At 43.7% G+C, this 144,179-nt stretch overlaps 1 long non-coding RNA gene across 1 annotated transcript; it reads left to right on the forward strand.

Moving 5' to 3' along the window:
- Window positions 1-5,853: 5,853 nt before the first annotated feature.
- Window positions 5,854-106,815, forward strand: LOC141148344 (uncharacterized). The gene is made up of 3 exons (XR_012245195.1): window positions 5,854-6,174; window positions 102,189-102,254; window positions 106,532-106,815. It is a non-coding gene; the product is annotated as an uncharacterized lncRNA (long non-coding RNA).
- The last annotated feature ends 37,364 nt before the right edge of the window (window positions 106,816-144,179 follow it).

Genomic DNA, 144,179 nt, shown 5'->3' on the forward strand with positions numbered 1-144,179 from the left:
ATAGGCCCAACATCCAAGTAGCACCTCCAGGCTTAGAACACATAACATGCACATACCAAGAATTACATCCCAAAATACATTCTGCCAAGCAAAGGGTAAAAAAAGGATTAACTGTGGTTTTAGCAGGCAGGAATATTGTCCCAGCACAGGCAAAGCATTGGTCCAGACGGCCAAAGGAATTGTCCAGGAATTGTCAAGGCAAAGATATGCCGAAGTATTGGTCCTGGCAAGAACATGGTCCATAAGAAGGCAGTTCAGGTGGCAGGCAGAGGCATGGCCAGTTCAGGTGGCAGGCAGAGGCATGGCCAATTCAGGTGGTAGCAGGCAGAACTATAAGGCTTAGGGCCTCGGTCAGGTAAGACCTGAGGATAGGGGTAGAGGTTTCATGCCACCCAAATCTCTTCAAAGCCTTTAAGTCTCCAGACCCTAATCCGAGAAAACAAAATCCCGGAGAAAGACAAAAAAGTTTTATCCACTTGGAAAATCTATTTTGGAGACCCTCACATATGTGAGACCCCTGTGCTGTCTTGAATCCCACTAATACAGTGGCAGGGCAAACAATCAGTTCAGGAGGCAGGCAAAAAGGATGGTCATTTCACAGGCTGAGGTCAATTCACGTGGAAGGCAGAAACGTAGTTGGCAGAGGCATAGTCGATAAACAGTCCAGGTCATACACAGAAATAGCTGATAGCGGAAACTGGAAAAATATCTTCACTTCACATATACTTCACTAATGCCGCGTACACACGAGTGGACTTTCTATCCTACTTGGTCCGGCACACTTTCCGACGGACTTTGTCCGCCAGGTGCGCCGGACTTTAAAACGGACGGACTTGCCCACACACGCCGGGACTTTCCGGCGGGCTAAGTCCGCCCGTCTTTCCGACGGACTTTCGCCGGAGTTCCGGCGGACTTTCAGAATGAACGGACTTGCCCACACACGGACAAGTCCGTTCATTTTGAACGTGACTCAGGTGCGACGGGACTATAAAAGGATGTCAATCTTGCCGCTTTTATCGGCGAGATTGACACCTTACTAGCCCCGTCGCGGGGCATACCAGGCCCTTAGGTCTGGTATGGATTATAAAGGGGAACCCCGCTACGCCGAAAAAACGGCGTGGGGTCCCCCTAAAATCCATACCAGACCCCGATCCGAGCATGCAGCCTGGCCGGTCAGGAAAGGGGGTGGGGACGAGCGAGCGCCCCCCCCTCCTGAACCGTACCAGGCCGCATGCCCTCAACATGGGGGTGGGTGCTTTGGGGGAGGGGGGCGCCCTGCGCCCCCCCCCCCAAAGCACCTTGTCCCCATGTTGATGAGGACAAGGGCCTCTTCCCGACAACCCTGGCCGTTGGTTGTCGGGGTCTGCGGGCGGGGGCTTATCGGAATCTGGGAGCCCCCTTTAATAAGGGGGCCCCCAGATCCCGGCCCCCCACCCTATGTAAATGAGTATGGGGTACATGGTACCCCTACCCATTTACCTAGGAAAAAAGTGTAAGTAATAAAACACACTACACAGGTTTTTAAAATATTTTATTAAACAGCTCCGGGGGGGGGGATCTTCCTCCGGCTTCGGGGGTCTTCTTCCGGCTTCGGGGGTCCCTCCGCTTCATCTTCTCCCGGCGTCCGGTTGGTTCTTCTCCGCTCTCTTCTCCCGGTGTTCCTGTTCTTCGGCCGGCTCCTCTGCTGTCTTCAAGTAGCTCTCTTGCCAGCAGAGGTCCGGACTTCTGGGCTTCTGGGCTTCTCTTCCCCAGATGTTGACACGACGCTCTCTCCTGCTGGACTGCTCTCCGAGGGCTGCGTTGTGACTTATATAGGTGGAGACCCCGCCCCCTTTTGATGTCACAGTCCCTGGGCATGCTGGGACTGTGACGTTTTAGGGGGCGCGGTCACTGGGTGATGTTGACCACGCCCCCTAAAACGTCACAGTCCCAGCATGCCCAGGGACTGTGACATCAAAAGGGGGCGGGGTCTCCACCTATATAAGTCACAACGCAGCCCTCGGAGAGCAGTCCAGCAGGAGAGAGCGTCGTGTCAACATCTGGGGAAGAGAAGCCCAGAAGCCCAGAAGCCCAGAAGTCCGGACCTCTGCTGGCAAGAGAGCTACTTGAAGACAGCAGAGGAGCCGGCCGAAGAACAGGAACACCGGGAGAAGAGAGCGGAGAAGAACCAACCGGACGCCGGGAGAAGATGAAGCGGAGGGACCCCCGAAGCCGGAAGAAGACCCCCGAAGCCGGAGGAAGATCCCCCCCCCCCGGAGCTGTTTAATAAAATATTTTAAAAACCTGTGTAGTGTGTTTTATTACTTACACTTTTTTCCTAGGTAAATGGGTAGGGGTACCATGTACCCCATACTCATTTACATAGGGTGGGGGGCCGGGATCTGGGGGCCCCCTTATTAAAGGGGGCTCCCAGATTCCGATAAGCCCCCGCCCGCAGACCCCGACAACCAACGGCCAGGGTTGTCGGGAAGAGGCCCTTGTCCTCATCAACATGGGGACAAGGTGCTTTGGGGGGGGGGGCGCAGGGCGCCCCCCTCCCCCAAAGCACCCACCCCCATGTTGAGGGCATGCGGCCTGGTACGGTTCAGGAGGGGGGGGGCGCTCGCTCGTCCCCACCCCCTTTCCTGACCGGCCAGGCTGCGTGCTCGGATCGGGGTCTGGTATGGATTTTAGGGGGACCCCACGCCGTTTTTTCGGCGTAGCGGGGTTCCCCTTTATAATCCATACCAGACCTAAGGGCCTGGTATGCCCCGCGCTCGCCGCAATAGGAAAATGTGTTTTTCCTATTGCAGCGAGCGTGAGATGCAATACCCTGCCCTCGTGTTGTATCTGGTCCGTCGGACCAGCCTACACACGAGCGGGCTTTCCGTCGGACCAGCACACACACGAGCGGACTTTCCGCCCAAAACTGAGTCCGGCGGAAAGATTTAGAACTTTCTTCAAATCTAGGTCCGGCGGGCTTTTGGGAAAAAGTCCGCCGGAAAAGTCCGCCGGTGCCTACACACGGGCGGATTGTCCGGCACACTCTGGTCCGCCGGACCAAGTATGCCGGAAAGTCCGACCGTGTGTACGCGGCATAATAGTGTAGTAAAGTGTGATAGCTCCGATAGCACTTTCCAATACAGAGGCATGGCTGGGAGGGACATTAGGGACAGTAGTATCGGGTGTCACGGCGAATTTATTTACTTGAACATACACAACATTTTTCTGGGGGTTTGTGGCCTGTTTGGGTAAGAGGGAGGATAGCAGGGAAGTGCCTTCCATGAAGTCTGGCTAATGTATTGGAGCAAATTTGTTCAGGGACATAGCCATGTGGATAGAGAAGGGTGCACTTGGAAAAGATGAAATATGAATTGTACAGGGCTAGTTGAAACAAGTAAATGGCGACTTTCAAAAACAGTGATCCCCTGGTGGCCAAGTAGGGCTGCATCAGCTAGTCATTCATATCCACCCCCCCTTCCCATGAATGGGTTATATTCCTGTACACATTTTGGCTGCTGGACAGGACCTTGTCTTGTCTGAAGTTCCACCAAGGTGTCGCCATGTATTGTTGAAACAATCTATACACCTCTTTTATCTCTCCATTTTAGGGCTAGTACCTCTTCATTCTGCAAACTGGCTTTTTCCCCCCGTTTCAATTTTGTGGTGACCAATCTCTGTGGGAAGCCCTTGCGGTTAGTCCACAGTCTTCTTCAGGTTGACCTGGGGAAATAGTGGGAGACTTGTGTAGAAATTATCTACATATAGGTGGTAACCCATCTCGAACAACGGTTCTATGAGTCGCCAGACAATTTTGCCACATGTCTGTATATACAGTAGGTAGAGCATCCATGGGGGTTTAGCTCCCTCATAATTTCAGAAATCATAGGTATAAACTGTGGCACTGTTGCATGCCTTATAAAATCTTACCCCATATTTGGCCCGTTTACTAGGGAGTGTGGAGAGTCAGCCTTTGGCAGGGCTAAGAAGGGGTTAATTAAAGAGGACAGGTACTTCCCCTTCAGACCTGCTTATTGCCAGCTGAGTTGAAAATGTCAGAGAGGAGAAGTGTGTTTGGAGAGAGATGGCTGTTGAGCTATCAAAGCTGAGAGGAGCTTGAACCTGGAAGGACCCTTGCTACCTATGACTTGATCCTGCTGGGTGAGCTTGCCTGAACTGGGACTTTGCTATCTTATATGCTGTGACTGGGGTTCTGAGCATTATTTAAAAGGACTGTCTTACACTGCTAATAAGAGTTTTTTGTGTTGTTTGAACTGTCTATAAAGACAAAGCTTGTCAATTTTCTGTTGCTTTTTGCTGAATAAAGCCTTTTAAGTTGACTGAACTGTCTGAGCCTGCTTGTCACCCCCGATCCCTTACAGGAGATATTGTTTGATGCCAAGTCTTCCGGTGAAGTGGACTAGGGATTCATGCACACAAATATTTATATTGGGAGTAAAAATTTGCTTGAAGCTAGAGCAAAAAAATTGATTAGGGGCCGAATTTTGAATAATTTGTCATAATCAGGATGATTTCGAGGGAGGGACAGGGCATTATTACTGAAATCTAAAAATCTCATTATCTCGTAACAGGTTCTGGGCATCAAAACAGAGTAGACTGGCATATGATGGATAGGTTGGGTAGACCAGTAGGCATGGACTTGATTTTTTTTGTCAGTCCCATGTTCAGGGTTAGTCCAAGGAAAATTTGTAATTCTTCCACGGTGAGGGGTTTCCATACAAATGGGCGGGCAGAGGAAGAATCAGGATTGCTGGCTATATGTTGGCTGGCATACAGATTACAATGTTCCACAATGTAATTCAGTAGATCGTCCATGAAAAAAGGAAAAAATAAATTGGGGCAATATTTTCTGTTTGTATTTGAGGGCCTGGCTGCACTGTAAAGGGGAAATTACAGGTTCTGCTGAAGTAGAGGGCAGCAATGTAGGATACAATAGTACATCTAGGAGGCTAGTATGGGCCCTGCCTTGATGTTGTGGATGGGATGCCCCATTGCACGCACCTGGCCTATAATCTGGGAATGTTGCCCTGCTTGTGCTTGCCACTACACAAGGACTTGCAGAATTATTGGTGAATGCCTGCCTATTATCTGGGAGTGCTGCACTGCTGGTACTTGCCAAAGGTATTTTTGCACTGCTGGTGGATGCCACAGGATTTATTGCGCTGCTGGTGCATTCCACAGGATTTATTGCGCTACTAGTGGATGCCTACTTTGCAAGGATTCTCAACCAAGCAAGTTGTTTAATTGGGAGGAAACTGGCTTTTTAGTTTCCTCATTGTTTAGAAAAATCAGTTTTAGGACTCGGAGCCTGGAGCTCGGAGATTTCTAAGAGATCCGGGTGGGATGAAATCTTCAGTCCTGGGTCCAGGTTTTGTGAACAGCCAGCACACTGATTGCACAGGTGTGTGCAGGGCTTTTAGTTGTGATCTGACTAGGGTTCTGGGCTCCACCCTGGCAGACAGGAGGTTGCTGTCCCCGAGTACAGAATGGAGCCAGAGCAGCAAGGGGCTGCAAGTGTATTCACCAAGCCTTTGAGAGAGGTACTGAGTGGTACTGTGTCACTGTCTGTGGGACCAGTGGCGGCCCGTCCATAGGGAGCGCCCAAGCTATTCTCATAATTAAAAAAAAAGTGGTCACTTTAAGAGTAACCAGACGCCGGACACACATCGGTCTATGGGAAGCTTCCCAGCTTGCAATCAGCTGATCTGCCCGTGTTTAGGGAGTGTACAGGGTGCAAGCGATGTGCCCCAAACACTCCCCACTCTACACACATTTGTTCCTTTGGCTCCTTGTCTGTGTTTGATTGGCGGGGACTGGAGAATGGTGGGCAGTGCTTTTTGCGGCATCACTTCCGGTTTCCCAGCCATCACTTACTATGCTGTGTGTGGAGTGGAGTGGACTGTGCATGCGGTACCAAGTGTGGGGGATAGAGGAACAGGAACCAGTTCCAGTAAGGATGGCCACCTATGCACTGCACTGCATTTTGCAGTTCTGATATCAGCTGATTTGTGTTTGGCTGATATCGGAGCACTGGCAGTTTGTCTGTCACGCTGCTGCTCTTTCCCCCTTTCCCCTCCCGGCAGACTGCTTTGTGGAACGGCTCTTCTGCACATGCAGTAAATTATGGCATGGCAGCTACTGTGTGGGGCTCTGGCAGTGATAAGAAGAATATGGGTGAGTTTTACAGCAACAGGCTGTGTTTTAAAATGTGTCAAAACGGGCATTCAGGCAGGGAAGAAGTCACCAAACATGACTGTATGGGAGGGGAGGGAGAGAACATGGTCTGTGGGAGAGGATGAGAACAACATGCCAACTCCATTACATTACAGGGCTAATTCATCCTCACTGACTCAGGTGCTAATATAACTAATGTGAGTGCTGCTGGACCCCCTTCACCTCTTTGTATAGTGTGCGCTCTGTGTATAGTGTGCGCTTTGTGTATAGTGTGCGCTGTATATAGTGTGCGCTCTGTGTATAGTGTGTGCTCTGTGTATAATATACAATGTGAGCTCTGTGTATAACATACAATTTGTGCTCTGTGTAAAATATACAATGTGTGCTCTGTATAGAGTGTGTGATCTTTGTATAGCGTGTGCTCTGTGTATATTATACAATGTGTGCTCTGTGTATAGTGTTTGTGCTCTGTGTATAGTGTACAGTGTCTGCTCTGTGTATAATATACAATGTGCTCATTGTGTATAGTGTGTGCTCTGTGTATAATATACAATGGGGGTTATTTACGAAAGGCAAATCCACTTTGCACTACAGGTGCAAAGTGCACTTGAAATTGCACTGAAAGTGCACTTGGAAGTGCAGTCGCTGTAAATCTGAGGAGTAGACCTGAAACAAGGGGAAGCTTTGCTGATTTTATTATCCAATCATGTTGATGTGGAAATGTGAGGCCTATGATTTTTACCTTCAATGATAATCAACATTCATAAATGGACATGCAATATGACTTAAAGCAGTGTGTCAGGAAATTGCATGGACATTCTGAGAACAGCTGACATCATAAAACAACTCTGGTTTAAGCTCTGTTTATCCACTTGCTTACTGGGCACTTAAACCCCCCTCCTATCCAGACCAATTTTCAGCTTTCGGTGCTCTCACACTTTGAATGACAATTACTCAGTCATGCAACACTGTACCCAAATGATTTTTTTGTCCTTTTTTCATACAAATAGAGCTTTCTTTTGGTGGTATTTGATCACCTCTGGGTTTTTTTCATTTTTTCATTTTTTGACCGAAAATTAAAAAAAAAAACAAATTTTTCTTAATTTCTGTGATAACATTTTGCAAATTAGTATTTTTTCTTCATAAATTTTGGCCACAATTTATACTGCTACATATCTTTGGTAAAAATAACCAAAAATTTGTGGAAATTATTTGGTCTGTGTGAAAGTTTTAGAGTCTACAAGCTATGGTGCAAATCATAAAAAAATTATCATATCTGATGTACTGGTGGCCTATCATTTCCTGAGACCCTAACAAGCCGGGAAAGTAGAAATGCCCCCCAAATAACCCCTTTTTGGAAAGTAGACATTTCAAGGTATTTAGTTAGAGGCATGGTGAGTTATTTGAAGTTGTATTTTTTTCCCACAATTCTTTGCAAAATTTAGATTTTTTTTCTCCACAAAATTGTCATTGTAATAGCTTTTTTCTCTCACATGGCATGTGTATACCACAAATGACACCCCAAAATACATTCTGCTAATCCTCCTGAGTATTACAATACCTCATGTGTGTGACTTTTTCACTGCCTGGCCACATACGGAGGCCCAACATGCATGGAGCACCATCAGGTGTTCCAGAAGCATAAATTACACATCATATTTCTCAACCACCTATTACACTTTTGAAGGCCCTGGAGCACCAGGACAATGGAAACACCCACAAAATGACCCCATTTTGGAAAGCTAGCACCCCAACGTATAATCTATGAGACATAATGAGTCTTTTGAACGGTTCATTTTTTTCCCAGAAGTTTTTGGAAAATGTGGAAAAAAAAATGAAAACGCATTTTTTTTACACAAAGTTGTCCGTTTATAAGATATTTCCAACACGTAGCTTTTAGATAGCAAAAATGACACCCCAAAATACATTCTGCTACTCCTCTTGAGTATGGCGATACCACATGTGTGAGACTTTTACACAGCCTGGCCTCATACAGAGATCCAACATGCAAGGAACACCGTCAGGTGTTCCAGGGACACATAGCATGCACATACCAAGAATTACACCCCAAAATACATTATGCTGAGCAAAGCGTAAACAAAAAATTACCTGTGGTTGTAGTAGCACAGTTGTACTACAGGAGGATAGCACTGGTCCAGGCAGCAGGCAGGGACTTGGTCAACAACGGCAAACACAATTGTCCAGGCAGTAGGCAGGGTTACTGTCCATATAAAGTCCAGGGTCAGTGCAGGCAGAGATATTGTCAGCAGTGCCAAAAATATTGGTCCTGGCGGTAGGCAGGCAGCAGTAAGTCCTACAGGCAGAAGTAGGGCCTCGTTCAGGACAGAATGGGGACAGGGGTAGAGGCTTCTCCCACCCAAATCTCTTTGAAACCTCCGAGTCTCCAGACCCTAATCTAGGATTGAGAAAACAAAAAAAATAGTTTTCTTCATCCAGAAAAACAATTCTGGAGCCCCTCACATATCAGAGACCCCTGTGTTGAATCCCACTAGTCCAGTAGCAGGGTACAAGATCAGTTCATGAGGCAGGCAAAAAACATGGTCAAACAGTAGAAAGGTCAGTTCCATATCAGGCAGATGTATGTACAGAATCGTTAGGCAGAAGCATGGTCGAATAACAGTCCAGGGTCAGTTCCAGATCAGGCAGAGGTATGTACAGAATCGACAGACAGAAGCGTGGTCAAATAACAAGCCAGGGTCAGTTACAGAGCAGGCAGTGGCATAAGGGGTGTGAGGGTAAATTGCAGGAACGGAGGCTTACGTTTACCATACTTCACTAATAATTTACTGATGTATGGTAACGGCGAAAACATTCACCTACGCAGATGCCTGGTTCGGAAGGACATTGTGCACAATAAAAATGTGTCTCTTCTGAATCCTGGTCTGGTACACACCTTACATTTTTTTTTACGTTGTTGCCCTATTGGTTTGGGAGGGATTTTATCAGGAAAGTGGCGTTCGGAGAGTTGACTAAGAACATCTGATCAGATATTTTCTGGTGGGCCGTTCGGGAATATAAGGGCAGTGAAAACTTCCTCCTGGTAGCCAAGGAAGCGTTTGGGGTTTTGGGTGGAGTTGCAGTAAATTACATATGAATTGTATATGGCCAATTGAAAAAAAATAAATTGCGACTTTTTTATACCAATGGTATGTCCGTCTTGTGGCAAGGTATGGTTCCAGCATCTGGTCATTGAAGTTGACTCCCCCCATAAACAAATTATAATCATAGATGCATTTAGGTTTTTGTATGGGGCCATTCCTTCTGGGGATTTCCATGAAGGTATCATTGTGGATTGAAGACAACTTGTAGACATCTCTTTTGTCCCTCCACTTCACTGCCAAAATCTCGTTGTTTTGTAGACTTGCCGTTTCTCCTTTTCTCAATTTCTTATTGACAAGACTTTGAGGAAAGCCCTTCCGGTTCTTTTTTACGGTGCCACATACTGGCGTCTTCTTCTGGTAAAGGTTGTGGAACAGGGGCAGAGATGTGTAGAAGTTGTCTATGTATAAATTGTAGCCTTTCTCCAGTAGGGGATATATGAGGTCCTAAACGATTTTCCTGCTTGATCCCAAGTAGTCTGGGCAATTATGGGGTTGCAGCTGGGTGTCCTTCCCTTCGTACACTTTGAAGGCATATATGTACCCTGTGACTCGGTCACATAATTTGTATACCTTCACCCCATAGTGGGCCCTTTTACTGGGAATAAATTGTTTTATGTTAAGCCTGCCACTAAACTTAACAAGGGACTCATCCACACATGTTTGGTCCGAGGTAAACAGCTGGGGGAATACTTCAGGAAAATAATTTAGAAGTGGCCAAATTTTGAAAAGCCTGTCATAGTTTGGGTCATTTCGGGGAGGGCACTGGGTATTGTCATTGAAATTAAGAAACCTCATTATCATGAGGTATCTCTTTCTGGGCATTACCTTGGAGAATACTGACATGTGGTGGATGGGGTGGGTTGACCAATAGGACATCAAAGTGTTTTTTTTGGTGAGTCCCATATTAAATGTGAGGCCTAAAAAAACCTTCAACTCCTCCACCGTTAGGTCTCTCCACTTGTAGGGACGGGCATAGTAGGACGTTGGATTATTTAAAATAAATTGCTGTGCATAAAGGTTGCACTGGGCCACAATATTTGTTAGCATGTCCTCGGTAAAAATTAAAACAAAAAAATTTATTGGGGAAAAATTCTCTGTGTCCACCTGGACTCCTGGCTGGGCAGTGAAAGGGGGAATGTTGGCTTCTCCTGAATTAGGAGGAAGCCACAAGGGGTTCTGCAGGGCATGGGGAAGGCTGGCATGGGTCCTTGGCCTTTCTTGCCGAGGTACTGCTGTGCTGGTGGCTGGCACTGCTGTGCTGGTGGATGGCACTGCTGTGCTGGTGGATGCCACTGCCTCCTCACCAGAATGCCTTCGTTTGGCGGGCCGAATATCTTCCTCCTCTGAGTCACTCAGTGTTCCACTACTGAGGACTGGCTCATAATTTATGTTCGACTCAGAAAGGGAATCCGAAAAAGAGAGCTCCCCGTTGCTCTCGTCAGCTTGGGACAGTATTTGGTACGCCTCCTCGGCGGAAAAGCATCTTTTAGACATGGTTGCTAAGCCTGCACTGATGGGCATTGATGAGGCGGCACTGATGAGCACAGATGGGCACTGAGGTGGCACAGAGGGGCACTGATGAGGTGGAACAGGTGGGCACTGAGGCAGAACAGATGTGCACTGAGATGGCACAGATGTGCACTGATGAGGTGGCACAGCTGGGCACTGATGAGGCAGCACAGATGGAGCGGCACAGATGGGCACTGATGAGGCGGCACAGGTGGGCACTGATTGATTGCACAGATGTGCACTGAGGCAGCACAGATGTGCACTGATTGGCACAGGTGGGCACTGATGAGGTGGCACAGGTGGGCACTGATTGTGCAGATGGACACTGATCACCGCTGGGCAGACAGGTGGGCACTGATTGGCACAGGTGGGCCCTGTACTGATGGGGCACTGTACTGATGGGCACGGTACTGATGGGGCACTGTAGGCACTGTAAACGTTTTTTTTTTTTACTCACAGATCGCTGACAGTTTCTCTCTCCTCACACGCTGTCTCTGTGTGAGGAGAGAGAGGCAGCAATGAGAGATGATCTCATATGTTTACATTTGAGATCATCGCTCATTGGCCATGGCGATCGCGCTGTTAAAGGCCGCTGTGATTGGCCATTTACAGCGATCTGTGATTGGCTGTGTCCAAGGGACACGGCCAACACAGAATTTCCCTAATGCGCACTTGTGAGCGCGCACGGAGAGCGAGGAAAGGGGAGGCCATCATATGACGGCCTCCCGGGAATTGAGATCCGCGCTGTAGCCGTCATTTGGCTACGGCCGAATGTCAAGTGGTCAAAGTGTCAGTTTACCACCTGGGTTATAGATGTACTGTCCCTTGCCTGGAGGCAATCACTTGGGGGTTGTGAGGCTGACTGGAAGTAGTAATGTTACCAAACTTGTTTTACTTAAATGGGGTTGGGCAGAGAGGGGTTTATGACGTGTTAAGACCTCTAGTTGGCCAAGTGTGGCCACCTGCCTTATGTGCAACCCCCCCACCCTTGAAGGAATGTGGCAATGCCTTAGCATATGGAAGGGGGGTGAGGAGGGGTGGGGTTTTACAAGTGTGTATATATTGGAGCACAGATCATTTGGCCTTTCTCTTAGGCTCATGGTCTGGATAACATGGTCACATAAGGGCTGTGTGGGTAATGTATCATCTTATGTCTCTTTTCTTTTCTATAACTTTTCCTATCCTACAATTTGTCCTGATTAGGGATGAGCCGAACACCCCCCTGTTCGGTTCGCACCAGAACATGCGAACAGGAAAAAAGTTCGTTCGAACACGCAAACACCGTTAAAGTCTATGGGACACGAACATGAATAATCAAAAGTGCTAATTTTAAAGGCTAATATGCAAGTTATTGTCATAAAAAGTGTTTGGGGACCTGGGTCCTGCCCCAGGGGACATGGATCAAAGCAAAAAAAAGTTTTAAAAACGGCCGTTTTTTCAGGAGCAGTGATTTTAATAATGCTTAAAGTCAAACAATAAAAGTGTAATATCCCTTTAAATTTCGTACCTGGGGGGTGTCTATAGTATGCCTGTAAAGGGGCGCATGTTTCCTGTGTTTAGAACAGTCTGACAGCAAAATGACATTTTGAAGGAAAAAACTCATTTAAAACTACCCGCGGCTATTGCATTGCCGACAATACACATAGAAGTTCATTGATAAAAACGGCATGGGAATTCCCCAAAGCGGAACCCCGAACCAAAATTAAAAAAAAAAAAATGACGTGGGAGTCCCCCTAAATTCCATACCAGACCCTTCAGGTCTGGTATGGATTTTAAGGGGAACCCCGCGCCAAAAAAAAAAAAAAAAACGGCGTGGGGTCCCCCCAAAAATCAATACCAGACCCTTATCCGAGCACGCAACCTGGCAGGCCGCAGGAAAAGAGGGGGGGACGAGAGTGCGCCCCCCCCCTCCTGAACCGTACCAGGCCACATGCCCTCAACATTGGGAGGGTGCTTGGGGGTAGCCCCCCAAAACACCTTGTCCCCATGTTGATGAGGACAAGGGCCTCATCCCCACAACCCTGGCCGGTGGTTGTGGGGGTCTGCGGGCGGGGGGCTTATTGGAATCTGGAAGCCCCCTTTAACAAGGGGACCCCCAGATCCCGGCCCCCCCCTGTGTGAAATGGTAAGGGGGTACAAAAGTACCCCTACCATTTCACTAAAAAACTGTCAAAAATGTTAAAAATGACAAGAGACAGTTTTTGACAATTCCTTTATTTAAATACTTCTTCTTTCTTCTATCTTCCTTCATCTTCTGGTTCTTCTGGCTCTTCTGGTTCTTCCTCCGGCGTTCTCGTCCAGCATCTCCTCCGCGGCGTCTTCTATCTTCTTCTCCTCGGGCCGCTCCGCACCCATGGCATGGGGGGAGGCTCCTCGTCTGACAGTTCTTAAATAACGGGGGGCGGGGCCACCCGGTGACCCCGCCCCCCTCTGACGCACGGGACATGACGGGACTTCCCTGTGGCATTCCCCGTGACGTCACAGGGAAGTCCCGTCAAGTCACCGTGCGTCAGAGGGGGGCGGGGTCACCGGGTGGCCCCGCCCCCCGTTATTTAAGAACTGTCAGACGAGGAGCGCCGTCACACAGCGGGAGCCTCCCTTCATGCCAGCATGGATGCGGAGCGGCCCGGAGAAGAAAATGAAGAAGAGAAGAAAAGAAGAAGAGAAGAAGATGAAGAAGAAGAGAAGAGCGGGAGCCTCCCCCCATGCCATGGGCGCGGAGCGGCCCAAGGAGAAGAAGATAGAAGACGCCGCGGAGGAGATGCTGGACGAGAACGCCGGAGGAAGAACCAGAAGAACCAGAAGATGAAAGAAGATAGAAGAAAGAAGAAGTATTTAAATAAAGGAATTGTCAAAAACTGTCTCTTGTCATTTTTAACATTTTTGACAGTTTTTTAGTGAAATGGTAGGGGTACTTTTGTACCCCCTTACCATTTCACACAGGGGGGGGGCCGGGATCTGCGGGTCCCCTTGTTAAAGGGGGCTTCCAGATTCCGATAAGCCCCCCGCCCGCAGACCCCCACAACCACCGGCCAGGGTTGTGGGGATGAGGCCCTTGTCCTCATCAACATGGGGACAAGGTGTTTTGGGGGGCTACCCCAAAGCACCCTCCCAATGTTGAGGGCATGTGGCCTGGTACGGTTCAGGAGGGGGGGGCGCACTCTCGTCCCCCCCTCTTTTCCTGCGGCCTGCCAGGTTGCGTGCTCGGATAAGGGTCTGGTATGGATTTTTGGGGGGACCCCACGCCGTTTTTTTTTTTTTTTTTTTGGCGCGGGGTTCCCCTTAAAATCCATACCAGACCTGAAGGGTCTGGTATGGAATTTAGGGGGAACCCCACGTCATTTTTTTTTTTTTAATTTTGGCCGGGGTTCCCCTTAATATCCATACCAGACCTGAAGGGCCTGGTATGGAATTTAGGGGGACTCCCACGTCATTTTTTTTTTAAATTTTGGTTCGGGGTTCCCCTTTGGGGAATTCCCATGCCGTTTTTATTAATGAACTTCTATGTGTATTGTCGGCAATGCAATAGCCGCGGGTAGTTTTAAATGAGTTTTTTCCTTCAAAATGTCATTTTGCTGTCAGACTGTTCTAAACACAGGAAACATGCGCCCCTTTACAGGCATACTATAGACACCCCCCAGGTACGAAATTTAAAGGGATATTACACTTTTATTGTTTGACTTTAAGCATTATTAAAATCACTGCTCCTGAAAAAACGGCCGTTTTTAAAACTTTTTTTTGCATTGATCCATGTCCCCTGGGGCAGGACCTGGGTCCCCAAACACTTTTTATGACAGTAACTTGCATATTAGCCTTTAAAATTAGCACTTTTGATTTCTCCCATAGACTTTTAAAGGGTGTCCCGCGGCATTCGAATTTGCCGCGAACACCCCAAATTGTTCGCTGTTCGGCGAACTTGCGAACAGCCAATGTTCGAGTCGAACATGAGTTCGACTCGAACTCGAAGCTCATCCCTAGTCCTGATATACTGATAGCACTTGAATGTCCTTTATAACAATATTACCAGTTTCTTTTCTGTACAATAGTAAGTTTGAATAAATTAGATTGTTATCCCTTTTGGCACTGTTATCATTTGTTTTTAATTCTTGCATAGACAAAGGTTTAATCACTCCATATAAGTGGGGTAGGTAAAAGTAGCCATATCAATGTGCAAGCTAAAATGCTGTTTTTTATCTTCCTTGCATGTCCCCCTTGGATCTACAGCGACTGCACATCGCTGTAGATACAGTTTCTTTTCTGTACAATAGTAAGTTTGAATAAATTAGATTGTTATCCCTTTTGGCACTGTTATCATTTGTTTTTAATTCTTGCATAGACAAAGGTTTAATCACTCCATATAAGTGGGGTAGGTAAAAGTAGCCATATCAATGTGCAAGCTAAAATGCTGTTTTTTATCTTCCTTGCATGTCCCCCTTGGATCTACAGCGACTGCACATCCAATTGCACTTTCACTGCAATTTCAAGTGCAGTTTGCACTTGTAGTGCAAAGTGGATTTGCCTTTAGTAAATAACCCCCAGTGTGTTCTCTGTGTATAGTGTGTCCAGGTATTGGGAGCCATGACAGCCGAGGATGGGCAGGTAAGGACCTGGAGGGGTTTGCGCTGCCCAAAATTTTTTATCACCAGCCGCCACTGTGTGGGACCAGAGTAAAAGCCAGGAGGCTAAATGTGGATTGCTTTGAATAAAAATGCTGAAAACCCCTGCAAGGCAAACGTCTTGATTTTGATGTTTGGAACTGCATTAAATCTTTCTTTTAATAAAATTGGGCAAGAAAAGCCCTTACAAAAGAAGAAAGGAAGTCCTTAAAGTGGTTGTAAAGACAGAAGGTTTTGTTATCTTAATGCATAGAATGCATTAAGATAACAAAACCTTCAATAACAAAACCTTCTGCTTGTACAATCTCTTTAACCTCCCGCTGACGAGCACGCATCGGGGAAATTCTGTGCTGGCCGTGTCCCTTGTCCCACCAGCACGATTGGCATGGCCAATGAGAGATGATCTCAAATGTAAACATATGAGATCATCTCTCATTGCCGGCTCTCTCTCCTCACACAGAGACCTCGTGAGAGGAGAGAGGATCTGACAGCGATCTGTAAGTGTTAAAACACAAATTACAGTGCCCCATTAGTACAGTGCCCACCTGTGCCAATCTGTGCCCACCTGTGCCAATCTGCCATCGGTGATCAGTGTCCATCTGTGCACATCTTCACAATTAGTACACACCTGTGCCACCTCATCAGTGCCCACCTGTGCCACCTCATGCACCCAGCAAGCGCTGCCTCACTGCACCCAGCAAGCGCTGCCTCACTGCACCCAGCAAACGCTGCCACTGCACCCAGCAAACGCTGCCACTGCACCCAGCAAACGCTGCCACTGCACCCAGCAAACACTGCCACTGCACCCAGCAAATGCTGCCTCACTGTACTCAAACACTGCCACTGCCCCCAGCAAACACTGCCACTGCACTCATCAAGCGCTGCCTCACTGTCCCCAAGCGCAGCCACTGCACCCATCAAGCGCTGCCTCACTGTACTCAAATGCAGCCATTGCACCCAGCAAGCACTGCCTCACTGTACCCAAACGCTGCCACTGCCCCCAGCAAATGCTGCCACTGCACCCATCAAACGCTGCCTCACTGTACCCATCAAACGCTGCCTCACTGCACCCAAACGCTGCCACTGCACCCATCAAACGCTGCCACTGCACCCATCAAACGCTGCCACTGCACCCAGCAAACGCTGCCTCACTGTCCCCAAACGCAGCCACTGCACCCATCAAGCGCTGCCTCACTGTACTCAAATGCAGCCATTGCACCCAGCAAGCGCTGCCTCACTGTACCCAAACGCTGCCACTGCCCCCAGCAAACGCTGCCCCACTGTACCCAAACACTGCCACTGCACCCAGCAAACGCTGCCACTGCACCCAGCAAACGAAGCCACTGCACCCAGCAAACGAAGCCACTGCACCCAGCAAACGCTGCCTCACTGTACCCAAATGCTGCCACTGCACCCAGCAAATGCTGCCACTGCACCCATCAAATGCTGCTTCACTGCACCCAGCAAACGCTGCCACTGCACCCAGCAAACGCTGCCACTGCACCCAGCAAACGCTGCCACTGCACCCAGCAAATGCTGCCACTGCACCCAGCAAACGCTGCCTCACTGTACCCAAATGCTGCCACTGCACCCAGCAAATGCTGCCACTGCACCCATCAAACGCTGCTTCACTGTACCCAAACGCTGCCACTGCCCCCAGCAAACGCAGCCACTGCACACATCAAGCGCTGCCTCACTGTACCCAAACGCAGCCACTGCACCCAGCAAACGCTGCCTCACTGTACCCAAATGCTGCCACTGCCCCCAGCAAATGGGGGGAGAGACTCTGGTGACCCTGGTGACTCTACTGTAGAGTCATTTCTCTGCTTTGTAAATTTTTGCAAAAAGCTTTAATACATATTACCTGATTCAAAAAAGAAGCAATAAGATGGAAATGGGATGATAAAGAAAGAAAATGGAAAGAAAGCTATGGTAATTGTTTCTATGGTAGAGCTGTGGTAAATCTTTCTTTTTTGCTCTCCTCATTATTTATCATTAGATATATTGTGTCCACTGTACAAGATGTTATCCCTTAGCTTGGATTATATGCAACAGCAGTATTTGCACTGTAAACCTTTTTTATTTATATAAAGTGTGTTGGCGAACTTAAACTCTATTGCTATGCTGTGATTCCTGTAGGCTTTGCATGCATGCGTGACGGGGGGGGGGCCTATATGTCCATTTTGCTTGGGGCCCCCAAATTCCTTCAAATGGCCCTGAATGTGACTGCCTAGTATGGCGGTGATCAGAGACACTGTAACTGGTGAGGCGATGATTAGGGACAAATTAACTGGTATGGTGGTGATCAGGGACAATGCGACTGTTGCAACAGTGATTAGGGACACTGTGAATGGTCTGTACACTGCGAAGTGATCACAAAGTACTTGGGCCAATCACAGTGGCCCGGTACAATGATCGGTCATTTGCTGTGCCTGGTGGACACAGCACATCACAGAACGTGCTGCTTCACACCTCAGGGGGTACGTGCGAGCTGAGCGGGAGGACGTCCAGTGATGTCCTCCTTGAACTGGAGAGCAACCACCTGGCCATATAGATACATTATGTGGTAAACGTTCCGCGCTACCCCCAACTGTGATAAACCAATGAGGAATTTAAATTAGCGAAAATCTATTTTAAAGTGCATAAAAAACACCCAAAATCGCAAATATATGAAACATAAATGATCCTGAGTGCTGCAACTAAAAAACCTTGAACATGAGGTTTTGTACAGTATAAAGAAAAAAGTTCAGTGCGCTACTCAAATTAAAACCAAATAGTAATGTGAATCTAAAGAAATGAAAAAATTATAGTTCATATAGAAAATGATGGTATCATAAACCGGAGGTGTGATTCCTCTTTAAGTCTTCAGTAAATCTTCTATGGATCTTCTAAGACAGTGCAGAAATAGGAAAAGGGGGCTGCTTACCAGATTTGATGGATCCCCACCACAGAGATCATGCGAGCCTGAACAAACTCCTCTTAGGGTCAGGGACAGGGTCTTTGAGTAGAGACAGACTTCCCTCCACGCCAGGTAGTTGAAATTTCAGAGGCAGCAATCAGGAACACTCTCCTCCATTAGCTGCTCCAGCAAGACCACTCGTAGCAGGAAATAGTATATTTTAAAAGAAAAAGAGGTGCTTCATTGTGCAGTAGTTTAAAATGCTTTAATCCATGAATGGACAACTGACATCAAAGCATTGGCAGGGTTAAACACCATTGCAATTAAAAAACACAGCCGACGCCGAAGCCGATCAGCTGAGAGTGTGGTGACGTCAGGTCCTCTGGCTCCATCAAATCTGGTAAGCAGCCCCCTTTTCCTATTTCTGCACTGTCTTAGAAGATCCATAGAAGATTTACTGAAGACTTAAAGAGGAATCACACCTCCGGTTTATGATACCATAATTTTCCATATGAACTATAATTTTTTTCATTTCTTTAGATTCACATTACGATTTGGTTTTAATTTGAGTAGCGCACTGAACTTTTTTCCATATAGATACATTGGCAGGGTGGGAATTGGTTGATTTACATCTTAAAGCAGTATTTAACCCAAAAGCAAACATTTATTATATTGCAGCTTACCAGTTCTTAGATGTGATGGCTGCATTAGTTTCTTTTTTTAGGCTCTCTTTCTTCTATTTTTATCTGGTGATCTAGCCAACGAGTCTGTTTTTCAAAAGCACAGGCTCTTTTGAAAAGATCCCAAAAGAAAAAAAACTGTTTACGCTTATAAAGTGTGAGCTGGAGTAAGGTTTCAATTTGTTAGTATATGTAAATCTGCTAATACATGTAATACTACCTTCTCCCAGACTGAAAATTCTGCTGTTTGCTGTGCCTTGTGTTCTAATTCTTCCAGAATTGTGTCTCACTAATACAGGAGGTGTGTTACTGGCCTGATCACCAGATTTAAACAGAGGGGAAAAAATCCAAAGAAAAGAAAATGAATGCAGCCATCATATCTAATGATTGTTAAGCTGCAATCAAATACATTTTTTGTTTTAGGTTTAGTACAGCTTTAATTATATGCAAGTGATTAATACTAACCGATTTGATTAAAAGGCAAGGAGTGGACTGAAAAGCAGGGAGAAAAAAGAGCCAGATTAGTAAGTAAAACAGCACACATTACAATTGTTAGGCACACTGTTAATCCCTTGATTGCCCCTAGATGTCAACCCCTTTGCAGCCAGTGTCAATGTACAGTATTATTGCTGAGCGCTGTATTAGTGTCACTAGTGTCAGTGACCCTCCCAACGAGTGTCTGTTAATGCCAGATTTCCCGCCACCCTATCACAGTCACACTATAAGTTGCTGATCACAGCCATTACAGTATAGCGTCTATAAGTGCGTACATTCCAGTATGTATACCATAATTTGTAGGCACTATAACTTTCACACAAACCAATTAATATACACCTATTGGAATTTTTATTGGGATTTTTTTTAACAGGACATGTAGCAGAATACATTTTGGCCTAAATCTATGAAGAAATTTTGAGTTTTTGAATTTTTGTTTATTGGATATGTTTTATAACAGAAACTAGAAAATATTGTGTTTTTTTTTTTCAAAATTTTCTGTCTTTTTTAAATTTATATAAGAAAGATCTATTTGTGTGAAAAAAAACGATACAAATGTAATATACATACATTATTGCATGACCCCTCCATTGCCAGTTAAAGTAGAACAGAAATGGCAAAAAATGTCCTGGTCATGAAGGGGTTAAGACCTTGCGGAGGTCAAGTGGTTAAATTGTTCTTTCCTTGCTTGTTATAGTTAAAATCATGTTAGATTGTATGCCCATCAAAATGTCTGACATCTGTTTTTTGCCTGTTATTTACCACCAAAGTTTAATCTGATTGTTTGAATTGTTTAAAAATGAAAGACTAAAGCCGACCTCTTGTTAAATCATTGTTCTGTATTTTTATGCGAGTTTAGCCTGACCTGGTTAATACATGAGTTGTTTGCTTGCTGTATTATTATCAGCACCCATAAATTTTGCATTCTGAAACCTGAAATAGTTCATTTGGGAAGTGTAGTAAGCTTCCCTCTCTCTTTTCTGCTCTGGCTCTTTCTTTTAATTAGAGTGGATTTCCACCCTAAAGTGAAACTTCCGCTCATCGGATTCCTCCACCCCTCCGGTGCCACAATTGGCACCTTTTCAGGGGGGAGGATACCCCCCCTCTCCGTTGTGTTCTGGGAAACACACAGTTCCCAGAACAAAACAGGGACCAGTGAAGACGCGCAGCGCGACTCGCGCATGCGCAGTAGGGAACTGGGCAGTGAAGCCGCAACGCTTCACTTGCCGATTCCCCGACCGAGGATGGCGGCGTGGACAGCCGAGAGACGAGCGATCAATCAGCTTCGGCTGCCGACATCGCTGAACCCTGGGACAGGTAAGTGTCCATTTATTAAAAGTCAACAGCTGCAGTATTTGTAGCTGCTTTCTTCTAATAATTTTTTTTAAGGTGGAGCTCCTCTTTAATATGACCTTAAAATAAGTCTTTGGACACTTACCATATCTCTTACTGATAGCTATATCTTTTAAGCTTGATTTTACTATTGCCTTAAGGTGATAGAGTCTATTCAAGTTACATATGACCAGTTTATCTACACTGATTACACACAACTACAGTTTGAATAAATAAATACATTGTTTACATGAAAATGATAAAGTTTATAAAGAAAAATTTGTAAGATTATGAATTACCAGCAGGGATGAGCCGAACACCCCCCCCCCCCCCAGTTCAGTTCGCAGCAGAACATGCGAAGAGGCAAAACATTTGTTCGAACACGCGAACACCGTTAAAGTTTATGAGACAAGAACATGAAATATCAAAAGTTCTCATTTTAAAGGCTTATATGCAAGCTTTTGCCATAAAAAGTGTTTGGGGACCCGGGTCCTGCCCCAGGGGACATGTATCAATGCAAAAAAAAAGTTTTAAAAAACGAACGTTTTTTTCGGGAGCAGTGATTTTAATAATGCTTAAAGTGAAACAATAAAAATTAAATATTCCTTTAAATATCGTGCCTGGGGTGTTCTTAGTATGCCTGTAAAGTAGAGCATCTTTCCCATGTTTATAACAGTGCCACAGCAAAATGGCATTTCTAAAGGAAAAAATGTAATTCAAAACTGCTCGAGGCTGTAATGTATTGTCGGATCCTGGCAATATAGATAAAAATACCCCCAAAAAGTGGCGTGGATGTCCCCCCAAAATCCATACCAGGCCCTTCAGGTCTGGTATGGATATTATGGGGAACTCCGCACCAAAATTTGTAAAAAAAATGGCGTGGGGGTCATCCAGGCACTATATACTTTGAACAGCAGTATATATACTATACGGCCTGCCCTATATACTCTGCAGAAAGTTGGGCCGTAGGTGTTGGTGGTACCAGAACACTGTAAGCCCTCACAGTTACTCTTGTTGGGCCTAGGAACGGGCCCTGCTGTGAAATATTATTTCAAGAATTGTAATTACATGCCCCTGTTAAACAGGCGCAGAAATATTGGGCCTTGGACGGTGGTGGTGGTGGTGCCACAAAACTTTAAGCCCTCACAGATACCCTTGTTGGGTGCAGGAATGGGCCTGCTGTGAAATATTATTTCAAGAATTGTAATTACATGCCCCTGTTTAATAGGGGCAGAAAAATTGGGCCTTGGGTGGTGGTGGTGCCACAAAATTGCAACCCCTCACAGATACTTTTGTTGGGTGCAGGAACGGGCCCTGCTGTGAATGACTGCCAGTTTCTTGTCCTTCTGTGGCACCCCCTCTCTCTAGGCTCACGTTACTCCCTTTCTCGATCTGGGAACCAACATCGGAGCCTTCAAATCGCTGAGCAGCATATAACCAATACTGATGAGCTGAACACCCCCCGGTTGGGTTCGCAGCAGAACATGCAAAAAATTAGTTCAAACACATGAACACCATTAAAGTCTATGGGACACGAACGTGAAAAATCAAAAGTACTAATTTTAAAGGCTTATATGCAAGTTATTGCCATAAAGAGTGTTTGGGGACCTGAGTCCTGCCCCAGGGGACATATATCAATGCAAAAAAAAAAGTTTTAAAAACAGACGTTTTTTTGGGAGCAGTGATTTTAAAAATAAACAACAAAACAATAAAAAAAAAATATTCCTTTATTGTGCCTGGGGGTGTCCTTAGTATGCCTGCAAAGTAGCGCATATTTTCCATGTTTATAACAGTGCCACAGCAAAATGACATTTTGCTTGCGGCTGTAATGTATTGTAGGATGCTGGTAATATAGATAAAAATACCAAAAATACAAAAATAAAAAAAAAATGGTGTGGATGTCATCCCCAAAATCCATACCACGCCCTTCAGGTCTGGTATGGATATTAAGGGGAACCCCGCATAGAAATTAAAAAGAAAATGGCGTGGGGGTCCCCTATGCACTATATATTCTGAACAGCAGTATATATACTATACGGCCTGCCCTATATACTCTGCAGAAAATTGGGCCTTAGGTGTTGGTGATACCAGAACACTGTAAGCCCTCAGTTACTCTTGTTGGGGGCAGGAACGGCCCCAACTGTGAAATATTAGATCAAAAATTGTAATTACATGCCCTTGTTAAACAGGGGCAGAAAAATTGGGCCTTGGGTGGTGGTGGTGCCACAACACTGTAAGCCCTCACAGTTACTCTTGTAACCTGCATTGAAATATTATATCAAAAATTGTAACTACATGGCCCTGTTGAACGGGGCAGAAAAATTGGGCCTTGGGTGGTGGTGGTGCCCTAAACCAAAAATATTGCTGGAAGCTAGCATCAAGATTGAGGAGGACTAGGATAGTTAGCATAGGCAGTCTTCAAGGGATCAGTTACATCAGCATCAGGTGCTTGATAGCTGCTGATCTAAGACTGATTCATTTTTATGAATGTGAGGCTATCAACGGAGTCTGTGGGCAGGCGCACTCTTTGATCCATTACAAACCCTCCAGCAGCACTGAATGTGCGTTCAGAAAACGCGCTGGATGCAGGACAGGCCAATAGCATATTGAGCAAATTGTGGCCTGTGGTCAATCCTCAAAACCCAGTAACCCAGTGATTGCTGTTGGAAAGGTCTCCAAGTCTGCTCTTGCCCATAGATATTCCTTGTGACAGACCTAGCCAGGAGAGAGACTTTTGGAGGGGACTGAATGCTAGCCTCTTGCCGATCGATCGTGGGCCCTGGCATTTGGGGGAATGGTGCTCTTTGTGAGCTGTATGCCTGGGGACCCTTGAGGTGGTATTACTGTGGATTCGGGTCCTGGACCCCCAGAACACACAGATTCTGGGGTCCCTGGATTTGCCATATTGGAATAGTGACTGATTCATACCCTTGGGACTCCTACTGTTAAATGCTAATGTCATCAATTCCAGCTACCTGTCTGTTGTCTGCTAAAATGTGTATTGTAAATAGTCTCTAGTATGGGATCTAAGAGTCATTAGATCCCCATTGTTTGTGTTTAATTAACTCTGCTATTGTGATAATGTTGATTGGATTTTCTGAACTACAAGATGGCCAATCTGGCCTAAAGGTCATGTCTGAGTCATCTAGGCTGTCTAAAGGGATTAGTTAATTAGCTCATGTTAATTAGGTTAATTGTGTTACAGCTGTATTGTTAGAGTAATATGAGCAGGAGGTCTGCACCTCCTCTTTTAGTGTATAAAAGAGCCTGTTTTTTGCAATAAGAGAGATTCCTGTTTGAACTTACATACAGCCTGCCTGGTGTTTGTTCTGAGCTATCACAACTGGATTTGAAGGGCACATAGCTGTAGTTCTAATCCCGGAGCATCGGATGACCGAACATCAGATGTTGCAATCTGATTCTATAGCAGCAGAGGAGTGTCGGGAGAGTGGAACCGAGCGAGCAAGGGGCTCATTACATTGGTTGGCAGCCGTGGGATTTGCTCTCCAGTTACTGGGACACTCCAAACCAGCCTGCAGGAGAGCCACGCTGAAAGACTTACTTGAGAGCCGTGGAGGGAATGGTAGGATCGTGCTTCCTTGCCGTGAATGGATGAGGAATTCAGAAGGAGGTTGTGAGAGATGCAGATACCGCGCAGAGGACCAGTATCAGAGAAGGTCCTGCTATGATGGTTTGATTCTATCTGCTGTGAACTCTGGAAGGAAGCGCTAGCCCATGAGCAGCCACACCAGGGAAAAGTTCTCCCCTCCAACCATGTGAGGTACTGGTTGCAGTATAAAGTGCGAATGCTGTTCGTTGGGGAACAGCCGAACCAGGAGTGGACAGCCGAGTTAAGCAGGCTGATCCAGGCAGAAATGCGTTTGGACGAGAGCTACAGAGCCCTCCAGTGGTATGTAGCCCAAGTGTGCCCATGGACAGCGAATGACAGCCCCACGGAAGGCTTTGACTACGATGGCCTGGGATTGTTATACTGGAGGCTGTCCAGGGACCCTGACTTTGGGAGTGATCAGGAGTGGTGTTTGGAGGAAATAATGGAGCACAGAGAGCGAAAACTGAATGTCTCAGAAGTGCACTGGGCACAGGAAGATTTGGAGTTTCTGGCCGTTCAGGAATGGGAGCTGGAGCTCGCCTACAAACAGCTGTTAGACTCTGCTCAGCAGCAGGGTGGGGCTCCATTTGCCTGGGACTATCAGGAAATACCAGTTGACAACTCTGAAATCCTGGCTGAAGAGTTGACAATGTGGCAGAGTAACGGTGTGCTTTGCCAACCTACCCCCGCAGCTATGGAGGCGGAGGTCTTATGGTGGATGCAGCAAGTGCTGACTGACCTTGATGAACCTGTTTGTGCATTGGATGATCTTGGATGGAGGAATGTGCCTGTCCAGCAGAATGCCAGAGAATCGGCAGTGGAAAATCTGAAGATTGCCGTCCCCAAACCTGAAGTGCTGACAACAGGGCAGAGCTCTGCTAACCTCTGCCCAGCACTGATAGCATCATCTGGGTTCCACGGAGAGGAGATGGTGAACCTTTATCCCCAGACACCAGTTTCAGAGACAGGGGATTTGATAGACTTTTCTGCTGAGGAAGAACAACCTGGTGAGCATCCAGCAGAAGAAGAGCTGTTATTAGAGCCAAACTTCACTGTCCTCTGCCCAGCACCGATAGCATCTTTGGGGTTCCAGGGACAGGAGGTGGTGAACCTTTATCCCCACACACCAGTTGCAGAGACAGGGGATTTGATAGACTTTTCTGATGAGGAAGAACAACCTGGTGAGCCTCCAGCAGAAGAAGAGCTGTTATTAGGGCCAAACTTTACTGTGCTCTGCCCAGCACCAACAGAAGTATCTGTGAAGTTACAAGGAACTTCCCCAGCTGAAGCGCTGGCAACCGGACAGAGAGTCCAAGATCTCTGCCCTACACCTGCGGTGGTTCTGGAGGCTCAGGGTGAGAAGGAGGTGGTCACTTCCCAGCAGCAGATCAGGATACAGGGGGAGAAGGGAGAGGAGGAAGCCAGCCTCCTGCCCCAATGGTTAGCTGGAACGAAGGATGCGGAGTCCCCAGCAGAAGTGCTGGCAACAGGGCAGAGTGCTACCAACCTCTGCCCAGCCGGCTCAGCTCCCCAATGGCAGCTACACAGTTTGGGAGTGGAGGAAGCCAGCCTCCTGCCCCAACGGTTAGCTGGAACGAAGGATGCGGAGTCCCCAGCAGAAGTGCTGGCAACAGGGCAGAGTGCTACCAACCTCTGCCCAGCACCGGCAACAACTACAGAGTTCCTGGGAGGTGGGGCAGTCGTCCTCCCTCCCCAACAGTTAGCCGGAGCAGATGGTGTGGGGTTTCCAGCAGAAGGGCTGGCAACAGGGCCGAGTACTGCTGGACTCTGATCGATCGTGGGCCCTGGCATTTGGGGGAACGGTGCTCTTTGTGAGCTGTATACCTGGGGACCCTTGAGGTGGTATTACTGTGGATTCGGGTCCTGGTCCCTCAGGACACACAGACTCTTGGGACCCTGGATTTGCCATATTGGAATAGTGACTGATTCATACCCTTGGGACTCCTACTGTTAAATGCTAATGTCATCAATTCCAGCTACCTGTCTGTTGTCTGCTAAAATGTGTATTGTAAATAAGTCTCTAGTATGGTATCTAAGAGTCATTAAATCCCCATTGTTGTTTGTGTTTAATTAACTCTGCTATTGTGATAATGTTGATTGGATTTTCTGAACTACAAGATGGCCAGTCTGGCCTAAAGGTCATGTCTGAGTCATCTAGGCTGTCTAAAGGGATTAGTTAATTAGCTCATGTTAATTAGGTTAATTGTGTTACAGCTGTATTGTTAGAGTAATATGAGCAGGAGGTCTGCACCTCCTCTTTTAGTGTATAAAAGAGCCTGTTTTTTGCAATAAGAGAGATTCCTGTTTGAACTTACATACAGCCTGCCTGGTGTTTGTTCTGAGCTATCACAACTGGATTTGAACGGCACATAGCTGTAGTTCTAATCCCGGAGCATCGGATGACCGAAGAATCAGATGTTGCGATCTGCAATCTGATTCTATAGCAGCAGAGGAGTGTCGGGAGAGTGGAACCGAGCGAGCAAGGGGCTCGTTACATTCCTGAACCATGTAATGCAGACGCTGGAGATGGTTGCTTGAACCGATCAGACCTTGGCGCTGAGGACTGAAAAATTGTTTAAAGGGATTGGTCAGCCGGCCACCTTCTCCATCGCTCTTCCTCTGACTGAATGAAGCCTCAGCAACACGTTGTCCAGCACCAGGAAATTGTAACCTTCCATGGTCTGGAAATGCGTTACACAAACCTTTCTTCAAGGCTTCATGAAGATGTTTCCTCCTCTGCTCCCTCTGTGAAGGCAGGATGAGTTCTGCAACCTTACCTTGTAACGTGTATCAAGAAGGGTTGCCAGCCAGTAATGGTCCCTCTACTTGATACCACGAATCCTAGGCTCCTTTCGCAGGCTTTGCAGAATCAGGGAGGCCATGCAGTGTAAGTTTGCAGAGGCATTTGATTTTGAGACTTCTGGGTCACTAAAGATCACATTATCTGTAACTACCTCCTCCCAGCCACGTACAACTCCTTGGGTTTCTGGGAACTGAAAACCATCCCTTGAAGACTGCTACTGAGTGTTATCCTCTACATCCATGCTGACATAATCCTCCTCCTTTTCTTCCTGTGTGTTTGGTGGGCCCGCAGGAATACTATCTGGATAAAGGGGGCCTTGAGAGGTAAGGAAGTCCACAATGATTCCACGAAGCGTGTGCTCCAACAGGAGCATAGGGACAGTGTTACTGATGCATACCTTGTCGCTGCTCATCATCCTTGTGGCCTCCTCAAATGGTGACAGGACAGTGCGTGCATCCTTGATCAGTAGCCACTGGCGTGGTGAAAAGAAGCCAAGCTCCCCTGACCCTGTCCTGGTGCCATACTCGCACAGGTACTCATTGATGGCCCTCTGCTGTGCATGCAGCCACTGCAGCATTGCCAATGTTGAGTTCCACCTGGTGGGCATGTCACAAATGAGGCGGTTGGTGGGCAGGTTGCATTCCCTTTGAATGTCAGTCAGCCGAGCAATGGCATTGTATGCAGAAATGACCACAGATTTTCTGGCCTGCCTCAGGAGATCTTGTAAGCCTAGGTACCTGCTCAAGAACCGCTGCACCACCAAATTCAGGACATGTGTAGGGATGGGCGAATGGTTCGACCCGAGCATAAGTTCGGACCTAATTTTTGTTGTTCGGTCATTCGAACAGACCACAATGCATTGCGGCGCTGAACAGTGCATTGCAAGCCCTAATTGGCTAAAGCAGTGAAAGCTTCAGCCAATCAAGGCCAATCAGGGCACAGGGCACTGTCAGAGTCATAATTGGACACTGTCATCATGACTTTATCCAATCATGGCTCATTCCTGCCCCACAGTATAAAAGTATTCTTTCAATGGCAGCCATTTTCAGTGTGATTTCAGCGTGGAGAGAGATAGAATAGGACTCTGTTCAGTGCTATTAGTTAGTGTGCTATACTGTGCTATTTTGCTTCAACTGTCAGTGTAGAATATTAGTTTAGTGTCAGTCTAGGGATAGTGTGAGTGTAGTGAAGAGGACCATCATTCAGCTTTGCATAGTGTGCAGCTAGAGTAGGGACAGCTCAGATAGTTTTACTGTAGTGTAGTGAGACCGTGTCATTCATACATACATTAGTGTAGAGTAGGGACAGCTAATATAGTTTCAGTGTAGTGTAGTGAGACCGTGTCAGTAATATTTACATTAGTGTATAGCTTGAGTAGGGACAGTTCAGATAACATCAGTGTAGTGACGGTTGGACATCGTCTATTTAATTGCGTTACTGCCATTTACTTTTGTGTGCGTTACTGCCAGTTTAACGCCATTTACTTTTGTGTGCATTACTGTCAGTTTAACGCCATATAGTTCTGTGCATCACTGTACGTTTGGCGCATTATATTGCAGTATATTATAGTGTATCCGTGGAGTGTGTCTGTGTAGTCGTCTGTCACGCAAGCAGAGACAAGTGTGCAGTCCCCTGCATATGCCAGAGTGGATAAACCTGCCTTCTTGTCCACATCTATTCCTGCCATAGCCCCAACGTCAACCATTGAGGAGTCAGCTGAGCTATTTGACCACAGCATCAGCCACTTGTTCTTTGATGCCCAGCCATTACTGGCTTCAGTTGTTGGTTCTGAGGTTGAGGATGACAGGAACATGAGCCTAGAGAGAGGAGGAACACAAATTGGCATTCATGTTCCCCAAGCCGCAGTATATTGCTAAGTTGTCTCCAGTGATAATGGTGAAGTTGGAGGAGATGATGATGATGATGATGATGATAAGGATGAGGTCACTGATGCGACTTGGGTGCCAGATAGAGCAGAGAAAGAAACTGAAGGTGAAACGGCACAACCCCAAGGAGGCTGACATCAAGAAAGAGTAGAAAGCAGCCATCCTTTTCCATCACATTCTGCAGCTGTTATCTCCCGGCCCATTCCCCAAAGCTCAGCTGTCTGGGCCTTTTTCAGCATATCTGCAGCACTGTTGCTATCAAACATGGCACAAACACCAACCATTTGGGTACCACATGCTTAACAAGGCATTTAACGTCCAACCACTCAGGCCGTTGGCAAGAGCACCTAAAAGCCACACAAAAGGGGCACAAATCTGTCCCTCCTCCTTACCCACTTCAGTCTGCCCCTGCTATACCGAGTCATTACCTCTCAGCAGCCTCCACTGACAGGGATGATGGTATAGCACAGAGTGTCCCAGGTCCTAGCAGCACATCTGCCAGCAGCACACCACCAGCTGTAGACTGTAGCCGGCAAATTTCTCTGCCCCATCTGCTACAGCGGAAAAGAAAAATACAGTCCCTGCAACCCACATGCCCAGCGTCTAAATGCAAGCTTGTCAAAGCTGTTGGCTCTAAACTTCTGCCTTTCAGTCTGGTAGATTCTGCCCCCTTCCGTGAATTCGCACAATGTGCTGTACCACAATGGCAGGTTCCCAGTCGCTACTACTTTTCACGTAAGGTCGTTCCATCTCTCTACCATCATGCGGAAAGGAATGTTCTGGCAATGTTGGACAAGGCAGTCAGCCGTAAAAAGCCACCTTACTGCTGACACGTGGTCCAGCAAGCATGGGTAGGGACGATATATTTCGTTTATAGCACACTGGGTAACGCTGCTTGCAACTCGAAAGGATGCAGGACAGGGCTCGATGCTGCAGCTTGTTGTGCCCCCACATCTCCATACAGCTGGTGGTGATGATGCCAGACTTGTGAGCTCTCCCCCCGCCTCCTCCTCCTCCATGCCCTTCTCTGCAGAATTGTCCTATGAACATCAGGTACCCCCCTAAGCGTTCAAAGGGCTATTCCCAGAGTCAGGCTAAAAGGTGCCATGCAATGCTTCAGCTGGTGTGTTCATGGAACAGGAACCACACCGAAGCAGAGACTCTTGCAGCTCTGCAGGGACAGGTCCAGAGGTGGTTCATACCAAGCCAGCTGGAGCCAGCAATGGTGGTGTGTGATAATAGCTCAAACCTCCTGTCTGCTCTTAGGGAAAGTGGACACATGTGCCATGCCTGGCACATGTCCTCAATTTGGTGGTTCAGCATTTCCTAAATACGTACCCAGGGTTGCAAGATGTGCTAAAGCTGGCCAGAAGAGTCTGTAGCCATTTCAGGCGGTCATATGCCCTGTACACACGGTCGGATTTTCCGACAGAAAGTGTACGATCAGAGCGTGTTGTCGAAAATTCCGACCGTGTGTGGGCTCCATCGGACATTTTCCATCGGATTTTCCGACACACAAAGTTTAAGAGCAGGCTATAAAATTTTCCGACAACAAAATCCGATCGCGTCAATTCCGACCGTGTGTGGACAATTCCGATGCACAAAGTGCCACTCATGCTCAGAAGAAATTCCGAGACGAAACAGCTCGGTCTGGTAAAATTAGCATTTGGAATGGATATAGCACTTTTGTCAGGCTGCAATGTTTAAAATTGTTTAATACAGCGCACTCTCTTCTTCTTTATAATGCTAGAAGAATGAAGTAGTTTTGCTGCTAATATTCACACAGACTTCTCACAAACTTCTTTCTTTCTTCTTTATCGTGATTTCATCAATATATTTTGATTTGTCACATCTGACAAAAAAGATATATAATATATATTTTGGTTTGTATTGTTTTCAAGCCTGATCGTGTTTTTTTTTTTTTTATTTTACATCCTGAATATGTATGTCCCCAGGCTGTAGTCATACAAGAGCCTGCATCTTTTGTCAGACCAGACTGAACCCAGGTCATCACTCTCTGGTCTTCCTTCCACGCTTCCTTCCACGCTATGGCTCTGGTGGTGGAGTTGTGGTAGGAGGAGGAGGATGGTCCAACTCACACAGGTGGGTTTTGTGTGTGATTTCGCCCCTCACCGCCTTAGTTAGTGTTTTGTAAAGAAGGTCCTCACACAGGAGGCGTTGAACCTCCTGTATGCCCTGCGGTTTTGTGGCAGCCATGCAGGCAAAGGCTTCTTCAGGAGTGGGTAAGGCTCTGAGGGACGCAGAAGCCTCCTGAATCAGCCTGAGTGCTGAATCCTGCACGTTACTCCCCTTCCTGGGTCTTTTGGTTGGAAGGTGGAGGGGAGGGACCTGCGATTCTGTCAGGCTCCTACTGGGCCCGGCCTTCTCCTGGCTGCCACTAACCCCCACCTCCTCCTGTGTGCCACATTCCAGAGCCTCGTCCTGGCTGAGGTCTTCCTGTGTATGAAAAAGGGACATCGTTTTAGTTTTTTTATTCATCAATCACACACGATTTTCACCTGTTGCAAATTGAATGTTAAGAAATATAAATGATGATCATTCTGAGCCCAGCATTTTTCATTCTTGTCCAAATTATTTTTGCCCACTACTGTCTATTGATATGTAAAACACTTTATTAAATCAGCAATTAGTGATCAATAATAACATCTAGTAAACATCATTTATTTATTGACCCAAAATCTGTAGAAGAATGCTATACCTGGCTCCAGCTGGGCTCCTCCACTTCTTCCTGGCTGGAAGTCCCAGGTTGGACATCGGAAGCCTCAGCTGGGGTGGAAGATAGGGTGGAAGGAAGAGTGGAAGGAAGGGTTGAGAAGGATTCCCTGACTCCAGTCTGGTCTGACAGAAATCGCAGTCTCTCGTAGTACCACAGCCTGGGGACATAAACGTCATCTGCTGCAGCTCCGGATCTCTGGGAATCCGTGATCTTCTTGCACTCCCTAAGATAAGTGCTCCTCAGGCCACCAATTTTGGCTTTTAAATAGGGGATGGTTGCTGTGGGGACCACCGGCTTCACCAACTCCAGCAGTTTCTCCAGCGCTGCCTGCCTCTTTTGTTTATGATTATATTTCGTGTGTTTCACCTGCCACAGACAGGGCAGCTCCCTGTATTTGTCTATGAACAGGGGGAGGAAGTTGTGGTCATTGAAGCCATCCATTTTATCTGCAAGACACAACACAAGACAAACCCTAATGTCAGGCGAAACTCTCCTAATCTTGTTACAATATAGGCCTCAATCTAGAAGCAGTATAGGCCCAAGTTTAGATCTTACTTTCGTTATCACGATCGGCGCCTCCGATACTCCTTCCTCCGCTCACAGATCGTACGTACTACGCATGCGTGTTACGCTTTATATACACTGCGCATGCGTGAAACTCCACCCGCCCCTGACGTTCTTTCTAGTCAATTCCCCACCCCTTCTCGTTTGGCGCAGTGGGGAAAAAGCACATGGTGGAGATACAGCAGGTGCGTGCTAATTACAGCAACGAGGAGGAGGAGGAGGAAGGCCCAGAGCCAGAAACGTCCCGATCCCAGAAGAGACGATTTAAGGCCTCAAATATGTCCTTTGGGGAGATGTTGGAGATGGTCGACATACTGAAGAGAGCCGACTATGATGGGAAGTATGGACCTTACCCCAACCCCAATGTCAGAAAGGCCAAGATCATGGCGAAAGTGGTCAAAAGTCTGCAGAAGAATCTCGGGGTACGACGATCCAAGGATCAGCTCAGGAAGCGGTGGTCGGACCTCAAAATCAGGGAGCACGAGCAGTACAGAAGGATCAGGAGAGTGCTGCAAAAAAGTAAGTAGTTGTCCTGTGTTCCTATTCTTTATTTTTATTACGTTTGTGCTGCTCCATGTGCTTTTCTTTACTGTTGTACAGTTTAAAATGGCAACTTTCATGTTCATGGGCACATTGTTAGTTTGTATGAAACATTGTTCGTTCGGCATAGAAAACACCATTGTTTTGGACATATGCATTTGAATACATTTTTTCTAGCCTACTTCTCGTAAAATAATTTTGGAGTCTAGATGGGTTTGTAATTACAATGTAATGCAAACTAGATTTTGTGTAAGGAGGGGACACTCAGCAGCTGTTTACACATCTGGACGCTGGAGTACTAGTGGGGGACACAGAACACCCTTTTTATTAGGGGGCCCCACACAGGTGCTCCAGTGTATACTATAGTGGTATCTCCATCTGTGAAGCTTGTACAAAATAGGTAAGTATTCAAGCTTGACAAAGGAAAAAAATATTTCTTCATCTTGGAACTCTGCCAAAATAGACAATTGTTCCCCACTTCCAAGCAATGTTTCATATTCCTCTTTCTGTCTTCAAATATCTTCCACTCAGCAGAAGAGACAACAGACCCCCCCCACTTCATGAAGAAGGTGAAATCCCCCAAAGCCAACAGGAGGAGGAGGGAGACGTGGTGGAAATTGTCACCACAACAGGTGAGTGTCTGCGACCACAGGCTCAGATAAGAGATAGATGCCGGCAGATTTATAATACATGGTGTGTTTTTGTTTCTATATTTTTAGGTGATTGTGATGTTGTGGATCCAGGTCATTTCACCAGTGAAAGTACACAGATCCTGATCGGGGAGATCATGGGGTGTAATAGGGACTTGGAAAACATCCAGAAAAACATCAATGATGTTAAAAACAAAATGAAGAACATCATTGATGTTTTAGGGAGAGTTTAAAGCACCTCCAAATCCTTTCCTTTTTTGTGGTATTTGTAATGTAAAAATTTTTAACATTTTTTGCCATTTTATAGAAAAGCCAAATTTTGAAGATGCACACAGTGTGTCAACATGTGCTATCTGCCATCACGAGAGATCAATGTAGGCATTTGTGGGTGCAACCCCTTCCTCAATAATAAAGTAGCTGAGAGGAAGGGGTTGCACCCACAAAACACGTCCCTTGATCCCCGTGATGGCAGCTAGGACAAGTTGACATTCGACAATTTGTGTGCATCTTCAAAATTTGGCTTTTCCAGGGGTGACGTCACCCCATCTGAACGCAATATCAAACACAGTTTATAAATACTCATGTCTGATATTGCCTTCAATTTATACAAACGTTGAACTTTGTAAGTTCCAGATTTGTGTATTTCTTGTTTGTTTGAAACATGCCTGTTTTACCTTAAAATTACATTTCTACTTTTATTAATGTGACCCAAAAAATTGTTATACAACAAACATGTTGGTTTGTTTTAAAAACCTTTTAGAACTGCACATGTGATTGTGCTGGTATTAAAAAGATTGATACTCAAGAATGTGTGGATTATTGTTTCAATGCTCCTAAAATTTTGTTAAGGTAAAATTGGTGCTTTCAGTGACAATGGGGGTTATTTCCTAAGGGCAAATCCACTTTGCACTACAAGTGCAGTTTCAGTGCTGGCTCAAGTGCACTTGTAGTGCAAAGTGTATTTTCCTTTAGTAAATAACACCCAACAGTGCTTTTTAAGGTAACACAATCACAACATTTTCAGGACTACCCACATTTCTGTCAGGGTCAGCTAAAAGAAACACAAGCAGTAAATGTCAGTAAAGATTTTAGTAGCTAAAATGTTTTATTAATTTTAAAAATGTATCAGACATTGTCTGGCATATTTATGGCCCCCCTACCCGCAAAGTAATCAAGGTATCTAAGACGGACCTCGCGGGCACTCAGGGGGGGCAAACCAGGACGGCCACTTTCAAGCGCCGTCAGGGTTAGTTCATTTACTTGAATTCTGGCCTCAGGCCCAACTGAGGCAGCATAGTTGGCAGAATTTCGCCTTAAAAAGTTGTGGAGAACACAGCACGCCAGGATGATATGATTCAGTTTATACTCCGCCATGTGTATGGGTGTAAGAAATAGGAGGAACCGGCTGGCCATGATTCCAAACGTGTTCTCCACCACTCTTCTGGCTCTGGCCAGCCGGTAATTAAAAACCCTCTGTGAGGGTCCTCATCGGGAATGGCCGCATAAGATGGTCCCCCAGCGCAAACGCTTCATCAGCAGCAAAGACGAAGGCGACTAGCCTCTGCTCCGGAGAGATGGCTTGCCTCATGCAGGTATCCTGCCTGCTGATATAGGGGGTCAGCAAAGCCAATAAATAGTGAAATACGGGGTCTGTCATCCGGAGAAAGTTCCTGAAATCATCAGGATTATTCTCACGGATCTCGCGGAGCAAAGGCATATGACAGAACTGGTCATGCTGGAGCAACCAATTCTTGGTCCATGAACTCCTCCCCACCTTGTTCATGGACTGGACTTGTGTCAAGGTAAGGACCCGAACCCCAAGCCCCCACACAGCACGAATTCTACGAGGAGTAAGTATATGCAACATGGCTAGAAAACCGTCGGCTGCTCAAAACGAAGTAACAGAACACACTGAAGAACAGCAAGGCCTGTGAAGAGCGACCTGAAAAACAGCAACGAGCGGACAAGAACGCACTGAATAATCAAATACGAACTCACTGCACGCACTGAAGACCAGATACAAACCCACAAGCACAAACTGAACAGCAGAAAAGAATCTGAAAACCACGAGTCTGAAAAAGCGCGAATCATCTCACACCAAACTTTTACTAACATGAGATTAGCAAAAGGAGCCCAAAGGGTGCCGCTCTTGGTTCTGCCCTTTTATAGTCTCGTCGAACGTGGTGTACGTGACCGTGTTCTTGGCGATCGGAAATTCCGACAACTTTGTGCGACCGTGTGTATGCAAAACAAGTTTGAGCCAACATCCGTCGGAAAAAATCCATGGATTTTGTTGTCGGAATGTCCGATCAATGTCAGATCGTGTGTACAGGGCATTACACGGCCAGTGCTTAATTGGCTAAAATTCAGCGGGAAATCCACCTGCCCGTAAACCTCCTGATTTTCCAGCTTTCCAGCTGACGGTCCACTGACTTACTGGGTCATGAGAATAGACCACTGGCCAGAACTTGCCCAGTATGCTATTGAGTTGTTGGGCTGCCCTGCATCCAGCGTGCTTTCAGAAGGGGCATTCAGTGCTGCAGGAGGTTTCGTTACTGATCATAGAACGCATCTTTCCACAGACTCCGTGGACTGTTTGACTTTTATAAAAATGAATCAGTCATGGATTACCAGCTATGAATGGGATGAATAGGATGAATGGAATGTGGAATCTCTGCAGGACTTCGCGGCTGCCTAGCTTTAAGGGTGTTCAATCATTTCAACTGGAAGAATGTTTTTGGTATAGGTTTCATGGACACAATTAACACCCAAAGACCAATTTTTCAACACCTGTTTGACAGGTGCATTTCATTGCATTTTTTTACAGCTAGGCCAATTCTTGCTTTCACCAAGATTACCTCTATAGGGTTATGGTGGGAAGGCGCCACCGACACCCAAAGACCAATTTTTACACACCCGATTCTTCTATCCAAAGTCAAAGTGACACCAGAATGTATCCAAAAACTCTCTAATTTTGTTCCCAGTGCACTACATTGTGGTCTCATCATACACACTGGCTGCCCAGCTGTTGCTGAGCAAAATAAAGGCAGCTTGCAGGGAAAATGTAATTTTTTGGGGTTTTATAAATGCAATTATTACTGCAACAGATTCTAGACATGGTACAGATCTGCCAGGTTTACAGGTAGACTAAGGGGACCACCCCAGGCACTATATTAGAAGGAACTTTTCATTTTTATGCTTTCACTTTAAAAAAAAAAAATCACTGCTCATTTAAAAATGAAGTTTTTCACAAACTTTTTTTTTTATTTATACATGTCCCCCAGGGCAGGACCCTCACCTCTACAACCATTGTATGCCCAATTACTTGCATATAAGCCTTCAAAATGGGCACTTTTGGTTTTTGACATTTGGGTCCCATTGACTTTAATGGGGTTCAATATTCGGGTCCGAACTTTAGTGGTGTTCAAAAGTTCTGGTGCAAACCAAACAGGGGTCCATTCGGCCCATCTCTAGACGTGTGCCAAACATGGAACATGGGTTAAGTGTCCCTGTCGGAGGGCGGAGAGAAGGTTAGTGCCATTGTCGCTTACAACCATTCCTGGCTGAAGCTGGCATGGCGTCAACCACCTCTGAGCCTGCCCCTGCAGAGCTGACACAGCTGCCCATCACATGGCATCTTTTAGCCTGACTGCTTGCGTAGCCCCTTGAACACTTACGGAGCACTGTTGGTTCAGACAAATCAGCAGAAGAGGCTATAGAGGAAGAAGAGGCAGGGGTACAGGAGAGAGCTGTGGCAGACTCACCACTAGCATTTTGGAGGCATGGCGGAACAAGCTCCAACAACACTGAACCCTTGTCCTGCATCCTTCCCAGCTGCCAAGAGAGTTACCCAGTGTGCCGTAAAGGAAAGGTAACATCCCTGCCCATGCTTGCTGGACCATGAGTCAGCGGTAATATGAACCTTACTCCTGACTGCCCTGTCCAATGAGGCCAAAATATTGCCTTCCACATGTCGGTAGAGAGCCAGAATGGCCTTCTGTGAAAAGAAATGGCGTTTTGGAACCTGCCACTGAGGTACAGCACATTCCACAAATTCAGGAAAGGGGGCAGAGTCTACCAGCTGAAAAGGCAGCAGTGGCAGTGCTAGCAATTTGGCCAAGCTAGTATTTAGACGCAGAGTATGTGGATGGCTGGGACCGAATTTCTTTTTAAAGTTCAGCAACTGGGGTAGGGAAATTTGCCTGCTAAAATCAGATAGTGGTGTACTTCTAGCAGATTGACTGCAAGTACTTGGGACACCTATTGCTATACCTTCATTCCTCTCAGTGCAGGTTTTTGAGAGGACTGGAGGTATAGTAGGGTTGGAGATTCCAGATGAGGAGTAAAGAGAAGTCTGCCTTTTTCTTTGATGTAGGTCTTTCAAGTGCTGTTGCCAACGGACGGCATGACAGGTCGTCATATGTCTGGTCAAGCATGTGGTGCCCAAGTGGCTGCTGTTCTGGCTACGCTTGATCTGCTTCAGACATAGGTTGCAAACAGCAACGGTGCGATCTGCTGCACAGGTGTCAAAAAAGGCCCACACCAAGGAACTTTTAAAAGTCAGCGGGGAGTCAGTAGCAGTCTGCACCTGCAGAGCTCTGCGGTGTGATGTAATAGGGTGGCTGCCCTTAACCTGCCCCCTAGAGGACATCCAGCCTCATTGGAGTTGTGCCTCCTCCTCCTCTTCTCAGGCACCCAAGTACAGTCAGTGACCTCATCATCCCCTCCCTCCTCATCACTGGAGCAAACTTGGCAGTATGCTGCAGCTGGGGGAACATGACTGCCAGTTTCTTGTGCTTCTTGGGCACCCCCTCTCTCAAGGTTGAGGAACAGAGTAACGCAAGAGTAACATGAGCCTTCTGCATGTTGTGCCTCAATAACAGGGCCAGCAGCAGAAAAAAAGACAAGCGTGCCCCAAGGCCACCTGAAGAGGATACACCATGTCCACGGCCACCACTGTTGACTGTAGACAGAGGCTGCTTGACCTCTTTTAGTGGCCTGTGAGCATCTGCCTCTCCTTTGTGGCCTTCCGGACATGATGTATTTTTGTTTTGCAACACCACACTACACTGTATTAGATACTGTGTACACCACCTACACTGTATTAGCAACTGTACAACAGCTGTTCTGTATTAGATACTATGTACGCCACCAGAAGTGTATTAGAAACTGTACATACTGTATCTATATTAATACACCACAGAATGCACTGTAGATATAGGCTACACTGGATGCAGTATATATATACCGACCATACATATAAGCAAAAAAGTCCAAAGGATTGCTGCACTTAAACACTTTGTTTATTCATTCAAAGATTTGTAAAGTTACATCTCAGAAAGTGTTCAAAAAGATTTCCATATCGGGCTTACATGCTCACACCCTTCCTCAGATCAGAACACATGTAACATTTTGATCACAGACATTACAATTTAAAATTTTTCCAAAAAAAACCCAAAAATCACATATGGAATCAATCTATGGTTAATTGCTAATTAGTACAATTATATTCCTTTGTTCATTAATCATTTCACACCACTGGTATACAAATGGTTAACCATGTAGAGACTCATCTCACTATTCATTCAGGAACCATCACATTACATTTGTATATATTTTTTTTTCTACAGAATGACAAACATCATAATCCAAATATTCAGAAGGATACCTTAAAATATTAAAATATTTATAAATAATGTATTATAAATCATACACATAGATAAAGATCCAAATCTGTATTTAAAACTTTTGGAGTAATAGTATTAAGAAAATGTATCCAATGAGCCTCATGTTTTCTTAAAGTTAGTTCACGATCACCTCCTCTTCTGTTTTTATTAATGCCTTCCAGCACCATGAATTTTAACTGGAAAGTTGTATGCCCCTTCTCTATAAAGTGTCTAGCTAGTGGTAACTGTATTCATTTATCTCTAATTGAATATTTATGTCTGGCTATACGATCTTTAACCTTTTGGGTTGTTGCTCCTTTATATAATAATCCACATGGACATTTTATGGCATAAATCACATATGATGATTGGCAGGTATAGTGGCCCTTGATAGAAATATCAAAGCCTTTATGTGGGTGTGATACATTTTTTCCTTTTATCATAGAATTACATTGGATACAGGATAGACATGGAAATGATCCCAGGTTTTTTGGTCCCAGAAAAGTTATCCTGGGAATAAGAGGAGAAAATTGATCGGATCTTACCAATCGATCCCTCAAAGTTCTCCCTTTTCTATATGAGGGTAATGGTAAATTCCAAAAATCTTCTATAGTGGGATAACTTTCCCTCAATAAATTCCAATGTTTCTTAATTATGTTAAACACAGTATGTTAAAAAGGGATGAAACAAAAAGGCATCCTTTTAGTATGTTTTTTATTTGTATTAGTTTTATTTAGATTTAAATGTTCCTTTTTTTTATTGATGCTTCAGGATAATTTCTGTTGATTTAGTTTAGTTTCCATTTCTTTTAATCTTTGTTCACAACGTTGCGGATCACGGGACGTACTAAACTGCATATTGGGATGATGGGATGATTGGATTATTGGCTGCAATACTGAAAACTCTCACTAGATGTCAGTGTACCATATACACATATATATGGTAATGACTCTGTTGTTTCTCAAAATATGTTATTCTTTACTGCAGTGCTTGATACAATGTTGCAAGAAGCAGTTGCTAATGTTTAACTCTTCACTTGCTGATATATATGCAGCTGTACAACAGTTGCTGATATATATGCAGCTGTAAAACAGGATACAGAAGTAATATAAAAATTACATTTGACCTGTTTTTGATAGGAATATGGGTAGAATTATTATTACTCATGGGGATTATTGGAGGAATATCATGTTAACACCCGACAATGAACATATTTAATTAACAATAATATGCATATACTTTTTCTACATAGGGATTATGGGTGGAATATTGTAGTTAGACATACAAAGGAATATATTAAACCTATTTCTGATATAAATATGTATATAATTATTTTTATTCATGGGGATTATTGGTGGAATATTGTTTATAAATATACATAGCAGCATATTAAACCCATTTCTGATGAGAATATGCATATAATAATTTTTCTACATGGGGATTATTGGTGGAATATTGTTTATAAATATACATAGCAACATATTAAACCCATTTCTAAAGAGAATATGCATATAATGATTTTTCTACATGGGGATTATTGGTGGAATATTGTTTAACCACTTCAATACCAGGCACTTAGACACCTTCCCGCCCAGACCAATTTTCAGCTTTCAGCACTGTTGCACTTTGAATGACAATTGCGCGGTCATGCTACACTGTACCCAAACAAATTTTTTATCATTTTGTTCCCACAAATAGAGCTTTCTTTTGGTGGTATTTGATCACCTCGGCGGTTTTTATTTTTTGCGCAACAAATAAAAAAAGACCGAAAATTTTGAAAAAAAACAAGTTTTTCTTTGTTTCTGTTAAAACTTTTTGTAAATAAGTACGTTTTCTTCTTCAATGACGGGCACTGATATGGCTGCACTGATACGGTGGCACTGATGGGCACCGATGAGGTGGCACCGGTGAGGTGGCACTGATGAGGTGGCACTGACAGGCACTGATGATGGGCACTGATAGGCGGCACTGATGGGCACTGATGGGCACTGATAGGTGGCACTGATGGGCACTGATAGGTGGCAATGGTATGCGGCACGGATGGGCACTTATAGGTGGCACGGATGGGCACTTATAGGCGGCACTGATGGGCACTCATAGGTGGCATTGATGGGCACTCGTAGGTGGCATTGATGGTTACTTATGGGTGGCACTGATAGTTGGCACGGATGGGCACTGATAGATGGGCACTGATGGGCACGGATGGGCACTGACAGGTGGCATGAATGGACACTGATGGGTGGCACTGATGGCATTGCTTGTTTGCAGTGATGCCCCTAAGAGTGGCATTGCTGGGCATCACTGCAACATAATTGTGCCAATCAGTGCCCATTTGTGGGCACTGATTGGCACAGATTTGGCACACTGGGCACATGTGGATGGCCATGGGGTACATACCTGGCCATCCACATGTTGCCCCTCTCCCTGGTGGTCCTAGTGGCGATCCCTGGTGGTCCAGTGTGGTGATCTGCGGGGGGCTGCGCTGATAAACAATCAGCGCAGACCCCCCCTGCCAGGAGAGCCACCGATCGGCTCTCCTCTACTCGCGTCTGTCAGACGCGAGTGAGGAAGAGCCGATCAACGGCTCTTCCTATTGACATCGTGATCAGCCGTGATTGGACACGGCTGACCACGTGGTAAAGAGCCTCCGCCGGAGGTTTTTTACCAAGATCAGTGTAGCGATGTGTCAGACTGACACACCGCTCCACCAATCGCCGCGATGCGCGCCCCCGGGGGCGCACTGCGGCATGTTATCCTGCTGGACGTCATATGACGTTCAGTCAGGATAACACAACCACTTCCCGGACGTCAATCCGCTATAGGGCGGGCGGGAAGTGGTTAAAAATATACATAGCAACATATTAAACCCATTTCTAATGAGAATATGCATATAATTATATTTCTACATGTGGATTATTTGTGGAATATTGTTTATAAATATACATAGCAACATATTAAACCCATTTCTGATGAGAGAATGCATATAATTATATTTCTACATATGGATTATTGGTGGAATATTGTTTATAAATATACATAGCAACATATTAAACCCATTTCTGATGAGAAAATGCATATAATTATTTTTCTACATGGGGATTATTGGCGGAATATTGTTTAAAAATATACATAGCAACATATTAAACCCATTTCTGATGAGAAAATGCATATACTTATTTTTCTACATGGGGATTATTGGTGGAATATTGTTTAAAAATATACATAGCAACATATTAAACCCATTTCTAATGAGAATATGCATATAATTATATTTCTACATGAGGATTATTGGTGGAATATTGTTTATAAATATACATAGCAACATATATGCATATTCTCATCAGAAATTAGTTTAATATGTTGCTATGTATATTTATAAACAATATTCCACCAATAATCCCCATGTAGAAAAATAATTATATGCATTTTCTCATCAGAAATGGGTTTAATATGTTGCTATGTAAATTTATGAACAATATTCCACCAATAATCCCCATGTAGAATTATAATTATATGCATATTCTCATCAGAAATGGGTTTAATATGTTGCTACAGGTATGTATATTTATAAACAATATTCCACCAATAATCCCCATGTAGAAAAATAATTATATGCATTTTCTCATCAGAAATGGGTTTAATATGTTGCTATGTATTTTTATAAACAATATTTCACCAATAATCCACATGTAGAATTATAATTATATGCATATTCTCATCAGAAATGGGTTTAATATGTTGCTATGTATATTTATAAACAATATTCCACCAATAATCCCCATGTAGAAAAATAATTATATGCATATTCTCTTTAGAAATGGGTTTAATATGTTGCTATGTATATTTATAAACAATATTCCACCAATAATCCCCATGTAGAAATATAATTATATGCATATTCTCATTAGAAATGGGTGTAATATGTTGCTATGTATATTTATAAACAATATTCCACCAATAATCCCCATGTAGAAAAATAATTACATGCATCTTCATATCATAAATGGGTTAAATATGTTGCTATGTATATTTATAAGCAATATTCCCCCAATAATCCCCATGTAGAATTATAATTATATGCACATTCTCATTAGAAATGGGTTTAATATGTTGCTATGTATATTTATAAACAATATTCCATCAATAATCCACATGTAGAAATATAATTATATGCATATTCTCATCGGAAATGGGTTTAATATGTTGCTATGTATATTTTTAAACAATATTCCACCAATAATCCCCATGTAGAAAAATAATTATATGCATATTCTCTTTAGAAATGGGTTTAATATGTTGCTATGTATATTTATAAACAATATTCCACCAATAATCTACATGTAGAAATATAATTATATGCATATTCTCATTGGAAATGGGTTTAATATGTTGCTATGTATATTTTTAAACAATATTCCACCAATAATCCCCATGTAGAAAAATAATTATATGCATATTCTCATCAGAAATGGGTTTAATATGTTGCTATGTATATTTATAAACAATATTCCACCAATAATCCCCATGTAGAAAAATAATTACATGCATATTCATATCATAAATGGGTTTAATATGTTGCTATGTATATTTATAAACAATATTCCACCAATAATCCCCATGTAGAAAAATAATTATATGCATATTCTCTTTAGAAATGGGTTTAATATGTTGCTATGTATATTCATAAACAATATTCCACCAATAATCCACATGTAGAAATATAATTATATGCATTTTCTCATCAGAAATGGGTTTAATATGTTGCTATGTATATTTATAAACAATATTCCACCAATAATCCCCATGTAGAAAAATAATTATATGCATATTCTCATCAGAAATGGGTTTAATATGTTGCTATGTATATTTATAAGCAATATTCCACCAATAATCCCCATGTAGAAATATAATTATATGCATATTCTCATTAGAAATGGGTTTAATATGTTGCTATGTGTATTTTTAAACAATATTCCACCAATAATCGCCATGTAGAAAAATAATTATATGCATATTCTCATCAGAAATGGGTTTAATATGTTGCTATGTATATTTATAAACAATATTCCACCAATAATCCCCATGTAGAAAAATAATTACATGCATATTCATATCATAAATGGGTTTAATATGTTGCTATGTATATTTATAAACAATATTCCACCAATAATCCCCATGTAGAAAAATAATTACATGCATATTCATATCATAAATGGGTTTAATATGTTGCTATGTATATTTATAAACAATATTCCACCAATAATCCCCATGTAGAAAAATAATTATATGCATATTCTCTTTAGAAATGGGTTTAATATGTTGCTATGTATATGTATAAACAATATTCCACCAATAATCCCCATGTAGAAAAATAATTATATGCATTTTCTCATCAGAAATGGGTTTAATATGTTGCTCTGTATATTTATAAACAATATTCCACCAATAGACCCCATGTAGAAAAATAATTATATGCATATTCTCTTTAGAAATGGGTTTAATATGTTGCAATGTATATTTTTAAACAATATTCCACCAATAATCCCCATGTAGAAAAATAATTATATGCATATTCTCTTTAGAAATGGGTTTAATATGTAATAATCCCCATGTAGAAAAATAATTATATTCATATTCTCTTTAGAAATGGGTTTAATATGTTGCTATGTATATGTATAAACAATATTCCACCAATAATCCCCATGTAGAAAAATAATTATATGCATATTCTCATCAGAAATGGGTTTAATATGTTGCTATGTATATTTATAAACAATATTCCACCAATAATCCACATGTAGAAATATAATTATATGCATATTCTCATTAGAAATGGGTTTAATATGTTGCTATGTATATTTATAAACAATATTCCACCAATAATCCACATGTAGAAATATAATTATATGCATATTCTCATTGGAAATGGGTTTAATATGTTGCTATGTATATTTTTAAACAATATTCCACCAATAATCCCCATGTAGAAAAATAATGATATGCATATTCTCATCAGAAATGGGTTTAATATGTTGCTATGTGTATTTATAAACAATATTCCACCAATAATCCCCATGTAGAAAAATAATTATATGCATATTCTCATCAGAAATGGGTTTAATATGTTGCTATGTATATTTATAAACAATATTCCACCAATAATCCCCATGTAGAAAAATAATTACATGCATATTCATATCATAAATGGGTTTAATATGTTGCTATGTATATTTATAAACAATATTCCACCAATAATCCCCATGTAGAAATATAATTATATGCATATTCTCATTAGAAATGGGTTTAATATGTTGCTATGTATATTTATAAACAATATTCCACCAATAATCCCCATGTAGAAAAATAATTGCATGCATCTTCATATCATAAATGGGTTAAATATGTTGCTATGTATATTTATAAGCAATATTCCACCAATAATCCACATGTAGAATTATAATTATATGCATATTCTCATTAGAAATGGGTTTAATATGTTGCTATGTATATTTTTAAACAATATTCCACCAATAATCCCCATGTAGAATTATAATTATATGCATATTATCATCAGAAATGGGTTTAATATGTTGCTATGTATATTTATAAACAATATTCCACCAATAATCCCCATGTAGAAAAATCATTATATGCATATTCTCTTTAGAAATGGGTTTAATATGTTGCTATGTATATTTATAAACAATATTCCACCAATAATCCACATGTAGAAATATAATTATATGCATATTCTCATTGGAAATGGGTTTAATATGTTGCTATGTATATTTTTAAACAATATTCCACCAATAATCCCCATGTAGAAAAATAATTATATGCATTTTCTCATCAGAAATGGGTTTAATATGTTGCTATGTATATTTATAAACAATATTCCACCAATAATCGCCATGTAGAAAAATAATTATATGCATATTCTCATCAGAAATGGGTTTAATATGCTGCTATGTATATTTATAAACAATATTCCACCAATAATCCCCATGTAGAAAAATAATTATATACATATTTATATCAGAAATAGGTTTAATATATTCCTTTGTATGTCTAACTACAATATTCCACCCATAATCCCTATGTAGAAAAAGTGTATGCATATTATTATTGTTAATTAAATATGTTCATTGTCGGGTGTTATGAGCAATAATAATTCTACCCATATTCCCATCAAAAACAGGTCAAATGTAATTTTTATATTACTTCTGTATCCTGTTGTACAGCTGCATAAATATCAGCAACTGTTGTACAGCTGCATATATATCAACAAGTGAAGAGTTAAACATTAGCAACTGCTTCTTGCAACATTGTATCAAGCACCGCAGTAAAGAATAACATATTTTGAGAAACAACAGAGTCATTACCATATATATGTGTATATGGTACACTGACATCTAGTGAGAGTTCTCAGTATTGCAGCCAATAATCCAATCATCCCATCATCCCAATATGCAGTTTAGTACGTCCCCGGATCACTAACTATTCTCTGAACCCGCATTAGTTGGCTTTTAGGAATCAAATTAAAAACAGATTGAGAGTGAAAACTGTCAAACTGTAACAATTGGTTGCGATCTGTACTTTTAACATAAAGATCGCTACCAATTTTCATCTGGTGATTTTCAACATGGTGTCCAGGAAGGAAATTTCAGTCCAACTGTACTCCATATTGAATTTCAAACCAGGAATGAGATAATTCAGATATTGATCAAACAATAATAGGGTTCCAATGTCGCCTCCCCACACTGTAAACACATCGTCCACAAATCTATACCATCCCTGGCAATTTTCCATAAAGATTTTGTTATAATATATAACGGACATTTCAATCATAATCATAAATGCGTTTGCGTATGGGGGTGTGACATTGGAAGTGTAAAAAGTGTAGCACTATTATACCATACATAAATATTAAGTTTAACCATGAAAGGTAATAAAGTGCTGAAAACTACCCCACTATACAAAAGGTACATATAAAGGTACATAAAAGGGTCTACCTTAGTGAAAAAAGTGACTCATGCTAAATAAGTGACTCATGCTAAATAAACAACATGATATGTAGAAAATCCGTGAATGACCTGCTATAAGATTATAGTGAATAAAATCAATGAGAAGTGACTGAATATATAAATAAAGTTATCACACCACAATAAATAACAATTATAATGTGAGTAAAGTGCCAATAGTGACAGAAATCAATGCTTAAACATAAAATTATTATGTGAAAGACAAAGCTGTCAAGTATGTTTTTAAGTTGGCAAGTACATATAAATTTAACAAGTCCAAGGATAATCCAAAACACTCTTGGGCAGATATTCGCACAACGTTAATACTCCAAAGAAACTGTGATAACAAATGAGCCACCACCAGTGAACAAAAGGAGGCTTACCAGATGTTGATGACCTGGAGAGGCTTACGCCTCCCAAGTCATACAGGCTTGTAAGTCAGCTAACTTGATGGATATACCGAGCTGAATTGGCATGACAGATCCTGGATCAAACCAACAACTTGGCACAGACGTTTTCAGACATCAACTTAGAGATAGTATTGCAATAGGAGCCGAAGCTCGGTGTTCACAAACTTAATGATGCAAAAGCGCTGATTCCTACAAACTGGAAAACCAGAAATACTCCAACAATAAAATATTGGTTTTTGAAGGTCAAACTAATTTTTCTTGTCTAAATCCACATTCTCAGACATTACCATTAGTAATGTCTTCTTCCTGATCAGACTTTAGGTCATGACACGACATTGGTGTGACATTGGAACCCATCGATGCGCCTTTGAGCTGTAAATAATGGGTTTTCTTGAAGAGAAAGTAATTCTCCTCAAGGACAATTTGTAGTAGGTCCAACAAAAAGTCAATTTGTCGACTATTGTAGCAATCTGATTGTCTCAAAAGTCGTTTAAAGGTTTCAATACCCAGTTCATGGGGGATAATAGTGTAAAGTGAATCAATGACAACTCCATTTGAGTTGAGCACAGTACCTTGATAAATGTATAACGCCATTATTAGGGATGAGCCTGATGTTCGAGTCCAACATAAGTTCAACTTGAACATCGGGTGTTCGCCTGTTCGACGAATAGCGAACAATTTGGGGTGTTTGTGGCAAATTCGAAAGCTGCAGAACAACTTTTAAAAGTCCATGGGAGAAATAAAAAGTGCTAATTTTAAAATTTTATATGAATGGTATTGTCATAAAAAGTGTTTGGGGACCCGGATCCTGCCCCAGGGGACATGTATCAATGCAAAAAAAAGTTGTTTTTTTTTTTTTTTTTTTTTTTTACAGCATTCTGTTTTTATTGAAAAATTTAAAATTTACATAACAAAAAAAGGCAAAAAAAGAAAAGACAAGCATTAATCTCATCCAATAGGTGCCAATAAGAAAAAAATATATATACCACATTATAATAATATATAAAACATAAAACAAAGATATACCAACACACTGCAGGGGTCTCTGAAAAAAGAAAAAAATAATAAACAAACAAGGGAGAGACAACCCCTGGTCATACTCCAGACCCGTGATGGCGGACCCCGGAACCCCAGACATCCTGGCCATACTCCCCTACTCTCCCCACACTCAAGGGAGGCATGTTCCCAAAACGTCCCCTGCACCAAGTTCCGCCACCACCGCCCAAGACCATACATCCCTAAACCCTAATAGGGATATCCCTCCCCTTTTTTCTTTCATCCATTTAGATAAAATAAAATATATAATTTCCTACTCCTTCTTCAACTCCCACAGTAATGTTAGCTATATCACACAAAACACACACATATACACAACACAAAAAAAGTAAATGAAGAGATAAAAAGAAAAAAAAAAAAAAAGAAAAGAAAAGAGACCGTAATGTTCAGAATAAATACACTACCCGAAATAGTTACTCAAACCAGGATCGACTCACTCAAACCGACTCTGCACTAGTTTCATATCCTACCTCCAAACCACATACAGATTCTGTAGTTCAGGGGATTCCCTTAGCACTTTCCAAGGAAGCCAAGTTTGACGACATTGTTCATACGTGTCCAATTCCTGTGATAGAAGAGTCTCCATCCTTTCGATATGGTCCATCTCTAAAATCCAATCAGTCAGCGATGGAGTATGTGCCGACCGTCAGTGGTGCAGTATTACTGCCCTTGCAGCTGTCAACCAGTGTCTTAAAAGGCCTTTTTTAATGCTTTTGTACGAGCCAGGTAAGATGGATAATAAAGTAATTTGAGGTGCATCTATACCACCGAGAGAGAAGCTTAAAATTCGTCTTGTGAGCCTTGATTGCTAACGACATACTATGTGTAAGAATAAACGCTTTTTCCCATTCCTCTGGCTTAATTTCAACATTCAAGTCCATTTTCCACTTATTTGTGAACTCCGGGAGACATGTATGGAGTCTAAGAATAAGAACCCCATACACTGCAGACAGAATATGTTCTGGTACATTTTGTTGTAGCAGAAGAGACTCAAAGTATCTGGCTTTCTATTAAACACATCTATAGAAGGAAAGGAAGAAAGAAAAGATGTTATTTGCTGATATTCCAACCAATGTTTAATTGATTGTTGCTGAGTAGGGATCAAATCTGAAAACAATGGGAGATCTCCCTGATAAATAATTTGGGATATACGACGATTTCACTCCTTCTCCATACCAGAAAATGTCTCCGTGCCATTGCCGGTAAGAACCCTGGGTTACCAAACAGGGGTGTCATTAATCCCACTTTAGGCGAAAGTCCTAATTGGGTTTGTAGTTTATCCCAGGTACGCAATAAATGTGCTGTAAGAAAGGATACCGAGGAAGGTGGGCCCCAGGCAGAGATATCTAGCCAGGGAAGCGCCTGGAGATCCAAGGGAGCAATTGACTGTTCTATGTGTGCCCATTGTTTAAGATGGGAGTGATGGAACCAGTTTACTAGTCTAGTTAACACTGCTGCAATGTGGTAGTAGTATAGGTCGGGTGCCCCTGCGCCCCCCTTTGCTTTGGGGAGAGATAAAATTCTCCTTTGCAGTCTAGGTCTATTACATCCCCAGATAAACCTTGTAAAGGTAGATTGTAGAATGGTAAAAAAGGAACAGGGGACCGCTATAGGTATGGTTTGGAAAAGGTAGAGAAAGCGTGGTATTATATCCATTTTTAAAATATTAATCCTCCCAAACCATGAGTAATGGGCTCGATCGTACTTCTTAATGTCCTGTATTGTACGCTGCATAAGAGGGTAATAATTTTCTATATATAGCTTAGTGAGATCTTGTGGAATTTTTATGCCCAAGTATTGAAGTGTCGAAGTACAGATCTTAATTATTCCCTGGAGCCTGAACTTGACGTGGTGATAGAGAGACATTAAGAATTTCTGATTTGGACAAATTTACTTTAAAATTGCTCAGAGCTCCAAAACGCTGAAATTCATACAGAATAGTTGGCATGGAGACATGTGGGTTGGTAATATAGAGTAGCAGATCGTCAGCAAATACTGCCAGCTTTACCTCCTGCCCGTCTAATGGTATGCCTGAGATACAAGGATTTTGTCTAAGAGCGGTTACCAAATGTTCCATTACTAAAACAAACAGGAGGGGAGACAGCGGACATCCCTGACGTGTACCATTTTGAATAGGAAAGTTAGGAGATAACGATTGATCCGTATTCTTGCTCTTGGCTTGGTATAGAGTGCCATAATTTTTCTTTTTTTGTTTGTTTTTTTTTTCTTAAAAAAAACAAAAAAAAAGGGGGCATAGCTCAGTGGAAGAGCATTCGACTGCATAGTTTTTCTTAATAGAATTGGTCCTAATCCTATTTGAATCAAAGTTTGTTCCAAAAACGGCCACCCAACACGATCAAATGCCTTCTCAGCATCCACAGAGAGAAGGCAAGCTGGTATCTTTGCTGATTGGGTATATTCGATAAGTAGAAGTAGATAAGTAGAAGGGATTTAAGCGTGTTATCGCGTGCTTCTCTCCCCTGTACAAACCCAACTTGATCTGTATGTACCAAATTGGGAATATGGGATTGAAGACATGAGGCAATCAATTTGGCATATATCTTGATATCTACCCCAATTAAGGATATAGGACGATAGCTAGAACACAGGTTTAAATCCTTGTCCAGGTTTAGGAAGTAGTGAGATGTGTGCCTCTAATGTCTGGGGTATAAACACATTAATATCAGATATGCTATTAAACACTTGAAGCATAAATGGTGTAATGGAATCCTTACAGGTCTTATAAAATTTCTATGTAAAACCATTGGGGCCGGGACTTTTACCCGATGGTGTATTCTTAGTCACTTCCAATAAGGGGACATGTATCAATGCAAAAAAAAGTTTTTCGGGAGCAGTGATTTTAATAATGCTTAAAGTGAAACAATAAAAGTGAAATATTCCTTTAAATTTCGTACCTGGGGGGTGTCTATAGTATGCCTGTAAAGTGGCGCATTTTCCCCGTGTTTAGAACAGTCCCTGCACCAAATTACATTTCTAAAGGAAAAAGTAATTTAAAACTACAAGCGACTATAATGAATTTTTGGGTCTTGGCAATACAGATAAAAGTCCCAGTCCATTACCAGGCCCTTTGGGTCTGGTATGAATATTAAGCGTAACCCTGAACCAAAATAAAAAAAAATTGCGTGGGGGTCCCCCCAAATTTCACACCAGGCCTGAGCCAAACCCTTCATCTGCTATCGGTACACCGACATCAGATTGTACCAGGCAAATTTCCCTGCCCCTGCTGCTGCACCTCCAAAAGAAGTTCGCTCCCAGCCATCCATATGCCCAGCGGTTGAATGCTAGCTTGGCTAAATTGCTAGCATTTCAACTGCTAACTTTTCAGTTGGTAGACTCTGCCCCCTTCTGTGAGTTTGTGGAATGTGCAGTTCCTCAGTGGCAGGTTCCCAAATGCCACTTTTTCTCACGGAAGGCGATTTGCTGGACAGGGCGGTCAGCGGTAAGGTGCATATTACCACTGACTCATGGTCCAGCAGGCATGGACAAGGACATTACCTATCTTTCACCGCCCACTGGGTGACTCTTCTGGCAGCTGGGAAGGATGCAGGACAGGGTGCAGTAGTGTTGGAGGTTGTTCCCCCACCACACCTCCAAAATTCTACTAGTGGTGATTCTGCCACACCTCTCTCCTCCACCCCCTCCTCTTCTTCTTCCTCCATGGCCTCTTCCTGTGCTGATTTGTCCTCGGAACCAGCGGTGCTCCGTAGGTGTTCAAGGGGCTATGCAAACACGCAGGTAAAAAGATGCCATGCGGTGCTTGAGCCGGTGTGCTTGGGGGGACAGGAGCCACACTGGGGCAGAGATTCTGTCAGCTCTGCAGGGGCAGGTTCAGAGGTGGTTGATGCCACGCCAGCTTAAGCCAGGTATGGTGGTTTGCGACAATGGCACCAACCTCCTCTCCGCCCTCCGACAGGGACAACTGACCCATGTGCCCTGTTTGGCTCACGTCCTTAACTTGGTGGTGCAGCGGTCCTTGGGCAGGTACCCGGGCTTACAGGATGTCCTAAAGCAGGCCAGGAAAGTCTGTGTGAATTTCCACAGGTCATATAATGCCAGTGCTTGGCTGGCTGACCTCCAAAAGGAATTTAATCTGCCCAAGAACCACCTAATCTGTGACATGCCCACCAGGTGGAACTCAATGTTGGCCATGCTGCAGCAGCTGCTGATGAGTACCTATGCGACTATGGCACCAGGACAGGGTCAGGGGAGCTTGTTTTTTTTCCCCGACGCCAGTGGGCCATGATCAGGGATGCATGCACTGTCCTGTCACCATTTGAGGAGGCCACGAGGATGGTGAGCAGTGACAATGCATGCATCAGTGACACTGTCCCACCTGTTGGAGCACACGCTGCATGGAATTATGGACAGGGCACTTGAGGCAGAACAGAGGCAGGAAGAGGAGGACTTCCTTACCTCTTAAGGACCCCTTTATCCAGACAGTGTTCCTGCGTGCCCACCGATCACACAGGAAGAGGACGAGGAGGAGGAGGAGGTTTGTGTCAGCATGGAGGTGGAGCCAGGCACTCAGTATCAGCAGCAATCTTCAAGGGATCATTTACAGTCCGAAGAAACCCATGGACTTGTACATGGCTGGGAGGTGGTGGCTGCGGATCATGTCGTCCTTAGTGACCCAGAGGACTTTGGACCGAATGCCTCAGCAAACCTATGTTGCATGGCCTCCCTGATCCTGCAAAGCCTGTGGAAGGATCCTCGTATTCGTGGTATCAAGGGGAGGGATGATTACTGGCTGGCAACCCTCCTTGATCCACGTTACAAGGGTAAGGTTGCGGACCTTATCTTGCCGTCTCAGAGGGAGCAGAGGATGAAACATCTTCGGGAGGCCTTCCAGAAAGGTTTGTGCAAAGCATTCCCAGAGCCTGGGAGGTTACAATTTCCTGGTCCTCCTGGACAATGTGTTGCTGAGGCTTCGGTCAGTCACAGAGGGAGCGGTGGAGAAGGTGGCCATCTGACCGATGCGTTCAGACAATTTTTTAGTCTGCTGCCCCAAGGTCTGATCGGTTCCAGCAATCATCGCCAGCATCTGATTCACATGGTGCAGGATTACCTAGGGGCAAGATCAGACTTGGACACCTTTCCCACTGAAAATCCTCTGGGTTACTGGGTCTTGAGGATGGATCACTGGCCAGAGCTTGCACAGTATGCAATTGAGCTACTGGCCTGTCCTGCATCCAGCGTTCTTTCGGAATGCACATTCAGTGCTGCTGGAGGCTTTGTAACTGATCACAGGGTGCGCCTGTCCACCAAATCGGTCGATTGGCTGACCTTCATAAAAATTAATCAGTCTTGGATCAATAGCTACCAAGCACCTGATGCTGATGTAACCGATTGATTTTTTTTTTTTTAATGTGAGATCACTTCAAGGCTGCCTATGCTGATGCTGAGTAACTATCCTGTTATGCTGAGTGACAATCTTCACCGCCACCAGTGGCCAAGGCCCAATTTTTCTGTCCCTGTTTAACAGGGGAGTGTAATTACAATTTTTGATGCAATACTTTGCAGCAGGGCTCATTCCTGCACTCCAACTATAGTATTTGTGAAGGGTTGCAGAGTGTTGTGGCACCAGCACCAGTGCCCAAAGCCCAATTTTTTAGCCCCTGTTCAACAGGGGCATGTAATTACAATTCTTGATCTAAAATTTCACAGCAGAGCCCATTCCTGTGCCCACAAAGAGTAACTGTGAGGGCTTACAGTGTTGTGGCAACACCACCACCACCACCACCAAAGGCCCAGTTTTTCTGCCCCTGTTCAACAGGGGCATGTAATTACAATTTTTGATATAATATTTCACAGCAGGGCCCATTCCAGCGTCCACCAAGAGTAACTGTGAGGCCTTACAGTGTTGTGGCAACACCAACACCTAAGGCCCCAATTTCTGCAGAGTATATAGGGCAGGCCCCTACTTTCAAACATCCAACTTACAAATGACTCCTACTTGAAAACGGAAGGAGACAACAGGAAGTGAGATGAAATCTACCCCATGGAAGGGAAATTCTCTCCTGTAAGAGTTAATATGGGAAAAACGTTTCTCCTCTTCACTGATGCTTTATCACCAATCCTTGTTTCACAAAAAACCCCAAACTTTCTAAAAACATTTGTCATTGGGATAGAAAGTGAGGTGAAATCTTCTGAAAAGGTGCATAGACAGCAAAACAAATGTTACAGGGGTGATAACCCTTCCCTATGTTTTCCAAAAAGCTTAAAAATAGATTTTTTTGGCTGGAGCTACACTTTAAAAATGTACCAGTTCAAAATTAAAAACAGATTCTACTTAACAACAAACCTACAGTCCCTGTCTTGTTTGCACCGCCTGTATACTGCTGTTCAGAGTATATAGGGCCTGGGGGCCCCACGCCTTTCCTTTTTTTAATTTGGGTGCGGGGTTCCCCTTAATATCCATACAAGACCCAAAGGGCCTGGTGATGGACTGGGGGGGTACCTATGCCGTTTGTCTCACTGATTTTCATCCATATTGCCTGGACCCAACATTACATTAAAGCCGCAAACAGTTTTAAATGACTTTTATTCCTTTAAAAATGGCATTTTGTGCAGGGACTGTTCTAAGCATGGGAAATACGCGCCACTTTACAGGCATACTATAGACACCCCCCAGGTACAATATTTAAAGTAATATTTCACTTTTATTGTTTCACTTTAAGCATCATTAAAATCACTGCTCCAGAAAAAATGGCTGTTTTTGAAACTTTTTTTGCATTGATACATGTCCCCTGGGGCAGGACCTGGGTCCCCAAACCCTTTTTAGGACAATAACTTGCATATTAGCTTTTAAAATTAGCACTTTTGATTTCGAACGTTCGAGTCCCATAGACTTTAATGGGGTTCTAAAGTTTGCACAAACTTCTGGTGCAAATCGAACCGAGGGGGTGTTTGGCTCATCCCTACATACCGCTTAGAATTAAGGCCAAAAAGTTCTATCTTGGTCTCATCAGACCAGAGATCATCTTATTTCTCACCATCTTGGAGTCCTTCAGGTGTTTTTTTAGCAAACTCCATGCAGGCTTTCATGTGTCTTGCACTGAGGAGAGGCTTCAGTCGGGACACTCTGCCATAAAGCTCCAACTGGTGGAGGGCTGCAGTGATGGTTGACTTTCTACAACTTTCTCCCATCTCCTGACTGCATCTCCGGAGCTCAGCCACAGTGATCTTTGGGTTCTTCTTTACCTCTCTCACCAAGGCTCTTCTCCCCCGATAGCTCAGTTTGGCCGGACGGCCAGCTCTAGGAAGGGTTCTGGTCGTCCCAAACATCTTCCATTTAAGGATTATGGAGGCCACTGTGCTCTTAGGAACCTTAAGTGCAACAGAAATTTTTTTGTAACCTTGGCCAGATCTGTGCCTTGCCACAATTCTGTCTCTGAGCTCTTCAGGCAGTTCCTTTGACCTCATGATTCTCATTTGCTCTGACATGCACTGTGAGCTGTAAGGTCTTTATATAGACAGGTGTGTGGCTTTCCTAACCAAGTCAAATCAGTATAATCAAACACAACTGGACTCAAATGAAGGTGTAGAACCATCTCAAGGATGATCAGAAGAAATGGACAGCACCTGAGTTAAATATGAGTGTCACAGCAAAGGGTCTGAATACTTAGGACCGTGTGATATTTCAGTATTTCTTTTTTAATAAATCTGCAAAAATGTCAACAATTCTGTGTTTTTCTGTCAATATGGGGTGCTGTGTGTAAATTAATGAGGAAAAAATGAACTTAAATGATTTTAGCAAATGACTGAAATATAACAGGGTGAAAAATGTAAGGGGTCTGAATACTTTCCGTCCCCACTGTATATAAAGTAGGAAGCATATTAATTAAACACGGGAGTCTTGTTTATGATCATTGCTTCACTGAATAATCTGATCCTTATCCATATGATTAACTTACATTGGGAGTGTTTGGTATTTCTCTCCTGTCTTGAACATCTGCCAAGGTATAACTAAAGGCAAAACTTTCTATTTTGGTTTTGGATAAAGTTGAGAGAATTTAGAACACCTGCCAGGTTTGTCTTGTTTACCATTATTATACATAAAAAAGTGTAGCGCTATAAACCCCAAAACTGATTAGAATGAATCAAACAATATGTTGTGTGAAAACAGTATTACCAGCTTAAAATGTATCCTGTAGAATACAAAGTGGAATGAAATGAAGTGCTATAAACTGAAACAGATAATCAAAATACTAAAAACTTATGAAAAATATTAAATATTAATGAAAATATTAAAACATAAAATAAAATAAAAATAAGGAACTGGGGGGCGTGGCCTGGCTGGAGTCCGGAATGGTCACTTGAACACAGAGCTCCGGCTACCAGAGGAGTAAAATCAGCCTTAAATGGGGGATAACCGCCCTTATCCAAGATGGGGAAATCTAACAGGAGTGTCTCGGCCTTCCGGACACCGAAAGAGCCGAACACACAGCTCAGCCGCAACATCCCGGAGATATTCCGAACACTCCGCTCCGGAGACCACAAGGCCGCACAGACACCACAGGCCTTAGTCAGGACTCAGACTCTCAGATGGAAGACGAGAATACCCTAGCTCGCCGCTCCAGCCCAGCAGTCAACCTGTCGGATCTACAGCATGTCACAATGGATATCACCAACAATATTACGGGCACTTTGAAAGCGGCAATTTTAGACCTCAAGATGGACATTCAGGCAGTGGCGGCCCGTATAACGGATGTGGAGCAAACTACGCAGCTCCATACAGCTGCCATCAGGCAAGTACAGCACACATATGACGCCCAACTCTCGTATCTTTATGATTTACACCGCCAAGTTGAAGACCTCGACAATAGGGGCAGGAGACACAACATTCGAGTCAGGGGGGTACCGGAGAACTTGGATGCAGGCTCACTACCCCAGGTTATCTGTGCCATCTTTAATGATCTTTTAGACCGGCCGCCAGATTCCCCAATTGGGATGGAGAGACTGCACCGGGCCCTCAGGCTGCCCCCTCGAGATAATGAGCCCCCAAGGGATGTTATATGTTGTGTAGTGAATTTCCCGCTCAAGGAAGAAATCCTGAGAAAAGCTAGGGAAAGAGGTCATATACACCACAATGGCACTGAAATTAAGCTCTTTCAGGACCTTTCTCCAACTACACTACAGAACAGGCACGCTCTGCGCCCCCTGCTGGATCAACTTAGAGCGCGGAATATACAATACCGCTGGAAATTCCCATTCTGCCTGTCCGCCACCGCTAGAGGCCACACTGCCCTCTTAAGATCACCAGACGACCTTCAGGCCTTCTGTGAGCAGCTCGATCTACCAGCGACAGATCTTCCGGATTGGTGTGCGTTCCACTTCCCATCTGAGCCGTGGAGGCCGGTGACACACAACCCCTCACCCAAAGCACAGAGACATCGCTCTAGACGCAGGAGATCGGGACCCCCCTCTCCCGGAGCGCACCCCTCTCGACGGGATCTGGATTACCAAGCCAGGGGGCAACCCGTAACCCCCCGCAGGAATCACCAAGAGGCCTGACAAAACCATTTTCATTTCTTTTTAACATCCTGACACTATCTACCTAGGTCTGTTTTTCTCAAGAGAGATTCATTTTCCTGTTATGGTTCACAGTTTCTATCTTTTTATATTATAGACTCAGTGACTCATCTCCATTATACACGCTAGAACTATACGCAGCCTCACAGGAGTAGGGAAGACCACGGCTTTCTTGCTAGCTGCTTTGCCCTTTGAAAGTCCTGCACTATGACTCTAAACAAGGGTCTGCAGAAACTACCTGACTGGATCTCTCCTAACTAGAGCGAAACGCCCTCACAGACTCACGCGGAAAGAATATCGACCCATTCTGCAGCGAGGAATCGAGACACCTCCACCAAATCAGACTCTCGGGACTTCTGCATTACCTACCACAACCTCCAAGCCTGCAGCTGACGCGCTCGTCGGTCCCCCCCAGGACTGCAGAGGTTTCTCAACACGTTATGAAGCTGGTACATTCCACACCTGAGACTTCTCCCAGGCACTGGGTCTACTAGCGTCTGCATACCCATCAACACCTTTGGAGATAACCTCTGTGTGAGATGAACACATACACTGCTCTTAGATAATTGGGACGCGGTATATCTGTATTGGTAAAGTAATTGGTTTAACATTTTCCCTTTTAGAGATACCTTCGTCCTCCATCCTATTCCTACCCACACCTTCCCCCTCCCCTCCCTCATTTTTCCTTTCCCCCTTTTATCTCTCCCTTCAACCGGCCTCCTTCCTTTTTTTTTCCCCCTCTCCCACCCCTTCCTCCCCTCCCTTTACTCTCAACCCTCTCCCCCCAACCCTCACCCCCCTCCTTCCTCCCCATTTTCTACCTCCCTCCCTTCCTCACTCCCCGATCTCCAGTCCCTTTTCTACGGATATATGCGCTAACTATCTCAGTTTATCTTTGACATATGAATATGTATGAAAAATTGGGAGTCACCGAGGCAGACACATGCAGCTCCCTTCTTTCTCTACAATCATAATTACCCTTTATCTGTCATTCACTGTAGAAGACAATAACACTGGGACATACTAAGAAGAACAATTCTCTAGAATATTACTTACTACCCTGATAACCATGAATGGGAAGCCGCACAGTATGCCTCGGGGGCGCATATGGCTATAATGCTATAATGCCATAAGAGTTAATATGAACCCCCAACACAGAAGCTTGTATAAGGTAGATAAGAGGATGGCCCCGAAAACCCTAGGAGGTGGTGGGGTCCCAGGTCCCATACCCTTAGTCTCATTGCTTAGCTCTAAGATGAGGAGGTACGGCCATATGACCCTATATACCCTTGAACGGAAATATTAGAATGCGTACGCATAATGAGGTGAAACCCCCATAAAATTTAGATGGGGAGGCGAGTAAATGGATCTATGAATCATGATGGCTATGTTTATGTATAACACATGCTTTGAATCTCTTTAAGTTTCCAGATATTAGACCTATGTTTGATCCCCATTGGCGGGCTCTCAGGATGTTTGTGTTGAGTTTACTGTTGACAGGATGCAACTGTCCCGTTCTCATTTTCGCACTGTTCCCTCTTACACTACTATTTACTCACACTCCTCTCTACGGCCAAGGAGTAGGATTTCAGACATTCTCACCAACCCCCAGCAGCAGTACTAAGTGTTAGTCTGCTGACCAACCAGTTTCCTATCTTATAGGTGGATTGGTTTCTCCATTTCCACCTCTGGTATTTCTTTCCACCCTACACCTTATCAGCCCCCACTGATTCCCTATTCTTTTACTTTCCCTCACCCCTGGGGGGACACGTCCCCTTTCTGTTTTCTTAGACATCCCACAAGCCCTACCTCAACACTCCTCACAGCTGCTAGCGGGACCATCCCGACGTGAACTGACAATCTTTAGAGAAGATAAATAAAAACCCGAATCTTGAATCTTTGATTCGTAATCCATTTATTTATAACTTAAAAAAAAAAAAAAGAGGAAAAAAAAAAAAAAAAGCCTCACCATCCTCCTCTATCGCTGAAGTCTGTCTCTCTTAACGCAAAAGGTCTTAACGTACCTGAAAAGCGTTCACAGGTCCTGTCCTCACTTACCAAACAAAAGGCACAATTCATCCTCCTTCAGGAGACTCATTTTCGCTCTAATTCCATCCCAAAAATTACCAATCATATATACCAGACTGCCTTCCATTCCACCAATCCCATAGCAAAGACCAAAGGAGTTTCCATACTTGTTTCTAAACAGGCCCCATTTAAGCTCTCAGACTCCCTACTGGACCCTGAAGGAAGATTCGTATTTATTAAAGGTACCTATGCCTCTAAGCCGATAACATTGGCAAACATATATGCTCCAAATGAACACCAGGTATCCTTTTTTAGGAAAGTATGCAACCTTTTGATCTCTTTCAAAGAGGGTATTGTACTCTTAGGAGGCGACTTCAATGTGCCCCTCAATCCAGACCTTGATACCTCCTCAGGCACCTCAACGCTGTCTTACGAGCCCTAAGACAAATTAAATTACAACTTCAAGGTCTGGCGTTACATGACACATGGCGCACATTGTTCCCTTCCGTGAAGGACTACACCTTCTATTCCATCCCCTTCCAAAAATATTCGAGACTGGACTACTTCTTCCTTTCACAGCCTGACTTAACCTACCTCACACAAGCCACGATCGACCCTATGTTCCTTTCTGACCACCACCCTATCTCAGTCACCATGACTTTCCCGGAATTGACCCCCAAAACAACAACATGGAGGCTCAACTCCTCCCTACTAAAAGACGCAGAGTTCACCACACACCTGACAGCAAGTATCGACACATATTTTAGGGAGAACTCCACCCCAGATATATCTCCTACCACTTTGTGGGAAGCTCACAAGTGTGTGATCAGAGGTAAACTGATGGCCCAGGCTGCGAAGGTAAAAAGGTTGCATCAGGTCACCATAGATAACCTGATCGCCAACATTAGGCGACTAGAGGCCACGCATAAACAATCCCACTCACAACAGACACTGCATGAACTGATGCATTCACGCTCAACGTTGTTAGAAGAACTAGGTAAATGCACCAGACGCCAGTATGTTCTCCACCGAGTCTTTTATGAACAAGGCAACAAGTGCGGTAGATTACTTGCTAGAGCAGTACGTGCCTCTAGACCATCTAACACAATTCACCACATACGGACCCAACAGGGCACTCTACTATCTAAAAACGAAGACATAGCCCATGCGTTTGAACAATATTACAAAAGTCTATACAACCTTAAGACCCCCAATCCGAACTCACGCAGAGCGGAAGCTATAAAGACCTTCTTGACCCAATATGGCCCACAACCAATCTCACAGACACAAGCAGAGGAATTAGAGCAACCCCTCTCAACAGAAGAATTGCAGACTGCCATACGACAAATGAAATTGGGTAAAAGTCCGGGCCCAGAGGGGGGTTAACCCTACAATATTATAAATGCTTCGTCCAGACCCTAGCTCCAAAAATGTTAACCGTCTTTAATTCTCTAGCTGATCCCACGACGAACATGGGGCGTATGTTGGAGGCACACGTAGCAGTAATCCCTAAGGAGGGAAAGGACACCACGCGAGTACAAAACTATAGACCTATTTCACTACTCAATGTGGACATCAAGATCTACGCCAAAATCTTAGCCAACAGAATGTCCATTTTCCTCCCAGGCCTTATCTTGTTAGATCAGGTTGGTTTTGTCCCCGGACGAGAGGCTAGGGACAACACCATTAGAGCATTAAATATTTATCATTGGCTCACGACCACAAAAACGCAAGGGTTTTTTCTGTCCTTAGATGCTGAGAAGGCGTTCGACAGAGTGGCCTGGGATTACATGGGGGAGGTCCTGAAGAGGATCGGCCTTCACCCATGTATGTTGTCCCACATCTCAGCGCTGTACTCCAATCCAAGTGCAGCTGTTAGAGTAAATGGCCACCTGTCGAACGCCTTCCCTATAAGAAACGGTACGCGTCAAGGCTGCCCCCTTTCCCCATTAATTTTTGTACTCTCTTTGGAACCCTTCCTTAACAGACTAAGAGACAACTCAGATATCACAGGCCTCACAATTCAAGGAAAGGAGTATAAAGTATCTGCTTTTGCAGATGACATTCTGCTCTCCTTAACCTCTCCAATCACCTCCTATACCCAATCTACTCAAGGACATAGTGCACTTCGGAACCTTATCGCATCTAAAGATTAATTATGCGAAATCCCAGGCCCTAAATGTCACCCTCGCAACACAGGAACTTAAACGTTGCCAATCTTCTTTTCTCTTCCAGTGGAGCCAACGGGAAATAACCTACCTAGGTATCCAAATCACCACTAAATTAGAGGACTTATATAGGGTCAATTTCCTTAAGGTCCTAAAGAAAGCTCAACTTGATTTAAAAGAATGGGGAGGTCTTAATATCTCCTGGTTTGGCCGCTCTGCTCTTTTAAAAATGATAACCTTACTACGATTTCTTTATATTATTCAGTGCTTACCTATTCATCTTCCAGCCTCCTCTTTCGCAGCGTATAGGAAGATGTGCACACTGTTTCTATGGAAAGGCTCTCCTCCACGCATCAAATTCGCTAGGCTCATGCGACCAAGGCTCAACGGAGGCATTGGGCTTCCAGACCTCCACAAATACTTCCTAGCGAGTCACCTTACCTGAATCGTGGACTGGAATGTCCATGAGCCGGGTAAGCTTTGGGTCACCCTAGAGAAATCGATCTCTCAACTTCCACTGGTGTCTCTCCCCTGGATCATTCCAGGACAAGTGCCACAGGAGATATTGACGCATCCTTTCATTTCAGCATCGCTAGGTTTCTTTAGGCGAACAATTAAAATCCGATCAATCTCCTCTGTACCGGGCCCGTTAACCCCATTGAGAGGCAACCCGGGATTTACCCCAGGGCTCTCATCATATTTTCTAAACCAGACATGGCCACACAACAGAATGTTAGCCTATCAGTTCTATGTAGATAAGACCCCTAGTTGACTCGTCCCTTCTCAAATCCTTCCCCTTTTGGACATACCGACAGATCCGACACTTCCTCTCAACTCAAGGAACGACATTGACTTGGACTAGACAACTAACTCCTTTTGAGGAACTATGCACTAGATCCTCCCCACAGAGACACTTAATCTCGTACATGTACAACATACTTACAGAAGATACCCCTTACACTCCAGTTTCCGCACACACAGCATGGGAAACAGACCTTCAGATGGCCTTCACGGAGGAGGAATGGACTCGTATCAACGAGTATATACATAAGGGCTCCCTTAATGTAGCCATTCAGGAGAATGGCTATAAAATCCAAACACGCTGGTATAGGACTCCGTCACTTCTACATAAATTTTCTCCAACCATCCCAGATACATGCTGGAGATGTGGAAAAGCAAAAGGTACTATGCTGCACATATGGTGGAACTGTGACTCCATACAGCCATTCTGGAAAGAAGTTCACGACCTTATCTCACATATTACAACATATTCCTTGACTTTTTCCCCTGCCCAATACCTCCTACATCACACTCACCTGACTAAAAATTAGTACTTTAAATCATTAGCTATGCACCTGGTGAACGCAGCTAGACTATGTATCCCGACACATTGGAGATCCACCTCCACTCCCACAATCGGGGAGTGGTTCCGGAGGATCTCTAAGGTGGAGGAGATGGAGGAGCTGGTGCACATTTCACAAGAACAAATCCAAAAATATACGACTACATGGGCCTGTTGGAAACATTTCAAATTATCTCAACGCTACAGCACGTATAGTTCTGAATATTTTTGTTTGGGCCATCAAGAAGTAAAAAAAAAAAAAAAAAACAGTTTAGGACACGTCGCTGCCCACCCCTTAAAACCCCACTATCTTGCCCCTACCCAACCCGCCATCCTTCTATCTAGTTCCCACACTTCTCTGTTCTCTCTCCCTATCCCCTATTCACTCCTTTTCTCTCCCCCTTTCCTTACTTTTTTTTATCTATGATCCCTAACTTTACAAAGGGGTCATAGGAATCCCTCTCAACACCCTATCAAAGGGTATGTACAGAGTCACATGAATTTTTCAAAGAATAACTGAAATCCTGAATTGACATATACATGTTTGTATTTTTGCAATATATTTGTAATTGAGAATAATGTGACAAAAAGTACTATACAATACCCATGTCATTGTACAAGCTGTTGCCTTGCATATTTTTGTTAATAAAAATTATTATGGAAAAAAAAAAATAAGGAACCACAGAAAGTCCAATGCAATTAACACCATGAAAAGTTCTTAGGTAAAAAAAGTCCACAATTGTTGATTGTAGAAAAAAAGTGAAGGAAAAAAACACCACCAGGAGTCTATGGAGGTTTACTGGAAACAAGAAAACTTCAAATATCAAGTAGTGGTAATTGTGAGGGATCCACCCGACATGTTTCAGCTAAGGAGCCGCCAGATTACTTACCTACCTGATCCAGTTGATCCCTTCTATTGTAAAATTTGGGAAGTTTTCTTGTTTCCAGTAAACCTCCATAGACTCCTGGTGGTGGTTTTTTTCCTTCACTTTTTTCTACAATCAACATTTGTGGACATTTTTTACCTAAGAACTTTTCATGGTGTTAATTGCATTAGACTTTCTGTGGTTCCTTATTTTTACTTTATTTTATGTATTAATATTTTCATTAATATTTAATATTTTTCATAAGTTTGGTATTTTGATTATCTGTTTCAGTTTAGAGCACTTCATTTCATTCCACTTTGTATTCTACAGGATACATTTTAAGCTGGTAATACTGTTTTCACACAACATATTGTTTGATTCATTCTAATCCGTTTTGGGGTTTATAGCGCTACACTTTTTTATGTATTGTTCTTCGCCTTGAGTCTATAGGTGTGTTGGCTGCTATTTTTTCCCATTTTTTAGCGCAGCGCTGTATTTAACATATTTTTTTACTTGTTTACCATTATTACTGAGTGTGAAAGTGAATGAAAACATCACATTTTAGGTTGTCACCAAAACTGAAATAGAGGAAAAATATTCCAATGGAGACTCTAGTTCTAATAACCCTGGTGACAACCAGAAAATTCCTCTCATATCCTGTTTTGACTATTGGACCAGAACGGGAAAGCCCTCAATAGGGCACAGATGGCAAAAAAAATAGTTTTTAACCCTCCCTTACTCAATCCAAAATGAAATAAAACATTTTGCCCTTAGATCTAATTCAAATGTATTTGTTCTTTAGATCTGTAGTGCTGAAAATTAACTTTCTTTTAATTATATGAAATGTGTTATTTACAATTCAATATTCAAGTACTGTTTCAGTGTCCTCTCAGCCTTAAAAGGGTGAAAAGTTGTAGAAAAAATTCAGTTTACTCCTGAAGCTTTCTATCTTTCCAGTGAAAAACACTCTTAAAGACTTCAATTCAATGGCACTCCTACTAGGCACCTTTTTCTACACAGAATATAGTGTGAATAAACCATAAATGAACATAAAATATCTATAGGCTGCTGACCACCTCCTAGGCATCCTAAGCTATTAATTTTCTTTAAAATTACTTTGTCCTTTACTATAATGGCATTCTAAGAATGTTCCATACCCAAATGACACATGCTAAAGATAAACTCATACCTCTGTGAAATATATGAATAAAACTTATGCAAGATGCCTACAAGGAAACGAAAAAGAAAACAAAGTTTATGTAAACCGTTTCACTAAAATCTCATATAGGCTTAATAATGCCTTAAGCAGGAGTGTCTATTAAAAGTAGTAATGCCCGGCTACATCCAGTTAGTGCTTAATTGATAAATAGTGCTTCTTTCCTTTTGGTTTCTCCAATTCTAGCCTGCTTTCTCCTGCCTGTTATCAGGGGGTGTCACTGGTAATAAACAAGGGAGAGGCAATAGGGCTGGAGTATAAATATTTGTGGCCTTCTCTAGCCCACCATTAGGAGTTTAATTGCCAGTGGTGCATGCTGGGTAAGGATATACAGTAAATATATGGGTTAACATTGAAATGGCGTCTTTCTCCCCAGGCTTAGGCCCGAGGAGGAGTCTCAACAATGCTGTTGTCCTTCTAGACCTTTTGCCTAGGGAGGGCCCACACATGTGTTTGAAGGTCAAGCCTGGGTCAAGGTCTGGAGCTTCCTCCCTGGAATGGAGGAAGCTATACTCCAGCTAGAGTACCAGTGGAAAGGAGCTCTGCTGAATGAGGTGATCCGGATACCTTTGAGCAGCCTGAGTCTCACTGAGGTCACTTGCTCAGAGCATGGCTTAAGCCCTCTACTCACCAGCCAAGGTTCTGCTGGGGAAAGGTGTTCAGATGATGACTGGGAGTCTTTACAAATACTCTGAAACTGAGAGCAGCGTGGTCTTTTTCTCTGAGGAGGAGATCACAGCCTTGGGGGCTGCTAGCTCTGTAGGCCTTGCTGCCATGTGCCTGTGGGTTGTCGAGGCCTCAGCTGGGCTAACTGAGGGCCTATGGCACTAAGAGTTGCTGAAGCTGACTGAGGGACTGTCATCTGATGATCTAGTCTGGTACCAGGAGGTGAAAATGTCTTGAGGATAATGGAATGAGGCAACCAATTTTTCAAAGGACATTTGTGAGTGCAGACTGATGAGAGAAATCTGACAGACTGTGTGTAGTTGCCATCCCTCTTGCTAGAGTAAGCGTGATTAAAGGGGACATTGTGTCGGTGTCCCGAAGAGCCTAGTCTAATTAATTGTTAGTAAAAGGACTTTGCTTGGACTGCCCAGAGAAGAAGATTAATCTCCAAGTTGCTACTACAAAGTTTAGTTCATTGTTTACTTGTACATTGTTTACTTGGCTCACAGTTCTCCAAGAGAAAGTTCATTGTCCTCAGATCATTGCCAAGTGTTACTGGAGTATCCTACTATTACCCACTACCTATCTAAGTAAAGCATGATAAAGATCATACACATAGACTGGTTATTGAGTCTGAAGCGTGATTGGAACTGTGTTTTGCTGTGAAGAAACTACTGGTAAAAGGATCCGGGCAAACTATTTAGCGGCTCCTATGGAAGTAGTGCTACATAAATGTTATAAAGAGAAGTTGGGGAAAATTGGCGCTGCCCTATTAACAGTGTTTAAATGGTTAGAAAATAATAAAAAATGTAAACACACTAAAAGTGATCGTGCAATTTCTATGCAAAACGAATATGAAGCTAAGTACCATATACATGCATAAGAGTGAATTGAGCCTACGATATGCCCACTGGTTAGACAAGACCTTACGTATGTGTAAAATAAAAATAAAAGATAAATAATAAAAATAAAAATAAACACGCTAGAGATGAACGTGCAATTCCTGTGCAGTATATAAATGTGATGGTAAGTACTGTGTAATACGAAAAATGAAATAAATTTACAGTAAACACACTAATTACAAAAACCTAAAGTTTTGTGACAGTGTAACACCCCTTTGGGGCTAACAACATCAGTAGTGAGAAACAATAATTATTAATTATAACATATCAGCAACATGTGTATTAACTTCCATGTGTGCTGTTTCTGATAAAGTGGACAGTAAATTCCTGAAACTCTGTGTTATCATATGTTAAGCCCCAATGGGACTCATGCGATGTATAAACAGAATCTATACAAGCAAATGTGTGTACGGTTAGGCGATTACTAATAAACTCTTGTAAACTGCATATAAAAAATGGTAATAATAAAGTCTCTATGAAAAACAGCCAGGCAAAACGAGAGTCTCTATGGAGAAACAGGAGTTCTATAGAAGCCAGGGTCCGGCCAATATGCAGTTATGGATGCCAAAGACAAAAAATGGTGACTTCCATGCTCATACAAACTGCTCTCCCACTCACCAGAATCAATCACCCCCACAGGGGTATTGGGCAAAGAGTAGGTATCTTGGGATGGATGTCTCTGTAGATATCCCGCTTGTACTCCGCTGCTACGTGGGATAGCAAGGATAACTTGCCACTAGGGATGATCCAAACACCCCCCGATTCGGTTTGCACTAGCACCTGCGAACAGGCCGAAAGTTTGCACGAACTTTAGAACCCCATTAAATTCTATGGGACTCGAACGTTTGAAATCAAAAGTGCTAATTTTAAAGGCTAATATGCAAGTTATTGTCCTAAAAAGGGTTTTGGGACCCGGGCACGTATGACTTTGCCGAGCCGCATCGGTTAGGTGACACTGATACCCTGAGATGACACTAGGATATCCCCTGTCAGTCTGCTACCCCGTATAGGTTAGTGGCTGGTTAGGGGAGTTCACGCATTAGGTACCTCTAGCGCCAGTTTTAGCGCTATTTGGCTTTGATATTTCCTTGTCAAAAGAAGTTTATTGAGTATACAATGTTATAAAGATACATAAAGTAAGTTTACAAGGATCTATAAAGTAAGCTCATTGTTTTACAGTAGGGTTTATATAGGTAAATATCATGAAATTTCAAATATTAAACATTGGGTTCACATAAACCTAGATTAAAGATATATATCATTTCCTTAGTTACTTTTGTAGGTATTTAAATGATTTATACCTACTATACATATTGTTTACAAGTAGAGTGTATATAGGTCAAATAAATTCTGATAATGAGCTTTAATCGTAAGGTGGAGAAAAGGAAAGAGAAAGAAGAAAAAGCGTTGAAAGGTAGAGGTATGGTCCACAAGGTTGTCCCGCTCGTCAGTTTATTATTCTTTTTAGTTCTCTTTGAAGCATTAGAATGGGTGTCTCTGTAAGTCATTTAATCTGTTACCATGGCAACAGGACAGAGTCATTGAAGTTTGACAGGAACTGTTGTTTTATCCAAGGATGCCAAAGTTTTTCAAATTTTGGAATTTGATTTTGATCGATGGCTACCATCTTAGCATGGGACATTGTATTATTCATTCTGTGAATTGTTTCTGTTAGTACCAATGTAGGAGATTTCCATGCCTTGGCCACTGTTTGTTTTGCAGCCGTTATTAGTTGGATCATAAGTTTGAATTGAGAGAGTGTTAACCATTCCGGTTTTAGATTAAGTAAAGTTAAATATGGATCTGGTTGTATTATTTTTTTTAAATATTTTAGATGCAATCATGAAGACTTCCTTCCAGAAGGTTTGGATTACTGGGCACGTCCACCATATGTGTAAATATGTGCCTATTTCTGGGCATCCTCGAAAACAAAGAGCTGAGGTATTAGGCAAATATTTTGCCACTCTAGCGGGTACAAGGTACCAGCGAGTTAGGACTTTATAATTTGTCTCCAGTGCTAAGATGTTGGGTGAAGATGACTTAGATGTGAGCCATATGTTAGACCAGTCCGTGTCTTCTAAAGTTCGTCCCAGGTCCTCCTCCCACCTCTGAACGTAAGAGGGTCTATTAAGATTTGCTACTCCATATAATTGATTATAAAGTGATGAAATTGTACCTTTAGCAAATGGATCTTTTGTACAGATTGATTCAAAAATGGATAATTGGGATAATGGTGTATCCCCCTTTAGGAATGGTGTATAGAAATTTTTGATTTGGAGATATCTAAATATCTCAGAGTTTGGTAGATCATATTTTTCTCTAAGCGGTGGGAATGAAAGGAATGATTTAGATGCTATGAAGTCATTTAGTGTCTGAATGCCTGATGTTGTCCAAGCTTTAAAAGAATTTGGGTAGATCCATGCCGGATAAAAGGCCGGATTTCTGATAAAAGAAAGGAGAGGATTGTGTGGAGATTGTAACTGATATTTGGTTTTTAGTTTATCCCAGAGAGATAAGAAGTGTTTAGTTATGGGATTATGAATTTTAAAGCGGCCTTTAGGATCAAGCCATAATAAATTTGATATTAATAGAGGGTCATTTTCTGAAGCTTCTATAAATACCCATAATGGGATTTCCTGTTTTGCATGGTATTTGGACAGACTGGCCAAATGTGCTGCTCTGTAGTAGTTAGTAAAATTAGGGTATCCCAGGCCTCCTTTATTTTTGGGAAGATGTAGTGTGTGTATAGGTATACGTGGTTTAGAAGAGCCCCATATAAACGAAGTTGCTCTTTTTTGTACTATTCTCAAAAATATGAAAAATAGGAAGGAATTGGAATAGGGAGGACTCTGAATAGATAAAGCAATTTGGGTAGAATAGTCATTTTGATTGCATTAATCTTCCCTATCCAGGATAAAGGAAGTTGCGACCATTGTTTTATTAGATTTGTGATCTGTCTTAATACAGGAGGATAATTGGTTGAGAATAAGTCAGAATGAGATGCTGTTAAATGAATTCCAAGATATGGGATTTCTGCCCATGTGGATGGGAGTGCAGCCCTAGCCGGGATCAATTCCATGTTTGTGAGTGAAATATTAAGCACTAGGCATTTCTTAGGATTAATCATAAGGCCGGATAGGGCTGCAAATCCATCAAGAGCTGGTATTAAGTTAGGACCAGAGACCTGTGGTGATGATAGAAAAAGTAATATATCGTCTGCAAATATACATAATTTGTGTGTAATACCTCCTACTTCAATGCCAGTTATTGTTTGGTTTGTTCTGATGTATTGGGCCATGGGTTCGAGTATAAGGGCAAATAATAAGGGAGATAATGGGCAACCCTGTCAGGTACCTCTTTCGATATTAAAGACTTCAGATTTGTATCCAGCATATTTTATATAGGCTTTGGGTTTATTATATAATGCTTTGATCCATGTTAAAAAGTGGGGTCCAAAACCCCATTTTTGTAATGAATATTGCATATATTGCCAGGATACTGTGTCAAATGCCCTCTTGATATCGAGAGATAGAAAACATAAAGGGATTTTCCGTTTTTTAGCAATATGTGCCAATAACACTGCCCTGCGTATATCATCGCCTGCCTGTCTATTTGGCATGAAGCCTACTTGATCTCTATGTATTAATTTTCCTATAATGCTATTGAGGTGTTTTGCTATTTATTTTTGCTAATAATTTAATATCGAGGTTTAACAGAGAGGCCGATAATTTACACAGGAAGTATCATCAGAAAGGGGTTTTGGGATCATACAAACAATTGCCATTAGTGTTTCTTGCCGAAAAGAATGTCCATCTAGAAGTTTGTTACAAGTTTCAGTGAGAATGGGAGAGAGTATTTCTGAGAATGTTTTATAGTATAAAGCCGAGTAGCCGTCTGGGCCTGGTCTTTTGTTAAGTTTTAGGTCTTTTATGGCGTTAGCAACTTCATCTATAGTTATAGGCTCATCCAAACTGCTTTTTTGATTCTGAGATAACTCAGGTAAGGTTATTTTTGAGAAGAAGGTTTCAGCCTCTGTAGGATTAAATTCATTGTTTGTCTTGTATAAAGTTGCGAGATGTGAGTGAAATTTATGGACTATTTTAACTGGATTACAAGCGTAAACATTTTTTGATAATTTCAAACGTATTGGTTTGAAAGATTTGTTAGTTGAATTTAATGCCCGAGCCAAATATGTACCTGGTTTGTTTGTATTCATGTAGAAATTGTGTTTGGAGCGTTTGAGGGATTTATCAACTGACTCAGTGAGAGATAGATCATATTCCAATCTAGATTTTTCCAGATGAGATTTTGTACTCTGAGATGGATTATCTTGAAATGATATGTAGGCTGCATTAAAATTGAGTTCTAGTTTTTTTGCTAGATTTTTGCGTTCCCGTTTAAATAGTGCCATTTGTCTTTGTATTGTACCACGCAAGACAGGCTTATGAGCTTCCCACAGTGTTATTGGGGAGATGTCTGTTGTATTATTAATTGATATGTATTCTTTTAAAGCTTGTTCAATGGCCATCTGATGTAGTGGGTGTTTGAGCATTATGTCCGGTAAGTACCACGTTGGGTCATGCGCTTTTGGTATGGCTGAGGCTATAGTAGTGTATACTGCATTATGGTCAGACCACGGAATCGGAATTATATCTGATGCAATAATTTCTGGTATCATTCCTATTGTTAGAAAAATATGATCTATTCTGGTGAAGGTTTGATAAGGGTGCGAGAAATAAGTGAATTTCTTTTTCATTGGGTTACTTTCTCTCCATGAATCTACCAGATAGTATTTGGAAAGAAGTTGAGAAAAAGGTAATCTAGAGGTTATTTTGGATGGTGTAAAAGGTGATTTATCTAGAAATGGGAGGAGGACCTGGTTTGAATCCCCACACATTATCACTGTTCCTATTTTGTGTGTATTAATCACTTGTAATATAGGTGAGAGGAATGGTGTAGGCTGTTTGTTAGGAGCGTAGTAGGAAATCACCGTGCTTGCTGTATCCATTATATAACCCATGAGTATCAGGTATCTACCTTCTGGGTCTTTAATTTCTGATGATAAGGTGAATGGTGTGGATCGGTGAAATGCAATTAGAGTTCCCCTTTGCTTGGTACAGGCAGAAGCAGTGTAAATTTGTTGATAAAAAGGAGAAATATATTTTGGAGTAGAATCTTTGGTGAAGTGTGTTTCTTGGAGGCATACTATGTGAGCCTTCTTGTTATGGAAAGTATGGAAGGCTTTGGTCCTTTTTTGAGGGACATTTATTCCCTGAACATTCAGGGAAAGTATATTCAGTGGTACCATGGCAATAGATCAAATAGTTTTGACTTACTTTTTGTTATGCAGAGCTGACTGCGCAGATCAACCTGTGTGGACTGAAGAGATGAATAGATAGAAAAGAAACCAGTGAATTCTGGAGTAAAGAGTAAACAAAAAACACATGAGATTAGATGATACATTGTATAAATTATTTTTTGCAAGTAATCACAATTTACCCGTGAAAGAGAATAAATATCTCTCTCAGGGGAATAAGTGCCTTCGTCACACTCCCACATAATATGGTTGGGAGAATGAGGAGGGCTAATGGGGGTACACGGATCTTCCGCTTACAGGAGAGAAGTGCTATGTCAAAAGACATCAAAATGATGTTTCATTAATTGGAGTGCAGAATATAGTTTTTGTTGAAATCATTTATTCCAGAGTGGTTGTATATGGTTAGTCTTGCCCTAGGCTAAATAATTCAGTTAGAAAGGTACTGTTAATAACTTTGGTATTGATGAAGATAGTTTGAATTATTTTGGGATTTTAACCCTTTTAGAGTAAACAATTACATATTTTATTCATATGTAACAGTTTAGATATGTTAACTCATAAAATTGAGGTTGTATTGCTTCAGATTAGAATAAACAAAAACATAACTCTAGGAACTAGTTAGGTAATAATATATTTGTTTTAAGAAAAGAAAGAAAAAGCTTCCATTACTTCTGGATTATTGAACATATTTGTCCTAAAAAGTAATAAATCTATTGTTATTACCTGATAATATATAACTGAACAAGAATTTCCTTATTTCACTTGTATATTCTAAGGCTATATGAATCAGAAGTAATAAGAAATATAACTGGAATGTAACATGATCCCACACAGTGTGTGACTATCAGAATGCAGTTACATTCAGTTATAAATATAGGTTTTTTATAGAGAACCATCTCTTAGTATAATAAATGAAGAGATATCAGGAATTAGGATGTCAGTCCATTGAATCTTCTTGGTCCATGGATGATGTGGCATAACGGCCTCTTTTGTGAGAATGATGATTCCCATTTTGTTCTGAAATTTTCTGGGTGCTGCCTGAAGGTGAAGATGATGCCATTCTTCTGCGTGTGGGAGTGTTGCTGCTTGTGGGTTCTGTCAGATTTAATTTTAAAAGGGTTTGTTGTAGTTCATCTGCTGATCTGCTTCTGTAAATTGTACCTTGGTAGTTAAATCTGACTGAAAAGGGGAAGCCCCATTGATACATAATGTTGTGGCGTTGCAGTTCCATTAGTTGGAGTTTCATGGATCATCTTTTAGTAATAGTAAGTTGGGATAGGTCAGCAAAAATTTGATAATTGTGTCCTTGAAAATTAAGTTCCTTTTTTTTCTCTTGCAGCAATTAGTATTTGTTCTTTCGTTCTGTAATAATGAAATTTTGTGATTATATCACGTGGGGGTCCGTCTTTCTTTTTGGCTGTGAGGGCTCTGTGTACTCTTGTAATAGAGCAGTAATAGTAGATTGCAGGTCTGTCACAGTTTCAGGTATTCCCCTTATGCGCAAGTTTGAACGTCTGGCTCTATTTTCGTAATCTTCTAGCTTAGTTTGAAGTATTAAATTCTCTTTTTTTAATTGTTCCAATTCTGTTATATTTTCTTGGGTTGTAATTTCAATTTCATCCATTTTTATTTCTAAAGCTGCGGTGCGGTTTCCCAGCTCTCTTATTTCTTTGGTTAGGCTTTTTGTTATTTGGTCTGAGGTTTGTTTTAAAGCCTCATGAAGCATCTTTTCAAATTGTAATAATATTACTGGGGATTCTGAGGAGGCTTGTGGAGAAGTTTGTGAGAGGATTTGTTCTGTATCTGACTCAAATGGAGAGTCTTGCTGTGACATTTTCTGTCTGTGAGAGCGCCCTGATGCTGTATCTTGTGAGGTGACTGGAGCTGCTTCAGCTGCAGTGAGTGCCTGTGAGCTCTTTGTGAGGTGATTTTTATTTCTGCCACGGTTTCCTCCCAGTACCATATTTCCTGCCCAAACTTTCACAGTTTGTTCCCTGGGGCAAAAAGGTTCAAATGGATACCTTTTGAGCCTGCAGGCTCCGCTTTGTCCTTCTCTTCTCTCCTCAGCGGTGTGGAGCTCTAACAATGCATGTCTGCTCCGCTAGGCTCCGCCTCCTGCCCCCCCGGCTTTGATATTTCCAATTACCCTTCATTTTCCCGGGGGTTCACTTTTTGTGCCCTTATCCCTCCTAGCTGGCATTGTGGCATTGCCCTGCATTCCTGTGGAAGGTCCGGGCACGTATTACTTTGCTTGGATATAGGGGCTGGATGACATTCATTACTCCAATTCACGGCTATTTGACCGTGATGATTCCTGCCTAGGATACTTCAGGTGTCAGCTCTAGATACCATGGATCCCGGACTATGGCTCTTTAGACCCGGGAGGGTGGGTTTTGGTCATTTTATAATAGGCGGCCAATCACTGAGCTGGTATATTATGACGGCCCAGACCCCTCTGTTGTCATGAGGTGTGGAGCGCAAGCTCCCTTTCTGGGAGCTGTTCTATTACCAGCCGCCGATTGGTTTCCTTTTATTAGTGGCTGTGATGACGCCTGTTTTGGGGCTGGCTGCGCTCTCGGGTACGCACGAGTCTTGGAGCGCACGCTCCGGATCTACATACGGATGCGATACCAACGGCTGATAGGTTTTTAGCTGCTATCCCCTCTACAGGGATATATCTACGAGGCTTGGAGTGCAAGCCGCACTGTCAGCTTGGGACGCAGGTCGAGCGGAGGCGCTGATGCCTGTAGTTCTCTCTAAGTCACAGTGTTTCATTTGCCCTGTTATAATTTGGGTCTCCCTTACACTTGGGGCATTATTGTGTTTTGTTATCTGTGGCCGCCTTCCTATTTGAGTGTCCATAGTCTCCCCAGGATATATGGTACCTCCCTCGTTTTGGAGAAGACTTCCACTTACCTCACCATTTATGGACTTTTGTTTTTGTCATATCTCTTATAGACATTACTTTGTCCATTTATAGCACGCCACTGCTTATATACACTTTTGATGCTTGTCACTATATGTCACTTATTTATAGGTTTATACTATTTTATATTTTTGCATGTAGGTTTAGCGCTGCACTTTATTATTTTTCTGCATGTTGTGGCTCAACACGGCCAGCTGCAGAAAAAAAGGACAAGCGTGCCCCGCTGCCACATGCTGATGAGGATGCACCATCTTCACGACCAGCACTGTTGCCTCTAGACACAGAGCCTGCTTGCCCTTTTATTGGCTTGTGACTGTCTGCCTCTCCTTGATGGCCTTCCAGACATACTAATGGCCTGCAGTGAGATGTAGCTGCACAAAGCTGTGATGTGTGTGTATATATATATATATATATATATATATATATATATATATATATATATATATATACTGATACTGCAGCTAGCAGAATCAACTGCCTGCCTGTAGTATTATTAGTATGAGAACACCAGCAAATGTCTTCAGGTAGCTTTAGGTGAACACTGTGCAGAGGACACAGTACACTAACTGTAAATACTGCAGCTGCCTGCCTGTGGTATTAATATGATAAGAACAACAGCAATTGTCTTCAGGTATCTTTAGGTGCACACTGTGCAGAGGATGCAGTACACTAACTGTAAATACTGCAGCTGCCTGCCTGTGGTACTAATAGGATCAGAAGAACACCACCAATTTTCTTCAGGTAGTTTTAGGTGCACACTGTGCAGAGAACACAGTACACTAACTGTAAATACTGTAGCTTCCTGCCTATGGTACTAATAGGATCAGAACAACAGCAATTGTCTTTAGTAGGGACCAGCCGAACACCCCCCAGTTCGGTTTGCACCAGAACATGCAAACGGACCGAAAATTTGCACGAAAGTTAGAACCCCATTGACGTCTATGGGACTCGAACGTTCAAAATCAAAAGTGCTAATTTTAAAGGCTAATTTGCATGGTATTGTCCTAGAAAGGGTCCTGCCCCAGGGGACATGTCTTAATGCAAAAAAAAGTTTTAAAAACGTCCGTTTTTTCGGGAGCAGTGATTTTTAATGCTTAAAATGAAAAAAAAAAAATATTCCTTTAAATATCGTAGCTGGGGGGTTTCTAAAGTATGCCTGTAAAGTGGCACGTGTTTCCCGTGCTTAGAACAGTCCCTGCACAAAATGACATTTTTAAAGGAATAAAAGACATTTAAAGCTACTTGCGGCTTTAATGTAATGTCGGGTCTTGGCAATGTGGATGAAAATCAGTGAGACAAACGGCATGGGTACCCCCCAGTCCATTACCAGGCCCTTTGGGTCTTGTATGGATATTAAGGGGAACCCCACACCCAAATTAAAAAAAGGAAAGGCGTGGGGCCACCAGGCCCTATATACTCTGAACAGCTTTATACAGGCGGTGCAAACAAGACAGGGACTGTAGGTTTGTTGTTAAGTAGAATCTGTTTGTAATTTTGAACTGGTACATTTTTAACGTGTTTAGCTCCAGCCAAAAAAATCTATTTTAAGCTTTTTGTAAAACATAGGGAAGGGTTATCACCCCTGTGACATTTGTTTTGCTGTCTGTACTCCTCTTTAGAAGATTTCACCTCACTTTCTGTCCCAATGACAAATGTTTTTAGAAAATTTGGGGTTTTTAGTGAAATAAGGATTAGTGATAAAGCATCAGTGGAAAGGAGAAACTTTTTCCCATAGTAACTGGAGAGAATTTCCCTTCCTAGGGGTAGATTTCATCTCACTTCCTGTTGTCTCCTTCTGTTTGCAAGTAGGAGTCATTTGTAGTAGATTGCCCGCAAGTACTTGGCTGTGACACACCTAATTCTACACCTTCATTCTTCTCAGTGCAGGTCTCAGAGAGGACTGAAGGTATAGTGGGGTTAGAGATCCCAGCTGATGAGGAGCAAGGAGAGGTCCTCTTTGTTCTTTGGTGTGGGTCTTTTATGTACGCTTGCCAACGAACAGCATGGCAGGTCAACATATGTCTGGTCAAGCATGTGGTGCCCAAGAGGGAAATGTTTTGGCCACACAAGATATGCTTGAGACATATGTTGCAAATAGCAGCAGTGGGATCTGATGCACAGTTGCACCTACAGTATAGCTACCTGACGACAAGTGCAGGTGTTATCATACTAATAATACTACAGGCAGGCAGTTGATTCTGCTAGCTGCAGTATAATCGGTGTATATATATATATATATATATATATATATATATTGTACACAGTACAGTAACTGGAAATACTTCAAAGAGCCTACACAAGCACCTGGCTGGAGGTAGCTACACTGTAGGTGCAACTGTGTGGGGTACACAGTACAGTAACTGGAAATACTTCAAAGAGCCTACACAAGCACCTGGCTGGAGGTAGCTACACTGTAGGTGCAACTGTGTGGGGTACACAGTACAGTAACTGGAAATACTTCAAAGAGCCTACACAAGCACCTGGCTGCAGAGAGCTATACTGTAGGTGCAACTGTGTGGGGTACACAGTAAAGTAACTGTAAATACTTCAAAGAACCTACACAAGCACCTGGCTGCAGGTAGCTATACTGTAGGTACAAGTGTGCAGGGTACACAGTACAGTAACTGGAAATATTTCGAAGAGCCTACACAAGTACCTGGCAGCAGGTAGCTATACTGTAGGTGCAACTGTGCGGGGCACACAGTACAGTAACTGGAAATACTTCAAGAGCCTACACAAGCACCTGGCTGCAGGTAGCTATACTGTAGGTGCAACTGTGCAGGGTACACAGTACAGTAACTGGAAATACTGTAAAAATGCCTGCCTGTCAGTATATTAGGAAGAGAAGAACAGGATCTAGCTAAACTGAATACAATGTATATGTATGTGTGTGTGTGTATATATATATACACACACACAACACCTGGGATGCATATATATATACACAATACACTGTAAGTGCAGCTAACTGACTCGACCTGCCTACTCTATCTAACTTAAATCAAATGACACTGTCTCTCTCTCTGTCTATCTCTATCTCAATCCGGAACACACTACACAGGGCCGACGTGCAGGCGGCCTTATATAGTGTGGGGCATGTACTAAACCCACTGAGCCATAATTGGCCAAAGCCTCCTTGGCTTTTGCCAATTACGGCTCTCTGTACACACAGCGCTGTGCACTCGAATTTGGCGCGAACGACCCATATATTAACATATTCGTAATTCGGCGAACGACCGAACACACAATGTTCGAGATGAACATGGGTTCGACTCGAACTCAAAGCTCATCCCTAGTCTTTAGGTAGCTTTAGGTGCACACTGTGCAGAGGACACACTACACTAACTGTAAATACCGCAGCTGCCTGCCTGTGGTATTAATAGGATAAGAACAACAGCAATTGTCTTCAGGTAGCTTTAGGTGCACACTGTGCAGAGGACGCACTACACTAACTGTAAATACTGCAGCTGCCTGCCTGTGGTACTAATAGGATCAGAATACCACCAATTTTCTTCAGGTAGTTTTAGGTGCACACTGTGTAAAGGACATAGTGCACTAACTGTAAATACTGCAGCTGCCTGCCTGTGGTACTAATAGGATCAGAAGAACACCACCAATTTTCTTCAGGTAGCTTTAGGTGCACACTGTGCAGAAGACGCACTACACTAACTGTAAATACTGTAGCTGCCTGCGGTATTAATAGGATCAGAACAAAAGCAATTGTCTTCAGATAGCTTTAGGTGCATACTGTGCAGAGGACACAGTACACTAACTGTAAATACTGCAGCTGCCTGCCTGTGGTACTAATAGGATCAGAAGAACACCACCAATTTTCTTCAGGTAGCTTTAGGTGCACACTGTGCAGAGGACGCACTACACTAACTGTAAATACTGTAGCTGCCTGCCTGTATGAAAAATTTAAGGGGGTCTGAATAAATACACACACACACACACACAAAACACCTAGGATCCATATATATACACAATACACTGTAAGTGCAGCTAATTGACCCGCCTGCCTACTCTATCTAACTTAAATCAAATTACACTGTCTCTCTGTCTATCTCTCAGCCGCCGCAACACACTACACAAGGCTGCCATGCAGGCGGCCTTATATATTGTGGGGCGTGTACTAAACCCCCGAGCCATAATTGACCAAAGCCACCCTGGCTTTGGCCAATTACGGCTCTCTGTACAGACAGCGCTGTGACTGGACAAGCATGTGGGTCATAGTGCATGCTTGGCCAATCATCAGCCAGCAATGCACTGCGATGCCGCAGTGAAATATGGGCCGTGACGCGCCAAATTTGGTGCGAACGGCCCATAACGTTCGCAATTCGACGAACGGTCAAACATGCGATGTTCGAGTCGAACATGGGTTCGACTCGAACTGGAAGCTCATCCCTACTTGCCACAAATTTGTGGCAGTGTTGAATTGCAAGTCTGTTAACTTGCTGCACATTTTCACTGGCAAGTTGTACAACTTGAAGAGCACTTGAAGCACAAGTTCTAGTTGACACTTTTCCAATTTGTAGCAAATTTGCTTGGCGAGTCTCTAGCAAGAGCAGAGTTGCAGTGGTGATTCCACAACAAGAGCTCTTCAAGTCTACGGCATGAAAATTCAGTCACAGTGACCCTTGTGGTGGGATGACTATTGCACATCAGCCCAATTTGGAGTGTCTAATGTTCTCCTGTGTCCAGGGATAATTTGGCAAACAACTGAGAGGAAGAATCTCACGATTGATAAAAGACCTTGTGATGATTGAAAGTAGAGCACTTTTAGAGCAGCAACTTATTTAAAGCCCACGGGACCTTTTGAATCACACCTCAAACACAGCGAGTGCCTTCCTCGAGACTGACACGCTGGAATTGCCTCCAGTCGGAATGATGATTCAGATGCCGCCATCCACCTGTCCCTGCAGAGGGCTGTATCTGCACGCTCACAAGACCTTGCTATTTAGGAGGTCCACAGTGTCCGGTAAGGGTCCATCCTTTTTGCCCCCTGAAGTCACCGGTTGCTGGGATTCTTCTTCATACCTTTTCTCTCCTCCTTTCCCATCTATATGGGCTGTGTTTAAATGAACTGTGGATATGTGATCCCTTCCCATATGATTGGTGTATCTTCAATGAACTCTCTATGAATGGACCTAATTCACCTTCACTGCTTATTTTTTTACCAGTCACTTATCAATTTTGGAATGATTTCAGCTATTTTGGACTTGATTTTTTTTGGTATAAGATCACTGAACTCATATTCATTTGTGTTTGTCACATTTTTTCATATTTGTTTTTATTATTTATTCACAATATTATTGGTAACTGATATACTCACTTTAGATTGATTTAATTCTCTACTTTGTTACCATTTACTTACATTTTTTTAGCCACTGGATTGTAAGCGTACTTAGCATATTCTTTTCAGTTTATTACACTGATATTAGTGTTTTTCTGTTGCAGCTGCAATTTAAGGTGTTTTATTAGCTCTTTAGCACGGTTTCTTTTTTTTCCTTTATAGATTATTGCACAACACACTGTAACTGAACCAGAACTTGCAGCAGACTTGCAAAATGTTTGCAAAAAAAATTGATTTGGAGTCATGCAATACGGACTTGCTGCAATTGTGCAACAAACTTGTGATGCTTGGCAAGTCTAGCAAAAGTTTAGCAAGTCATTTTCAAACTTGCAGCAAAATTGCTTGTTATCTGGGTTTGGACAGCACAACATATTTACTTTTTATGATTATTGTATCGGTGTGTGCACATATAGTGAGTGCTGTTGTCTTATCTATTTATTTATTTGTTAATTTATTTATATATTTTAATACTATGTATTCAACCTTTTACATTTTTAGTGTGGGATTGGTTTGGTAATATATATATATATATATATATATATATATATATATATATATATATAATGTATGTGTGTTGTGCTCATAAGTTCACATACCTTGTCAGAATGTATGATTTCTTGGCCATTTTTCAGAGAATATGAATGATAACACAAAAACTTTTCTCTCGCTCATGGTTAGTGTTTGGCTGAAGCCATTTATTATCAATCAACTGTGTTTACTCTTTTTAAAACATAATCACAACAGAAACTACCCAAATGTCCCTGATCAAAAGTTTACATACCCCACTTCTTAATACTGTGTATTGCCCCTTTAACATCAATGACAGCTTGAAGTCTTTTGTCGTATTTGTGAATGAGGCTCTTTATCTTCTCTGATGGTAAAGCTGCCCATTTCTCTTGGCAAAAAGCCTCCAGTTCCTGTAATTCTTGGGCTGTCTTGCATGAACTGCACGTTTGAAATCTTCCCGGAGTGGCTCAATGCTATTGAGGTCAGGAGACTGAGATGGCCACTCCAGAACCTTCATTTTATTCTGCTGTAGCCAATGTCAGGTCGACTTAGCCTTGTGTTTTGGATCATTGTCATGTTGGAATGCCCAAGTATGTCCCATGCACAGCTTCCTGGCTGATGAATGCAAATGTTCCTCCAGTATTTTTTGATAACATACTGCATTCATCTTGCCATCAACGTTGACCAAATTTCCTGTGCCTTTGTAGCTCACACATCCCCAAAAAATCAGCGATCCACCTCCGTGTTTCACAGTAGGAGTGGTGTACCTTTCATCATAGGCCTTGTTGACTCCTCTCCAAATGTAGTGTTTATGGTTGTGGCCAAAAAGCTCAATTTTGGTCTTATTACTCCAAATGACTTTGTGCCAGAAGGTTTGAGTGCCAGAAGGTTTGAGGCTTGTCTCTGTGCTGTTTTGTGTATTGTAAGCGGGATACTGTCAGGGCTGGGCTCAGCCCTTCCTTCTCTAAGCTGGCCGCTCAGCTGTCGGCTAATTGCCAGCTCCTATCTCTCCACAGTTACTCAGCTGTTGATGATATCCTGCTCATCAGTCCTGCCTACTTAAGCCATTCAGCCCTGTGGATCTCTGCCTTCGCCTTGGACAACACCACAGAAACTATCTCCTGCGATCCTGTTCAAGACTTGCTTTCCTGACATCCCTTCTGGCTCCAGATCCTGCTTGCTCTTCCACTACATTGATCTCTGACTTCTGGCTTGGCTGACTAACCATTCCAGTTACTGAACTTTGACTATGTTTGTTCTTTTTACTTTTATTATTAAACAAGTGTGATTTAACTGTACTTCTGTCTCGGCCTGATTTCATGGTTTCTTTTTTTGTTTTCAAACGGTTTTTATTTTAGAACAAAAGTAAAACAAATATAAATCCAAGACAGTCAGAGCAATGAGTACAGAAAGTGCAGGGATCAAAAATTGTTTGCAAAGACTAAGTATATAAATATACTGCTGAGTTACATATATCTATTAAAACAATCGACAGAGTCTGAAAGTCTAAACTTAGCCAAGTGAATAAAACATGGCTAGATACAAAATCGAAGAGAAAATAAAGCAGCTAAACAGGAGAATAAAACATACAAAATGTAAAATAAAAGGAGAAAAGAAATGTAAAACGGTCAGGTTTGGAGCCTAAATAAAAACCAAGGATTCCAGAGAGCATCATACTGAGAGATAGTGTCGTGTAGGGTGTGATAAATCTTGTCAGCCAACATCATGTGATCTATTCTTGCAATAACTTGTGTATATGGAACTGAAGATGACTTCCAGTGCAGAGCAATCACCCAATGCATAGCTACACAGATAGAATGAATCAGTTTAACCAATGGTTTAGGGGAGTCTGGAGGAGATTGAAACAACAGGCAAGATTTCATGGTTTCTGACAGTAGGCAAAGGCCATGAATTCAGAAGATGCGGTCAATCCACTTGTTGGTAATATATTCTCCACATCCTGCTTGCTGTTCTACTACGCTCATCTCTGGCCCCCTGACGTTTTGGCTTGTCTGACCATCCGTTCCAGATCCTGAACCCTGGCTATGTTTTGACTACGTTTACTCTGTTTACTTTTTTTATTGTTATTAAACAAGTATGATTTAACTGTACTTTTGTCTCGGTCTGATTCATGGTTTCTGACAGTAGGTGAAGGCCATGAATTCAGAAGATGCAGTCAATCCACTTGTTGGTAATATTTTTCCAGATTGGATGAGCAGGATCACCGCATGGATCAGTTTGCCATGGCGTTACAAATGCTCCTGAGTCGCACGGCTCACCTGAAATCTCCCACTGTGGCTGCTCTGGTACAACCTGTGTTGCATACCAACCCTGCTGCTGCTCCAGTCTCTGTGCAGGCACCCGCCTCGAGTATTACCTCTATAAGAGGTATCTCTGGTTCCGCTCCGCATCCCCAGCGATTTGGGGGCAATCCAGTCCAATGCAGAGGGTTTCTCAACCTGGTTGAGATATACTTTGAGATGCTGCCCCAGGCTTTTCATACGGACAGAAGCAAAGTAGGTTTCGTGATATCTTTGCTTTCTGAGAGAGCCTTGGCCTGGGCTAACCCTCTATGTGAGACGCAAAAACCTGTTGTCTTGAGCTACCCTGAGTTTGTGGCTTAGTTTAAAAGGGTATTTGACATTCCCGCACACTCTGCTTTTGCTGCCAAGTGCCTCATGTCCATCAGAGTTTGAGAATTGTTGCCGACTACACCATTGAATTCCGTACTCTGGCAGTAGAGTTTGCGTGGAACAATGAGGCCCTCATGGCTGCTTTTTGTCATGGTCTCTCGGATACCATTAAGGATGAGCTAGCAGCCCGAGATATACCCACTGAGCTGGAGAAGTCGATCACGTTTGCCATCCTCATTGACTCCAGACTCAGAGAAAGACTCTCTTTTAAGGAGCACTTGCGGAAGCCTCCTGTACCTTTTTGTCTCCAAGTTTTGCAGTCCCACCCATGCCTCCATCACCTCCCATGCCTCCTGGTACCGAGTCGGTCAGTGAAGGTGAACCTTTGCACTTGGGTTTCATGCATCTCTCTGTGGATGAGAGAACCTTTAGGAGGAGGGAGAGATTGTGCCTTTATTGTGGCCAGGCAGGTCACTTTTTGAAGTCTTGTCCTACCCGTCCAGTGAACGCTCGAACCTTGAGGTCCTGTCATGGACAGTACTTAGGTGGCATTGTTTCATCCCCAGCTATCCAGAAGTATAAGCCCCTGGTTTCGGTTTTCCTTTCTTGGGCTGAGTCGCCTATGTCGAGATACAGGCTCTAATCGACTCTGGGGCTGCAGGCCTGTGCATTGATGCAGCCCTTGTATCGAAGAACTCGATTCCGCTGCAGCTGTGGAATCGAGTTCTGCTGGAGCCTCAATGGCAAGTGACGCTCCACTTGCCATTGAGGCTCTTGACGGGAGACCTCTAACACCTGCCCATGTGGCTCATGAGAGAGTTCCGTTGTCCATGGCCGTAGGGGCTCTTCACCATGAGATATTTCAATTCCAAGTTATTTCCTCACCTAAGTTTCCACTGGTTATTGGTTATCCTTGGCTACAGAGGCACTACCCCTCTTTTGATTGGCTCCGTGCTGAAGTTCTCTCCTGGTCGCCACAATGCAGTGAGACATGCTTCCAGAAGGTAGCCAAGGTCCTGTGCACGTCTTCACTCTCCTCCCTGCCAGAGTACCGCGATTTTAGTGATGTCTTTGACAAAGGTCAAGCCGGTAGATTGCCTCCACACCGGCCATATGATTGCGCAATTGACCTTCAACCTGGTGCCGTACCCCCTTGTGGCCGGTTTTACCCTTTGTCGATCTTGGAGGATAAGGGCAGATGCACTTTCTCAAGGTTTCATCCGCAAATCCTCGTCTCCTGCTGGTTTCTTCTTTGTGAAGAAGAGGAGTGGTGAACTGAGACCTTGTATTGATTAATTGTTTCACGATTAAGAATGCCTATCCGATTCCGTTAATTACGGAGTTATTTGACCGACTCAAGGGAGCAACGGTTTTCAAGAAGCTTGATTTGAGAGGGGCATACAATCTTGTGAGGATTAAGGAGGGCGAAGAGTGGAAAACTGCGTTCAATACCAGAACAGGCCATTATGAGTACCTCGTAATGCCTTTTGGCCTTTGTAACGCCCCGGCAGTTTTGCAGGAATATATTAACGATGTCCTCCAAGATTTGTTGCAGTTATGTCTCGTGGTTTATCTCGATGATATCCTCATATCTTCCAAGTCCCTGGAGAGCCACAGAAACTAAGAGAGAACAATCTCTATTGTAAACTGGAGAAGTGCAAGTTCCATCGTGAACAGATTAAATTTCTGGGGTATGTAATTTCCACTGCTGATTTTTCAATGGACCCAGAGAAACTTTTGGCAGTCCTACAGTGGCCCCGACCCATGGGTTTACTTCCTCTGCAGCGTTTCCTGGGCTTTGCTAACTATTATCGGAAGTTTATTCATAAATTCTCGTCTCTGGTCAAGCCCCTGACTGACATGACCAGAAAGGGCGGTAACCCACAGAGTTGGTCTCCAGAGTCCGTTAAGGCCTTTGAGAGTCTCAAGGCTGCCTTTGTTTCTGCTCCTGTGTTGGCACATCCTGATCCTACGTTACCTTTTATCCTTGAGGTTGATGCTTTTGAGATTGGTGTTGGTGCCCTTCTGTCTCAACGTCCTACCTCTGAGAGCGCTATGCATCCTTGGCTACTTTTCCAAGAAATTGTCACCTGCGGAGTGCAATTACAAAATTGGTGACAGAGAGCTGTTGGCGATCATTTTAGCCCTGAAAGAATGGAGACATCTCCTTGAAGGTACCACTGTGCCGGTTCTCATTCTTACTGACCATAAGAATCTCACATTCTTGTCTGAGGCTAAATGCCTCTCTCCCAGAAGGGGCGCGATGCGCTCTATTCTTGTCAAGTTTCAGTTACATTGTCTCATTCTTACCCGGTACTAAGAATGTAAGTGCTGATGCTTTGTCACGACAATTCTCCTCCACTTCCAAGATGAAGTTGGTTCCAGTTCCTGTGATTTCTCCTGATCGTATTCTGGCTACGGTTCGCACCAGTCTCACTTCCCCTTTGGGTAACAAAATTCTTGCTGCTCAGGTCCATGCTCCTCCTGAGAAGCCTTGTGACCGCTGCTTTGTCCCAGAGAGTCTCCGTACTGCCGTACTCCACACCATCTTCCAGTAGGCCTCCTACAACCCATACCCAATAGAGAGAGGCCCCGGACCCACCTGTCTATGGATTTCATTGTGTCGTTACCTGACTCCCAGGGCAGCACAGTTATCCTTATAGTGGTTGACTGGTTCTCAAAAATGTCTTATTGTATTTCACTTAAGAAGTTGCCCACTTCTAAGGAACTGGCTTCCATTTTGATCGGGAGATCTTTCGCTTACATGGGCTACACAAGGTGATTGTCTCGGATAGGGGTAGTCAGTTTGTGTCCTGGTTCTGGCAAGCATTTTGTGCACAGTTGGGAATTCAGCTTGCCTTTCCTCTGCGTATCACCTGCAGTCTAATGGGGCCGCAGAACGAGACAATCAGTCCTTGGTGCAATTCCTGCGTTGCTATATTTCTGACCATCATAACAACTGGTCAGTGCCTTGAATTCTGCTTCCCGATTGTCCCCATTTATGGCGAAGTATAGTTTCCAACCTTCCATGTTGCCTGACTCATTTGTTCTGCAGAGAATTCCTGCGTTAGAGGAGCATCTCTGTGGTCTTTGTTCCACTTGGGCACAAATCCAGGAGGCTTTGCGACATGCTAATGATAGGTACAGACTCCATGCTGACCGCAGACGCCTGCATGCACCTTCCTAACAGGTTGGGGACAGGGTCTGGCTGTCATCTCGCAACCTCTGACTTTGTGTTCCCTCTCTGAAGTTCGCACCTGGGTTTATTGCCCCTTCCTGTATTCTTTTCAGGATTAACCCAGTGGCTTACGCATTAGACCTTCCTTCTAATATGCGTATTTCAAATGTATTTCATGCCTCCTTATTAAAACCTTTGGTCTGCAACTGCTTTACCACCTCTGTGCCACGTCCTCACCCTGTACAGGTTCAGAACCATGAGGAGTATGAAGTACAGTCCATTGTTGACTCCCGTAGGTTTCGTGGGCGCATACAGTACCTGGTGCATTGGAAGAGGTACAGTCCGGAGGAACGCTCTTGGGTCTCATCCTTGGATGTACATGCCATTGTCCTCCGTGATTACCATAGACGTTTTCCCCTCAAGCCTGGTGGTCCTCTGAGGGGGAGGGGTCATTAAGGAGGGGGTTCTGTCAGGGCGGGGCTTAGCCCTTCCTTCTCAGAGCTGGTCGATCAGCTGTCGGATAATTGCCAGCTCCTATCTCTCCACAGTTACTCAGCTGCTGATGATATCCTGCTCGTCAGTCCTGCCTACTTAAGCCGTTCAGCACAGTGGATCTTTGCCTTCGTCTTGGTCAACATCACAGAAAAATCTCCTGCAATACTGTTCAAGACTTGCTTTGCTGACATCCCTTCTGGCTACAGATCCTGTTTACTGTTCGGTTACTGAACTTTGGCTATGTTTTGACTATTGTGATATTGGGGTGTTTAGCTCAAGTGATAAATGCGTTTTTAGTGCAGTGACTCCACATCAGACAGGCTTTATAGTTAAGGGCCTTGTAGCCCACGTTTATTAAACAGAAAAACAAAAGCAAAAAGGTCCATTCAGTTATTTACAGGCAGGGGTTTAACTTCATTAAGCACTCCAAAGATAAGGGAAGGATACCGAGCCACCTGGCTCTCTTGTCCGCAGTTACTCTGCTTGCTCTCAACAGATTTGGCGATTCTTTTCAGCCCCCTGGACTCACTGGCTTCCTCATTCTCTCCGACCCTCAAGGCTGACCAGCCTTTCCCAGTCCCTGGGCAAAGAATTCCCTTTACATAGGATGCAGTCTCCCACAGGGCAGACCGCTCTCCAGACACAGGTCTGGCTTCACACAGCAGTAGCAAGCTGCTCACTCTCCACCATCCTCCACCCTCTGCTCTCACCAGCCCCTCGTTATATGGGCTGTATGCACCTGGGCACACAACCTGCTGGCTATCCATAAGACCTGGACACAGGGTTGGAGATCCCATCCCACCCAAGTCTCTGCAGGATCTCCAAACTACAGAGCCCCATCCGAACTAGGGATGAGCCGAACACCCCCCGGTTCGGTTCGCACCAGAACCTGCGAACGGACCGAAAGTTCGCACGAACGTTAGAACCCCATTGACGTCTATGGGACTCGAACGTTCGAAATCAAAAGTGCTCATTTTAAAGGCTAATTTGCATGGTATTGTCCTAAAAAGGGTTTGGGGACCCGGGTCCCACCCCAGGGGACATGTATCAATGCAAAAAAAACTTTTAAAAACGGCCGTTTTTTCGGGAGCAGTGATTTTAATGATGCTTAAAGTAAAAAAAAAAAAAGTGAAATATTCCTTTAAATATCGTACCTGAGGGGTGTCTATAGTATGCCTGTAAAGTGACGCGTGTTTCCCGTGTTTAGAACAGTCCCTGCACCAAATGTCATTTTTAAAGGAAAAAATCTCATTTAAAACTGCTTGCGGGTTTAATGTAATGTCGGGTCCTGGCAATATGGATGAAAATCAGTGAGACAAACCACATGGGTACCCCCCAGTCCATTACCAGGCCCTTTGGGTCTTGTATGGATATTAAGGGGAACCCCGCACCCAAATTAAAATAAGGAAAGGTGTGGGGCCACCAGGCCCTATATACTCTGAACAGCAGTATACAGGCTGTAGGTTTGTTGTTAAGTAGAATCTCTTTGTAATTTTGAACGGGTACATTTTTAACGTGTTTAGCTCCAGCCAAAAAATCTTTTTTAAGCTTTTTGGAAAACATAGGGAAGGGTTATCACCCCTGTGACATTTGTTTTGCTGTCTTTCCTCCTCTTCAGAAGATTTCACCTCACTTTTTGTCCCAATGGATTGGAAAGCATCAGTGGAAAGGAGAAATGTTTTTCCCATATTAACTCTTACAGGAGAGAATTTCCCTTCCTAGGGGTAGATTTATTCTCACTTCCTGTTGTCTCCTTCCGTTTGCAAGTAGGAGTCGTTTGTAAGTTAGTTGTTTGAAAGTAGGGTCCTGCCCTATATACTCAGCAGAAATTTGGGCCTTAGGTGTTGCTGTGGCCACAACACTGTAAGCCCTCACTTGGCCCTGCTGTGAAATATTAGATCAAGAATTGTAATTACATGCCCCTGTTGAACAGGAGCTGAAAAATTAGGCCTTAGGCACTGGTGCTGGTGCCACAACACTGCAACCCCTCACAGACACTCTAGTTGGAATGCAGGAACAAGCCCTGCTGCAAAGTATTGCATCAAAAATTGTAATTACACGCCCCTGTTAAACAAGGGCTGAAAAATTGGGCCTTAGGCACTGGTGCTGGTGCCACAACACTGCAACCCCTCACAGACACTCTAGTTGGAACGCAGGAACGAGCTCTGCTGCAAAGTATTGCATCAAAAATTGTAATTACACGCCCCTGTTAAACAGGGGCAGAAAAAATGGGCCTTAGGCACTGGTGCTGGTGCCACAACACTGCAACCCCTCACAGACACTCTAGTTGGAACGAAGGAACGAGCCCTGCTGCAAAGTATTGCATCAAAAATTGTAATTACACGCCCCTGTTAAACAGGGGCAGAAAAAATGGGCCTTAGGCACTGATGCTGGTGCCACAACACTGCAACCCCTCACAGACACTCTAGTTGGAACAAAGGAATGAGCCCTGCTGCAAAGTATTGCATCAAAAATTTTAATTACACGCCCCTGTTAAACAGGGGCAGAAAAAATGGGCCTTAGGCACTGGTGCTGGTGCCACAACACTGCAACCCCTCACAGACACTCTAGTTGGAATGCAGGAACGAGCCCTGCTGCAAAGTATTACATCAAAAATTGTAATTACACGCCCCTGTTAAACAGGGGCTGAAAAATTGTGCCTTAGGCACTGGTGGTGGCGCCCAGAACCAAAAATTTTCTTACAAGCTATCAGCGTGATGATTGAGGAGGAAGAGGATAATTACTCAGGGATAGTCACTCAGCATCAGCATAGGCAGTCTTTGAAGGGATCTGAGATTTCAAAAAAAATTATTCGGTTACATCAGCATCAGGTGCTTGGTAGCTGGTGGTGATCCAAGACTGATTCATTTTTATGAAGGTCAGTTGATCGACCGAGTCAGTGGACAGACGCACCCTGTGATCGGTTACCACGCCTCCAGCAGCACTGAATGTGCGTTCCGAAAGAACGCTGGATGCAGGACAGGCCAGTAGCTCAATTGCATACTGTGCAAGCTCTGGCGAGTGATCCATCCTCAAGACCCAGTAACCCAGAGGATTTTCGGTGGGAAAGGTGTCCAAGTCTGATCTTGCCCCTAGGTATTCCTGCACCATGTAAAACAGACGCTCGCGATGGTTGCTGGAACCGATCATACCTTGGGGCTGCGGACCAAAAAATTGTCTGAACGCATCGGTCAGACGGCCACCTTCTCCACCGCTCCTTCTTTGACTGACCAAAGCCTCAGCAACACGTTGTCCAGAAACAGGAGTTTGTAACCTCCCAGTCTCTGGAAACGCGTTGCACAGACCTTTCTGCAAGGCCTCCCGAAGATGTTTCATCCTCTGCTCCCTCTGCGATGGCAAGATAAGGTCCGCAACCTTACCCTTGTAACGTGGATCAAGGAGGGTTGCCAGCCAGTATTGGTCCTTCTCCTTGATACCACGAATAAGAGGATCCTTACGCAGGCTTTGCAGGATCAGGGAGGCCATGCAGAGTAGGTTTGCTGAGGCATTCGGTCCGGAGTCCTCTGGGTCACTAAGGACAACATGGTCCGCAGCCACCTCCTCCCAGCCACGTACAAGTCCATGTGTTTCTTGGGACTGATCCCTTAAAGACTGCTGCTGATGCTGAGTGCCAGGCTCCACCTCCATACTGACACAATCTTCCTCCTCCTCCTCCTCCTCCTCCTCGTCCTCTTCCTGTGTGATCGGCGGGCACGCAGGAACACTGTCTGGATAAAGGGGGCCTTGAGAGCTAAGGAAGTCCTCCTCTTCCTGCCTCTGTTCTGCCTCAAGTGCCCTGTCCATTATTTCACGCAGCGTGTGCTCCAACAGGTGGACAAGGGGGACAGTGTCACTGATGCATGCACTGTCACTGCTCACCATCCTTGTGGCCTCCTCAAATGGTGACAGGACAGTGCATGCATCCCTGATCATGGCCCACTGGCGTGGGGAAAAAAAACCAAGCTCCCCTGACCCTGTCCTGGTGCCATAGTCGCACAGGTACTCATTGATGGCCCTCTGCTGCGTGTGCAGCCGCTGCAGCATGGCCAACGTTGAGTTCCACCTGGTGGGCATGTCACAGATTAGGCGGTTCTTGGGCAGGTTAAACTCCTTTTGGAGGTCCGTCAGCCGAGCACTGGCATTATATGACCGGCGGAAATGCACACAGACTTTCCTGGCCTGCCTCAGGACATCCTGTAAGCCCGGGTACCTGCCCAAGAACCGCTGCACCACCAAGTTAAGGACATGAGCCAAACAGGGCACATGGGTCAGTTGTCCCTGTCGGAGGGCAGAGAGGAGGTTGGTGCCATTGTCGCAAACCACCATTCCTGCCTTAAGTTGGCGTGGCATCAACCACCTCTGAACCTGCCCCCGCAGAGCTGACAGAACCTCTGCCCCAGTGTGGCTCCTGTCCCCCAAGCACACCAGCTCAAGCACCGCATGGCATCTTTTGGCCTGCGTACTTGCGTAGCCCCTTGAACGACTACGGAGCACCGCTGGTTCCGAGGAAGAGGCCATGGAGGAAGAAGAAGAGGAGGAGGTGGAGGAGAGAGGTGTGTCACAATCATTAGCATTTTGGAGGCGTGGTGGCGGAACAACCTCCAACACTACTGCACCTTGTCCTGCATCCTTCCCAGCTGCCAGCAGAGTCACCCAATGCGCCGTGAAACTTAGGTAACGTCCCTGTCCATGCCTGCTGGACCATGAGTCAGCGGTAATATGCACCTTACCGCTGACCGCCCTGTCCAGCGAGGCATGGATATTGCCTTCCACATGCTGGTAGAGAGCCGAAATTGCCTTCCGTGAGAAAAAGTGGCATTTGGGTACCTGCCACTGAGGAACCGCACATTCCACAAACTCACGGAAGGGGGCAGAGTCTACCAACTGAAAAGGCAGCAGTTGAAGTGCTAGCAATTTTGCCAAGCTAGCATTCAACCGCTGGACATGTGGATGGCTGGGAGCAAACTTCTTTCGGCGGTGCAGCAGCTGGGGCAGGGAAATTTGCCTGGTACAATCTGACGTCGGTGTACCAAAATCAGATTGCCCACAAGTACTTGGCTGTGACACACCTAATTCTACATCTTCATTCCTCTCAGTGCAGGTCTCAGAGAGGACTGAAGGTCTAGTGGGGTTGGAAATCTCAGCTGATGAGGAGCAAGGAGAGGTCCTCTTTGTTCTTTGGTGTGGGTCTTTTAGATACGCTTGCCAACGAACTGCATGGCAGGTCAACATATGTCTGGTCAAGCATGTGGTACCCAAGCGGGAGATGTTTTGTCCACGCGAGATACGCTTGAGACATATGTTGCAAATAGCAGCGGTGCGATCTGATGCACTCGTCTCAAAAAAGGCCCACACCAAAGAACTTTTTGAATAACGCGCAGAGACTGCAGCGCCCTGCACATGTAGAGCTTTGGGGTGTGATGCAGTCAATGTGCTGCCCTTAGGCTGGCCCCTGGAGGGCATCCTGCCTCGTTGGTGATGTGCCGCCTCCTCCTCCTCCTCCTCCTCCTCCTCTCTCCTATCAGGCACCCACGTTGAGTCAGTGACCTCATCATCCCCTCCCTCCTCATCACTGGAGCAAACCTGGCAGTATGCTGCAGCAGGGGGAGCATGACTGCCAGATTGCTGTCCTTCTTGGGCACCCCCTCTGTCCATGCTCATGTTACTGCCTTCATTGAGCTCAGTATCATCATCAGAGCCTTCCAAACGCTGGGCATCCTCCTGGAGCATGTACCCAACACTGTGGTCAAACAGTTCGAGGGACTCCTCAGGAGGACATGGTGGGGCTAGGGAAGGAGTCACTGATGACATTGAGCCGAGGGAAGAGGCCGCTGCTTTGCCAGACAAAGTACCCTGGGCATGGGTGAGAGAGGATGAGGAGGATGAGGACGGCTTGGTCATCCACTCGACCAAGTCTTCCGCATGTTGCGGCTCAACATGGCCAGCTGCCGAAAAAAAGGCCAAGCGTGTCCCATGGCCACGTGCTGATGAGGATGCACCTTCTCCACGACCAGCACTAGACACAGAGCCTTCTTGCCCTCTCTTATTGGCTTGTGACTGTCTGCCTCTCCTTCTTGGCCTTCCAGACATACTAATGGCCTGTAGCTGCACTAAGCTGGGATATATATATATATATATATAATGTACTGATACTGCAGCTAGCAAAATCAACTGCCTGCCTGTAGTATGAGAACACCACCAACCTTCTACAGGTAGCTTTAGCTGAACACTGTGAGGTGGACGCACCCCACTAGCTTGTAGGTTTAGCTGAACACTGTGAGGTGGACGCACCCCACTAACTTGTAGGTTTAGCTGAACACTGTGAGCAGGACGCACCCCACTAACTTGTAGGTTTAGCAGAACACTGTGAGCAGGACGCACTGCACTAACTGTAAATAGTCTAGCTGCCTGACTGTGGTACTAATAGGATCAAAAGAACACAAGCAATTTTCTTCAGGTAGCTGTATTTACTGTAACAAGACAAGCCTGCCTGTCAGTAAGAAGATAACAGAAACGGATCTAGCTGAACACTGTGAGCAGGACGAACCCCACTAGCTTGTAGGTTTAGCTGAACACTGTGAGGTGGACACACCCCACTAACTTGTAGGTTTAGCTGAACACTGTGAGCAGGACGCACCCCACTAACTTGTAGGTTTAGCTGAACACTGTGAGCAGGACGCACTGCACTAACTGTAAATAGTCTAGCTGCCTGACTGTGGTACTAATAGGATCAAAAGAACACAAGCAATTTTCTTCAGGTAGCTGTATTTACTGTAACAAGACAAGCCTGCCTGTCAGTAAGAAGATAACAGAAACGGATCTAGCTGAACACTGTGAGCAGGACGCACCCCACTAGCTTGTAGGTTTAGCTGAACACTGTGAGGTGGACGCACCCCACTAACTTGTAGGTTTAGCTGAACACTGTGAGCAGGACGCACCCCACTAACTTGTAGGTTTAGCAGAACACTGTGAGCAGGACGCACTGCACTAACTGTAAATAGTCTAGCTGCCTGACTGTGGTACTAATAGGATCAAAAGAACACCAGCAATTTTCTTCAGGTAGCTGTATTTACTGTAACAAGACAAGCCTGCCTGTCAGTAAAAAGATAACAGAAACGGATCTAGCTGAACACTGTGAGCAGGACGCACCCCACTAACTTGTAGGTTTAGCAGAACACTGTGAGCAGGACGCTCTGCACTAAATGTAAATAGTCTAGCTGCCTGACTGTGGTACTAATAGGATCAAAAGAACACCAGTAATTTTCTTCAGGTAGCTGTATTTACTGTAACAAGACAAGCCTGCCTGTCAGTAAGAAGATAACAGAAACGGATCTAGCTGAACACTGTGAGCAGGACGTACCCCACTAGCTTGTAGGTTTAGCTGAACACTGTGAGGTGGACGCACTGCACTAAATGTAAATAGTCTAGCTGCCTGACTGTGGTACTAATAGGATCAAAAGAACACCAGTAATTTTCTTCAGGTAGCTGTATTTACTGTAACAAGACAAGCCTGCCTGTCAGTAAGAAGATAACAGAAACGGATCTAGCTGAACACTGTGAGCAGGACGCACCCCACTAGCTTGTAGGTTTAGCTGAACACTGTGAGCAGGACGCACTGCACTAAATGTAAATAGTCTAGCTGCCTGACTGTGGTACTAATAGGATCAAAAGAACACCAGTAATTTTCTTCAAAATACTGTAACAAGACAAGCCTGCCTGTCAGTAAGAAGATAACAGGAACGGATCTAGCTGAACACTGTGAGCAGGACGCACTGCACTAAATGTAAATAGTCTAGAAGATAACAGGAACGGATCTAGCTAAACTGAATACAGTGTATATATATATATATATATGCAACACCTGGGATGCATATATATAGACAATACACTTTAAGTGCAGCTAACTGACTGACTGTCCTGCCTAATCTAGCTAACTCAAATCAAATGTCACTGTCTGTCTCTCTCTCTCTCTCTCTCAATGAATGCCGGAACACACACTACACAGGGCCGCCGTGCAGGCGGCCTTATATAGTGTGGGGCGTGTACTAAATCCCCTGAGCCATAATTGGCCAAAGCCTCCTTGGCTTTGGCCAATTACGGCTCTCTGTTAACGCGGCGCTGTGATTGGCCAAGCATGCGGGTCATAGTGCATGCTTGGCCAATCATCAGCCAGCAATGCACTGCGATGCCGCAGTGAATTATGGGCCGTGACGCGCCACACGAATTTGGCGCGAACGGCCCATAAAGTTCGGAATTCGGCGAACGACCGAACAGCCAATGTTCGAGTCGAACATGGGTTCGACTCGAACACGAAGCTCATCCCTAATCCGAACATAGCAAAATCCGGAGAAAGCTGCCAAAACAGTTGTTTTCTCCATTTCAAAGCTATGCTCTGAGGCTCTGCAGTCCGCCGACATGCAGACTCTGTGTCCAATTTTGCTTTATTTCCATAGAGACAGGGACTCTCACTATTACATACCCCTCCCCCTTGTTTCGATCCGGAGGGAAGAACACCAGCACCCGTCATCACGTTTGGGACACCTCTGTGCTGGCGGTCAGCCACGTAGGCCCAACCCTTTTTCCGCGTGTGCTTCCAAGAACATCCCCCCCTGGATCTTAACAGGGTCCTATATTTTCCTATGGTCAGCCTTCTCCCTCTTTTTTTTGGTCCCTGGGCTTATTCATTTTTATTGGGGAAACTCTGCTTTCCCTGATCCTTCTTTCAACTTACTGACATCAGCTTTAACCTTCACTATAGGTCCTAATACCCATCTCTGGTTATCCATGACAACCACGTCATTATTAACAGCACCAATCATTAGTAGATCACCAATTTTGAGATCCCAACTTCCGATACCAACAGTGCTCTTTTCAGAGTTTGTTAGGACCTGTCCTGAGGAGGGACCACACACAGGCGAGTGACTATGCTCCACGGAAAAATCACCAAGCTCCAACTCACCTGCTGTCCAACGCTCCATGGGCAGCTGTCCTAACAAATGACACTGACCCAAGCATAAATCATTCCTTACTGTGATAATGTCAACTGGTGTACACATTACATTGCTACAGCAATCAATATTAGCGCTTTTTCCCACAGTGTCTCCGGGTACCTTAACCTGTAACTCCTGGCCAATGATAGAAAGCATCTCTGCTATGTCTATTCTGGGCCCTTACTTCTCAGGAGGATCAGCGGGTGAGGCAGTATCTGCGCCCTCCAAAGACCACTGCTCAGCTGCACCTCGGTTCACACTAGCAGAGATGTTTCTAGGCACTGCATCAGGCTGAGAGACTTCTGATATCTCAAAAAGTTCTCCCGTGCGCCTTCCATACCACTCAATAACTGGAAGTACTCTCACAGGGAATCTTGAGATCCTGTGCCAAATGGTTAACAAACATCGACCCCACCAATTCCCCTCCTGGTCAAGGTTACCCAGCATGGCCTGTACCACCTGGCTCCACCCATTGGTGCTACGCAGTACCACCGGGTCCGACTGCAGTGGAGCCACCCGTGTACAGGGAATGCGTTTTTACCAACTCCAGCATTTCAAGAAAAGTTCCTGTCATCTTTATACATCCCGAGTCTAAATACAAGGCCTTTTTAGGGACTGTTCCCTTATCATTGACATGGAGGGGCTAATCCGCTGAAGCTAGAGAGGTTAAGACATTAAGAGGGACTTCCACCTCACTGGAGGCAACTGTCATCACAGCCTGGGGCTCAACTGGAGTGCTTTCAGATGTACGTCTCACACCTGTCCCTTTGGCAACAGCATCAGTGAGCCGCTGCAGGTCATTACAAGTCCCACTGTCACTTTGACACTCAACATTATTTAGCTGCTGGGCTGTGGACAACCCATCTGCCATGCCTGCGTCCATAACTGTTCCTTCAGACTGGAGGGCATCAGCCTTTGCAGAGGCTGGCGTGCCCTTGAGCACCGGCCATTCTGTTATCCCTCCATTGGGCATAGCAGGTGTTCTGTCCACATGCTTGTTACATATCATTGCTTCGTAATTCCTTGTCACTTGGCCTAGTGCTGCAAGCGCTTCCTTGCACCAATCATCCCAGTCCCTTGTGGTTTCATCCACGGTGCTCCACAGCACTGCATCACCTGCTCTAGGAGGCCCCACAGGAACCTGGGATTCACTAGCCAAAACAGCACACCTGTCACTTCTAGCTACCTCACATTGTGACAATATTTTTTTACTCACATCACACTGAGAGATTGCATCCTCCACCAAGGCAAGGTGCAATGCCCTATTTTGACCACCTTGCTCTGGTGGTGCTACAGACACCTCTAGCTTTGTACTCCCAGCTTTTGCAGGCTGAATTAACCCCCTGCCAACCGGGTTGTGGGGCTGTGCCCACACACTCTCACTGTGTGCATTATTCCCCCCTTGTTCCACCAGCATAGCACCAGAGCCATCCTGGACAGCCTCTGACTCCAACACATGGAGACCCCATGAGACTTCCATGGACAATCCTGTGCCTCTGCCTGTCACGGGAGATCTCCTACTCCCATCATTGGTAGTGAACACATTACCAACCTCACTCTCAGATATGACATTACAAGAAATACACGTTTCAATGTCCTTACCATCAACATTAACTTTATCAATAGTAACCCTTTTGTCAGCATGACCATTAGCATTTTCATTGCATGTAGACATAACTGCCATTTTTGTGGGTTGTCTATGAGCCACCACAACCTCTGAGTGACTCCTCACAGCACCCTCCATCTTTAAAGGGGCACTCTTTTTTCCTACATGGGCAGCTCCAAAGCTGATCTGAGAAACGCTCGGCCCCGTCACTGTGGACTTCTTGGAAGTTTCCCTGGGCAACCCTGCAGCACCTGTGCCTAGGGAACATGGCACCTGCACTGTTTTGGTCACCCCTAGCTCAATTTTCCCAGCCATCTGCTCGATTATAGCAGGCATGTGCAGAGTCCCCATGTCCTTTTCAGTCTTTAGCCCTGCGGCTAGTTGGGCTTTACTGTGCACCTCCCCACTGATCTGGGTAGTACACTGCAGCAAGTCTATGTACATTGGCACTGCGGATCTCCCCACTTGCCATACTTCCACTTCACTGCGTTCAGTACCATAAAATGAAACAGTCTTACCAATTCCTGCAGCTGGTGTCATAGCCTTCACTTGAGTGCGATGTCTTTCATCTGTGGTGTCATGTGGTCACGGAGCAACACTGCAGCCTTTCTAGATCCACTGACGCCCCCTGTAGGTAACACAAGATCCCTGTTGGTAGGGGTAACAGCAGACTTGCACTCGAAAGCCGGTTGGCTATACTTCATGCAGGATGCAGACTGTTGCACCCTCCTTTCTGGGCTGACCACTTTCTTTAAGCGGCTTTGCATTTCTCTGGATTTCCAAAACCTTGATCTTCTGGTGACACCTCTCCCATCCTGGAGCATTGCTGGTGGACCATGACACGCTGAAACACTCCTCTAAGAAGAATTTCCTCTTTAAACTTGCGGTAGTCATCCAGCAATTCTGGCCACCGGTCCCTAGGCCATTTCTCCTTACAGCAATTTTCTCAAACTTTTCCAGGAAGTCCCCAACCTCCTCTGTAGGTAGCATGGGCTGCATGTAATCAGAGGCCAAGATCTCAGCCCCTTGCACTGCGCCCCACTCTTTGCGATTCCGCTTGAACCATTCATTCACTGTCTCACACATCACTAGGCCTTCTGGACTGGCCCTCCTAGGTGGAGGCATCTTTTCAGGCCACGCTGAGCTCACTTCCACAGGTACACCACCTGTATGCAACACAGTCCATCAATTGAACTCCTGCGCAATGCAGTTCGCCTGGCTGCCACACAGCTAGCAGTAGTTCCTGAAATGACTCACTAACGGCGCAGAGACCCAGATTTCACAGTCTGTATGCCCGCATCCAACAACCACTTGTAATATTGGGGTATTTAGCTTAAGTGATAAATGCATTTTTAGTGCAGTGAGTCAGACAGGCGTTATAGTTAAGGGCCTGGTAGCCCACGTTTATTAAACAGAAAAATAAAAGCAAAAAGGTCCATTTAGGATTCCCACACAGGGGTTTAACTTCATTAAGCAATCCAAAAAAAAGGAAAATATACCGAGCCACCTGGCTCTCTTGTCAGCAGTTCCTCTGCTTGCTCTCAACACATTTGGCGATTCTTTCCAGCCCCCTGGACTCACAGGCTTCCTCAGTCTCTCTGACACAAGGCTGACCAGCCTTTCCCAGTCCCTGGGCAAAGAATCCCCTATACATAGGCTGCAGTCTCCCACAGGGCAGACCGCTCTCCAAACACAGGTCTGTCTTCACACAGCAGCAGCAAGCTGCTCACTCTCCACCATCCTCCTCCCTCTGCTCTCACCAGCCCCTCATTATATGGGCTGTATGTACTTGGGCACACAACCTGCTGGCTATCCATAAGATCTGGACACAGAGTTGGAGATCCCATCCCACACAAGTTTCTGCGGGATCTCCAAACTACAGAGCCCCATCCAAACATAGCAAAATTCGGAGAAAGCTGCCAAAACAGTTTTCTCCATTTCAAAGCTATGCTCTGTAGCTCTGCAGTCCCCCGACATGCAGACTCTGTGTCCAATTTTGCTTCATTTCCGTAGAGACAGGGACTCTCACTTTTACACGAAGTCTGTTCTTTTTACTTTTATTATTACATGAGTGTGATTTAACTGTACTTCTGTCTCAGCCTGATTTCTTGTTTTCTGACACTCACCTGTTGATGATATCCTGCTCGTCAGTCCTGAGTACTTAAGCCGTCCAGCCCAGATGATCTCTGCCTTCACCTTGGTCACTTCTCTAGAGACGCTCTCCTGTGTTCCTGTTAAAGACTTGCTTGGCTGACATTCCTTCTGGCTCCAGATCCTGCTTGCTGTTCTAATACGCTCATCTCTGGCTCCCTGATGTTTTGGCTTCTCTGACTATCCGTTCCGGTTCCTGAACTCTGGCTACGTTTTGACTGCGTTTACTCTGTTTAAAGCAGAGCTCCACCCGATTTTATGACAATAGCTCTAGAGGATTAGAGCAATGTCCTAATGTAAAAACGGAACTTTTTTTTTTATATACTGTACCTTTGTTTTGCAGATCATCTTGTTTAGTTCCTGGATGTACAGTCTGCGGATATGGGTGGGTATAGTGCGGCTAACTCGTCATTTCCTATTAGCCGCACTGGCTCCTGGGAACTTGTGCCATTGTTCCCAGGAGTCAGTGCGGCGGCCTGGCGCGAGTTATCGAGTGACGTCATTACGACAATCACGTTCATAGGGCGGTTCCAAAACCGCCATTGTAAATGAGGGCAAACAGGTAATACTGACCGGTATACATGGTCAGTATTACCTGAGCACACGAGGGAGAAGGATAAACGGAGGACAGGCTGGAAAATTTCAATTTTAAACCATCAGATACTACCAAAAAAAGTTAGTCTCAGTAGCTATATAATAATATTCTAGTTTGTAATGAAAAGTAAAAGTGGTTAGTGTCTTTTATTTATTATTCAAGCATTTAAACTTGTTTGTAAATGTTTTTTTTTTTTTAACTGTTAAGAATCGCTGCACATGTAAGTTTTAAACAGTATATTTTCTCTCCTTTTTTTTTTTTTCTTTATATATTTTTAATAATCTGCGATAAGTGTGTATTTCTTTTTTTTATTTATTCCATATTTTAATTGTCACGTCTAATTTTTAAAATTTTTTAATTTATTTAATTTATTTTTTTTGGTTTATTATACGCAAAACGATTAAAATTATTTATATAACTAAAAATGCATTTTAATACATATTTTTTACACAAAACTTTTATATAATTTAAATTTTATAACTTTGAAAATTTTTATTGCTATATTTAAATTATTATGTTAGTTAATTTAATTAAATTTTTTTTTTAATCATTTATATGTTCCTGCTGTATATGAATTTTGTTTTATTATTTTATTCTTAGAAGAATGTATTTATGTTATTTGATGATCAATCTGACATTTATGTATTTATTTAAATTTTTTTTGTTTCCTTAGATTATATATTATTTTTGAACGTTACGCGTAAAGCAGAAATTTATATATGTCGACGCTAGCTGCATTTCATTTAAAGGTATTTAAAAAAATAAAACTTAAATTTTATAATTATTTGTTATTCAATGTTTGTTTTATATAAATTAATTGTAAATATTTTTGTTAACATTTATCCATTTATAATAAGGCTTTATGTGAGGTACTAATGTTAATTTCTTTTGTTTATGACATTACAGATACTGAAGTTCTTGTATCAGACATCTCGGGGAGCGTATCGTTTTAGTCTATTGCTTTTATTGCAGGTAATATAAAATGTAAATGTAAAATGTATTTATATATATTATATATCGCGTATGAAGCAGCAAAGAAATAAAATAAAATAAGATATACAAACAAATAATAATCTATATAATATGTATGTGTGTGTGTGTGTGTATATGTGTGTGTATGTATATGTGTATATATATATATATAATTTTTTTTTTTTTTTTTTTTTTTCCATAGATTGAAAAGACAAGTGGATTTGATTTTTCAAAACCATGCCAAAATCGAACTTGATGTTAAAATAAATTTTATAATGTGTTATTTTTATGAAATCTATCCCTCCTCCTTACTATGTTCTTGAGTGTTACAGCCCTCCCTCCCTTACACTGTTCCTTCCTTCCTAACTTCCTAACACCCTCACTCCTTTTCACCCTTCCTCCCTTTCACCCTTCATTCCTTCTTTCCTCCCTCTCTCTCCCCCCCCCTCCCCTTGCTCTCACCCTCCCCTTGCTCTCACCCTCCCCTTGCTCTCACCCTCCCCTTCCTTTCACCCTCCCCTTCCTTTCACCCTCCCCTTCCTTTCACCCTCCCCTTCCTTTCACCCTCCCCTTCCTCTCACCCTCCCCTTCCCCTCACCCTCCCCTCCCTCTCACCCTCCCTCTCACCCTCCCCTCCCTCTCACCTTCCCCTTCCTCTCACCCTCCCCTTCCTCTCACCCTCCCTCCCTTCCCTCTCTTCCTTACCTCCCTCCCTTCCTTCCTCCCTTCCTTACCTCCATCCCTTATCTCACCCTCTTACCCTCACTATCACCCTCACTATCACTCCTTCCTCTCACCCTCAATCTCTCACTCTCACCCTCACTCCTTCCTCCCATCCTCCCTACCCTCCCTCACTCTATTCTTCCCACCCTTCCTACCCTCCCTTACCCCCCATACCTCATTTTTAATACCCCACCAACACCTTCCTCCATACTACTATCCCCACCTGCACGTCGTTATCAAAAACCTCTTTCCTTCTCTCCCTCTATCTCCCTCCCTCTCTTTCTCTCTCTCACCCCCCTCTCTCTCTCCCCCTCTCTCTCTTTCCCTTCTCTTTCCTCTCTCTCTCTCTCTTTCTCTCTATTAATGACAATGGGTTTTGATTTTTTTAAAAACCCTGAAAATAAGAATTCTCTGTAAAGATTTATGTTTTGAATTGTATTATATTGTATATTGTCTCTGTTCTCCTTTTTCTGTCTCTCTCTGTGTCTCAGTCTCTCTCTTTCTCTCCTTTCTCACCTCCCTCTCTCCCCTCCCTCTCCCCTCTCTCCGCTCTGCCTCTCTTATCTCCCCTCCCCCTCCCTCTCTATGCTCCCTATTTCCCTCTCTTTCTATCATTCTCTCCTTGCCCTCTCTCTCTTTCCCTCCTCTCTCTCTCTTTCCCTCCTCTCTCTCCCTCTCTCTCTCCTCTTTCCCCTCTCTCCCTCTCTCTCTCTCTCTCTCTCTCTCTCTCTCTCTCTCCCTCTCTCTCTGTAATAATGACAATGGGTTTTGATTTTTTTTTAAAACCCTGAAAATAAGAATTCTCTGTAGAGATTTATATGTTTTGAAATGTATTATATTGTATATTGTCTCTGTTCTCCTTTTTTCTGTCTCTCTCTGTGTCTCAGTCTCTCTTTTTCTCTCCTTTCTCACCTCCCTCTCTCCCCTCCCTCTCCGTCTCTCCTCTCTCCGCTCTCTCTCTTCTCTCCCCCCTCCCTCTCTACGCTCTCTATTTCCCTCTCTTTCTATCATTCTCTCTCCTTACCCCTCTCCCTCTCTCTCCCTCTCTCTTTCTTTCTCTCTCTCTCTCCTCTTTCCCGCCTCTCTCTCTTCCCCTCTCTCTCTTTCTTTCTCTCTCTCTCTCCTCTTTCCCTTCTCTCTCTCTCGCTCTTCTCTTTCCCTTCTCTTTCTCTCTCTCTCTCTCTCTTCTCCTCTCTCTCTTTTTTCTTTCCCCCTCTCTTTCTTTTCTTTCCCCCTTTCTCTCTCTCTCTCCCTCGCTCTGTCTCTCTCTCTTCTCTTTCCCTTCTCTTTCCCTCTCTCTCTCTTTTCTCTTTCCCTCTCTCTCTCTTTCGCTCTCTCTCTCGCTCTCTCTCTCGCTCTGTGTCTCTCTCTTCTCTCTCTCTTCTCTTTCAGATATCTCTCTCCCTTCTCTTTCTCTCTCTCTTTTCTCTCTCTCTCTCTCTCTTCTCTCTTGCTCTGTGTCTCTCTCTTCTCTCTCTCTTCTCTTTCAGTTATCTCTCTCCCTTCTCTTTCTCTCTCTCTTTTCTCTCTCTCTCTTCTCTCTCTCTCTCTCTTCTCTCTCTCTCTCTCTCTCTCTCTCTTCTCTTTCAGTTCTCTCTCTCCTCTTTTTCTTCTCTCTCTCCTCTTTCCATTCTCCCCCCCCCTCTCTCTCTCTCTCTTTCTTTCTCTCTCTCTCTCTATTTCTTTCTCTCTCTCTTCTCTTCTCTTCTCTTCTCTTCTCTTCTCTTCTCTTCTCTTCTCTTCTCTTCTCTTCTCTTCTCTTCTCTTCTCTTCTCTTCTCTTCTCTTCTCTCTCTTCTCTTCTCTTCTCTTCTCTTCTCTCTTCTCTTCTCTTCTCTTCTCTCTTCTCTTCTCTTCTCTTCTCTTCCCTTCCCTTCCCTTCCCTTCCCTTCCCTTCCCTTCCCTTCCCTTCCCTTCCCTTCCCTTCCCTTCTCTTCTCTTTCCCTTATCTTCCTCTCTCTCTCTCTCTCTCTCTCTCTCTTTTCTCCCCCCTCTCTCTTTTCTTTCCCCCTCTCTCTTTCTTTTCTTCCCCCCTCTCTCTCCCTCTGTCTCTTTGTCTCTCTTCTCTGTCTCTCTTCTCTCTTTCTTCTCTTTCAGTTCTCTCTCTCTTCTCTTTCCCGTCTCTCTCTCTCTCTCTCTCTCTCTCTCTCTCTCTCTTTTTATTCCCCCCTCTATCTCTCTCCCACTCCCTCTCTCTCTTGTCTTTCACTTCTCTCTCTTCTCTTTCCGTTCTCTCTCTCCTCTCTTTCCCCTCTCTCTCTCCTCCCTCTCTCCTCTTTCCTCTCTCTCTCTCTCTCTCTCTCTCTCCCCCACTCATTCTCTCTCTTGTCTTTCCCTTCTCTCTCTCTCTTCTCTTTCCATTCTCTCTCTCTCTCTCTCTCTCTCTCTCTCTCTCTCTCTCTCTCTCTCTCTCCTTCTCCCACTCCTTCTCTCTGTTGTTTTTCCCTTCTCTCTCTCTTCTTTTTCCGTTCTCTCTCTCTCTCCCTCTCTCTCCTCTTTCTCCCCTCTCTCTCTCTCTCATGTTTCCCCCCCTCTCTCTCTCCTCTTTCCCCTCTCTCTCCCTCTATTTCTTTCTCCCCCCCCTCTCTCTCTCTCTTTCTCTGTATTAACGACAATGGATTTTGCTTTTTTTTAAAACCCTGAAAATAAGAATTTTCTGTAAAGATTTATATGTTTTGAATTGTATTATATTGTATATTGCCTCTGTTCTCCTTTTTCTGTCTCTCTCTGTCTCAGTCTCTCTTTGTATCTCCTTTTCATATCCCTCTCTCCTTTCTCATCTCCCTTTCTCCCCTCCCTCTCCGTCTCTCCTCTCTGCGCTCTGTCTCTCTTCTCTCCCCTCCCCCTCCCTCTCCGTCTCTACGCTCTCTATTTTCCTCTCTTTCTATCATTCTCTCTCCTTACCCCTCTCTACTCCCCCCCCCTCCCCATCTGTCTCTCTCTCTCTATTTCCCACCCCTTATCTCTCTTATTCGATTGTGTGTCTGTCATTCTCTTTTTGGCTCTCTATTTCAGTGTAAAATTTAAATGTCTGTCAACTTTATTTACTTTTTGACAATTGGATTTGTCATTTAGACAACCATTCATGATTATAAAATTATGTTCAAAACTGATATGAACTTTTCATTTTTGTTTAATTTGTAATTTTAAACAATGCTTTGTAAATTGTAATTTATGTTTAAGTTACATTTGTTTTTTTTAAGATCAATAAAATTACAAATATTTTTTTAAAATATTATGATTAATTTTCTCTTGTATAATATTACAATATAATAATGTATTATTTTCAATTGCATACATTTTAGTATACTCATTTTTTTATAAATACAATGTAGAAATTAAGGTAAGTTTAAAAAAATGTATTTAATATTACTAAAATTTAAATATTTTTTGATTAAATTATTAATTCTTTACAACATTTATTTATTTTAATTCATTTAATTTGGTCAATATATATTTTTTTAATAAAAATATTTTAGTTTATTTTAAAAATTTAAATGATGAAATAATAATAACATACGTTCATAATGCTGTCAAACATGATTTCCATTATAGAGGGGACCATAACAAGTTCTTGGACATCAAAAAATATTGATATGCCAAAAAACATTGCACCAGTGGAAAGGCCGGAAACTAGTGTTGCAGTGAGAAAACATATGACACGCTTTCCAACTGTTGCTAAATGAAGCATTAAATGTCATATTAGTTTTATTATGTTAATAAACCTTTAATCCTATTAAAAATTATATTTAAAAAATTAGATATTATTTAAAGAGATTGCTATTGTGGTGATTATTTTATGTTGAATACTGTTTTGTTATGAAATTTATTACAAATAATGTATTAATAATAATAAAAATAATTTGATTTGTGTGTTTTTTTTAATGAATAAGTTTATTATCTTTACTCCTAAAATTTATCATGTATAAAAAAATAAAACATTAGTTTTGTAGAACCAAATTTGTTTTATTGATAAGACGGTAAGTATATTTTTAATAAAAAAAAAGTAAACAAATATTACAGTATTAATACATTTCTAAAATGAGTTTACAAATAAAATAATATTTCAATTTAATGAAATGCCATTTCTGATGCATATATAATCTCTCTCTCTCTCTCTCTCTCTCTCTCTCTCTCTCTCTCTCTCTCTCTCTCTCTCTCTCTCTCTGTGTGTGTGTGTGTGTGTGTGTGTGTGTGTGTGTGTGTATGTGTGATATATATCTATATCATCTATATATATAAATATATATCCATTTATTTCTAAGAGGTAGAGTAAGAGGTTATTTTAATACTTACCTTTCCTATAACTCCAGCGCCGCTCTCTCCTCTAGCTTCTCCGGTCTAGCTTCTTTTATTACTTGCTTATATAAGTTGCCATCACAACGGGGCAGGACTTCCGATGCCACCGCCCATTGTGATGGCAACCTGAGCTGTTGACGGCGCTCCAATTCAAGGTTACTGCGCATGCTCGAGATCGGGAATACAACGGGCGGTGCATGCTGGTCGATCAGCGGCACAATATCCCAGAAGAGGATGCCTGTGGGCTTCACATGCCCACAGGCAAGATGAGAACCGTCAGTCGAAATATTTAAAAGTTAATTTTTGGGGAGAAAACTGACATCCGTAAGCAACAAAAATGGAACAAGTGAGTAACATATTTCAATTAAATAATCTTTGTCATTTTCCAAAAAAAACCCAAAAAACGTTGTAGACAGTGGAACACCGCTTTAACTGTACTTCTGTCTCAGTCTGATTCATAGTTTCTGACAGATAATTTGTGGCATTTGCATAGTAATGGCTTTCTTCTGGTGACTCGACCATGCTGCCCATCTTCCTTCAAGTGCCTCCTTATTGTGCATCTTGAAACAGCCACACCACATGTTTTCAGAGAGTCCTGTATTTCACCTGAAGTTATTTGTGGGTTTTTATTTGCATCCCAAACAATTTTCCTGGCAGTTGTGGCTTAAATTTTAGTTGATCTACCTGACCTTGGTTTGGTTTCAGCAGAACCCCTTATTTTCCACCGATTAGAGGTTGAACACTGCTGATTGGCATTCTCAATTCCTTGGATATCTTTTTATATCCCTTTCCTGTTTTATGCAGTTCAACTACCTTTTCCCGCAGATCCTTTGACAATTATTTTGCTTTCCCCATGACTCAGAATCCAGAAACGTCAGTGCAGCACTGGATGAAAGATGCAAGTCTGTCAGGAGTCCAGAAACTTATTGACCTTTTATACACACACACTAATTACAAGCAAACAGATCACAGGTGAGGATGGTTACCTTTAATAGCCATTCAAACCCCTTTGTTTCAACTTGTGTGCATGTTATCAGGCCAAAATCACCAGGGTATGTAAACTTTTGATTGTTGATTTTTTTGATTATCAAGTTGATTGATAATAAATGGCTTCAGCCAAACACTAACCATGAGTGAAAGAAAAGTTTTTGTGTTATTATTCATACGCTCTGAAAAATAGCCAAGAAATCATAAGTTCTGCCAGTGTATGTAAACTTATGAGCACAACTGTATAGACATAACCTCTTAATTGCAGTATAAAAACCCATCCATATAACATCAAAATCACTTTACACTTGTAAGGGTGGATTATATGGCTACCCAAACAACCAATCCATATTGTAGTTTATAAATCATTTAAGTAATTAACTGTGGAAGGACTGCAATCTATAAACGCCTTTCTCAGGCATGCTTCTTCAGGAAACGGATTTTCTAAGTAGTAAAAAAGAAACACCATCACCAAAAATATATTATCACATACAACAAAAAAGTAAATACATAATAAACAAAATATTATTTTTATTGACAGGATTTATAACAAGTCCTGCAAATGCTAATCATAGTTCCCCTGTACAATATGATGAAAATCAAGACATATATACAAACCAAAATTAAATAAAATAACATAATAGTAATGCAAAGACTTATTACCTAAACAGACGTCGAAAGAAATAACTGCTAAGCATATTTGTCCAAACAGGTATAGATGGAACATGCCACCAGGGAACAGTCGAAAGACAGGGCAAACCAAAGTGAGGATAGGGCACCAAATTCTTAAATGAAGGAGAAACAACAAACAGTAGCCTATGGCATCTAATATTGTAATCTTAATGAACTCCCAAATATACACCATCTTCCTGTTCCCTTGGCAATGCTGATTGACAGCAAAATATGTTGGACAGGGCTTAACTGGTGACATCATTACGCCTGCCAATCGGTTGAGGCATGGTGCTTTCTCTGTGTGCTTTTATACTACATTGTCTTATTTACAATACATTCAATTTTATTGTTTTTTTCACTATGTGGGCCTCTATCTTTTTAAATGTATGATGATGCCTGGCCTGGTGTGCCGATAATTTGGAGTGGATTTGATCTGACAGCAGGCAGCGTGCATTGGAATACTGTAGAGCTCCCGGAGTGGCTTTCCTGTAATATGCTGTATTGATCTCTTTTATATATGGGATCAATATCATCTGGTAAGAGTCTCTTAAGTATTTAAAAGAGGGCACAAGGTGTTCATCTACTCATATCAAGGTGTATATGTTCCACTCGTGGATGGTTGGAGATTTATTTCCAAAACATTCAATGTATGAATTTTAACCATTTGAGAAACATTTGATATATGAACTTTAACTATTGAACTATTGGGAACTATCGATTGCATACTTGTTTATGGTGTTTGGATTCACTTCTACTTTTATATTTTTTGTTGTTGTTGTTTTTTGTGTGGATGCGCACTTATTTTGTGCATATAGATAAAACATACTGCAGTAGCTTACAGTCCCCCAAAGCCATCTGTATGTTAGGCTATTCTGATTGCACAGTACTTGGTAGTGTGGAAGGTTGCCTGTCCCCTCTCATTTAATACATTATCTTATTGGCTTACAGGCAGATTTGGGGTCCTGCACGTACACTGATTATACCACCCAGCAACTTTTTTTTATTTTTACATTTACAATGACAGTTCACTTCAAAGGCTTTAGCACAAGAATAAGGATCTTTATTTTAGATGTGTGACTTTAATTTTTAAATCTCAATAGCTGAAAATAAATCTCACTTTTTTAAAACTAGGATCCTTATTCTGCCATGTTAGCTTATTGAATTGAGCGTAAAAGAGAGCTATCCATCTGGGTTATAAATAGCAATAATAATTTTTGAGACTTTTTACATTTATCCAAGTTAATCTTTTTTTTTTAACTCAAGCACAAATACACTAATCTTCTTTCCAGATTGGATTAACCTAAATAACAAAAATCTTTCACTTTTTACTATAAACTTACATATGAAGTGAGGGGCTGCATGAATGAATTTGACAAAATCAGGTACAGATAAATAGACTTCTCACATTCAAATACTAGCTCAAGGGCTTAGCATTTTCTCAGAACTCTTCATTTCTCTGTATTGCTCCAAAAACAGCTTTATGTGACCCAGCTAACAACTTCCTTGATTATTAACTTTTGTGTATTTAAAATGAATTTGAAGCATAGACATGGACAAGCATTCATAGGACTTCTTAAAGAGGGAGTCCACCTAAAAAAAAAATATTAAAAGCCAGCAGCTACAAATACTGCAGCTGCTGACTTTTAGTAAATGGACACTTACCTGTCCTGGAGTCCAGCGATGTCGGCAACCGAAGCTGATCAATCGCTTGGCTCTCGGGTGCTGCCGCCGCCATTCTCTGTGAGGGAATCAGGAAGTGAAGCGTTGGGGCTTCACTTCCCAGTTCCCTACAGCGCATGCGCGAGTCGCACTGCGCGTCCTAAGTGGTTCCCTGCTATCTCCTGGGATCTGTGTGTTTTCCAGGAGACAGCGGGGGGGAGTGCGGGAAGGGGCGTGACTCCCGCGGGAGTCTATTCCAGGAAGTGGGTGCAAATACCTGTAGTAGACAGGTATCTGCACCCCCCTCCCCCCTGAAAGGTGCTAATTGTGGCACCGGAGGAGGAACTCCGCTTTAACTTAATCACACACAGGAATACAGGAACCATAGATGCTAAGGAAATACTAGAAATATACACAAGTGAACACAAGTGAACATATATACAATGCTCCCCCCTACTGGATGGAGAGAAGTATAACACACTAATACATAACATTAACAGAATGATGAAATAGAGAATGTGCCCTATTTTGATCTAACTTTTAAAAACATTACCAATGCAAAATAAATCATCTTAAAAAAAATAATACATGTAATGATTTAAATTTTTTAATAAATAAATGTTACTGCATTACAATACATGTTTAGTGGTGACGTAAATAGTTCCCTTCTATATTTATTCTAGTCAACAATATACACTTTTTTAAAACTATTTTTCATTTTTTAGTGGGGAAATATTAAATATAGCATATATTTTGCTTTTAATATATATCTTCAGGATGCTTTTCACATTGAAAGGCTCTCAGTTCTCTTTGATCAAAGAAACCCACTGTTTACACACCTCAGTCATTCATCATCCATTACTTATTTCCAAGGCTGGAATTTCTGTCAGACAAACTACTCTATTGTGTTGTCTCTAAAAAAGCCCACAGTGCTCTGGAAATCTTTTCAAAGGATAGATAGATAGATAGATAGATAGATAGATAGATAGATAGATAGATAGATAGATAGATAGATAGATAGATAAAATACTGTATATGTGTGTAGCCCCGGCCCATGGCAATCCCACCCTCTGCCACATGGACCAAGCTGTTACCAATGCTGCAGCCTCTCACTCACAGCCACCAGCACTGAAGCATCTCTCCTTCTCAACCACCAGAGTACAGTCAAAAGTGACTCAGAGAAGAGGAAAAGAGAGAGAGGATACTTATTAAGGCTGTTTTGCAACCACATAGAGTGGAGAAGAGCCTCACCCACTGCCCGAGACAGGACATTGATTACCTACTGTTCAGTCTCAAGAAAAAGAGTGCTGAGATCCACCTTGGACCCAGGGAAATGTAGTTCTCAGCAGTCATCTTTCTATCAAGCTAAGGATGAGAATACAAATCCCAGGAGGACAGGTATCTGCAGGTGAAAAAGGGAGAAAACCCAGGGCTCGAAGCTGTCAAGTAGAGAACGTGAGATGTGACTACTGGAGAAAGTTGCTGTGTTGGAATGCTGCTTGCTGTATAGTTTTCTGTAATGTTGGTAAGCAAGAGACTGGGCTGCCACATCTGCACGGAAGTCACAGCTGCCAGAGAGCATCACGGTTCTGTGAGAGATCTCCATTGCCAGGTCCTGAGTCACCACTGACATCACCAGTTCCATAAGTGATCATCACTACCTGGTTCTGTGCCGTCACCAACAACATTGTTGCAAGCTGCAAGGGAGGAGTTGTAATCATAGAATTCTTGGTAGTTAGAGGCCACGGCCCACAGATTCCCTGTTCACTTCTTACAGGGACAGTGTCACCCCCAACTTGGCATATCATTTGGGTACTTACACCTGTACTGCGGGATCCACTTTTACCTGAGCGTTCCAATACAGGAACTTTGGGCCACAATAGTTAAAGTGAAATTGAACCCCAAAAAATGAATATGGCTGATAGGTAGGGTTATGACAGAAGAGACCCTATTGGTTTCTTCTGTCATTAATGCTTCTCCCTGCCTGTCAGCAGTAATGCATACTGCAATGTAATGCATACTTTTATGACACCCCTTCTGCGCCATGATGATGTGACTCCTGTGTGCATGCGCAGGAGTGAAATCATTCCAGCCTGGCCATTTAAGCAGCCAAATAGACCAAATCCAAAAGGAAGATCAGGAGAAGGTGGAAGAACCTGTGACAAGAGGGATGAAGGAGGGCTGGATGCTGGAGGTAAGTCTGCTTTTATTTGCAGACTAATATGCAGTACATACTTATCTGATATTTTTTTACAGTTTGCTGTTCTGTTTTGTTGCCTTGTTGGGAATATTTCTTAAATAAAGCATTATTTAGGCTTGATGTGTCAGTGGTTGTTTCATTGCTGGAAGAGTAATTGTAATCTGGAATCAGGGGATCCGAACATTGTCTCCTACGGTAGAAAGTGACACATATGTATAGTATATATCAGCTATATGAAAAGGCATAAGTCCAATATTAGTAAACCAAACAAAAAATAAATAAAACTTTGGCTAGGGCTCTAACCATCCAAATAATTAAACCTTATTAATAAATAGATAGATGAGCAAGCTGACTAATGAAATGCCAGATAGAGTTTCTAAAATTACAAATATGTATTAACACACATAAATCACAAAATTGCACATATTAACAATAGAACAAATTTTGAAGCATGTAACTTAAAATGAATAATCTCTGACCTAGTGTCAAAATATTTTAAATTAGTCAGGAGGGCCATAAGACATAGGCCACATGCAATTTATCGTTCTGCCTACCTAGCCAAAAGCAGTCAACAAATACATTTTTGCAACAAACAGCCTTTTTTGAGGATTAGGCCTTTCTCTGGGAGAAAAACAAATCTTGATCCTTATGCCCCGTACACACGGTTGGATTTTCCGATGGAAAATGTCCGATTGGAGAGTGTTGTCGGAAATTCCGACCGTGTGTGGGCTCCATCGGACATTTTCCATCGGATTTTCCGACACACAAAGTTTGAGAGCAGGATATAAAATTTTCCGACAACAAAATCCGATCGCGTCAATTCCGACCATGTGTGGCCTGTTCCGACGCACAAAGTGCCACGCATGCTCAGAAGAAATTCCGACACGGAACAGCTCGGTCTGGTAAAATTAGTGTTCGCAATGGATACAGCACTTTCGTCACGCTGCAATGTTAAAAATGGTTTAATACAGCGCACTCTCTTCTTCTTTATAATGTGACAAGAATTAAGTAGTTTTGCTGCTCATATTCACACACACTTCTCACAAACTTTTTTTTTTTTTTCTTGGGATTCCCTGAATATATTGTTATTTGTCACATCTGACATATTTTTTTTTTTAATTTTTTTTTTTTATTTAAAGCCATTTTTCGTTTAGATTTTATGTTTGTATTTTTTCCAAGGCTGATCTTTGTTTAATGTTATTTTTAGTTTTACTCCAGACTATTTTTGTGTGTGTTTTGTGTGTCAAGTTACCACAACACCATTGATATCTTTTATTATTTAATGTCAAGGAGATTGTTTGTTGTTGGTGTCCCTTGTTAATTTCACATTGTATTTTTGAAATGTACCTGAATCCTCACAAACCAACTGTCCTTTTAGAAGTAAAACACACATAGGCAAGTATAATTCAAAACAAAAATCCTTTATTAAGGGCTCAGAACCAAACAAAGAGGGAGGCAACGCTGGATCAACAGGAGAAATTAGCGAAGCCTGGGACCCCCAGGGCAGACATCAATTCTTGAACATCAAAATTGGTGGCCTGAGGAGTCCATATGTAAGGGAGGGCAGTCTGGTCCAGAAGTCGCAGAGATCCGGAAAGCAGCAGATGACATCTGTGTCCCCAGGCTGTGGTACCACAAAAGGCTGCATCTTTTGGCCGACCAGACTGGATCCAGGGTCCTCACTTTCTGGTCTTCCTTCTATGCTTCCTTCCTGGCTGTGGCTCTGCTGTTGGAGATGTGGCAGGAAGAGGAGTAGGACCTGGAGGAGGAGGAGGACTGGGAGGACCTGGAAGAGAAGGAGGAGGAGGAGGAGGACCTGCAGGAGGAGGAGGAGGAGGACCATGTGTGAGTTCGCAAAGGTGTGTATCAGATGTAATTTGGGCCCTCATACCTTTATTAAGAGCCTCCAATATTAGCGACTCACACATGAGTTGTTGTCCCTCCTCCATCCTCTGCATTTTAGAGGCAATGATGGCAGCAAAGTCGTCCTCCACGATGTGTGGTGCTCCCAGGGCCTCTGTAGCCCTCCAAAAGAGGCCTATGGCAGCCTCCTCTAGGGCACTCCTCCTCCTGCCACTTTCTCTTTCCAGGTGTAGGGGAGGGACCTGCAGATCAGGCAGCCGGCTCGGCCCGGCCACCTCCTGACTGAGATTTCCCTGTGTATGAAAAAGGGACATGGTTTTAGTTTTTGCATCATCAATCACAATCATAAATTAGTACTCCAAACTAACATCTAGTTAACATCATTGATTGGACAAGCAGAAATATTTAGAGGAATGCTATACCTGGCTCAATCTGGGCTCCTCCACATGTTGTTGCCTGGAAGGCCCAGGTTGGGCATCAGAAGCCTCAGCTGGAGGGGAAGGAAGCGTGGAAGGAAGACTGGAGAGGGATGACCTGGGTTCAGTCTGGCCTGCCAGAAAATGCAGCCTGTCATAGTACCACATCCTGGGGACATAAATGTCATCTGCTGCTCCGGATCTCTGCGAACCCTGGACTTTCTGGCTCTCCCTTACATATGTGCTCCTCGGGCCACCAATTAGGATCTTCAAATATGTGATGTCTGCCGTGGGGATCACCTGCTTCACAATTTCCAACAATTGATCCAGCGCTGCCTTCCTCTTTGTTTGGTTCCTGTAATGTGGGTGGTTGATCTCCCACAGACAGGGCAGCTCCCTGAACATGTCAATGAATATTGCCACGAAGTCATTATCTTGTAAGATATCCATGTTCACTGCAAGACACAACACAAGACAAACCCTAATGTCAGGCCAAACTCTACTAATCTTGTTACAATATAGGCCTCAATGTAGAAGCAGTATAGGCACAAGTATGTCTCTTACCTTCGTTCTTACGATCAGCGCCTCCAATGCTCCTTCCTCCACTCACAGATCGTACGTAATATGCACGTGTGGTACGCTTTATACACACTGTGCATGCGTGTAACTCCGCCCACCATGGGACTGTCACAAAGATGGTACTCACCGAGGCCGAGATGCCGAGAGCGGTTTTGCCTTTGCGACTAAGCGCAGTCCGCCCCCTGGAGTTGGGACAGGGAGTGAACGGCACGAAGAGGCACAAGCTCCCCAATGGACCGCAGGTGACTTGCTGGTGAGGTCTTGATAGAGAGGAGCCGGTGTGCAGGTACTGGTAGGCAGGTACAGGCAGGGGATCAAACACAGGGATAGTACTATGGTACTGCAGGATCTGCAAGGCAAGGTGACAAGATCAAGAGAGTCCAGGTACAAGCAGGAGGTCAGGCTAGGAGACAGGAGACAGTCCAGGTAACAGGCCGAGGGTCAAACACAGGAGATTGGTGGGAATCCGATTAACAGGCAGAGGTCAGGTCCAGGAGAGAGGCAAGAGAAGTCCAAAAGGCAGATCCGGGTCACAACGGGTAGTCAAGCAGAGGTTCAGGAGACAGGTTCAGGTAATACAGGAAGCTGAGACAAACCAGCAATTTGTTTGACTCTCTGAGCGCCTTTTATAGGCAGCCCAGGGAATCACGTTGGGTGTGCACCAGTGCGCGTGCGTGAGCGCCGTAACGCTGAGCCGCGAACGCGCATGCGCCGAAACGCCGTTCCGCCGGGAATACGTAAAAAACGACCGGACCGGAACGACGGCTTCTTCTGACAGTGCCCCCCCCCGAGGGGTGGCCTCTGGACACCCAAGGTTGACATCAATTCTGGATGTTCTCGGTGAAAAGCCTGGAGAAGTTGAGGAGCATGTAGATTCCTGGCTGGTTCCCAAGAGTTATCCTCAGAAGGATAACCCTTCCATTTGATTAGATACTGCAGCTGTCTGCCATTTTTCCTGCAATTTAAAATTTTTTCTACCTCAAATTCATCTTCTCCGTTGATTAGAACTGGAGGTGGTGGAGGTTTTTCTCTGTCAGGAAAAGGGCTGGGAGAAATAGGTTTTAAGAGGGATGCATGGAAGACTGGGTGCACCTTGTAAGCATCAGGAAGAGCTAATTCAAAAGCGACGGGGTTGATTACCCTTTTTATTTTAAAAGGACCTATAAATTTTGGCCCCAGTTTCCGGGAGGGAATTGGCAGTCTGAGATGGATAGTTGACAGCCACACTTCTTCGCCTACCTTAAAGGCCGGGTTCTCCTTCCTTCCCTTGTTGTAGTACTTTTGGTAGTCATCCTGAGCCTTTTGCATCGCTGCTTTGATCTTTTGAAAATTTAACTGAATAGAGCTTACTCGATCCTGCACTGCAGGGACAGACAATTCAGGAATGGAAACTGGAAGAAAGGAGGGGTGAAATCCAAAATTGGACCAAAAAGGTGTCTGGTTGGTAGCGGAATGGATGGAGTTGTTATATGCAAATTCTGCATATGGTAGAAGGGAGGACCATTCATCCTGGGAATCTGAACAGAAGCATCGGAGGTATTGTTCCAGGGTTTGATTTGTCCTCTCCGTCTGGCCGTTACTTTGAGGATGATAAGCAGAAGACAAGCAAATTTTTATTTCCAAGGTCTTGCATAATTCCTACCAAAATTTTGAAGTAAATTGAACTCCTCTGTCAGAGGTGATGCTCACTGGGGTACCATGAAGCCTGATAATTTCTTTAAAAAAAATGTTAGCAGTAGCAGAGGCAGAGGGGGTACCCACCATAGGCAGAAAGTGTGCCATCTTTGAGAGCCGATCAATTACGACAAAGATAGTTGTGAATCCCCCCGATGGAGGTAGATCCACAATAAAGTCCATGGAGATTTCCGCCCATGGGCGTTCAGGGATAGACAAGGGCTTGAGCAGGCCCCATGACTTTGCATTTGAGCCCTTGCTGCGCTGACACGGGATGCAGGATGAAACATAGTCTTTGCAATCTTGTCTCCAGCCTGGCCACCAAAAGAAACGTGAGATCAATTCCATGGTCTTTTGTGACCCAAAATGGCCTGCTAGCTTGTGGTCATGAAAGGACTGTAGAGTTAGGAGCCTAGATTCCAGCGGGACGAAGATTTTTCCATGAGACCAAAATAAATCATTACGTTTCTCCATAGAAGATACTTGGGGTTCAGAGCATTGAGCGGATGTGGATTTGATTGCGGACATTAGGTCTCCTTGAGTAACTAGAAGGAAATTCTGAGGAGACAAAATGGTACTTGGCTCTGTTACCTGGGAAGTTTCATGGAACATCCTTGAAAGTGCGTCCGCTTTTCCGTTCTTTGTACCTGGTCTATAAGATATGTGAAAATTAAATCGGGAAAAGAAGAGGGCCCATCGGGCCTGCCTGGGTCTTAGACGTTTAGCAGTTCGCAGGTACTCCAGGTTTTTGTGGTCAGTAAAGATCATGATAGGATTGGACGCCCCTTCCAGCAAATATCTCCACTCCTCTAAGGCGAATTTAATGGCCAGTAACTCTCTGTCGCCTACATCATAGTTTCTCTCGGGAATGCTTAATTTCCGGGATGCAAAAGCCACGGGATGTAATAGAGCCTTGAGCCCTTGTCTCTGGGAAAGGATGGCACCAGTAGCAGTCTCGGAGGCATCAACTTCCAGAATAAAAGGCAAAGCTGGATCCGGGTGTCGTAAGACTGGTGCGGACGAGAATAGTGCTTTCAATTTTAAAAATGCTTCCTGAGCCTCCAAAGACCATTGAAAACGACTATGCTGGCGTGTCAGTTGAGTAATGGGAGCCACGATAGTAGAAAACCCTACAATGAATCTCCGGTAGAAATTGGAGAAACCTAAGAAGCGTTGTACCCCTTTTCTGTCTACAGGAGCTGGCCATTCCTGGATTGCTTTGACCTTCTGGGGATCCATTGCAATGCCGTCAATTGAAATTATGAATCCTAAGAATTGCACTGTAGTCTTCTCAAATTCACATTTCTCTGCCTTGAGGTATAATTTGTGTTTTCTGAGAATTGAGAGAACCAGTTTGACATGTACCCGATGGAGTTCAATGGTGGCTGAAAAAATGAGAATGTCGTCAAGGTAGACTACTAGAAAGTTATCGAGATATTCACGAAAGATATCGTTCACTAAGTGTTGGAACGTGGCCGGGGCATTACAGAGTCCAAACGGCATTACCAGGTACTCATAGTGTCCAAACCTGGATCTAAAGGCAGTCTTCCATTCATCGCCTGCTCGGATCCGGATGAGATTGTAGGCGCCACGCAAGTCTAGTTTGGAAAAGATGCGGGCAGATCTGAAGCGTTGGAATAATTCCGGGATGAGAGGAAGCGGGTACCGATTCTTGACGGTAATTTTATTTAATTCCCTGTAATCGATACAAGGTCGGAGGGATCCGTCCTTTTTTTCTACAAAGAAAATACCAGCTCCAGCCGGTGATGAAGAGGGGCGAATGAACCCTTTTTCAAGATTTTCGTCAATGTACGTTTTAAGAGCCTTTAATTCTGTTTCGGACAAAGGAAAAATGCGGCCAAAAGGAATTTCCGCACCCGGCAACAGGTCTATGGGGCAATCGTAAGGCCGATGAGGTGGTAGACAGTCTGCCTGTTGTTTATCAAATACATCTCTGAATTCTAGGTAGCTTTCGGGTACATGTTGCAGATTGTTAGACATGGTTGAAATGGTAGAAACAGAAGCTGGGGCCGGGAGAAGGCAATGTCTGGAGCAATATTGAGATGAGAAAGAGACTTCTCTCTTATTCCAGTTGATCTGTGGTTCGTGGGCTTGAAGCCATGGGAGTCCCAGGATTATAGGGAACATTGGAGAAGAAATTATATCGAAGCGGAGGTATTCCTGGTGGCCAGTATCAGTAGTGGTAAGGATGGGTCTGGTTTCCTGCGTGATGGGCCCAGAGCGGGGAAGAGACCCATCGGCAAGGTGGATCCGTAGACTTTGACTCTTCGTGATCAAAGGGACATGCAAGCTTGCGGCTAATGAGATATCCAAAAAACAGCTACACGCTCCAGAGTCAATTATGGCGGGTAGGTGAACCTCCTTTTCCGGAAGCTGTAAAGAGACAAAAAGAGTAACGTAAGGCTGGGAAGAACCGGTAACTTGTTGATTAATAGCAGGCCGTAGGTAGGACTTACTGGGTCTCACAGGGCAGGAACGGAGAAAGTGTCCAGAACCCCCACAGTAAAGGCACAGATTGCCCTGGCGTCTACGTAGTCTTTCCTCTGAAGTGAGTGGGGCACGGACTAGACCAAGCTGCATTGGTTCAACTTCAGGAGTGGCAGGAACCGGTGGAGCTGTGTAAGGTGGATGGACAGGAGTCGGTTTAGGCATCATCCAAGTAGGGCGAGGAGTCTGAAAACGCTCTGTGCGTCGCTCACGCATGCGACGATCCAATTTAGTGGTAATTTGGATGAGGTCTTCCAAAGAATCAGGGGTCTCGATCCTGGCCAGTTCATCCTTCAGTGCTTCAGACAGCCCTTGACGAAACTGATATTTAAGGGCAGGTTCATTCCAACCAGTATCAGCTGAACTTTTCCGGAACTCTACAATATAGTCCTCTACAGGCCTTCGTCCTTGGCTCAGGTTATGCAATAAGGTTTCAGCCGTGGCCGTGCGCTGGGGGTCGTCGTAAAGTTGTGCCATACCCTCGAAGAAGGTATCTACTGAATTCAGGATAGGGTTCCTCTGTTCCATTAGGGTATGCGCCCAAGCTTGTGGTTCATCGGCTAAGAGAGAAATGATGAACCCAACTTTTACCACTTCTGACGAAAAGGTCCTGGGTTGCAGAGCCAAATACAGAGAGCAAGCGTTTTTAAAAGCCCTGAACTTCTTGCGATTGCCAGCAAAACGCTCTGGTATGGGAACCCTAGGTTCTGGAGCTGCCATGACCACAGTGGGACTGGTTGGCATCTGAGGAGAGGATGCTCCACTGGGAGGTGCAGAAGCTGCGGCAGGAGCTGGAGATGGTCCGGAAAGCTGCTGAAGGCGGCCATCAATTTGGGCGTAACCATCTTGCAATTTCTGGACGGCCTCAGTGAGGGCCGAGACCTGCTGACACAGGATCTCCAATGGGGAACGCACTCTGTCGGCCTCAGACATGGCTGGTTTGTACTGTCACAAAGATGGTACTCACCGAGGCCGAGATGCCGAGAGCGGTTTTGCCTTTGCGACTAAGCGCAGTCCGCCCCCTGGAGTTGGGACAGGGAGTGAACGGCACGAAGAGGCACAAGCTCCCCAATGGACCGCAGGTGACTTGCTGGTGAGGTCTTGATAGAGAGGAGCCGGTGTGCAGGTACTGGTAGGCAGGTACAGGCAGGGGATCAAACACAGGGATAGTACTATGGTACTGCAGGATCTGCAAGGCAAGGTGACAAGATCAAGAGAGTCCAGGTACAAGCAGGAGGTCAGGCTAGGAGACAGGAGACAGTCCAGGTAACAGGCCGAGGGTCAAACACAGGAGATTGGTGGGAATCCGATTAACAGGCAGAGGTCAGGTCCAGGAGAGAGGCAAGAGAAGTCCAAAAGGCAGATCCGGGTCACAACGGGTAGTCAAGCAGAGGTTCAGGAGACAGGTTCAGGTAATACAGGAAGCTGAGACAAACCAGCAATTTGTTTGACTCTCTGAGCGCCTTTTATAGGCAGCCCAGGGAATCACGTTGGGTGTGCACCAGTGCGCGTGCGTGAGCGCCGTAACGCTGAGCCGCGAACGCGCATGCGCCGAAACGCCGTTCCGCCGGGAATACGTAAAAAACGACCGGACCGGAACGACGGCTTCTTCTGACAGGGACCATGGGACCATTTAATCGTGCGTATCAAACATTTTTATTTCGGCCTCTAAAACACCATTGATTAGGCCATATGCATTTTCTGACATTTTTTAGGGCCTACTTGTCTGAAAAATATTTGGTTGTGTAGATGGCTTTGTTACTAGAATGAAATGCAAGCTAGATTCTGTGTAAGGAGAGGACACTGAGCAGCTGTTTTCACATCTGGACACTGGAGCACTAGTGTGGGACACAAGAACACAATTTTTATTAGGGGGGGCACACAGGTGCTCCAGTGTATACTATAGGGGGGTCTCCATCTGTGAAACTTGTACAAAACAGGTAAAGGATTGCAGGTTGACAAAGGACACTAAAAAAGCTCCATCTTGGAACTCTGCTAAAATTGACAATTGTACCCCACTTCCAAGCAATGTTTCATATTTATAGTTCTGCCATCAAATATCTGTGTGCTAATTATACCATTTTTGTTTAACATAGGGGAGAAAAGACTTGGAGGACACCCCTCATCCGAGGAGACCAGAGACCCCCCACCTCTGGAAGAAGGGGAAATACCCCAAAAACAAGCTGAGCAGGAGGAGGAAGAAGATGTGGTGGAAATTGGCACCACAACAGGTGAGTGTCTGCGACCACAGGCTCAGGTAAGAGATGGATGCTGGCAGATTTTTGATACCTGTTTTTGTTTGGTTACTCTCTTTTTAGGTGATCGTGATGTTATGGATCGAGATCCTTTCACATCAGAAAGTGCCCAGATCCTGATCGGGGAGATCATGGGGTGTAATTTTGAATTGGAAAACCTCAAGAAAAAAATCAATGATGTTATTCAAAAAAATAATAACATCATTGATGTTTTGGGGCGAATTTAAAACCCCACAAAATCACTTTCTTTTTTTGTGTGCTACAATCTTAAAAAATTTTGAGCGATGTTTTCAAATTCAAAATTTGGAGGATGCACACAGTGTGCCAACATGTGCTATCTGCCATCACGGGAGATCAATGGACACGTTTTGGGGGTGCAACCCCTTCCTCAATAATAAAGTAGTGGTGAGGAAGGGGTTGCTCCCACAAAACACGTCCCTTGATCCCCCGTGATGGCAGCTAGCACATGTTGACATTCGTAAATTGGTGTGCATCTTTCAAATTTGGCTTTTCAAGGGGTGACTTCACCCGATCTGAACGCAATATCAAACACAGTTCATAAATACTCATGTCTGATATTGCCTTCAAGTTTTACCATATGTGAACTTTGTAAGTTCAAGATTTTTGTCTTTCTTGTTGGTTTTACACAGGCCTGTTTTATCATAAATGGACATTTCTATTTTTGATAATGCCACCCCAAAAATTGTTATACAACAAACATGTTGGTTTGTTTTAAAAACCTTTGGTAAATGCACATGTGATTGTGCAGGTATTAAAAAGATTGTTAATCAAGAATGTGTGGATTATTGTCTCAACGCTACAACACTTTTGTGGTGATATAATTGCTGTTTTCTGAGAAAATGGAGGTTATTTCCTAAGGGCAAATCCTCTTTGCACTACAAGTGCAGTTTCAGTGCAGTTTCAAGTGCACTTGTAGTATAAAAAGTGTCTACGCCTTTAGTAAATAACACCCAACAGTGCTTTGTATAAGGTTACACAATCACGCCATTTTCAGGACTCCCCACATTGCTGTCATGGTCAGCTAAAACAAACACAAGCAGTAAATGTCAACAAAGATTAGCTTTTTCTTTTTTATTTGATAAATGCTTCACAAATTGTTTGGCATATTGATGACCCCCCTACCCGCAAAGAACTCAAGGTATCTTAACCGGACATCACGGGCACTCAGGGAGGGCAAGCCAGGACGGCCACTTTCAAGCGCCGTCAGGGTTGGATCATGTAGAATTCCAGCCTCAGGCCCAACTGAGCCAGCATAGTTGGCAGAATGTTTGCGTAAAAAGTTATGGAGAACACAGCACGCCAGGATTAGATGATTAAGTTTATACTCCGCCATATGGATGGGTGTCAGAAATAGGCGGAACCGGCTGGCCAGGATTCCAAATGTGTTCTCCACCACTCTTCTGGCTCTGGCCAGCCAGTAATTAAAAACCCTCTGTTCCGGGGTGAGGGTCCTCATCGGGAATGGCCGCATAAGATGGTCCCCCAGCGCAAATGCTTTATCCACAACGAAGACGAATGGGAGTCCTTCCACATTGTCCTCTGGAGGTGGCAAGTCCAAGCTGCCATTCTGGAGATGCCTGTAGAACTCCGTCTGGGCGATGACTCCACCATCGGACATCCGGCCATTCTTCCCCACGTCCACATACAAGAAGTCGTAATTAGCCGACACCACCGCCAAAATCACAAAATACTACTAGTCCCACCGCTGGGCAAAGTGGGAGGCCACGGTCTGCCATTCCTGTGGCGTGGAAGGAAACTGTTGAGGAAAACAAAACTAATTACTATTTTTGCACATAAACATGGCAAGCAGATTAGGCACAAACATTCTTGGCCAAACTCCAGATAGCATTTATTAAGGGGAAATTAACACCAAAGTATAAGGTACACCTATCATCTTCAACCCCCCCCTCTCATGGGTCATTTCTAACATTATAGGGGGGGGTGGAATCTTGGACAGGTAACCCTCTTCACTTCATTGAGAGATGAATGCCTAAATACAGGGTATTACTTGGAACAGCCCCTCCTTAGTTACACTATTGGCAGCCCACTGGACAGGTAAGAAGTGTCATAATACAAAGATATAAATACACACTGTACACATTTGAGGACATTTGGACATTCTGATATTACCTATCAAGATAATAATAGAATGCAAAAACTTTAAACAGTACCATTGGAAAGTATACAGGCAGGCCCTTACACTACATGCTTTGGGGAATTCATCCATAAATCTGACCAGTAAAGAGATGGGTATAGTGTGTATGGGTTTGGCAAAGTCAGCAGATAGATGATTGAGGATAGATAGAGAATTGGGATCAGCTGACTTAGCAGTTGGGGTGAGGGAGGGTTTAGAAAAATGTTATGGGGACACTACAAAAAAAGCCTCTGGAACTCTGCCTGAATTTAAAGCACAAATCAGATTTCTAAACATTTTAGGGGGTGTTTGGGGTAAAGCACTACTATGGAGCTGATAAAATACATTGTTAAGTGACTACATGAGGTGAATATAGGGGCAGGAGAGCATGTTGGGGAGGTAAGTGAAGGCAGATATGTATGAAGGACTTAAAAAATAATTACATAAAAATCCAGCATGCATGAGAACAAAGGGGGCATTCACAGCATATTACAATCATGGTAATTAGGGAATGAGGAAAGAAATACAATATCTTAGCAAACATTAAATACAATAAAATGTGATATTAAAGGATAAAAATCTTACCTTCATATACTCCTTCTGCAGGACCTGGATGATGGCAGAACAAGTCTCTGGGATAATGATACCCAGAGCCTGGGGGGAGATGCCTGTCGAGAACTTGAGGTCCTGCAGGCTTCTCCCTGTTGCCAAGTACCGCAGGGTAGCGACGAGCCTCTGGAGTGATGGCTTGCCTCATGCAGATATCCTGCCTGCTGATATAGGGGGTCAGCGAAGCCAGCAGACGGTGAAAAACGTGGTCCGTCATCCTGAGAAAGTTCCTGAAATCATCAGGATTATTCTCACGGATCACACGGAGCAAAGGCATATGAGAGAACTGGTCACGCTGAAGCAACCAATTCTTGTTCCATGAACTCCTCCCCACCCTGTTCATGGACTGGACTTGTGTCAAGGTCAGGACCCCAACACCAAGCCCCCGCACAGCACGAACTCTACGAGGAGTACGTATACGAAACATGGCTAGAAAACGGTCGGCTGCTCAGAACGAAGTAACAGAACGCACTGAAGAACAGCAAGGCCTGTGAAGAGCGACCTGAAAAACAGTAACGAACAAACAAGAACACAATGACTACTTAAAGTCACACGGAACTTGCTTGCACGCACTGAAGAGCAGATACAAACCCACAAGCACAAACTGAACGGCAGAAAACGATCTGAAAGCCACGAGTCTGAAAAAGCGTGAATCGTCTCTCACCAAACTTTTACTAACACTAGATTAGCAAAAGGAGCCCAAAGGGTGCCGTGCTTGGTTCTGAACTGGCCTTTTCTAGTCTTGTCGCACGTGCTTGACGTCACCGCGTTGTTGGTGATCGGAAATTCCGACAACAACGCGGTGACGTTGCAAACTATGCAAAACAAGTTTGAGCCAACATCCGTCGGAAAAAATCCTAGGATTTTGTTGTCGGAATGTCCGAACAAAGTCCGACCGTGTGTACGGGGCATAAGAGTTAATTAGATAACTATGAAGATTATCAACCCTTTGTATTTTTTAAGTCCAAGAAGGGTTAGTCCTGACACTAAATTCTGGCCATTTTCAAGGCTAATTGGCAATACCATACAGTGGGGAGAGAGTCCTTTTAAATGTGACTTCAAGAGTGATATGTAAAAAAAAGGAAACACTTTTGGACAGGTCCTTAGTGTAGGGCTCACCCAGGGAGGGGCTGCTGTGAATAACACAGGTTCTATTACAATAATATGAAGGCTGTTAACCATAATCACAGTTTCATGCACATCAACAACACAGGCTCACTTTAGGAGGTGTCTTTTTAGAATTTATTGCTGAATAACTTGAAACAGGAGAAAAGTTCAGACACTAAAGCCCCAAAATCAAGTCTTACTCACAATGTCCTAAGAGCTGTCTGCCACCCAGCTTCCACAGGTAGTTCTTTAGTGAGGGAGATAAACGATCCTTCTCCAAACCAGGTCTTCAGAACAGTGCCCTCCAGCAAATCCTTTAGCAATCTTCTCCAGGGCCTCAGCCCAGCTCCTGCTGATGCCCAGACTGTAATTATTTTCTCTTTAGCTACCTCCCAGGGGTAGCAGCCTCAGGAGAACAGGAGTTCTCTTTGCAGAAGAACACTTTGGAAAGGTCTCCCAAACATGTATCAACTCCCAGCAACCATCGGTATGCCCCCTTCCAGAGATTTACTGAGGCATGATAAATATTCATAACTGGATATTTGACTCTCCCTGCCCTATATTCTGGAAGCTTCTTCCAGAAGCAGGTAGGAGAAATCAATCAAACAGCCTAGAAACCCTCACCAGACAAAAACAACAGATTACTGCTCCACTAACTGTAGTTAGTCCCATGATGTAAATCCATTGCCAATCACATCATCCAGCAATGCAGATCCAAAACAATCACAATAAACGCCACCCACCAAAAAAAAAAAAAAAAAAATCCCACCAACCACTGATGTGATCTGCTCTTGTCACTTATTCATGATGAATGACATTGTTTAAAGTAAACAAAGGTGCAGAGTCTCCCTGGTGACATCATTGACCAAATATGAACAGAATTCAAAACTATACTATTCTGTGGTACCAAAAATATAAACAATATTTTTAGAAATGTTTTTGTAATTCATTAATTAGGTTTCATAATGAAACTTCAAAACAGACATTGCTATAGTCCTACAGTGATTTGTCTATGCTCTTTATCTTATATTATTATCAGCCCTCAAAATTTCTACTCGCCTGCTCGCATTTGGTGAGTGGAAATAAGCTGAGGGCAAGTGTGTAGAGCCACATCGGTGCTGCCGGCAGACAGGGTTGAATGGGAGCTGATTCTTCTCCCAGCCTCTGTCCCCCTAAGCACTGTGCCCATACAATGTTAGGACTCCTTTCTGGAGGGAGGAGTCACACAGTCATCCAAGCACTGGCACTTTTCCTGTGATAAGTTTAGTGTGACTTCTCCAGGTGCATGTGTGGTGGGTGCGCAAAGCTCAGGCCATGTGCAGTGTGCGGGGATGGTGGCATAGGAGAGGTGAGCTCTGTGTGTCCACCTCTATATATTATGTACACCTCTATATACATATATATATATATATATATATATATATATATATATATATATATACACCTCAATGTACTATATACACTCTATATACTCTTTATACACCTCTATATATTATATACACTGTATATATACTCTATATACACTACTATATACCACCCCTCAAAATTTCCACTCGCCTTCTCGCATTAGGCAAATGAAAATAAGCTGAGGGTGAGTGTGGAGCCACATCGGGGGGCTCCGCCGGCAGGGGTTGGGTGGGGCAGCTGGTGGCGAGTAACTCTTAAGGCCTAGCTAGTAACTCAGGACTTGAAATTTTAAGCCCTGTTATTGTTATTTTTATTCAGGATATATATAGTGCCAACAGTTTGTGCCATTCTTTACCAAGTAAAAGGGAGACTGTACAGTTACAATACAGAGCAATAGGGTTGGGAGTGCTCTTGTCTTAAATTGGATTGTAATTGTCTTTTAGAAACTGGGCCCAATAGGTGGCAGTTCTACTGGCTTGGCATAAAATTACAAATCCCGAAGAAACAGTTACATATTGTACCTGGAATGCCAATATAACCATTATGATATAATGAGTTTTTATAACAGGTAATTTACACTGCAGGAAGATGAACTGAGTAAATGTAGTTATATAAGATATATAGCTATACCCATTCTGAATCTCCCAAATGGTACAGCAGCTGTAGTATAAGCAAGCAGTTTACACAAGTACTGCTTGATAGCAATTGAACTTTACTGTGCACATTCTGTCACATTTACAAGTGCTTTATTTAATGTCAGCAGTGCTTGCCAACAGCAAAAACATGACATTTACAGGTTATGACTTAGGTAAAGAAATAACAATAAGTGCATCAGTTACAACTGTGGTAGTATGACTTTAGAAATAACCAATGCTATCATTTGCTGTACCTGTGTGTTACCTTGTTTAAATTAAGAAAATCTACTATCTATGTATGCTATATGTGTGCATGTGTGTTTTGTGTAATTATTGTAATATAAATAATAAAAAAAAGATTCTATTTATAGATTTAATTTATGAATATCTATTTTAATTATGAAGCATTAATATATATGAATATATGCATACGAAAACACCTTAACTAAAACATTCAATAGGGGTTAATAATGAAAGAATTCCGAATATGTGATCTCTTCCTTACTTAAACTTGGCAATACACTGTTCTAGCTATGGTGATGTGTGCGTGATTTTAACCACTTCAGCCCCGGAAGAATTTATCCCCTTCCTGACCAGTGCGTTTTTTTGCGATTCGGCACTGTGTCATTTTAACTGACAATTGCTCGGTCATGCGACGTGGCTCCCAAACAAAATTGATGTCCTTTTTTCCCCACAAATAGAGCTTTCTTTTGGTGGTATTTGATCAACTCTGCGGTTTTTATTTTTTGCGCTATAAAAAAAAAATAGCGACAATTTTTGCTATAATAAATATCCCCAAAAAATATTTAGAAAAACATTTTTTTTCCTCAGTTTAGGCCGATACGTATTCTTCTACATATTTTTGGTAAAAAAATCGCAATAAGCATTTATTGATTGGTTTGCGCAAAAGTTATAGCGTTTACAAAATAGGGGATAGTTTTTTGGCATTTTTATTATTAATTTTTTTTTACTAGTAATGGCGGCGATCAGCGATTTTTATCTTGACTGCGACATTATGGTGGACACATCGGACATTTTTGACACATTTTTGGGACAATTGTCATTTATACAGCAATCAGTGCTATACAAATGCACTGATTCCCGTGTAAATGACACTGGTAGTGAAGAAGTTAACCACTATGGAGCAGGGAGGGGTTAAGTATGTCCTAGGGATGTGTTAAAAATGGTGGGGGGGCGTGGCTACATGTGACATGTCACTGATCTCTGCTCCCAATCACAGGGAGCAGAGATCAGTGACACTGTCACTAGGCAGAAGGGGGAGATGCTTGTTTACTTCAGCATCTCCCCATTCGTCCTCTCCATGAGGCCATTGCGGGTATCCCCACAGCGATCGACTCCGCGGGACCCACGACCCGACTCACGGAGCTCCCGGCTGGCGCACGCGCACCCTGCCAGGGGTCGCGCACGCAATGGCACAGCGGCAAATTCAAAGGGACGTACAGGTATGCCCATTTGCCCAGCCATGCCATTTTGCCAACGTACATCGGCTTGCGCCGGCCGGGAACCGGTTAATGTATCTATGCGTGCATAGCCCTGAGCCAGGTATGGGCATGCATAGCATTAGATGTTTAGTAAAATGGGATATACCTTTATGACTTTGTCACCAACCTAAACAGTGCTGGTGAAATTAGACATGTGCATTCGTTTTCGTCCGAATGCATTTTCGTCCAAATTTCAGGTATTTTCGTTATCGTTTTAACAAACGATAACGAAAGTGCAGAATATGAAAACCGAAAGATCCGACATAAACAAATGCTTTATTTTCGTTTTCGTTGCGACAACAGTTCAATATAGATAGGAGATTCGACATGACGCTGATAATAACAATCCGTGTCTATCGAACCTGTGGTCGAATGTGCCTAACCTTAACTCTATTAGTCCAAGATTATTCTACATAGAGAGAAAAGATTTGACATAGAGAGAAAAGATTCGACAGAGAGAAAAGATTTGACATAGAGAGAAAAGATCGCTGCTGGAATTGGGTAAGGGAAGTAAAATAAAAATAATGATGATGATAAATGTTATTGGCCGATTGTAACCAAAGAGGAGGGGCAGTAAAATAGCTAGAACTAAGTACACACGTACAGCCAACTTACTTTCACTTATGATTTGCTAGCAGAGAGAGGCACACACACTGAATCATTTCAGAAGACAGTCAATCTTAGCTGGCCCGTTTGTCAGAGAACCTGAATTATTTAGCAATTAAGCATAAGCACAGCAGCAGAACAATAGTGAAGCAAGCTACAGTTCAACTTAACTTTTTCATAATAATCTGCTGCTATTGTGTAATGCCCCGTACACATGGTCGGATTTTCCGACCGGAAATGTGTGATAGGACCTTGTTGTTGGAAATTCCGACCGTGTGTGGGCTCCATCACACATTTTCCATCGGAATTTCCGACACACAAAGTTTGAGAGCTTGCTATAAAATTTTCCGACAACAAAATCCGTTGTCGGAAATTCCGATCGTGTGTACACAAATCCGACCCACAAAGTGCCACGCATGCTCAGAATAAATTAAGAGACAAAAGCTATTGGCTACTGCCCCTTTTATAGTCCCGACGTACATGTTTTATGTCACCACGTTCAGAACGATCAGATTTTCCGATAACTTTGTGTGACCGTGTGTATGCAAGACAAGTTTGAGCCAACATCTGTCGGAAAAAATCCATGGATTTTGTTGTCGGAATGTCCGATCAATGTCCGACCGTGTGCACAGGGCATTAGTGTTGTGAACTTGATAGTGATACTAGTGTTGCTAGTGTTGTGAAACCCTCAGAGGCTGCCCGTGTTGAGGGGGGGGGATTTATGTTTATAGATTCTATATTATAATGCCATATCAATATCTGACACAATGTCGGATGCCGCGCCCACCATTGCACTTTGAGATTGAGAAACGAATGTAAAAGTTGGCTGACTGTTGGGGTAGAGTAGACCATTCAACATGAACGACGAAGATTCGACAAAGCAACGAAAAACATACAAACGTTGAATCTTTGGCTTATGGTGTCTGTCGAAAGTTCTAAGAAGATTCGACGGAGCAGCTAAACTGTACAACGCTGCAATCGTACATTTCCGGTCAAATGCATCCGCCCATAGGCTATAGAAAATTTGTAATGTTGGTTGACTAGTAAAATAATTAATATAATTATTACTAGTCATACAACATTAGAATTCTACTACAGCTAGCTTGTAGGCGGAAAATTCGACTGGAAATGTACACGTACAGTTTAGCTGCTCCGTCGAATCTTCTTTGAACATTCGACAGACACCATAAGCCTTCAATGACAGATTCAACCTTAATTAATTTGGATTTTCAGATGAATGCAATTTTTAATGAAAAACAAAATGAATAAAAACGGATTTTGGGAGTAACTAAATACATTTATTTTTCAGACGAAACATTTCAGTGTGCACATGTCTAGGTGAAATCACAGAAAAATCAAGTATTTTAACTGTTTTGTGTTAAAGTGGTTGTAAAGCCTTAAGGTTTTTCACCTTAATGCATTAGGGTGAAAAACCTTCTAAGCTGCAGCCCCCCCCAGACCCCCCCCTTTTTTTCTTACCTGAGCCTGATCCGATCTGATCCAGCATTGTGCACAAGCACAGTGGCTCCCGCTGCTGTCAATCAAAAGCTGTGACACAGGAGCTGGGGGGCGAGTCGCGCTGTCTGTTTTAATGGATGCAGCAAAAGGACTTGGATGTGTGCCCGGGGGCACCCAATGAAGTGAGGGGTCTATCAGGAACCATGAATCAGACCGAGACAGAAGTATAGTTAAATCACACTTATTTAATAATAATAAGGTAAACAGAGTAAGCGTAGTCAAAACAAGCCAGTTCAGTAACCGGATCGGGTAGTCAGCCAAGCAAATGTCAGAGAGCCAGAGATAAATGTAGTAGTACAGCAAGCAGGATCAGGAGCCAGAAGGAACGTTAGCCAAGCAAGTCTTCAACAGGAATGCAGGAGAAAGTCTCTGTGATGTTAACAAAGGCGAAGGCAGAGATCAAGTGAGCTGGACGACTTTAAGTAGGCAGAATCAACAACAGCTGGGTAACTGTGGAGAGAGATGGGAGAGATGGGAGCTGGCAATTAGCCGACAGCTGAGCGGCCAGCTCAGAAGGAAGGGCTGAGCCCAGCCCTGACAGGGTCCTGGAGTGCCAGCGGGGGACCCCAGAAGAAGAAGATCGGAGTTGCTCTGTGCAAAACCATTGCACAAAGCATGTTTGTTGTTCTTTTTTTTTTTTAAACAAACATTTACAACCACTTTAAGTGTTTTTTCTTTACGTACATTTTTTCAATTCCAACATTTTGGTTTTTAGATTTTATAAATCTTAATACATCTAACTCTTTTCTTTCACAAGAACATCTACATTACTGAAAACACTACACATTTCTTCTAAGGCAAAATATGAATCACTGTCTCCTGCTAAAAGACATGGAAACACCCAATGCATGTTTGTTGGCGTAAATTTAAGGGTCAATAATACTGGAGGCATAACATGACTTCTGTTCTCATTACATCAGTGAGTAAACATCACACCTCAAGGCTCTTACAAAACATCCCTGTCATGGACACAGGCTGCAGGGACCTTGTTTGCCCACATTCACCCTGTTATTTGTTAATGCTATATTTTTTTTAAAGTGTCCGAGTTTAACATTCCAACATTTTATATAATTCCAAAAGTCCACAAAGACCCGTTAAATTCCCCAGATAGGCTGGTATTTTCGGCAGTGAATGGACTCTTAGAAAGAATAGGTAGGTATGTAGATGAACTGCTTAAAGACATGGTCCCAAGACTGGAATCCTTCATAAAAGATACCAAGGATGTACTAGACAGAACTACCAAATTCCAGATTGAAGAAGACTCATGGTTGGTCAGTGTAGAGTAGATGTGGAATCTCTATACATGTGAATATGTTTGCGGTTTAGGAGCCATCTATAAATTTTTAGAACATCACTTTCCTACCATGAGTCCTCAAAATTAATTAATTTTGGATTTTTTTGAGTTCATGCTGGAAAACAAAGTTTTTCATTTTCTAGGTTACTACTATCAACAAATTAGAGAGCCCTTGATGGGTGCCCCCTGGACCCCATCACACGTCTGTTTACATTTAGGTTTTTGGTAGTAGGATGCTATGTTTTGGTCTTCGATGTACCGCAGCCATGTGAGATTATGGGCTGTCCTTGTAATAAGATTTTTACAGTATCTCACAAAAGTGAGTACACCCCTCACATTTTTGTAAATATTTTATTATCTTTTCGTGTGACAACACTGAAGAAATGACACTTTGCTACAATGTAAAGCAGTGAGTGTACAGCTTGTATAGCAGTGTAAATTGCTGTCACCTCAAAATAACTCAACACACAGCTCAGTTTCAGGGTCTTGGCAATCTTCTTATAGCCTAGGCCATCTTTATGTAGAGCAACAATTCTTTTTTCCAGATCCTCAGAGAGTTCTTTGCCATGAGGTGCCATGTTGAACTTCCAGTGACCAGTATGAAAGAGTGAGAGCAATAACACCAAATTTAACACACCTTCTCCCCAATCACACCTGAGACCTTGTAACACCAATGAGTCACATGACACAGGGTAGGGGCAATGGCTAATTGGGCCCAATTTGGACATTTTCACTTAGGGGTGTACTCACTTTTGTTGCCAGTGGTTTAGATATTAATGGCTGTGTGTTGAGTTATACATAGTTACTTAGTTACATAGTTAGTCAGGTTGAAAAAAAGACACAAGTCCATCTAGTTCAACCAATAAAAAAAATAAAAAAATCATACAATGTACACAATCCTATACCCACAGTTGATCCAGAGGAAGGCAAAAAACCCCAGCAAAGCATGGTCCAATTTGCTTACAGTAGGGGAAAAAAATACTTCCTGATCCCCGAGAGGCAATCGGATATTCCCTGCATCAACTTTACCTATAAATGTTAGTACCCAGTTATACTATGTACATTTAGTAATGAATCCAGACCTTTTTTAAAGCAATCTACTGAGCTGGCCAGAACCACCTCTGGAGGGAGTCTATTCCACATTTTTACAGCTCTTACTGTGAAGAAACCTTTCCATATTTGGAGATGAAATCTCTTTTCCTCTAGATGTAAAGAATGCCCCCTTGTCCTCTGTGATGACCTTAAAGTGATTAACTCAACACTAAGTTCACTATATGGACCCCCTATGTATTTGTACATGTTGATCAAATCCCCCCTTACGCTCCTCTTCTCAAGAAAGAATAGATTCAGTTCCTCTAATCTTTCCACATAGCTGAGCTCCTCCACGCATCTTATCAGTTTGGTTGCCCTTCTCTGCACTTTCTCCAGTTCCCCAAATGCTTTTTGAGAACTGGCACCCAAAACTGAACTTCATTATTTTGAGGGGACAGCAAATTTACAATGTTATACAAGCTGTACACTCATTACATTACATTGCAGCAAAGTGTAATTTCTTCTGTGTTGTCACATGAAAAGATATAATAAAAAAATGTGAGGAGTGTACTCATTTTTGTGAGATACTGTATAGGAAAACAAAGCATCAGCTAAGGGTCCACATTGGTGAACACATCTGTGAGATTAAGGGTAAGGAACCTAAGAGCCCTTTGGCACAACATTTTGAAAAGGCCCATAATGCTAAAATTGAAGGAGTAAAAGTGAAGGGCATTTTTATTTTGAAACTCTTTTGGAGGAGGGGGGATTTCAATACTGTCCTTTTACAAAAAGAAAAATACTGGATTTACAAATTGAAGACTTTGAATCCTAAAAGTCTGAATACTGAGTTAAACCTCAATACAAAATACAATACAGGTAGTTTACATGTTAACTTGATGACTTACCAAAAAAAAAGGGAATACGGTTTATTGAGGTTGATTTATACCCTAAGGCAGGGATATTGAATTCAAATTCACGTCCAATTCAAGTCCAGTCAGTAAAACTTTCTTCCAGCAGAAGTCTGTATTACATGCTTGTGCTATGAGTCGGATCCTTCACATTACAGCCCTCCTCCCTTCTTAAGCTAGGTTTACATCTCTGTGCCTGGGGAACATGTGCAATTCCTGACCCACAGAAAAACTTTAGACATTAAGTGTGGGGGGGGGGGGCATTACCTTATAGTGGCGCCCCCACACATTGGCACCTATGGCACATTTTTGCATGCACCAAACCCCATGGGGCTGCAGCACCATGCAGCTTGATGTGGTGCAATAAAGAAAGGGTTGGGACATCTTTCCATGCGCTTCTCACGGGTAGGGTAGCCCATTAATATAAATGGTTTGCCCTACTCATGACATACATGCACAGGTCTGAATTGAGCCTCATATCACAATCCCGTTCTCATCAGCATCCTCAGCTTCACTACCCTTCATATCTAAATCCCCCTTTCACATTATTGTCCTCAGCCCCCCATTTACTGTCCTCAGCCCCCTCACATTATTGTCCTTAACCCCCCCATTACTGTCCTCATCCTCCCTCACATTACAGTCCTCAGCGGCCCCATTCATGTCCTGAGTCCCCGTCATTATTGTCCTCAATCCCCCTCGTTACTGTCCTGAGCCCCTGATTACTGTCCTCAGCCCCCATTACTGTCCTTAGCCCCCCCATTACGGTCCTCAGTCCTCCCATTACTGTCCTCAATGACACCATTAAAGTAGTTGTAAAGTCAGAAGTTTTTCTTATCTTAATGCATCCTATGTCCCCATTACTGTCCCCAGTCCCCCTATTACTGTCCTCAGTCTGCCTCATTACTGTTCTTAGCCCCTCATTACTGTCCTCAACCCCCTCCATTGCTGTCCTAAGCCTCCCATTATTGTTCTGTGTCCCTCATCACTGACCTCAGTCTCTCCATTACTGACCTGAGCCCCCCATTATTGTCCTCAGCCCCCTCCACTCTGCCCTGAGCCCACTCAGTTGTGTGACAATAGCAAATTAATATTCTCTAATGTCTTCCTGATTCTCCTCCTGACCAATCAGGAAGCAGGTCCTGAGACCCGATTGGCCAGGGGGTCTTAGGACTCCTGGCCAATCGGGTCTCAGGACCCACTTCCTGTTTAGCCGGGAGGAGAAGCAACGTTTGTTTGAGAAGCCCCGGCTCTTCCCTCAGCTGGAGTGAGGAGCAGCAGCCCTGCCCCTCGCCCTCGATCCTTTCATCTCCTAAGGTAAGGCTGCCTTCCTGTCCGTCTCCCATGGGGGAGGGGAGGTGGCAGCAGTGAAAGTAATGGGGGAGGTTTGTTTGCCGCCCCCCCCAAAAAAAAATATTAAGCACCAGCCGCCACTGGTCCTGAGCCCCCAATACTGTCCTCAGTCCCCCCATTACTGTTCTGGGACCCTCTATTACTGTTCTGAACTCCCCCAATTGCAGTCCTCAGCCCCCCCATTACTGTACTGAGGCCCCCTAATTTAAATTTTAAATCGACTAGTGCTGGTGTACTGACACACACTGCTTATTCTATATATGCTTCACCTGCCTCCCTTTAGTGTTGCTGCTCCTGTCTTAGGGTCCTTTCACACGGGCTTGTCCACTGATTCCCGCTGAGCAGGTGGATGACAGGTCCATCTCTGCTCACTGTGCTGAGACGGACCTGTCAGAGCCCTGCTCTCCTCTATGAGGCAATTGGATGAAAACAAACCGCCTGTCCGTTTTCATCCGATCCCATCTGATCAGATTCACCAGACAGATGGAAAATAGGGTCACCATCCGTCTGTATTTCACGGACAGGATCAGATAGCAGCGGGTGTCAGCGGACATGTCACTGCTGACATCCGCTGCTCCATAGGAGAGAATGGAGGCTCCGATCAGGTCCACCTAAAAAACTGACAGGCGGACCTGATCGGAAAGCCTGTGTGAAAAGGGCCTTATACTACATACTCTCACAGGCTTTATTATAATTTGCTACTACTGGATGAGTACATCCTGCTGATGTGCAAATGTATGCTCATGCTACAGTACTTATGCACTGATATTTCTTTTTTACTGCTAAGGCTTACTAATGCTCTGCTTGCAATGTTATTGCAATCTGCAAATTGGACTGCCTGATGTTTAAAGTGCACAATTTTGGTCAACATTGAACGAAAAGGACTTGTGGAACTTACTGATACCTACCTAAGATAACTAAAGACTGTGTAAGGAATCCACTAAGGTAGCTCATGTAGATAATATCTGGTTTTGCACTTTTTGCATTGAGATATATGTGTACTAATGATGGCTCTCTCTAGTAGTTCCTGGGCAGTGATTCACAGGGACACAACAGGATTTGTAAGATGGAAGCCCAGGATGTGCTAGCTTAGATTGGGTTGTTATTATTATTTTTAAAATGTAATACTGATTTTGTATATTTAATAAATGTATTATGTATTCCTTTTTGGTTACAGTGACCCCACATAACAGAGAGAGATGGCATTAATTATCACTAATCCTCCCAGTTTGTTTATTTTTGTATGCGCATACATAGCATTAGGTGTTTAGTAAGATGGGATACACCTCTATGACTTTGTCACCAACCTAAAAAGTGCAAGTGAAAGCACAGAAAAATCAAGTACTTTAAATATTTTATTTTAAAGTGGCTGTAAACCTCAGGCATGAAATACTAACAAAGCATATCTCTCTATAGTGTGTACATACAGTATTTCAGTATCTCAAGAGCACTAAGTGTAATTTCTGTCTGCTGATTCCTTCCTCTGCTATCAGCATGAGTCACTTCTGACATGTTTTCCTAACACCAAGAGAAAAAAGGTGACAGGGCAGGGACTTCCATCACATAGCCTGTGATTGACAGCCTCTCTGTTCCTGTGTGCTGTGTGAAGAGGGGTCCCATCCCTCCAATCAGTTCTCAGAGCTCTCCTCACTGAGCTCTGGAGAGGGTAACGTCAGCTCCCCGCCCCCTTTTTCTGGCATCTCAGACAAGCTTTATAAATTCTGGCCATTGAATGGATGTAGAGAAGAATAAATTCCCAACATTTTGTTTTTTGGATTTTAGATTTTACAGATATTAATACATCTATCTCATCTCTTTCCCAAATCATCTAAATCACTGAAAAGACTACACGTTTCCTTTAAGGCAAAACATGAATCATTAAGAGATTATAGATAGGGGTAGGTGGCGCTACCTTTAATAGGGTATCTACAAAAATATAACATCGATATAAAAATAAATAAGTAATATGTACTCATATGTGTAAAGCAACAGTCACTCAAGACCATTGATTAGTGGGTGTGAGTGTGCATCTCTTAAATATAGTGAACCGTGCTAATATACCAATCTCATACCATACCTTTAGGTATATAAAGTGTAGTTAACCATCAAATGTGGATAATATATATCAGAATAGTAAATAGAAAATTCAATAAACACCACAATCTGTACCATAGAAGGGAATCTGTCCAATAGGAATCCCCCCTCGGGAAGCAATGTGGTGTCCAATCTCCAAGTAACATTAATCAACACGTGCAGTTAGTGATATCCCATAACCCAGATCCCGTGTTGATCCACTTTCCCATCCACAGCCAAACAAATGGACGGGAACCCCAAGTGTTTCTAAAAATAAATAGTATAAAGGTGAAAAGTCTAAAACATCAGTGATATCCCATAACCCAGATCCCGTGTTGATCCACTTTCCCATCCACAGCCAAACAAATGGACGGGAACCCCAAGTGTTTCTAAAAATAAATAGTATAAAGGTGAAAAGTCTAAAACATCTGAAGATATATCCTAAGTAGTTCCAGCATAGGCAAAAAATGCAAAGATACAAAAAATCCAAACAGTAGTGCAGAAGATGGTGTAAAAAAAAATAAATGCATCAAATTCCAGCATAGGCAAAAGTCTGTGATTAGTGACTTTCGTGATAACAGCGGCTCATATCCAGTGACTTGCGGTGCTCCCCCTCAAAGATCCCCACTCACCAGCTCCCTATACCCCTGCAGGGGTAATAGGCATGTAGTACCAGGCAGCAGAATGGTGTTTTGGGTCCCCAGGTGCTCCCGCTCCAGCTGTGATATATCCGTCAGTTCATCCTCATAAGGAAGAAACAGGGCTCCATAATGTGATACGTTTAAAATAATTTATTAAGCTATCATCAAAACAGCACATAAAAAGAATAAATAAATAAAAATAAACTAAATAAAAATCCAGGCTCCTATTAGGAAGGCCAGATAATCACACTGCATGTAAACTAATTTGTATGGAGAGAGCTCGTGGTAATAGGGCCATCAGCTGAGCGGCGTGCGCCCCAACTGCATTCCACACTCTCCCCTACTTCCGCGTGTGACGTAAGTGTGTAGCTCCGTCTTACGCGTTTCGTATATATATATATATATATATATATATATATATACTGTATATTTATATATATATATATATATATATATATATATATATACACTGTATTCAGTTTAGCTAGATCCGTTCCTGTTATTCTCGTCCTAATATACTGACAGGCAGGCAGGTGTTTTTACAGTATTTACAGTTAGTGTACTGGTGTACTGTGTGCCCTGCACAATTGCACCTACAGTATAGCTACCTGAAGACAAGTGCTTTTGTTCTTCTTCTGATCCTATTAATAGCACAGACAGGCTCTTGAAGTATTTACAGTTAGTGTACTGTGTACCCTGCACAGTTGCACCTACAGTATAGCTACCTGAAGACAAGTGCTTGTGTTCTTCTTCTGATCCTAATAATAGCACAGGCAGGCTCTTGAAATATTTACAGTTAGTGTACTGTGTACCCTGCACAGTTGCACCTATAGCTACCCGAAGACAAGTGCTTGTGTGCTTCTTCTGATCCAATTAATAGCACAGGCAGGCTCTTGAAGTATTTGCAGTTAGTGTACTGTGTACCCTGCACAGTTGCACCTATAGCTACCTGAAGACAAGTGCTTGTGTGCTTCTTCTGATCCTATTAATAGCACAGGCAGGTTCTTGAAGTATTTACAGTTAGTGTACTGTGTGCCCTGCACAGTTGCACCTATAGCTACCTGAAGACAAGTGCTGGTGTGCGTCTTCTGATCCTATTAATAGCACAGTCAGGTTCTTGAAGTATGTTCAGTTAGTGTACTGTGTACCCTGCACAGTTGCAACTATAGCTACCTGAAGACAAGTGCTTGCATGCTTCTTCTGATCCTGTTAATAGCACAGGCAGGCTCTTGAAGTATTTACAGTTAATGTACTGTGTACCCCGGCACAGTTGCACCTACAGCTACCTGAAGATAAGTGCTTGTGTTCTTCTTCTGACCCTTTTAATAGCACAGGCAGGCTCTTGAAGTATTTACAGTTAGTGTACTGTGTACCCTGCACAGTTGCACCTACAGCTACCTGAAGACAAGTGCTGTGTGCTTCTTCTTATACTATTAATAGCACAGGCAGGCTGCTGAAGTATTTACAGTGAGTGTACTGTGTACCCTGCACAGTTGCACCTACAGTATAGCTATCTGAAGACAAGTGCTTGTGTTCTTCTTCTGATCCTATTAATAGCACAGGCAGGCTCTTGAAGTGTTTACAGTTAGTGTACTGTGTACCCTGCACAGTTGCACCTTCAGTATAGCTATCTGAAGACAAGTGCTTGTGTACTTCCTCTGATCCTATTAATAGCACAGGCAGGCTCTTGGAGTTTATGGCAAAGATTGTGGTGAGCTCTAAACAATAAATAGAAAAGACAGGTATGAGACATTATATTGAATCAATTAACAATACGAAACGCTCTATCGATGGGATTTAACAAAGTAGTAATGTATTTTAAACAAAATATGTGTAAAGGAGAAATAATGACGTATTGATATTGGTAATCTTACCAGGCTGTCTTATTCAGATAATGTATTAAAATTGAGTAGAATAACTTGTTACAGTATTCTCAAGGTACAGGCTCTCATAACATGGATTCCTTTGTCTTGATATGGCCACAGAGGGATATAAAGTTTTGTATATTCCTTAAATAATGAAATTATCGAAGATTAGCAAAAAGGATGGAACAGGGCACTCCAAATTGGCCTACTATTAAGGAAGGGATTATTACCTTATATAGAATCAAAGGATGATTGCTCAAAGTGAAAAAACACCTACTAGCACACGATGAGAGCAATACCAAAGGTAGATCAATAAATAATGAAGGGGCCCTGGTGGAGGATATTAGGAATCAGACAGGGAAAACAATTCCCATACAGCAGCTTCTGAAAAATAACAATAAGAAATATAACACCGGTTAGAGTAGCTTAATGAATGCAGCTCCTGTCACAATTTGACATAGCTGCACATGAAGCACTTACTTGTAAAAATCAGAAGACAGGAATGGTTGGGAGCGATCCACACACTCCCTGTGGTGTGATGCCTGTGACAGAAAGATGTGCGGTGTCAAACCGCCTTTATAAGCCCTCCATCCCGGCGGCACCTGACCAGGGCCGATCCCAGGAGGGTGCTTGGGGTGCAGCGCACCCGGGCGCCAGAGAGGTGGGGGCGCTGAAGTGCCAGAGTGCTCCCTTCCCTCCTCCTCCTCCTCTTGTTCATGTGCAGAGGGGGCTCTCTCCGCTGGTGTTCTGACGAGAAAGGTGCCGCTGTGTTTTCTGCTCAAGCCCCTGCCCCTCCCTCCTCCTGTCAGAGAAGGAGAGCAGCCGGAGATGAGATCGGAGGTGGAGAGGCTGGTCTCTGTGTGGAGAGAGACCAGCCACGCAGTGACGTCGCTGGGGGGGGGCGGTCCGTGCCTGACACATTCTCGACACGTTCTCCTACTCCTCCTCTTTGTGTCTCTCACTCCTGGCTGCTGTGAACTGTTCTCCACCCGGGCGGCACAGCTGCACACTGTCCTCTCCTCTCCAGCTGCCGCCCGGGTGTTTTTATGTACCCTAATGGAGGGGGGTCTGTCCTGGGGGGTCTGTACTAATGGAGGGGGGAGTCTGTCCTGGGGGTCTGTACTAATGGAGGGGGGTCTGCACTAATGGAGGGGGGTCTGTCCTGGGGGGTCTGTACTAATGGAGGGGGGTCTGTACTAATAGAAAGGGGGGTCTGTGTTAATGGAAGAGGGGGCCTGTCCTGGGGGAGTTTGTACTAATGGAGGGGGGGTCTGTACTAATGGGGGTCTGTCCTAGGGGGGTCTGTACTAATGAAGGGGGTTTGTCCTGGGGGGTCTGTACTAATGGAGGGGGTTTGTCCTGGGTGGTCTGTACTAATGGAGGGGCGCCTGTCCTGGGGGGGTCTGTACTAATGGAGGTGGGTCTGTCCTGGGGGAGTCTGTACTAATGGAGGGGGTCTGTACTAATGGGGGGTCTGTCCTGGCGGTCTGTACAAATGGTGGGGGGTCTGTCCTGGGGGGGTCTGTACTAATGGAGGGGGAGGTCTGTCCTGGGGGGTCTGTACTAATGGAGGGGGGTCTGTCCTGGGGGGTCTGTACTAATGGAGGGGGGTCTGTACTAATGGAGGGGGTCTGTCCTGGGGGGTCTGTACTAATGGAAGGGGGGTCTGTACTAATGGAGGGGGGCCTGTCCTTGGGGTCTGTACTAATGGAGGGGGATCTGTCCTGGGGGGTCTGTACTAATGGAGGGGGGTCTGTACTAATGGGGGGTCTGTACTAATAGAGGGGGGTCTGTCCTGGGGGATCTGTACTAATGGAGGTGGGTTTGTCCTAGGGGGGTCTGTACTAATGGAGGGAGGGTCTGTCCTGGGGGAGTCTGTACTAATGGAGGGGGGTCTGTACTAATGGGGGGTCTGTCCTGGTAGGGCTGTACAAATGGAGGGGGGTCTGTCCTGGGAGGTCTGTACTAATGGAGGGGGGTCTGTCCTGGGGAAGTTTGTACTAATGGAGGGGGTCTGTACTAATGGGGGGTCTGTACTAATGGAGCGGGGGTCTGTCTTGGGGGATCTGTACTAATGGAGGGGGGTTTGTCCTGGGGGGTCTGTACTAATGGAGGGGGGTCTGTCCTGGTGGGGGTCTGTACTAACAGAGGGGGGTCTGTCCTGGGGGATCTGTACTAATGGAGGTGGGTTTGTCTTAGGGGGGTCTGTACTAATGGAGGGAGGGTCTGTCCTGGGGGAGTCTGTACTAATGGAGGGGGGTCTGTACTAATGGAGGGTCTGTCCTGGTAGGGCTGTACAAATGGAGGGGGGTCTGTCCTGGGAGGTCTGTACTAATGGAGGGGGGTCTGTCCTGGGGGTGTCTGTACTAATGGAGGGGGTCTGTACTAATGGGGGGTCTGTACTAATGGAGCGGGGGTCTGTCTTGGGGGATCTGTACTAATGGAGGGGGGTTTGTCCTGGGGGGTCTGTACTAATGGAGGGGCGCCTGTCCTGGGGGGGTCTGTACTAATGGAGGTGGGTCTGTCCTGGGGGAGTCTGTACTAATGGAGGGGGTCTGTACTAATGGGGGGTCTGTCCTGGCGGTCTGTACAAATGGTGGGGGGTCTGTCCTGGGGGGGTCTGTACTAATGGAGGGGGAGGTCTGTCCTGGGGGGTCTGTACACATGGAGGGGGGTCTGTCCTGGGGGGTCTGTACTAATGGAAGGGGAGGTCTGTCCTGGGGGTCTGTAATAATGGAGGGGGGTCTGTCCTGGGGGGTCTGTACTAATGGAGGGGGGGTCTGTCCTGGGGGGTCTGTACTAATGGAGGGGGGTCTGTACTAATGGAGGGGGTCTGTCCTGGGGGATCTGTACTAATGGAGGGGGTCTGTCCTGGGGGGTCTGTACTAATGGAAGGGGGGGTCTGTACTAATGGAGGAGGGCCTGTCCTTGGGGTCTGTACTAATGGAGGGGGGTCTGTCCTGGGGTGTCTGTACTAATGGAGGGGGGTCTGTACTAATGGGTGTCTGTACTAATGGAGGGGGGTCTGTCCTGGGGGATCTGTACTAATGGAGGTGGGTTTGTCCTGGGGGGGTCTGTACTAACAGGGGGGGGTCTGTGCTGGGGGGGTCTGTCCTGGGGGGTCTGTACTAATGGAGGGGGGTCTGTACTAATGGGGGTCTGTCCTGGTGGGGGTCTGTACTAATAGAGGGGGTCTGTCCTGGGGGAGTTTGTACTAATGGAGGGGGGTCTGTACTAATGGGGGTCTGTCCTAGGGGGGTCTGTACTAATGAAGGGGGTTTGTCCTGGGGGGGTCTGTACTAATGGAGGGGGTTTGTCCTGGGTGGTCTGTACTAATGGAGGGGCGCCTGTCCTGGGGGGGGTCTGTACTAATGGAGGTGGGTCTGTCC

The sequence above is a fragment of the Aquarana catesbeiana genome, linkage group LG01, assembly GCF_042186555.1.
Source record: "Aquarana catesbeiana isolate 2022-GZ linkage group LG01, ASM4218655v1, whole genome shotgun sequence".
Lineage (NCBI taxonomy): Eukaryota > Metazoa > Chordata > Amphibia > Anura > Ranidae > Aquarana > Aquarana catesbeiana.